Here is a 102,682-nt window from a genome sequence, read left to right on the forward strand (position 1 = left end):
AAAACATCCTTGAATTTATGGTTTTGCTAATTGAAAGCAACACCTTCTGAACACCATGTTGCTTTTAAATCTTCTTGACAGGCAAGAGTGAATACTGCACTTTGTGAAAAATAGCTGCACGAGAATATTTCCTCAAGCAAGAGCTGCCCGAAGACGCACAGTAAGGTGATACTTCCATGAGATCTTATCTTAGTTAAGCGACGGCTTTAGAGCTCATCTCAGTCAAAAGCCACTGAATTTGCATCAGGTGCTGCACGTGAGGAAAGAGGCCCACACTTTTACCAAAATTAAGTTTCCGAGTGAGAGGCAATAGCTTTCAGGAAACTCCTCCAAACACACGTGAACTTTTTCCACTTCAGGAGAGAAATGATGCTGAGCACTCTGTGGAATATCCAGTGATATAATGCATTGAAAACAGAGGCATAATTTCCAAAATCAACAGCCTCCTTGATCACATATCATTTATGACTGGATTCAGGCTGCAGTCTGCCATTAATTAAACTCGCTTCAATGGAGGAATCCCATTGCTCATGACATGTTGAGCTGCAACTAATTCGTCATGGTTATTGATGCTGCTGTTACAATGTAAAACTTATCCAGACCAGCCAACCTTTTCTCTAAAAAAGCTCATGGAGGATTTCATCTTAGATGAAAAACACTCAACCGAGATGTCAGAGTCACAATGCTGCTCTGTTGCTTCCCCCTGAATTCCTTCAAACGTATCAAGGTCGTCTGAAGGAATGAAAACTGTGACTGCGTTTTTATTTGCCCCGCATGCCTCACATGATTAATTTGCAGAACATAAAACGTGGTGTAAAAATGGATAAACAAGCTACATTCCTCTGTGGAGGAGAAAAAGAGACCTATAGCAAAAATAGTCACATTACATGACTCCAATGTAAATGCACAAACAGTTACAAAGTGTGCAGCTTTTGTAATCATTCTCATCACACACCTGTAGAAATAATGCACATATTCATTTTAAATGCTTCCTGGGAGATCTTTTTTATACTGTGAAAAGTGGAAAAGGCTCGATCCCTACTGTGTGGCTCATAAATATTTACCACAATCACATTCAATGCATTCACCTGCTTCAAGATGTGGTGCTTCTCATCAGCACATTCGCCGGCTTCATCTCTCCATATTAGGTTGGTTATTATCGCTCTGCTGCAGTGTTCAGAAGCCAAGTCTGACACACAGGCAATGAAAAGCAGAAGTCAGATTTGGACGGACTTTGGGGAAATGAAGGATTGAGTTTACTGGCAGCGGCTGAACCGCAGTCAATCCCACAGGGCAGTCGGATGAAATCTCTCTGTGACTGGCACAAAGCTCCGGTGGCCCACAACTTTCCTCCACTGACCTTCCACTTCAAAGAAGTTCACGAAACACTCTCTGCTCTCCACATCCACCTCACCTTTAAAGTTAAACCGTTGACGATAAGCTGATGTTTCACTTGAAACTTAAGTTTCTTTTAGTTTTATTTATCTCAAGAAAAAAAAAAAGATGCATTGGGCCGATTTTCTAATGTTCCAAACAATGTCAATGTCAATATATTTTCCAATCTTAAAAACAAAGCCAAAGAAAAACTAAAGTCATACTGTTAGTTTTCAAATGAGCTCACAAGGTCATGGTCTCAGCCTGTGTATAACCAGCCTGCTTTCGTCTTTCTTCAAAGTCGTAGTGTCTCAGAGCCTCCCCAAGATTTGCTTTTCCGTTTGACTTCTGACCAAAACATTCCTAAAACATCTCACTCTCACCCCTGATTGTTTCAGCTTTACACAGTTTACGTTTTTGTTCATTAAGCCTCGATCTTGCAAGGCCACAACCGGTTTTCAAGATGTCCCAATATTCTCGGAGGTTTGTAAATTCCTCAGTGAGACGCACATTGTTTCACAAACGGATCACTTTTGAACACGTTAAAAACAATTTACTTTGTGATTTTACTAAATAGTTTCATAGTCATTGTAGATGTCACAAATCTCATCTCAAATCTCAAAGTTTCAAAGGAGAAAATAACTTTAAAGTCCTCTTCTGTTACTGGATCATCACCACCATCAAGTCAAGTGGGCTTGATGTTGACTGAAATAATACATATAACATACCTTAAACTGTCAAATAGCAATTGAAAATATTAATTAAATGTTACATTGCTCAATTTGAAATAGTCTATATAATAATTTGCTTGTTTATTGCAGCCAAATTCAATCAATTCATCCATTAAAAATCTTGTAATCATAATAATTTCTTTATTTCAACTGCATTTTAATTAAGGACTCCACTGCATTTCACAAAAAGAGTTGTTTACAATAAATGCCTCTCATCTTTAATGAAAAAGGATACAATACCCCAACTTGATGGAAAAGGCAATGACCTATATATAAAACCTTTCAGTCTTGTGTCATAATTAAATGTAATTATGTTATTTCCTGAGACGCCAGAGTTTTACAAAACAATATGATCCATTCATGACAACACAGCTCCACTCCAAGCCCTTCAATGACAACATAGATCCAGAGGCCAACTGAAGTTAATACATCAGTTAATTTGTTCTTCAAATCTTGACAAAATAAAAGGTTTGAGATTCAGGCATTCTTCACGCTTCGTCCAAGACATTCTGTATAATACATGTTTGTCTGCCAGGACTGTCTTCAATTTTAGAAAGTTGTTGATCCCAACGAAAACCGAAAAGTGCTTACGTATGGTTTCTATTTAACAGCGGTTTATATCGAAGAATTTAAACGTGACAAAATAACACATTTAATAGTGAAGTAAGTGAATGATTTAGATATGCTTTGCAGCATCTGGGATTTCCAGGAATCATAATCACTGTGGATGAATTACATTCAATTGGTCACACTGACTTTCACCTGGTATTGGTTTATACCTGGAAATGAAGGTTGAAATGAAATTAAGATTGATATAATGTGATTAAATGACATCATCTCAGCTATGAACTAGTTCACTTCAAGGTTGGATAAAGTCGATATTTGATAAGTCTGTTATATACATGTCAATATACATGTTTACAATTCTCCTGAAACAGCACTTCTGTAAAACAAAAACAATTGTCAACCAAATATCTCATAATGAAGGAGAAATCCCAAGGGGTGTATTACAAAACAAAATCTACATTCAAATCTCAATTTCAAGTTAATAGACTCTGATTATGCTTATATAGTTTCTCCCAGCTGGTTGTCCATTTTAGTCTGGACTTAACTTATTCCCTGAATGAAACTTCAGTAAGTCTGTCTGGTGAAGTTCCTCACTGTTTAAGGTACAACTGGTTTACTATGATTATTGGGTAAAATGATCCAATATATGACTCTAGAAATTGTAGTCAACATCACACTGCATTGCAATGCCCCTCATGATGGGAAAACAAGGCACACAGAGTCCAGACACTGATGGTGAAGCAGATTGTAGGACGGTCAGCGGAGACATTGGAGAAACTTACTGAGTAGGTTGATGAAATTCAACATATTTCAATATTCATTTCAATATTGAGACAGTATATACCCATAGTTTCCCTTCTGGTTTTTATTAATCAGTGACCAATATGGTTAGATGATCCGGAGAGTATGATATATCTTTCTTGGCTTCGTGTACCCGATGGGATCCCTGGTTAAAGATGCAACTGGTACCATCCAACTGGAAGGAGGCCCAGAGGAAAGCCTGCCGGCGCCAGAGAAAGTTGCAGGAACAGGGTTATCTGGGCTTGTTTGTTTTCAGAGTACCATAGCAGCACGAGGTTGACTAAGCAGGAAAGATGGATGGATGGACTGATGTATGGATATTTCACAGTTTTTACTGGTACAAGAAGAAGTCACTGAATAAATTAAGAGCAGTATTCCTAATCTGACTAAATCCTGTGTTACCTGGCTGAGTGAAGCAGAGGGACCATCATAGTGTTCATTTTGTCAATCCCACTGTACTCCGCCATTCCCAAAAAAATTTCAAAGTTGTATTTGCTATGATTGGGGATGAGGGACAGAAAAGTGTTGCGCCACTGGGAGATACTAGATATTTATTCTTTAAGCCTATAGGGCTAACAAAGACATCGTGTCATTTATTCTGGAGCGACTTTGTCTTTTAGTTCCTTGAGAACAAAATATTTTGCAAAAAAAACAAAACAGCTGTGGTATGTTGGCAGCATTATCGTCTTTCTCGCTCCTTCCTTCTCTTTCTACGACGCCACCCGAGCCCCTCAGCTTTTCCAGAATGGCCTTACTCTGGGTGTGTTTCCGTAGTCTATATATATATGTATAAATAGCCTCTTACGTTTCCAAGCCACTAATCAACATAACCACAATCCCAGGCTTCTCTAGGAAACCCAGCATGTGGCAGCTCAAAAAGGAACCTCTGGTCAAAGAAAGGTACTTTTAGAAGGAGGAACAGCCACTGTAACAATATATGCATGGATGGGAAACAGAAAAACTGTGCAAGAGTCAATGCTGTCCACAAGTATCACATCCATTTGAAAAATGACAATTATACATTTTGACTAGTTGTCTTTTTTATTTTTTTTTTCATATTTACTATGTCTCTCCAACAAAGAAGCTATACATTTAAATACAAGTGACAAACGCTTTTTTCCCCCCCTGTGATTATTTTTCTGTACAATCACAGAATTGAATCCAATGGCTCTAAAGCAATCCTCCACAGTGACGACACCGAATCGTCTCAGGCTGAGATGGGACCACAAGGCAAATTAACAGAGTAACATGCTGAATGACACAACATGACTCATTTGGCAGTAATCCCTTAGAGATGAAGTCAACAACTGTTTCATTCAGATGCAACAAAAGAATATTTGACTCCTAAACTAGGCGAGGGCTCTCTTGAAATAGACATGTCTTGTTTAAATCTCTTTCTACTGATTGAATGTGCGTTAAGCTTTGCCTGGCACTACAGTCAAATTGCATTTACATGTAAATGAATGAGTAAGGTGAACAAGCTGTCACTGTTCAGTATTCTTCAATGCAAAGTTTACAATAAATGTTTAATTTAATGAGCAGTTCACGTTGTCTCATCCACCTCCCTTCTATAGCCTCAATGAATGCACATAAAACTCAAACTGTAAAAGACGAGTTGCCAGTCCATCACAGGTCAAATACCACTAAAATAAAAGTAATCAGTTACACACAGTATTGACTGTTCAATGTCACAAATCAAGCTATTAAGCATGTCTTTAGCTTTTGTTCGGAAGTCAGAGTAGAAAACCGGGGAGATTATGCAGACTAAGAAAAGAAAAAGTCTCGGCTCACAACCAAACACAGCTCTTCTCACCATAAGGGGGACAGTCCACCTCCATGTTGGGCAACTTACCTTTTCTAATCCTGGTCGCAGAACTTTACTGCAGTGCATGGTTGAGCTTCTGATCAAACAAATGACAATCATCTGAACAATCTTGGGAACAATCTTGGGGATCTGCAAGGCAGATCCCCAAGACCAGGGTCTGGTGAACACTGCTTTAACCCAATAAGACCTGGAATGACATGTATACCATTCCCCGAGGAGAGGCAGAGTCAACATTTTAAATACTGGCATGTTTTAAAGACTCAAATACCCGAATTTGGGTCATTGGGTCCAATGACCTAAAAAAAAGTTAACAGCTCATAAATTAGATGTTTACTGGGTTCTTCTATGGTCTTATTGACCAGACAACATATGAATGTGGAATGGATTTTATTTCTTTCACACAAGTTACTGCTTAACCAGTCTGGAAATGCTTCTCTTGTTTAGTCACATTCATCAATTTTTTCACAATATCACACACTCACACACAACAGCAAAACATTGGTACAAGCATAAATGTGCACAAAGTTGATTAATTGAAACATGGAAAACAAGATAACTGACACCAATAAGAGAGATAACTCAATAATAATCTTGAACGGGGGAACTTTGTCTTGAAAGCCACAAAATTTATTGGCGTGTGTTGTTTTGGCTGCTCTGTAGCTTATCAGTAACACATGCCAGATCACCATTAATTTCCAGAACAATGGCCAGAAAAGCTTCAAGTTAGGAGTCATTAGCACCCATAAAATACATTCATTCACCGTTGTCACAGTGTTTGTGCTATAAATGTTTGCGTCTCCATGATATTCACCAGAAGAGTCATGTTTAGTGGGCCGTTACGAATATAAATTGTCCTTTTTCAGAGTGGCACAGATGTTCTCTCAGCCTGTGTACTTAACAAATATAGCATTAGCTGAGCTGTGACGTCTAAACATTCCTCTCTGCATTTTTATAGCTTCTAGTCTGTGCGTGCACATGCATGTGCCTGTGTGAGTGTGTGTTTTACTGTTGAAGTTACGGCAGTATCATTTAAGATTAGTGTAAACTTTAGGAGTTACTTTTTAGTGGTCATGGTTTGGGAGTAGTTGCAGAGCTGAATCTGATTATACACTTTTTTTTCCCCATTATAGGAACTTAGAGGTTATCCACATATTTTGCCAACAGCGGTAAATAAATAAATGAATATATATATATATATATATATATATATATATATATATATATATATATATATATATATATATATATATATATATATATATATATATATATATATATATATATATATATATATATAGTATATATTATATATTGTGTTATTTAATATAATGAATAATGACCTGAGGTGGAGAAACATTTTTGCTTTGATATCAACATGTGTTATGAATACTAGACTATATTCTGATTATTATCAGTGTATTTGAATTGTGATAAATGTGAAACCTTGCAATGGTGTTTTCCAAATGGTTTCCCAGCTGCATAGAAGCCGTACATAAGTATGACCAACAGTGGGAGTAACTCTTGCTATCCCTTTCCCATTGAGGCTTGCTGGCGAGTGTCCAGCAGATGTCTTTTCCTTTTAGCTCACTTGAAGTTCTTCTATTTACCGATGTCATGGTCACAATTCTCATCATTTACAGCCAAAGATAGATGCTTTTGAGAGGGCACAGTGTCCTCCCATGCCCTCTTTCACATCCCAGTTACATAAAGCCTGTGACCTCCAAGTAGCCCTACCAAGTAGCCCTTGGATGAACAGGGATCAGTCTAAGACGGACATCCTGCTATTACACAACTGTCTAGTTTGGCAGGAGCAACTGAGAGGAGCCCCTCAGCAAGGCTCAAACATATCAAGACACTCGTCATTGCTTTATATGAAATCTGAAGGCCGGGGCTCAATGTCTGAAGCTTGCCCTGAAGTGTGGGTGGGGGGGGGGGGGGGGGGGGGGGGCACCTCTCTCAGTCTCACATCTTACAACATCTCTTCTTGAGCAACAGTAATATATACACGCCTTAGCTCAATCTTGTATGTCAAATTGAGAACAGCCTTCAAAAGGTGAAGGGATTTTGATATTTTAGCAGATGTTTGGTTAAAATGTAAACAAATTCTAGCGGCCACATCCCTGAAGGTTTCTTTAGATGGTATTGACAATCATTGTGAATTCGAACATTGTGCTATGATGTCTGACTGCTTTGTGGAATAAATAGAACATGACTTTAGGGTGGCAAGTAGTACCTGTATGCCATAGAAGAAGTTGTATCTGTGGTGGTGAATCTTAAAGGCCTTAAATACTGACTGATGTTTTCTGTCAGAATATTGTCCAGTTTCCAGGAATCCAGCCAGTTTGTACTGTGGCTCTGATTTACCAAACATTCAGCATAAAGTGTGTTAAATTTCACGCTTAAAGAGATTGTGTTCAAGGTTTGTATCCAGTTTGAGATTGGTTACTATTTCATGTGCAGCTGAGATATAAACACACCAATTTCTATGTCGAAATACCAAATCACATTTTGAGCAACACCGGTCCTTTTGAAGCCAGATTTGTAATATAACCGGCCGACCTCCCTCATCAGGAGGCTGGATTTTCCTCATCAACAACATTGGTAACCCCCCCACAGGAAGTGTTAGAGGTGTTAAAGGTCACCTCACCCCAAAACAAACAAGCCAGTTGGACACCTTTGACTTCTCATGTGAGATGGTCATGAGACGGTCAGACATCTCCGGTGCACTCTAATAACTCTTGTATAATCATTGTTAAATTATTTTTTTTGTAGCAGCTCACCTTTGCCTCACAGTGGAGGATTCAATCATCACAAAAAAGGATGAAGATTGATGGGTTTGGTGTCATTCATCTCTATAAAATGATTACAAGCATCCACCTTCTAAACACATGCTGTCTTTTTGAAAAGCATCTGTCAAAACATTTGTATTTTTAATTTAACTATGGTTGTCGCAATGCTGAGTGACTGTAATTCCCTCAACATATTCACCACAATTATTTCACCTGTGCTTTTTAAAAATCGTTTTCTTGTCCTTTGTCAATTAACAATGTAAAAGAAATCAGCTCAACCAACATTTACATGATTGGATGTTTTCCCCCTGAAGCCAAAAACTTCTGCTGCTTTTTGTTTCTGCATTCAGAGACACGTCATCTCAAGCATCTTCTCATCCTTTGACTTCATTTGGAAGCTGCGATCTGTCAGCTCTGATCATGTCTTTTCATCAGATGTGGAAACAGTGTGATGATATTTAATGGAAATACCGGTACTTAAATAGTGTACTAAAAATACACTGTGATTGGTCACAAACTAAAACAAGAAATATAGCAACAAAGCACAAAATAAATATATGTGTTGAAATAATATTAATGATATAATATTCTGAAGCATCAGCAAATAGTTTAGTATTTGAGGGTTTGTTAAGATGTTAGTTGGTTACATCCTTTAAGTAACCAAATTAAAACAAAGTGTTTTAGAGTATGTCTCCTTTGCACCTGTGTGATCAAATGTGGGTTGACATTAAAACTACCTGCAGTATTTGTGCTGATGATGTATGCACAGACAAGTCGCTGTGGGGTAATTGCATTAACATACAGTGTGATGTCTTCATTAAAGCCATTTCACAGGGTGTCACCACACATCAGTTCATCTGCCGTCATCTGCCTGCACCTTTCTAAGTTTTGTGCCACTTCAGGCTTGAACAAAGTGTGAACAAACATGTAATGTTTGTTCAAGAAATGAACGTAATGTGCAAAGACAGAATGTTTGACTGTGTGCAGCCTGAGCAGGAGGCAAACCGTAAACTCAAAGACATTTTCTCCAGGCAATGACCCCAAAAGTCACATTTTGCTTAAATCTATCAATCTTCTATGTTGCTTAATCTGGTTGCAGTGGACTAGAAGTGAGCAAACAGACTGAAACAATCACTTAGACACACATTCACATCGCTGATTTATAGAGACTTTATGATCAACTTTTCCCAAACACGTAAACACGTAGGTTGAACATTTTGAGTGGTGTCGATTACAGTCAGAGCTTTCATTGTTCATTCATTAGTTACTCTTCTCCACCTGCAGACGACAGACACGTCCCATTTCTCCACACAATACTAGAAGTAATGTATTGCAAACTCAGGAGAAACACTAGCTATTTAAATGGTCATTTTTGCAACCTATAAAAGAAACTACTGTCAACTAAAGGAAATAATACACTTCTCTAGTAACTCGTGATCCCTATAGGAAATTTTGTTCTTCTCTTTATGTGTTTATATCAAACTTTGCGAAACAAAATAATGTGTTTGTCAAGTACATACTTCTCAGAATAAAAAAAAAAAAAAAAAGCAGACTATACAAGTAACAGGATGAGTAGTTGCTTAGAGCATTGTTAGGGGATGCCTTCCTGTTTTATCTTGTGATCGTCTGCAAGACTAATACATTTTCTAATAAATGTATAATTATCTTTATATAACAAAATCTCCCCTGCTTAAAATATTATTAAATATTTGTGTATTTTACCTGGGATCATGTTTCCCATTTGTGAGTGATGCCAGTGTTAATGTTTGCTTTGATCAATCCAGGGCTTCCCCAGGCAGGACTCAGACATAGACTGTGATATATTCACATTAATGATAGACCGTAACGAGCTGTTGCGGAAATATGTTGGACTATTTGAATGAGAGCAAAAGGTACTGCTGCATTTACTAGTTCAATATCTAAACATAGGATCACACAGAAAATATGGCCGAAGCAAAGAGTAAGAAAAGACACACTTGGCTGACATACTGAGCCGGCACATCCTTAGGGAAGGCTTCATGAATGTTCATTTGAACGTTGAAAAGATGAAACTATGAACCTCAACTATTAGTTGTTTTCTCGGGTGGTGTTAAAATGGTCTCTCAGCTCTGGGTGCCGCGTGGCCCAGTAGGTAGATCAACATCCCATGTACAGCAGCTGGATTCTCCATGCAGCGATCGTGGGTTTGAATCTGCCCGTGACCAATTGCTGTCTTCCCGCTCTTCCTCTTTAAGTTTTGGAAAGAATGTATCAGTTTCAACCCGCTAGCGTTACAGTCACATTCCCAAAATTGAATGCAGGCTTGTTAGAAGATGCTCACTGATCAATGATTGGACCGATAGTTCCTAGAGACTGCTGAAGCTGGCTAAAGTCTGGTTTTCACAGTTGCTGCTGGTTCCCCTCATCTTGTTTCACCACTCATCATCTCTGTGTGCAGGATCATCCAGGCTGTGGAGAATAAAGGAATCACAACACTGTTTTCTAAGGATCAGATCAAGGTAACATTTAAATAAACTTTGTTGTTAGTAATTAAATTCTGTAGCAATGACGACATGTTCACCCTTTACTCTCCCTTCAGAGATTATGTAACAGTGTAATGAAAGGGAGGATACGTTCCAATTGGATGTACCTGTGGCAGAACCTTTACATCTCTGAGGTTCAAACAACACTTGAAGCTCAGGATGCTGCGTTTTATTGATCAGCGGGTAAATGGAAATCTCTTCAGCCATGTGTGTGAATATATGCATAACAACTACAAGTTGAATTTATTGATCTCTACTATTTCCAACAGACCTTTGAGCTTCCACGGGTGATTGAGGAAGTGACAAGTGTCACTGCTGGATTTCGTCTTTGACGTCATGCTCCAGAGATAAGATGGTCAATCTTGCTTGTGAAATGAAATGAAAAGAAATTATAGGGTCAGTGTGGTCAATATTTCACTCCTGTGGAAAAGAGTGCACTACCTGGAGCACCTCAAGGGATGGTGGGATCATTTATTCGTTTTTCAGATCATCATTGGAATCAGCCTGGTAAGTGAGAGGCCACACATCAGAAATCCTCTGCTCCAAAACAAAGATTTGTGACAAATGTCTCACAGGACACACAACATTAAGACTGAGGACACATTTGGTTTGATTGCATCTCGTTGAGGTCATCTTGTATCCTGCCAAGAATGTACACCTTTTTTAATCTCTCAATGGCTATTTTGTGGTGCAACTTGTCTTTAGTTTCCTCTTATAGTCCTGTGATTTCACTTTTAGTAGTCCTTTAGTCTCATTTTGTACATTTGCTAGTTTTAGAGGCCATTACAGGCACATTTTAAATCTCTGTGAGGAAAAAAAAAATCTCTGGAATAATACAATTATTATTGCCTCATGAGAAATATGCCCCTCATGTGCAATTTATCCAAGTTGAGATAAGACTGACATTTGAATCACAGGCATAGGGCTGGCCTGCATGTTTGGAGGAGAATGGAGTGGTGGCCGGTTCTATTCAGTAATAAAGCGGCTTTACAGACAAGAAACCCGTCTTCCTTCCCAATGTCCTGCGGGACGCCACAATAGAAGCACACAGTGACTTGGATAAGAAACTTTAATCTGATTACTGGTTTAGAAACCCTGTCGCGTTAGATTACTCGTTACTGAAAAAAGTGGTCATATGAGAATAACTCGTTACTAATTGTCATGTTACCGGCATCACTGCCCCTTACTGCGAACAAGAGAGAGCGCGCCACCGTTTCTCTCTCTATACCGGAATTGACGTGGAAAGTATGAACGGGCTTTCCCACACAACAGGGAGAACATGCAAACTCCACACAAAACACCTCCTCAAGCCCAGACTAGAACTGTAAGTCTTCTCACTGTAAGGCGTGAGTGCTAACTTTGTTCGATGTTTCCCATTTTTTATTCTCACTTTGTGTTGAGTAACTGCAACACCAGTGCAAACACAGCCACAGTTTCCTACAAATGCAAGCCTTGATGCCCCTTTACACATATTTTGCTGTTGCTGGCAGCCTAATAATAGACTACAACTGTAATTGCACACATCTGCCTTGAAAACAGCGTCACGTGCTTCTTCTTACTGTAACGCACACCTCCAAGAGGATCGGGTTTGACACAGAGACTCATGGGTAGGAAGGAAAGCTTTTTTTTCTCCTTTCGCTCAACGGACACATTTGAAGTTAATTACAGAGACACATGGTGTTTCGCAGTTTTGACTGAATTTGCTTTTACAGCTACATTTCATGTTTTAACCTAGATTTTTGGGGGATAATTATAGGTATAGATTTCACAGTTTAACCTAAATACTACTGTTAATTACAGGTATACATTTCATAATTTGCTCTAACAGGCAAAATCTCTTTTCAGTGGTGCTCCAGAAGCCCTCAGGGTATACACATTACCGCTATTACAGTGGAGAAAGTCTGTTTCACTGTAAGCTTCCAGAGGTGAGAAAGATATTGAACTTTTCAAAGAGTTAAGCAAGAATGTGTCAGAGAAAATTAAATATGTGAACCTGACAAGCTGACAGGTTGGAGTAATGTCTTACTATATCCAAAGAAAGCAGATTAGCCTAATAGGCAGCTTCAGAAAAACCAAAGCAGTTAGCTATTGCCACATTCCTGGTGTACATGTTTGGATTTTGTCTTTTTTGTGTGTATTTAAAGTTAGCTGTCGCATTCAATCATAATTCATTCTTCCATGCCTTCCATGTTTCACATCTGAGGATGTGACCGCGTCACAGTGATGAATCCTGAAAATGGATTTTTAAGTGGCAAACTACTGTGCGCTGCTTCTTCAGCCACTCTCATCTCATCATCTCTTTATTGCCCATATGTGCCATCACGCCAAGATGAACCATATTCATCCGAATATATATGTCACTTGTAGTTTTTCTGGATATGTGAGCCACAATAATGTGAGATTTTATATGACACCTCCATTAAAGCGGCTTAATGCTCTCATGAGGAGGTAAATCATTGAAACACAGTGGAAAGTGAATTATTTTGGCCTCAGCTTGCATCTTGTTACCACAGGACGTAGCTTGGGAAGACTGTATACGAGGCATGTGTTGCTCTCCTGAATTCCCCATGTTTAAATCTGGGAGTTTGCAGGTCCCCTCTAAGTTCATCCTGAGTTGCTGGTATGTGAATGAGTTTTTATGACTATCTATTTGTTTGCCCTGTGATGGACCGGTGACCTGGTCAGGATGTACACTATCCTGTACATATTTAACTGGGATTGCCTCTGATGGATGGATGGCTGGATGGCTGGATGGCTGGATGGATGGATGGATGGATGGATGGATGGATGGATGGATGGATGGATGGATGTCTCTATTAACCTTGTGATGGAGTTGTGATCAGTCAAGGGTGTATCCTGTCTGAAGAACTATGGCAGTAAAACCAAGATAGTTTTCTAAATTGTAATGGCCATGTGAGCCAAAATGTTGAAATGGAAAATTAGTAATTGTTGCTGTTGACACAGTTTTTTTTTTTTTTGCTGTGTTTCCATTCCTCTCACATTTATCTCGCAGAGGATCACCGTGACCTTGTAAATAAACCTAAAAGCTCCTCTAAAAATCAGCTGCTTGGACATCAATCCAAGAGTGTTTTGTCCAAGCATCTGTCCAGTCAGGAAGATAAAATAATGATGTGAATCTGAGACCCGTCTTTTTCCAATGAGCTCATCCAAACACAGGCAAAACTCATTCAGTAATCATGGCGGGGCTGAGCAAGTGCAAGATTAGGTGAATAGAGGAAAAGGTTGAATAACTGCAGCAGAGCATCTGCTAATCAGGAAGGACGGAGGAAATGGAGGCCGGTTGGGGACATTCAGCACCTGTGTGAATTTCTTGGCCTCGCTAATGTCCGGTGGTGAGTGGGGATTATAGCCGTGTATGACTAATTAAAACAGCAGCAAAACACATCATAATTTATCATAAAGAGGAATTAGAAACAGGTGCACAATAACACATTTTAGTATGATGTCTAATTCATCCGGTTCAGTAAAATTATTTTATGCTCTTCTTTGTTTTCCAGATGGACATCAGACATCAGAGCAATCTCTTAATTGATGTCAATGTTTTCCATCGCTAAATATTCAATACCGATAAGAATCTGACCATTACGTAGTTATAAATATTTATACAAGTCTAAGTAATACATTTGTGTTTGATAACATTGTTTTACTGTCAGATAAGTTTAAGATTTGTATTTATCCATCTTTTATAGTCCTTCATCCAACTCAGTGCCCCAAGGAATTGGAGTTGATCCCTTCCGACTGTGGGAGAAGGCAGGTACATCCTGGAGGCTTCTAGTCCATCACAGGAGACACAGCCTGTCTCACATCAAGAGTTTATTCATTTAGTTCTATTTAACCTGAAACACATTTTCTTTTGCAATCATAATAAAGAAATTCACAACAATCAACTCTCTTTTAAAACGAGGCAATTTTCTCGGAAAAAAAACAACAACCAGACAAACATGTTATTTGGGAAGCAACTGAACTAATAAATAGCCCGATAAAAGGTTAAAGATGTCTCTCATTTCAGGAATTTACACATAATCTAACTGCATGTGGTGTGAACGCTATTCTTAAAAGACCCTTCCGAGAAAGACCCTCGTGAACAGCAGAACTTCCCTTATTGTTGTACGTTAACATGCTCGGTGCCTGTCGCTGTATCATGCAGCGAAATGCAAGGCTTGACACATTAGGACACTATTACGTATACATTACATTGTATAACTTATTCGCGGATTCAAGATCTACATGTAAATCAAGGCCCTTTCCTTGGTGTTGGTTAAAATAATCTTAAAAAAGTTAATATGAGAAATAGAACCAGCTGTGTCAATAAATTTGTGTTTTAATATTACAATTCTAGTTTGTTCTGATAATTCACTCCCTTTACATTGATTTGATATCAGTAAAATAGTGGGCCTAGTTTTTATAAATTATATGATTACTGTATTGCTGTGCGATTAATTGTATCAGCAGCGGCAAGAGACAATAGGAGCTCAGTTCATTCAAGTAAAGTTGGCTGATTCAGACTTCCCAGAACAAAACTCCCTTAATGTGGTAGTGTGAAATTACAGGAAGAAGCACAAAGTGTTTTTACTTGTTCTGACATGCTTGATGAGGTCTGTTGGTTTCTAGATACAAAACAAACTATTCAATGGTTTCATTCTTATGCAATTGTCACAATATCGAAATCCAGTGTTTATATTATAAGTATTTGCTGGAGAGCATTTAGAGTTCAATGGTTTAAGTAATTTCTTTTCAAAGCAGTTAACTTAGAATCATTTGGAATTGTTGTAATTTGCATACAAAGGGTCAAGATTTTAGCTATGTATTAAATCTAATTTTCTAATTATTACAAATATGATAACACGTGTTTTGCTTATTGAACTCCATGGACTTAAAACCCTCAACTCAACCAGTTGAGTCTTTCCATTTGATGCAATTTCAGGTCAGTTATTGGATCTTCTACTTTTTTTTCTATTTCAAGGAAAACACATTTAAATGTTTTGGGTAAAATGTTCAAAATTAGTAAACTTTGTTGCATGCAGGCTTCACACCTGCTTAGAGGTCTTTGTGAGCGGAGGGTGCCAGAGGTAAGAACTCACCACGTGAGGGCAAACTTGGAATAAATGCAGCATTGTCAGGTTTGGTTTCCAGTCATGCATGGCAGACTGTGGCTTAGCGGCTGCTTTTTATAAGAGAAGGGAGCCTTGGGCAGAGAAACGGAGGAAAGGGAAGGCAGAATGTTGAAAGAACGCCGTGAACGGAGGGGGACGTGATTTCATTGGAGGCAAAGAAGAGAAATTAGAGAAACTTGAAGGGATAAGGTTGATCAGCTTGAATGTTCAACAAGTGATGATTTCATCTCAGCTTCAGCCAACACCCGTCATAGCTGGTTAAGGATCATCTGTCTGGATGCTGGCAGGAGCCCGGAAACAATTTTTGCTGCTCCACCGATCTGTCTACCCACCGCTTCTTTGAAAGTCCGGGCAACAGTCATCCCCTTCTCAGAAGAGCATTTCCACCTTATCATGCATTCCACACAATGCTAGAAAAGGTGCGCCATCAGCTCACCCGAACACCACACTGCTCTACTGTAACTCCAACATCGGACCATGACTCAGCAGATTCACCTTTCAAACTGATCTATATCTTTCCATTGCCAGCAAAGTTAAGCATTAAACCCATATTGGGGTCAAGTCAGGCGTGCCCATTGCCATCAATAGTCGAACATACTTCAATGTTGGTTATCAACAGAGCTTAAGGCCAAAGTCAACTTCTTTTGTGTGTAAAAATCTTCCATGTGTGGCATGTGCTGCCAACCCTTGCATCACTACAGTGCAAACATAATGACATTTCTTGGTGAAGTGGAGGGCAGAAAAGACGTCACAAATAATATAGGTATGTCTGGCATGCATAGGCGATTTCAGTTTTTATTGACATTTTGATTTCAAAACGATGCGGCGGCATTGAAGCCAGTGGCTGCACTGGCGTAGAATCGGGGGAATGTATTTATTTTACACTCTGTGAAACGCATTCTGTTCAGGCAGCAGCCCCCTTGACCTAGATTTCACAAGACGTTCCCAAAATGTGACGTTTCCTTGTATGTGCAGGAGCCTCGTATGGCCCCTCGTTCCACACAGTAAAGCAAAGCAAAGACATACCAGGAAAAACCAACTCTTTGCTCAAATATTTACAGTCTGATTCAAACAGTGACAGCCTTAACAGAGTCCTGAGAGATTTTATGATAGCAGCCAAGCAGTATCTTTCCATGGCTATTCTTTTTTTTTTTTTTCCTCCTCTATATCCATTGCTGAGTAAATATTCAGAGCTACTTCAGTGATCTTCCAGAGCTCATTTGGCCAAAGTTATTTTATAGAGCTGTATTCAACATTATTAGCTTAATCTCATTAAATCTTTCTCTAAATTGTTTTCTTGCCATGCGACAAATGATATCTGCAGCCTTTCACCCTTTGACAGATGTTTTCAACAAAAAACCAATAATAGCTCTTAAACAAAAGCTGGCCAAGACAAACAAAGTGACTCTATTCCTAGATAATGTGCACGTATGCATGCTGACGTCATTCTCAGGTTCTCCAAAGCGCTCCTTGGCTCATAACTGCTTTTAATCAAAATTACGATTTGTCTCCAACACCACCTGTTGCCTGAGTAACAGATAGTTTTACAGGATGATGCCTGTGAAACGATCCGGCAGGCGGTCCTGATGTTGTGCACACACAGAATTAGTTCCATGTGTGGATGGCTGCAGCAGGACTGTATCGAAGGACAAGTCATTAGTGTCAATGTAAACATGAAGGGTGTGGATCAAAACTGACTGGCTCGTGCTCGTGGACTGATTTGAATTCCAGCTGATTCTGCAGACCTGACTTCCAAATTCCAAACGTTGCTATTAAGCCTGCACGCTGGCTGTACTTTGAACCCCTGCATTTGTCAAGAATCAAGTGCTGCGAGGCAAAAGTGTTGCTAAACCGTGTGACGCTCGTTGAGGGACAGACAGAATTCTGAAGAACACTCTCTCTCTCTCTCTCAGATCAGAATGCAGTGTATCACAGGGTAAACACAGGGACACACATACACACACATACTTAAGACATTATAGAGTCACCATTTCACCTCAAATGCATGTGTTTGCCCCGTGGTGCAAAACTGGACACAAGGGAAGAACATTCAAACTCAACACAGAGAGGCCAAAATTTGAGATATACTTGAACTCATGTTGCTGTAGTGTGATCGGATGTATGTGTAAACTTTAACTTCCAGATCAACACTTTGATTGTGTGTGATTGAAGTTTCATGCTGTCTCTTGCTTCAGGCTCCTTGACTTCCCCTCTTCGTGTCTGATTGATGATGTTGTTCACCTGTGCCTGAGTGTGTGATTGTCTTCACCTGGTGACTGCACTCTGGCCTTCAGTTTTACATCTTGTTGCCAGTTCGTCTGTCTCATTTAACCAGTCATTCCAGCTGTCTTCTTGCTCCAAGTGTCATGATTTTGTTTGAATCTTTTTTCTGTCCGACCGAGATTCCAGTCCAGCCGTCGTCTGACTTTCAAAATTTTCTTGACCTTCGTCTGCACGACCTCGGCTCAGCCCTGGCGTACCGCACCTTCCCCTTTCCCCTGAAAACTAAAGAGATGCTTCTCTCACGTCCTGCTGTATCCAGCCTTTGAGTCTATGCTTCACATCGATAGATCAGACATTTTTGCACAATTTTTAATGGCCCATTACCCAAGCTTTTTTATTTGTCTAATGGCCACAAAAATAACTAAATAATTCTTACATCGACTTTTTTCAACATAATATGAACAATTATTCATTCATTTGTTCATTCATTCATTCAATAGGCCATATAATGAAAATATAGTGTTACAACATATGAATTTTGTTATATCTAAAACCCAAACTCTGGAGCCTTCCTTAAGAGGATGTATTTATTATTTATTTGTTTGTTTGTTTGTTTTATGAAAAATCAATCATTCTTTGTCTCTAAAATACATCTCACCTATTGACACACACAGGAATGCTGTTGGTCAGGTGAAAATTGAAGAAACTTATGTGCAGCTCGCACATTAAGCATTTAATTCTCTAATCCCCACTGAGACTTCAGAGGAGTCTACAAAATACTTTTAGTGTTCTTCACGTAGAACAGCAGCTGCTGCCCTCACATTATATCACATCAAAGTTACGTTTTTGTTAAGAAGAACATTAAACTGAAACAGTTACTGTTGCATTACTAGTGAATAATGTTGACCTTTCAAATATGAGTATAACTGAATACTATTTCCCATTGCCAGGGAGGCAATGGGAAAGTGAAAGAAAATGCAGCCGCAGATCTTTTAAAAGCTTTTATATGTGATGCTTCAAAGACCTGCTTAGTTTAAAAGTCACTTCTTTTTCCACCCCGAAGCAGAAAACATTCTCATTATGAAGTGTATGAGTTATGAGCCGCTACTGTCGTCAGATGAGACATGAGCTGTGTTTAGTCCTTTAAATAGCCTAGTGATAATTTCATTAAAGTGACATCCATCCCTCTGAGTAAAATAAACAACGTGCTTTACCTCTGTGCGTGCGCACGTGCATGCACGTCTCCAGTCATTCTCACACTGATGTCACGCAGCAAAGCCCGTCTCTGGGCTTCGTCACTAACGTGGCTGAAGTCAACACAAGAAACAAGTGCAAAGCCTGAAGCGAGCCGCCGAAGCACCGCACACTGAAATGAACACGAGGCGACGTCTGGTGGAGTCATGTTAGCCATGTTAGTGATTACGCCATTGCCGCCGGGTGTCGCAGGCCCTTTTATGGGAACATATGAAATGTGACTGGCAGAGAGCCAAGCCTGGATGGGACCGACACGCTGAGGAGGCAAAAAGGTGAAGTGAATGCCTCAAGTTGCAAAGACACTATGACAATATTAAAAAGGTCAACTATATTAGCTAGAGCTTTACAAATACTCCATCACATTAGGTTGGTGTTAATAAATATCTGGTATGATGCTTCTGAAGTAAACAGCCAATAGTGTGTCTAAAATCTTGGTTTTTATTGATATTTGACCAACCGATGCTGTTACACATCTCCTAAAACAATACCTGACTGTTCATTGTTTCATTGGTTATGGGATCAGTTTCCCTTTCACTTTGCTTTTAGCTGAAAAGTATCTCTCTTTATAAAAGTAATCTGCAAATGAAGATGTTCTGTGTGTGTTTTTTCCAGGAATGTATCAGAATGTTCAGATTGATTTGTCCCTTCACCAGGCGAGTGGCAGTTTCTTTTACATCACAAAATATTGAAGAAATAAATATACAGAACTCTCAGATGGATGGAATTCACCCCAGGGTAGAAATTTTCAATTTTCAAGAATTCAAATGCGTTTCCAATGAAGCCCTGCATTGTAAACCATCTTGTGAAAATCTATTCAAATGTTCTTCCAAGGCTTCAATCTGCTGCTAACATATATGCTTTGGCCCTGAAGGAGATGACAGGAGACAACACGACATGTTATGCAACTGTCTAACCACAAATATGACATTTCAGGAAGTCCTTTTGCTCCCTGTTTCCTCCAGCTTCAGATTGCAGGGCCAGTGTGTGTGTGCTCATAGTGAGACGCCAGTCTTCACAACCGCATTACCTCTTAGTCACCCCTGAGACATCCACCCAGGTGTTTCGCCACAGTCGCTGTTGTGGTTTATTGTGGCTCTGGCTGACAGCAGGGCGCCTTGCTCTCAGTCAGAGGTGTAATTATGACAAGGTGCTCAGGAGCTTAGGACATTGTTGTCATTGCCATTGTCTGCAGTCTGACAGAGCGAACAGAGAGAAAGGGGATAATGGAGACTTGTGTCTGTCAACGAGAAGGAGGAAGAAAAAGAGGGCAACCAGTCATCTAAAGGATGTTTTGGATGACAGCAGAGAGTAGAAGAATTTGTTGTACAATTTGTTGTTCATTGTATCGATGTTTGAGTGCACATGTATTTATTTTGTGATGTAACTTAGAACATTATTAACATAACTGCTTTGTTTGTGTTGTACACCACAAAATATTATGAAAGTGGTAAAAACATATATATTTTTTTGAAGAAAAGCAAGTGCATCATCAGTATATTCTACAAACTGACATCATCCACATAGCAATGGAATTAAACACAGTATTTCCTAATATTTTCTACATCAAACACATAACCCATTTTAATCTGGTTTAAGGAGTCATCATTACTATGAACCAAGTGGAATCTGTATGATATTTATGATTGAAACCAATGTTATATTCCAGTTTGTGTAGTACTATGTTAAGATCAATGGTATTGAAGGCAATTTGAGCTTGAACAGGACAAGAATAGAGACGAATCCTTTGTCAGTGAGGCAGTTGTTAGTAACTTCATTCAGAGTTTTCTGTGAGCTATGAGCTCAATCACTACTGAAATACTTCAAATTAATCACTTGCAACTAATTGGTCACATAGTTAACATGCATTAACCAGCAGTAATATTGTGAGAACGTTTCTTTTAAGTGATATTCACTATTCAGAAACATTACAAAATAAATGTAACTTTTCTCAGTGAAAGTGTGACCTAGGAGAGACGACCTAACAAAGCGTACATTGCCTTTGCCGAGTTGGCTGGGGATCGGCCCCAAACACCCAAGAGGTTGTTGACGCCAGATAGAAAATGGATGAAATCCTAATTCATCCCATCAGACAAGCAATACAAATTCTGGAAGGTTATTGTGTTTCTTGATGTTTGCATGTGTTGCCATAGAGTTATGATATAAAACCCAGCAAGGTCATTCAAGGGGAATGCAACTCTGCATTAAAATTCCTTCCCAGCCTTTTATCTTTCTACCACTTAACAACGCCACCTCGTTGAATTTGTCTCCTCGGTATTGCCTTCTTCTGTCAAACTCCCGCCTCTGTGCCAGGGGATTGTGTCACAGTACAGCAAGGGCAAGTGTTCCGCTGTAAATCCATGAAAATGTTCAACTGCAGTGTGATGCCTCTTGTGTTTTTCGTTTAATGATGAATAGTGGTTGTAACAGCCTCTTCTAATCTGAACCTGTTGAGACTTTGACATTTCCAAGCAGTCTTTTGACTAAGCTTACCCTTTCCCAGGGAGAAAAGTAGCAACCGCCGTTTCCTGCCAACAAGCCCAGGTGTGTGGCTTCTGCCCCAGTTCCCAAGATGAACATGTGGTTGATTTGAGTTTGATGTGTGGAAGCATTTGAAACAGTTTCCACCTAATAAACCACTCCCATCCCCCCCAACCCCTGCATTTTCCATGACTAACGGTAAACAGAAATGGACCTGTCCCCTCTTGTTGAGATAAACTGCAACACTGCCAACAGAGTCAGCAGAAAATGAGAGTTAAAAGACTGTATGAGACAAAAGACACTGCAGCAGCTTAGATTGTGACATATTTAGACATTTACTACTTACAATTGTCATATACACTCACGATGGGGATAGAATTCAAGTCCTTAGGAGGAAAGTCTATCAGTTGCAGATATGTTTTCAAGCTGGAGAGAATGTTAGAACAGGAGTAAGAAGAGTTATAGTTAGGCTATTCTATTCCATACATACAGTGTATAGTATAGCTCGTCTATACTCAATAGTCTTTCTATGTATTCTGTGTTGATGATACACAAAAAAATATTGATTGGAAAATCCATCTTCCATACAGTTTTACCTAAACTATGGGCGAAGCTCACCAGAGCCGATCTCGTCCAACCTGGGGACATTCTAATTTCTTTGCGCTCATTTCTTTTTCTTGTATGAAATATACAATGGATGGATAGATAGAGAGATAGATAGATAGATAGATAGATAGATAGATAGATAGATAGCTAGATAGATAGACAGACAGACAGATGAGTCATCCAAGCAGCAGCTGTTTCTCCTACTGATTCATGGAGGAGTGATGGAAGTGGAAGAGCCACTTCTTGGTGTTTGCCAACAACCTGGTGGTGAAATGTATCCTCGTTGAATCATATCACCTGACAGATGTCACTCTTTCATAAACACAGATCTGCCAGCAGCACATTTAATAAACAACCAGAAGGAAAAAATAATAGATAGTTCCTGCTATGTCTACAAAGGAATTTATGATATTGCTGACCTCATTTTACTTGGTCTCTTTTGGCAAACATCTTTGTTTTGCTGGCACGTAGTAATTCCGAGAATTACATTTATATGCTATTGTTGTTGATGCGGTTACAGTTGTTGAATGGTATTTATACAGTGCACATGACAGATGTTCTTTTCCCCTTCAACACGTTTGCTTTAGCAAAGCAGCAACAGCACAGATGAAATCAATTTTGTTGTAAAATATGTATCAGATGCTCGTGAGCCACCATCCAAGATATCAAAACATTGGAATCAACCCATCTGACAGAAATACAGTTGATTTTAATGTTTGTGTTATTGCGGACCAGGACATCTGCTGTTAAAAAGCTCTACGGTGGTAAAAATAAAATCAGGATGAAGCTTGATCAAATATCTCTGACAAAATGACAAAATTAATCGTTTATTCTTTGATCTTTTGACTTAGCAACTTCAATAGCTGACAGCATTTGGGGTCAGTACCCAGGATTATCCCAACGCAGATCACTATCATTCCACATATAAAGAATCCAGGTATATCTCAAAGGTGAAAACAGAATGCAATTACTGTGGGAAAGAAGGTGTTTGAAAGATCTGAAATATTTTCCACTTTTTCCTATTTCCGCCCGGGGTCTTGTGATATGGTGAATCAGCCAACACTTTTCAAATCTCTTCAAGGCCCCTGTTTCACACCAAATGAGGCCAAGACTCTCACAAACTGTGCCCAACTTGGTCATCTGACAATTACAAAGTGCACACATAAGTGCACACCCACACAACCACGCACGCACGCACACACACACACACACACACACACACACACACACACACACACACACACACACACACACACACACACACACACACACACACACACTCCTCAACTTTTTCATCTTACCCAACATAAGTGGGGGCCTAACTTCTGTCCCAGCCTCACATAATTGTAACCTCAGCCCTAAAATCACAGTTTCCCACTTAAAAGCATGTAAAATCACTGTGGGACCCTTCACTTTGTGGGGACGCACACATACCATGTCAGTTCATGCAAACTCAATTTTGGGAGTGTTTGATTATCTTACTTACCTACCAACCTACCTCTCTTCATAACCATAAATTAGCACCTATCTTTAGTCCAACTTCAACATGTCCAACAAAACGTATGATGTCGTTTGTCACACTTACCTCTGGGCAATCCTGTATTATATTGTACAATAGTGCATATCATGTGACAAGCTCTGTACCACTACATACTATCGTTTTATACACTGTATAATGTTGTATATGCATGATATTGTAAACCTTTTACACTGCAGTATCAGTTAATCACTCACAAATGTAAAAGGTGAATGGAATGTAAATAACCCAGTAAATAGCTTCTCTCTTAAAAAAAAAAAAAAAAAAATTATATATATGATACTCTTATTTTATATCTCTTGATCTTTGAGTTGCTGTGATATGTGAGTTTTCCTGGTGTAGGATCTTATCTTACCTGTATATCAAAGAGTTACTGTTTGTGAGTGTGAATGAGGCTATAAACTCATTTAGGAACCGAAAATATACATAAAGAACTCACACATTCACACAGGCACATGCAAACACACGGTCTATGACACTTACACATGTTCTTTCTCACACCCACAGTCAAAGGAGGCTGTCTTGCACATGCACTCCCACACAGGTCCAAATCCACTGTGCTGACCCCCGCCTCGCCCTGAGAAATGTGCCATATCAATGCTGAGAAGCAGGTCAAGCATTCTCTAAGTGCAGCAAAGTGAGATAATTGAAACATAGACTGCTTTCGGCTTACTATTAAAACACCCTCCCCCACCACCCCCAAAACCATCCAGTCTCCACCCCCTTCGAGACAAGCCACGAACACAAGATTCAAAACAACCTGCTTTTCCAAAGGCGTCCAATGTAAAAGGCAGAGGGGCAGCGTGGGTGAGCTGATTGTTTTGTTGAATGGACAGGTTTTGAGACTGTCGGCGACAGACTGATTAAAGAGTTCAGCTAATAACCTTCTCTGTCGCTCTCTCCCACCCTCTTCCAATCCTTCTCCTTGATGTTGGCTGGTGTGATTTTCGACTGGTATTAGGCCACAGAGGGGTTAAGGCTGCTCCTAAAACACACCAGCTTTTTAAGCCTTTCCTTACAACTGGTACATGGTCATACACCACCCACAACTCCTAATTCTGCCTTTGAACTGAAGGGATGAAGAGTTGAGGGTCCAAGTAAGCATGACCAATTGTACAGCAGTGCAAGTGATCAAGTCCATGTGACATGTATGTGTTGGTATGGGTGAATGTGAGAAAGTGAGCCAGGGTGTGAGATAGAATGAGGTTGACTTGGGGTAAAGAGTTCAATAGATTTTTTGCTGAATGGTTTTAATGTGGTATCGCCTTTTCGGTGGATGGTAGAACTTGGCACTAGTCAGTTGTAAAAACAGGAGTGATTTTGATGTTCGTGGCATGACCAGAAAATCTGAAATAAAGCTGTTAAACTATCTAATAAAACTCAGCTTACACTTTTTTGAGATCTCAGAATAAGATGGTCATCAAAATCCGAATTTTTTTTAGCCAACGGTTATGGCCTATGAATAATTTATTATAGTGTGGGGATGAAAACATCAAACCGAATGGAAGTACAAAGAGAAATCAGTGACTATCTCCGCAATACCAAGTGTGCCATGTACAAGATAGAATAGCTGCTTTATATGGAGACGGGGTTATATCAGTAGTGATTAACTACCACTGTTTCTAATAAAACTCTATGTTTTAGTTTGTTTTTTGAAGAATGTGGTGAAGACGCTTGTTGGTTGGCTTTCATCAGCAGTCTCACTGGGTTTGGCTTAGTTTGTCATTTCCTTACTAGAATACCAGTGACTTTTACATCGACTTTTGCTCATATATTCAGGTTTTCATTGCTGCTCATTTAAAGAAATGAATATTGCCCATCATACCGACTTGCAGTTACATTGTCTTATCCAGTGAATGTTCTTAGAAGCCAGTGAGGTATGATCTATAAGTTTTGATACTTGTAGCGCTTGATTAGGGAATCTGGTTGATCATTCCTTATGTATCTCTTAAAACAATTGAATGAAGTTTATTTATGACTGTGTGTTAGAAGTCCAGCCTAAGCATTTAGCTGTAATGTCTACATCCCAGCTGGTGTGAACCTACTAAAACAAATGAACCCTTCAGAGCTACGGTGGCTGAGACAAAGCCGAGAGACGCAAAGAATGGTTCAGTTTTCAACTCTCTGGTTAAAATAATACATTCATCACCTATTGATGAGTTATAAAATAGCAAATGATTTTAAATCTACATTTTTGGGAAAAAAACTACAAGTAACTGAATTCTATTATGAAATCATTAACAATACTGTAGCCACCCGTTTAAAAATATACCCTTAATTTTATGAAAACTATTTTCTGCTTTCTACTTATTGGTTAGGGTTTTACTACTTCTTCTCATTTGTTATCACTTCATTAATCAGTTTCTTTCAAGAGCAAGTATTATGCCGTGTTCTGGATAATTGTGGACAGTCATAAATAGAATTTAATTATGACTTATTAATTCATATGAACCATCATTCAACTTGCAACTAACTGTTGCATGTTCAGTTCATGTCTTGTTTCATTTCATTCAAAAATATTATTATTTTCATGTCATGTTTCACATCAAAATAGCTGCATGCTGTATACTTTTAACATGACCTAAATAAGAAAGACGAATAAGTAATACACAAATTAGCAGTGAATTTAAGTAACTGAAAGTAACTCCATAACTTTTCAATGAAGTCAGGAGGGATTGTAATCAATACTTTTTGGGTAAATTGATTAACACTGATCATCAATGACAAATACCTCGAGAACTCTCTGATTACTGATACATTAATTAAGCTATGATTATACTTTATATGATGATTGTGTACATATCTTTCACTTTTCTGATCAACACTGATTTGAGAAAAACATTCTTTGGAGACATAATTCCAAGTGAATTCAAATGAGTCCAAGACCTCAAAACAAGCCCGTTATTGGAAAAGCCGCAGGGCTTATGAAGCTGTCTTTTAGAAAATTGTAATCTATGGGTATAGTGGGTCCATTTTCAGCATTGTGAACAAATATGAATCATTCCCATCCCCCAGTATCGTCATTATTGTGCATCATGTGTATTGATGCGGTCACTTCACATAAAAAAGAGCAGTCCTGTGTGTTTGTGTCAGCTGACCTGGATCGACTTATAACCTCTTTCCGACAGATATATGCCAATCACAAACATAATTTCAATTAAAGCTGAGCAAAATAATAATAATAAAAAAAAAACATACAACATTTTTTTTATTATGGGTATCACATTGAGTGGCCCTTTAATTACCTGTTAAACAGTTCACTATTGGGCTGTGATGCTTCGTTTTGGGATTAAAAATCTTTTCAATAGCAGACAAAGGGATTCAGGGAGGTAAAGAGCAACCGTCATTTAACATCACCCCTGCTCTTTTCATGCTGTGACCAAGTGGCCTGCAGGGGGTCAACGTCATAAAGTCGGTGTATTGCCTGTTTAACGCTGCTACTGACCTTTCTTTGTTTTCATTTTGGTTATGATGCTTATTATTTTTATTATTATGGATTTTGTTTTGTTTTTTAAGATGAGGGAGGTTGTTAGCACACCATGTTCCAAAACCTTTATTGATTCAGTGAGTTATCCTCAAAAAGTCAAATTAAGACAGTAGGTGTCTCAATCAGAAAGTGAAATTTATGACACTTGCTTTAGTAAAAATAATAAATCTATGCTTGATCGACACTGATCTCACGTAATGATTTTCTTTTCAAGGACAATACTAAGGTACCTTAAAAGAATTTCTTTGATTGTATTCACAAGGCCTTTAGAGGACGCTTGACTTCTAGTGTGTGTGCCGTCAACTCAATAAATTCAATATTCCTAACCTTCATGCCTTCTTTGGTTTGTGTAGAGGGGAAGAAAGGAACAGGAGGGGGGTTGTTTTGTTTCTTTTTTGTTTTTTGTTTTTTTAATAAGACCTTTGAGGTACACACAAATAGACAGCTTCCTATAGACATCATCTCCTGTCACATGAAATGACCCACAATAAGTGATTTGGGAAATAGCTGGATAATAACAATGAAAGGGACGGATGGTTTGTTAAAGGCCATGTGAGACATCAGGAGAGAGCTAACGAGCTAAATCAGCTTAATTAAGAGCATCATTAATGAGTAAGCGGTTTGGTAAAGGTTTTGTGGGTGCATGAGGGTTATTGTTCCTACAGAAATGTGAGTGGAATCACCCGAGGACAGGAAGTGACCCACATTTGTGAAGAGGAAAGATGGGGAGCAACCCCCATTCTGCAAGCTGGCACCCCCACATTCCCCTCTGGGCAGCCTGCTGATTGGTTCATTACCCATCGTAAACACAGCTACAACAACCCCCCCCCCCCCACACACACACACACACACACACACACACACACACACACACACACACACACACACACACACACACACACACACACACACACACACACACACACACAATATAGCAGGCCACGCCCCCTTTCAGTCTGTCCACTATCATTATCCAGATTCCATCAGTCCCAGAATCAGAATCATACATATCTTCACACTCTCTCCAGCTGCTGGAATTCAGATCACACAACGTTTGCCAAACCCTGTATACAGATTTTCATTGAATGAATGATTCTTGCCTAAGACTCTACGAAAGGATATAAATGTTCTTTAATCGGTTTAAACAAAGGAAGAACTGAAAACCATAGCTCATCAATTTTAGTAGCTCTCTTTGGTTGTTTTTGTGGGGTTGGAATCTAACTAATTACTGAGAGACATGAAGATGAGGGTTAATATACAGTAAAGAACAGAACTAATGATCAACATTAGTATGACCTTTTGTTTTTTAATCTGATGTTTTTAGTTTCTTTTTTCTGCGGTACAGTAAAGAAAGGATGGGATTCTTGTTGTCCTAAATACTTCATTTATATTCATGGCATGTTCGATAGACTATGATTAATACACATACTTACTTCAACTACATGTGTAATATGATCATGGATGGTTTTCCGCCCCCCATTAGCAGACAGGTGTACTTTTGTACCTGCAGCCATTTTGACACCTTCCACCAAGGTGGTCCACTTTTACTTTACATTATGGCCAAGAGCTGTTTTTTTGTATAAATGGAGTCAGAGATGGGGGTCGTTCTGTAAAAACAGACACATTTCAGGCAGTGGTTAAGGGATACCCCCTGACAGCTCTGAAAGGTAGGTTCATTCTGATGCATTGTGATTATATTCTGTACCTCCAGGGATCTGAATGAACGCACTCTGAAGGTTAAAGTTTTTTGCTGTGTTGCATACTAGACAAATTACCTTCACCATCTGATGCCTGCGCCTCCCTCTTCTCCACAGGCTGTCACTTCGGGTTAATGCTGCTCGAGTAGGTTCCTGGCCATAGTCCTCAAGGGACAGTGCTGCCGGGAGCTGCGCTCAGATGGAGGAGACACCAAAACACTGCCGTCAGGGCTGCTGGGAAGCCTCGCCATTGGTTCAGGAGGAAACAAAAGAATATATCAAGTTAAGACACAAAAGGAATGTAGAATGGCAAAGATAACAAAAATTATCAGAAATGCACACATGAATTGAAATAGGCTGCAAATTCAAATACAATATAATGAAACAGCAAAAGAAAATGTATCCCACCCAATAAAAAAAAAATCAACAGGTTCAATCCACATGACTAATGGAAGTTTGTTGCCTAATACTGCCAACAAAAGGTACTTTGGTCAGATGTACATCATGTGTATTGGTGCGGTCAGATAACAACAACAACAATACTAATAATAATGATGACGATGATGATGATGATGACGATGATGATGATGATAATCATACATTATTATTAGCATTATTAACTATAATAATAATACATTATTAGATAGTTGTTGATGTTAATACTGATAAAGCTGTGTTACAGTACAGTGCAACTATCCAACAAGTCATTGCATCAGACTCAAAAAATTACATTGAAGCCAGTTAAGACAAAAAGGCATTTTCTCTTGGGATCAGGAAAACTAAAATAACATAAATAACAGCCTCCAAATGATATGGTAGGGGGCGTTAGATTTATCATTTGAAAGCACTCAGGGTGAGGGTGAACGTTGCGTTCAAGTACCCTCAAGTCATGAGTAATCTGTGTTTGCACTGGTCTTTGATGCCCCCTAGTGTCTACAGAGAAAAACATTTACTTTCTGTTTTTGCTCAATAACCTTGGTCTTTCACTGTAATAACAGTCCTACTTGGTCGTCTGTCCACTACAATGTCCCTGTCCTCACCTTTGTTGTTGTTTAGAGCAGGGGTGTCAAACTCATTCTGGTCTGGGGGCCGCATACAACTTAATCGGATCTCAAGGGGGCCAGACCAGTAAACTCATTCCAAAATTACATAGAACTAACAATAACTCCACTTTTTTCTTTGTATTAGTGCAAAGAAGAAGTAAATTATAAAAATCTTTATATGCAATGAATTGTTCTTTTACTAAATATATTATGAACAACCTAAGAGCTTTTAAGAAAAGTATGTGCAGTTTCAACAACACTTTCACCCAGTTTAACATTTATTTAAGTGCATTATGCATAAAAACTGATCACAGTGATTGTACAATGTTGCAAAACATTTATTGACAGTTTTGTGGAAGTTAAAACATTGTCCTGCATGTTAACATACATCAAACACGTTAAAATGTATAAATGATTTAAAATCCATTTTCTACAAACTGGGAAGCAATTCTGAACACATGAACTGACTCCACACACAGCACTAACACACCCCGGTGCACAAAACATTGTTGATGTTGTTGATGTTTTTTGTTGTTACAATGACAATAAAGAAATTCGGATTCGGATTCGGATTCTTTTTGACACAAAAATAAGCTGGATTAAGTGTGATTCAATCAAATCCAACACTTTGACACATGATGCTAAGTGTCTGAGCGCAAAGTCAAGTCATCAGTGTTCTACTAGTCCGTGAGATGTCGAGTGAAAGTGGAAAAGTAAAGAAAAAGTGGAACACCATACCAGCAGCGTCTCCTCCCAGCAGGTGCTCCTCCTCCTCCGGCGCTCGGCTGAAGTCCATCATCTCCTCAGTCTCGGGTTCACTGGTCCTCCGGATTTCTCCTCCACAGTGATGTGATGTGAAGACGCGCTGGCCTTTTCTACCCCGCGTCGTCCCGTTACCATGACAACGACGCAGCTCATCACGCAAATGATCACGCAGTTTACGTAACAGCTGGACTTTTTGGATCTACGTATATTAGCATGAAGACCTGCAGAGCCATGGCTAAGAAAGATAACTTTTTGTTTTCAAACCGATAGGTGCAGTAATTAGTTGTAAATGGTTTCTCCATAATTTTATCAATCAAGTATAACAACATTTCAATGTATTACTTTAACTTACATCATTATTAATAGCTCCGATGGAGCTACAGAAGCTAATGGATGCTAACAGCAAGAAGAGCGCAGACATAGACCTATAGAACTAGATTTGAACGAGGTTTATTTGCTGAATTATTTCTAATATTTCTAAAGATCTATGTGCTCTGTCTTCTTTTGCATTTTTGGTGTGTTTGGTGTGTTTGGTGAGTCACAGCGCCTCGAAGGCCTGGCATGTGTACTACATGCCCTTGAAGGGCACTCAGACGCACACACTCCTCTGTCAAACAAGAAGTGCTCATTCTAAATAAAATGTGACAATTCCAAATAAAATGGGACAGAATGAAATGCCGAAATGCTCGTGGAAAATTCAGAATGCGTTAATTAGTCAACAACGCAACATTAAAAGCTCCTTTCTTGAATGTAGCACAGTGCCTATTTATCTATACAGCATGTGTAGCCTGAGTATTTATGCCAATAAACGATTATATATTATATTATTTCTGAATGTATAATATAGGATCATTGTTAGAATGTTTTTATATATAGTTATCATATTCATGCTTAATCTCAGTCTTATTTCTTCTGTCTTTATTTAACAGCGTCACTCAGGCGCTGTTGTTTAACTTTGACTAATCATATGTTCTGAGCTTGATAAGGGAACCCTGACCGAGACTGATAAACAGGGAAAGCCGCATCTTCCACACAGCTGCCGTCTCGGCGTCCCATGCGCGCGGGATGTCCTGAGATTGTACTTATGGTTGATAAACTGCTAAGCATACAAAATGTTTGTTTCTATGATGTACGTATATCCTGTGAACCCTCCCCTTTGTTAAATGAAATAAAAACGCAGGAGAAATGGTCTGGAGCCAGAGTGGGTAGGAGTAATGCGAGTAACCAAAGCTCATTCTTGTTGTCTTTTTCTTTCTTGCAGATTTAATAAATGTCTATAGCCTAAACCTGACAATCATTTATGGCCACAAATGATCGTATAATATACAATTGTTACGACTGTGGTTGTATTTCTATGTGCGTGTCACAATTTTGTGTTGTGCTCCAGTAGCTCCTAGGCTGGGGCTTAACAACAATCAGTAATAGTATCTTCCATGCAATATTTTTGATATGAGAAAAATGCAGCAGAGCTCGTGACTTGAACAGTTTATTATTGGGATGTGAAAAATCATTGGTCTATACTCCAGCATTGTAGAGTTTGATCTTTTATAAATTGAGTTGTTTATTTCAAACATGCACAAAATCAAATAAACAGTTCATAATAATCAAACTATATCTCACCAAACAAAGAAAGAAGTCACTAGTGAAGAGCTCTTCTGCACATGCTCAGTAGATTGACACTAACGTTTGCCTACAGAGTGTCCTGGCTGCCAGTCTATCTTCTCCTGGATCGTTTGTTTGTTTGTTTGTTTTAGCGCTAATTGAATTTGGTTTGTCATTTCTGTATGTAGTACATTTTATACAAGAAAAACACAACCACAAACAGCTTTACATATAAGAAGGCAATCTACAGCCATCCTCCTTCACCCCATAATGCAGTCATATTTGGCGAGGTGGCGATGACTGAGGATGACGGTAAATGTTTTTTTCTTCTTTTTTTAATTAAATGTGTTGATTTCATATTTTCTTGCTTAAAGATTTGTATTTGCTTGTTTTTTGGGTTTTTTATTAAGGCAAGCAGTTTGTTAATAGTTATAATAGAAAATCACAGGCCTATGGACAGGTCGCTGGGGCATCACAGGGCAATAACATACACAGTCAGCTCACAGTCACAGACTGGTCTGTGAAGAAAGACAGGCAACCAAAATATTACCACACTGTCAGGGAAATTCCCATTTCCCATCTTGCGAATTTCACATGACAATGACACATGACAATCTTTTAAAAACAACAACAACAACAAAAAATGTCTTGAACTTCCTGAAACCTCCCATTTTCCCAGTAGAATGCTTCCAGTTTGGCAGCATTTTTCACACCTCCATTTAGTTTAGTTTTTTTTATTTTTTTTTATTCTCACCTTGTGCAAAAATAATGTCACTGGCTGGATTTGGACCACAGACCTTGTGTTTGGACTCATCTGTGTTAGATTAACAGATTGTCCTGCAAAATAAAGGATTATCACTATAGCCCCCAGGGTTCTCTTCATTATTGTGTTAAATAATTCAAACATCTAGTAGGTGCTTGAAAACAATAGTTTTTATTTATTACTTTTATCTAAACGTGTACTTACTTGAGTTCTGAAACTTTATGGTCAGTGCGAGTTCCCACATGGTCACGTGACGCCCGTGACGCGTATGACCGCTGCCTCGCTCGCGTCTCTGGAGAAGATCCTCAAGAATTTATCAGAATAGTAATATAGCTAATAATGGAAATAGACGACTTCCCCAGCGCTGCAATTTGCAAGCTATGTGGAAACGCCTGTACGCTGACTGGTAAGACATTCATGACTTTACTTTTGACATTTGAACGACCCGTTTTAGCCAGTTTAAAGACGTGTAGCTACGAGCTAGCAGCTCGCTACGCTAGCGAACTACGAGCACGTGTCTCCAGATGGCGCTTGATTATTCTCAGATTGTCATTAAATCTTGATCTATCATCTAGAATGAATCATCCGTCACATATTTTCCGATTGATTGCGATTTTATTTTAGCCTGCATCTGGTGGTAAGATTAGATAATGTTAAACTGGTCTGGAAAGACGGCACATGTTTAATTTGTCTTTATTACAGGAAATATCTAAAAAAAAAAAAAAAAAAAAACAACATGTCAATTAACATACAAATGTGGTCTTAAATTAGGACAAAAGTGCAACTAATGCTGATTATATTGTATTAGTTTATCAGAAACACTATTAATTCCGGAGGGAAATTATGCCTGTGCTGTAGCCAAAAAGGGTCAATTAGGCGACTTGAAATGTGACATTGTTTGGTGGCAGTTTGGTTTTAGTGCTTCAAACACTTCTGATCTATTTCAAACACTTCTGATCCATTGAGATGATTGCTACACCTTCAAACACATACATATGGATTCACTGATGCAAAGGTTTTCCCAGTACACTTAAATTTAAAATTTTTGGAATTATATTAACAGTCTCCAAGGTCAAATTCGACCCATATCTGTTCAAATAAATTTTAGATCTACTAATGAGAGTTCACTGACGTTTTGAAGCAGCGTGTCCCTGAAGAATGTTGTGCATCGTGTCAGTAGACCTCAATAATTTCATTTGACTGTTGACAGCTTTAATTTCAACACTTAGTGCAGATTGAACCCTGAGCTTTCAGGCCTGTCATTTAGCCTTTCAAGTGAAAACATCTTCTAAAACTTGAAACAAATCCAGCTGTTATACATAACATTCTCACTTGCTGCATTTATCATAATAGGATTATAAATGATCATTAAATAATCTTCATATCAGCAATGTACACATCCCCTTTTTGACTTATCCACTGCCATAGTGGTGGTACTTGGACTGTGCCGCATTGTGTCAGGTGGCACGCACTGTATAAAGTTTAGGAATCACTGTTGCATATGATATCCTGATAAATGTCTTCTCTTTCAGAGGATGGGGTCGATGGAAATCTTCCTCGGGTTCTTGTCTGTGCCCACACCTACTGCACAGTTTGCCTGCAGTCCATTGAATGTGACGGCGTGATACAATGTCCCGAGTGTGCGGTAAAGGAAACAAACTTTTACATTGAGTTTCTTCAATTCGATGGCTTTATTTTTTTGGGTGCATATTACCATTATCTGGATCTTTGGGATACTTTGTGGAACACAAACTGTATCAGATTATGTTTGACATTTAAAAGACAAGAAAATAGCACTTTTTTTGAGATATTAAAATTAAGACAATCTCACGTTTTCAGATCAATTCTCTGATTAAAAAAACCAAAACCTTGTCTTATATTATAATAGGACCAATACAGTACATCAGACAGAAATGACTAACTTGGTAACAATTTATTTTCAACGAGCAAGTGTGGAAAAAGTGACTGCTTCAGTTTAATGGCTGAAAAAAAGCAAACTTTGCTTAAAACAGATGAAGTCCACGCTTGGCGAAAGGGGAGTGCACGGCCTGAATGAAGATGACAGAATAATAGGCGTCATCTACGCGACAAAAATGAACAAGATGAAAAGGTAGAACACCTTTCATAAATGTTAACCTGAAAACAAGCGTGTTCATGTCGAATCCGAATCTATAAAAGGCTTAAGAAATCAATTTTAGTGGTTTTGTCTCCTGCAGCTGCAAGTCAAAGCGTCGAAGAAGAAAGCAATGGCTAACGTCCCCAGAGAGTGACACCAGTGCTGTGGATGTGGAGCAGGTACATCTGGATAATAAGAGGCTATAAGTGGAAACGCTTCATGTCACACAGAGCACTATGAGTACTACGGTATAACGTATTGCCCCTATTGCATGATGCATCAGGCTATTGTAGTAGAAACAGAACTTAGAAAGTGAGAAAGAGAAGAATCTTCTACACTACTTGAATTACATAGTGTGAATTACTTTCTGTGCTAAACTGAGCTTGCAGTAACTTAAAATAATTTGACATTTCAATTTATTAACTCACCTGCCAACGTTCCAACAACTGCTCAGTCTGCGATTCTCACAACAGAGAAATAAAGTGCAAATGATTCGCTTGGATGTGTATTTTATAGACAGTTTTAAACCGCAAACATTGGTCACTTATCAGTTTTATCAGCTTTTTTCTTTTCAAAAAGATATGACTTTGTTGCAATATTTGCTTTTAATGTAGCGGCCTCTGTCATAAAAATCAATATGCGGCCCACCAGCCCTATTGACCACAGTATAAACTACACTCGTACACAAAAGCTAGTTTCTATTTCACCAGAAGATGGCAGTAGATGTGTGGTCTCACTCACTGCATGAACGTTGTGTGATCTGCAGCCTTTCACATTAGAGCAACCAAGTTATTTGTTTAGTCTTCTGGGTTGAATACATTCTAGAGTCTGATTTATAAATTTTTTTAATGATTATCAAAGCATAGGTTTGAATGTGTAGTAGGGCTTTTCAATCCATCATTTGTTCTTTTTTATTTAAATTGCCAGTCAAACCGAGTTTTGTAAACCTGACAATTGACACTGCTTCATCTGACCCTCAGTGTTTTGTACTTCTGAATAAGATAACTGTTTGCCTTATATTCCTGTTCACATGCTTTGAATTTAGAAGTTTACAGTGAGCATTTAAATGTGAATAATATGTAATGTTTCAAATTATCCTAAATAAGTTTAATCTTCCTGAAAGTAGTTTTTCCCCCAAAACATCTGTTTTCATCATTTTATGTAGTAATCAAATATAAAAGGCAGGAAGATTTAACGCAAAACTTGTTTAGATTTATTTATGTTCTGCGTGAAGAAATACAAACAATCCAACTTGCAATAAAAAAAGATTAAGATAAAAAAGTTAATTTGCATTTAATGTTAATGGTTCAAAGAATGTTAGGCTGAACGTCACCCACCCACACATCTTCACCTCGCCAAATCTGGAGTCTCATGTTTCCATGACTACCAACTACGAAGCACAGGGAGAATCATGTATTCGTATTTTCCTACTGGAGTAGAATACAGAGCTGAACTCCCAACAGTAACGGGAGCCATGTAATTGCCTCAGGTCCATCATGTACCCCTGTATGGAAGTGCCACTGTGGACTATTTACAAGCAGTCACACTTTAAGCCCTCCTTCATTTAGTTAACAATATGGTGTCCACCATCAGTCGTGATTTCACAATGCCTGTACCTGGATATGACATTATTCATTCACACTGCAGGGTGTGGTGACCAGTGTTTCATTTTACAAAAGCAATAATAATAATAACATTTAATATATGCATTTCTGTTATGTTCTTGTCTCATGTGGAGAACATTGAGAAGGTGGTGGATGTAGCTTTGGCTGAAGCTGCAAAAAAACTCACACAGCTGAAAGTCATCAGTGAGGTAAAAGCTGCACTGTTTAAAAAAAAAAATCTGCAGACATTTTGGTGAATTTGATTTGTAATTGTTCAATCGAAAACACGTCAGAAAAATAATTGCCTGTTCTTTGTTTGTTGCGCTGGGGCAGAATCTTGCGACTGGTGTGGCGGAGCAGGTGAAGAGTGAGACGGCGCGACTGGAGGGGGAGATCCAACAAGCCTCAGACAAAGCCATACATGCTGTACAAAAGTGGTATGGAGATTTATCTCTTGTTCTTCTGTTGGACAAAATGTGAAGAAAAAGATACCCATGTGTTTGAATCAAAGGAAAAGACATGTATTGATTTAAAGCCACTGATATGTTGGCTCTGGTAGGTGACTGTAGCAAATGTTTCGTCTATTTAAAAAAAAATTGTTTTCAAAAGTGCTGCTTTCAGACACTGGGTTTGCTTTTGTCATGGAGACTAAATGCACCAAACTTGACTGTTTTCACCTGCAAATGTCGTGTAAACTGCTTTTGGGGTTCGTCACAGAGTTTTACTATACGAGATTTTCTCTTCCAGCATTTCAAGGCTCTATAAACTCTCCATGCACTTTTTGACTTCAGCCACTCACATCGAGTGCGTTGGGGTCTTGATGTATATAATCGTGCATGTTGAGGTTAGAGTATATCGTGCAGATCTAGTTTAAAACTAGAGCTTGCGGGCCACATAAAACAACGTGGCGGGCCACTTTTGGTCTGAGGGCCTTGAGTTTGACACATGTGATGTAGATCATTTAAGAGTATGAAGCTGCTTTCTAGCTTCATATTCACAACAAAGGCTTTTTTTAAGCACGTTCCATAAAAAATCAATCAATCAACTTTATTTCTATAGCCCTTTTATAATCACCCGGTGACATCCAAAGTGCTTTACAAGGTAAAACAATACATTAAGAAGTAAATACAAGAATAAATACATAAAAACAAAAAATTAAATAGAACACAGGTGCTGTCTGTATGAGGTGCGGCGGTGTTGCAGTTTGTTGACGCCATCCAGAAAATCATAAAACAGAGCATACAGAGTAAAATAAAATACACTGCCCTAGGCAGAGTTAAAAGCCAGCTTAAAAAGGTGAGTCTTCAGTTTTGATTTAAAAAGGCCGAGAACAGTGATGGCGCGAATGTCGGGGGGCAGTTTGTTCCACAGTCTTGGAGCAGCGACTGCAAAAGACCGATAAAAAAGATAAAAAAGACCTTGAAAATTCCGCTACCAACTTATGGATAAATTCACGAGTCACAAAATGGTGGCAATGACTATTACACTTCATTCCTTTGTTTATAACAGCTGCTGTGACCAATAGCAACCGTTGACGTTATCGCTTGACTCTGAAATATGTACATACAGAAACACCTGCTCACTCTGCTCCATCGCACTTTGTAACAGTTGGACCATGTTTCATACAACTGAGGCAGAATGAGCATCACTTCCATTAGTTCTTGTTTTAGCCTACTCCCAAGGTTTTCTACTCTTTGCTCCATCCTGTTGTCGAGCAATTAACTCACACACGCATTACTAAGTGGACCTCTACATAAGCTAAAAAAAAAAATCTGCGAAAGTCTTCATTTGTGTTATTTGCTGTTGTGTGATGTCCCACACCTGTTGTTGCTGAGGTCATTTATAATGCAGTTCTCTGCCAAAATTGTTTTATTGCCCAGCCTGTGGCTTTAAAGCACAATTTCTGTTCTGGTGCATTTAATAAGTCTTTGTCAACAGGAGGGATGCACAGATAAGTCAGCTGACAGACCTGGAGAGTCACTTCACTGCCAAGCAAGCACTAAGCCAAGTTCAGGAGAGGATTTCGACCCTGGAAATAGCGATGCGGATGGCTAGAGAAGTCCAAAGTACTCCTGCTCTGACACAGTACTACACCTTGGATAAGGTATGAAATCCTGATGAAATGCACTCTTGCATATTGAGATTGCCATCAATCCTGACTTGGACACAGATGAATGTGAAAAATGTAGATCATGACAAAAACTGATCTTAAGAAAAATGTAGGTATATTGGTGATGTAGTTTTTTTGTCATTTTGATAACACTGCTTGATACAATAATGGGAAATTAAACATTTTCATTTTCTTTGAATTGTTTGAGATGCAGCCTCCCTTGATGCAGAATACACAGTAGAGAGTTAATCTGTCTTGTTTTCTGCTTGCGTTCACGTGGGTCAGGTTTTCGAAACACTGCGAGCTCCCGTGGTTGAACAATCCTTTAAACTGAAATGCATTACCCCTGACTCTGGAAGAAGGTTTGTCTTTCTGTTCCATTCCCAAGATTTGTAATTGCACTTTTTCGTACACAGCGGGTTTTATCACAAACATTTTGTTTGTTTCAGCTGTATGTTCCAGTCAGAGGAGCTGAACCAGAATCTAACCTTGTCTCTGAAGTTTCAATTGGACAAACCAAAGCAGTAAGTCCTTGATTTACCGTTTAACAGTGACTGCTATAATCCAGCGTCTGTGTTTAGATTGGTTTTTGCTATTAGGATAAACAATTAACAGTCCATGTGTTTCCCATAGTTGTTAGAAAGCATAACAAAGAATATATTTTTGTTGTTGTTGTTTTTTTCATCATACAAAATGAACATCTTTTTTGTTTGTTTGTTTTTAAGCGTGTCTGACTCGCTGCCAAAAAGCTGCGAACAAGACTTGAACAACAAGTCTCCCAGGAAGTCTGCAGAGTACATTAATGACAGCTGTATCACACCCAGTGAAAAGGAGCTTCCAAGTCCACAAAGCAGGGACCAGGAGACCCTCGGAGAAACCAGTGGCTTGTCACCAGCAACCTCTCCGACCCCTCGACCTCATCAGAAGCACAGCGTCATTCCCCAGAACTTGGCCTCTGATGCTGAAAATTCAGACATAATCATTGAGGAAATTATAGATGACAAACCAGAGCGGGGTGCGTTTGACTGTCCTACTTCTTTATTAGCCTTGTTTTTTTAGCTAGTTCATGCCACTTCTCAAACTGAAAGCTCAGGTTTCAATGGTGCTTTTTTCTCCTTCCAGTTCTGCCTCCAACTGGCCCTGAGCTGGCCAGCAATAATAGGAGAATTCACAAGACGGGAAAGAAACGGTTTCCCTGCAATCCGAGAAATGGTATGAGACGATTCTTATTACTGTCACAGTGTTATGAGAGTAACAACACTCTTCCCAGTACCATTTACATACACAGCCCTCATGACACCATGAAGCACTGTAATAGTGGTAAAAAAATAAATATCACCAAACCTCATTTCCTTAAATTAGGCTTGCCAATCCACATTGAAATAAAGTAAAACATAAAGTCGTAGCAAATGTTTTTCATGGATGGAGAGCAACACATTTTTCTTCAATTGAATATGCAGAAATGATTTACACTTGTCTGGATGTTGATGCACAAATACAAATCTTTTTACATAACACAAATATCAATTTGACTGGACATTTTCACTTTTATACTAAATAGCCTCATACACAACACCTTTTGTTTGCAGGTAAAAACTTGTAAGGAATATAACGAATAAACCAAGACTTGCTTTATAAATTGCATAATTTTTATGTGTACCAATTTTATGTCGTTGTATTGCTCATTGAATACAAGAAGACATTATTGGCTCATTTCATCAGTGTCTGTCTATCCACTGTTCCGTGTAGAGATTGCAGAATTTCTCATCATCCTGTTCTCTCTTCCAGTCACCCAGTGGGTTGCGGTAACACACATTGTGAACCCAAATCACTTCTATGTCCAATATATTGCTGAGAAGAAAGAAATTGAGACCTTGTCCCAGAAGATCAACCGCATCTGCCTCAGCGCTGGTTCCCTCTTCACTTCAAGTGATACAGTGGAGATCGGTATGCGTGCTTGTGCATGACTGTTTGTGTTGTCGATTCAAATTGGATTCACTGGGGTTGCATCATATGCATTTAGTGGATATATTATGGTGGAGGAAGAGACTTGAACCCCAGTTTGTCCTCATGTATCGCCTGTCCTGCAGGCCTACAGGCAGAATCTCACAAGGCTGGAAAGAATAATTGACCTTCACATGCATGTATTTCAATGATACAAATAAGTTTGCTTTGTTTATTCTGCTTATTTAAGAGCTTTACTTAAGACACAATCAAAATCAACACATCTATGTATCTACAGTAGAACAACTTGCTTAATCCAAAACACTTTATTTTGTTTTTGCATTATATGCTTCTTAGGAAAAAATATTTGTCTTAAAAGAGGTTATATTATTCCACTCTGTGGAGGCTGCTTTAGTTATTTAAGTTTTGGTTATTATATTTAAGTTTTGGTTCCCATTTTAAAAGTGAAACTACATTGCACAGTAAATTTGTGTAGTTACATACTTGGCATGTTTACTGGTCAGAGAAACATTTCACCTGTCATCTCCAGGCTCCCTAATTTTTGCAAAATGGAAGGATGGACTCTGGGGCCGGGCCAGAGTGGTCGGTATCTCGCCTACTGACTGTGCTGTTGCTGTGAGTGCCTGTGTGGCCACCCAGCTCTCTGCTCTACAAGTCTTCTTTCTTGACTATGGACTCACCAAGAGCATCACCATACAGAGGTACTTGCATGAATGGGCACGGGACAAATATATTACCAATTTTTAAAGTGTGAAGATGAAGTCTTGTTTGAAATAGAATAAGAGATGATGGGTAACGAAATAACACACTGAGCTTTAAACCCAGATGAGCTGCGTGCAGGGATAGGGGACCTCATAGTGACGCAGATGTACATTACAACATAATCATTGACAAGGAAATTCTAAACATCCATCCATCCATCATTACCGCTTTATCCGGGGCCGGGGCGAAGAGGCAGCAGTCTAAGCAGGGATGCCCAGACTTCCCTCGCCCCAGACACTTCCTCCAGCTCTTCCGGTGGGACCCCAAGCCAGCCGAGAGACATAGTCCCTCCAGCTTGTCCTAAGTCTGCCCCGAGGCCTCCACCAGAGGGACATGCCCGGAACACCTCCCTGGGGATCTGAAACAGATGCCCAAGCCGCCTCAGCTATCTCTCGATGTGGAGGAGCAGCGGCTCTACTCCGAGCTCCTCCCTGGTGACTGAGCTCCTCGCCCTACCTATACCACCCTACCAAGGAATCTCATTTCAGCCGCTTGTATCCGGAATCTCGTTTTTTGTTTTTGGTCATGAGCCAAAGTTCATGACCATAGGTGAGGGTAGGAACGAAGATCAACCGGTAAATCGAGAAGCTCGTCTTTTGGCTCATCCCCTTCTTCACCACGACGGACCGATACAGCGACTGCATAACTGCAGACTCCGCACCGAGCCGCCTGTCAATCTCACGCTCCATCTTCCCCCTACTCGTGAACAAAACCCTGAGATACTTGAACTCCTCCACTATAAACAGTCTACTTTAAATAAAGTGTAGTTGTTCGATGACATTGACGCATCGCTCCATTACCATGGCCATTAGGCATGTATGCTTTAGATTGAACTCTTTTTTTTTTTTTTTTTTTTTTAACGCTACTTTTCAATTCAAACTGGCTTTTTTGTGGAGTTGAACAGAGTCATTGTATGTTCAAAGTCAATTACACGTCACAGCTGGTCATCGTCTTTCATTCCCGCTGTTATGTTATTTTAAATGAACAAAATGTACTGTGTGTTTAAAGTTACTCTACGAGGAGCCACATGAGAAAAATGAACAATTTAGGAGCCAGTTTGAGTTGTTAATACACATCTCAAATACATTGTCAATACCTTTCTGAAGGAGATTGGCCATTACACTTGAACATTTATTTCCAGCATTTATGTTTCATAAAAAATACCCAGTTTTTTTTGACATCTTAGCATCACAGAAATGCCAGAAGAATCCTGAAGCGAGATCCTGTTTTTACACTTAATCTCACAAGATCTCGATTTGCACTTAAACTATTGATTCTCAGTTTCACAACATTTAAGACTATTCTTGTGGCTTGAATACTCTTTTCTTTAAGAGTGGCTTTTTTTCAGGATGACTGTCAAATGCAGCAGGTTTCTGAAGATGATGTCAGTTAGCAAATCAAAAACTACAATTTGAAGGCTACAAATTCCGGTTTGTTTGCCAATATATTGATTTAGGTGTGATTGATTTAGGCAACAGCGTGTTGGAAATTTGTGTAAATGAATGGCAATGGTTTTGTTTTGGTGTATTGGTTTATATTTTGATTGGTGCTGCCTTTTATGGCAAGTATATTTTAAAGATTTTTTTTCTGGCAGCGTAACTTTAAGTGCATATAAATATCAATGCCTAACAGACAGGTTATCTATCATGGAGCTTTATCTTCCGACCCTGTTTTCAGTAAAGAGGGCCCCGCCGAGTCGGCACTGGCAGTTGTGAACAACCACCTGAGGAAAGTTCATCAAGCTGTGAATGCAGAGCTGGGACGCTTCACTCATCAGGCTGTCAAGTGTTCCCTGAAGAATCTGGTCCCATACCACTTGGTAAGATCCTGATTTTTATCCACCATTTTTGATACTCCAATAAGATATTGCCAAGTTAAGAAAACTAGTTATTGTGTTATTGGGAGGGGGGGTAACAAAAATTATTCGAAAAACTTTTTTCCCCCCAACCTTTCTCTGTTTTTGAGATCAAACCTATGGTGATAATTGTACTAGAGGCCAAAATGTTTCGTGGTCATTGCACAACTTCCAGCTTTGAAGATCACGACAAAGAACATTGATGCTTTTGCAGAATTTAGTTTACCGTGTAAAGGCCTATTCATCCCCCAGGAAAAAGATGAAAAAACTTGTGACACATTATCATTGTGAGTGATGTAATTATTTCACTCTGCTCCATCTAAGGGAAAAAATGCATCTACTTGACACCCTCGTCTGGGTTTTTTCCCGCTGTGATACACAAATTCTTTTGTAATTGGTCAGAATTTTCTTGTTTTCTTCTGCATTCTGCCGGCTCACAAACCAAAACGGGTGCAACCTCTGTCGCCTTTTCTCCACGAGCTCGTCTATAGCATGTCTTAATACCAAACCTTCCTCCTCAGCTTCAAGCATCTGTTTTTCTACCTCCTGCTCTTTAACTTGTACACGACTCTTTCTGCCATTGTCAAGGCAGCGTTTCTCTTGAGTGTTTTGTTTTTTTGTTTTTTTTCCTCCACATGCTTGGTGGCCGTTTCATTCGCTGCAAGTCCGCAACACTGGATGTAATACTGTAATACTGGACAGAGCAGTGCCCCGCTCCAGTGTTTCAGTCATATTTGAATCATGTTTAGCATCGAGCCTCGCAACTGTGTGAGCCCCGAAACTATTTAGTATGTAGCATGGCTCGGAGTTGCATGCTGCACCTGAATGGACAAACTTGTCTGCTCCTGCATTTAAAGCCGGCACATCATGGCGGCTCCGACACAAACGTTCCCTTTTATTACCAAAACAATTAAGCAAAGTGTATTTCTGAAAACGTCTGAAATAAGCTGCGCAGTTGCTGAATCTGTCCTCATTTTGGTTTCAGTACCACTAGTTTAGATGTTGTATGCACCCCATTTGTTTAAAGTTGACTGGAGTCAACTTTAGTCATGTTGGCCACAGGAAGCTCCAGGAAAATGTAACGCAGTTTAAAATGTGCAGTTCTCATAGGGAGTGTGAAATGTCCTGAGAAAACCAACATTTTTCTTCTGCTGTCTGACATCAGAAAGCAAACTTTGTTCTTCCTTTATGAATGGACTGAAAGAAAGAAGCATAACTTCACCATTTCACAGCCAACAAAATACACGTGTGACTTGTGGCACGGGGTGACCTCCACTTCCTAGGTAGATGCATTGTCCCATCCATCCATCAATCTATCCTCTGCACTCGAGATAGATGGGAAAGTGTGAATTGCAGCGATGCACCTTGTGGTCTGACAATCTAGCACTGTTCATGGTGTGTGTGTGCACGTGCAGGCAAAAGGTTGGAGTAAAGAGGCAGAGGATGAATTCTGCAGGATTGTGAGCTGCTCGGCAGTGGAGATGCATCCTTTGGGTAAAGAAAGAGACTCTTTGCTGGTGGATCTGAAGAAAGCTCCGATGGATCAATCCAGCGACGTCCCCTTCTCTATCACAGAGTACCTTGTTTTCATCGAAGTAGCCAGGTATGCATGCAAGTCCACAGGAGGCAAAAAGAAAATGAGGACGCAACTCAATGAATAAGCTGTCTTGAAGTGGGCTTAACTACACTGCATCTCTCCAAAATGTCTCATAGGTTCTTTTCTCCAGTGACACTTGGAATGATGCCCCTGGTGTACTACCCACCTGTCCATCCCAAGATTAACACAGTGCTCAGTGCTGTGGTGTCCCATATTAACAGCCCTTCCGACTTCTACGTCCAGCTAGTATTTAACACATACACAAGTTCAAATAAGCCTTAAATTACATTTTCTAAAGTAAAACTGGAGCAGTTTCAATAATTTATGATTTAAGAACCTCTGAAAAGTAATATTTAATATTTAAATGGAATTTTATCTTTAATTTCAGATTGTTCAATCTCTTCCACCAGGTTGATGGCATGGAGTCGTCGCTGCTCTGGACCAAACTTCAGGACTGTTACAATGCTGCAGCAATTTCGGGAGAAGATGAGCTCAACATCTACTGTCCTGTGATTGGACAGGCCTGCGTGTCTTGCTTGGATGATGGGAAGTGGTATAGAGTCCACATTATAGGTGACCATTTATCTCACCATTATTTTGGTTCTTACAAGTTTAAATAGGTGGAAAATGTACGTGGTTTAGGTTGTCCAGTGCAATATTATCCATATAGATCGCTTCAAATGATAACAGAAACCCAGATAAAAACACGTTCTGAATATGTGAATTTCAAGCCAGTGTTCACACATAGCATGGCATTCCCAACAGACATGAAACCGATTCACTCCGTCGTTCCCACATCTCCAACATGCATCAACAGTTCTCCGATACTTTCTCTGAGCTTGTGTGAGGAAAAAAAACACGTTTTTGCAGCAAAATTCATGCTACACATTTGATCCAGTAGTGGTTCATGGTATCTGACATATTTGTTTCCCAGTTCTCTTCTGAAATGTTAAACCTCCCATCTCTTTCCCACTTTTCTTACACACACTCTCCCTCTTACACTGCTGCATAGTGGCATATAATCCTGATATGATTTTATTAGGTGACCCAGATTTGATTAGTGCTCACCACCACTATTAACATTTTACCATAGCGATGACAATTATGGTGAGAGTGTGAGGGTGCAATTGGATTCATTCACAGTTGTTTCTTGACGCTCCTGCAATTTTTTTGAGTTGGGTTGCTGTCACGCCTTCACTCTTCAAACCTCCTATAAAATTGTTAATTGAACAGTCAATACACTTAATTTATTCTTTCCTCTTTTATAAATCAATAAAGCTGCCTGGTTTGTTATTTCAGTAAATATGAGTCAATGAAATTGTCCAAAGTAAATGAAGCCAGTGAACTATGACTGCACGCTCTGTCATTGACTCCTCCACTTGTTTATTGAATAAAAATGAACAGGTATAAGTATAATCCTTCATGGGGAATAAAAATCCGCACACCACATTTTGATGATAGTTTTTGCCACTGGTGTCCCAGTTGTTCTTAACTTGTTTCTCACAATGTGAATATGGAAAAGTGGGACAGAACAAAACAAACCTGATAAATAATGTCAATCGACATGGAAAAATGTGTGTTTGTGTGTGTAGGTCACCCTGGTGGAAGGAAAGTGGAGGTGAGCCTTGTGGATTTTGGCAATAAGGCGATCGTGTCAGTTAGTGACCTGAGGAAGACCAAAGCTCAGTTTTTTGCTCTTCCGTCAATGGTGAGAACTATTTTTCGGACTTAAAAAATGTTGCTTCATATACATGTGCCTATAATGTAAAATGACGAAACCTGTTGGCAAAGGGGAAATCATTTTTGCATTTCAATATTTCATTGGCAACAATAATGTTCACATTATTGATCATCTTTGATTTTGAATGAAGGGTCTTGTCAATATAACTTCTGTCCCTCTGCCAGGCAATCCACTGCAGTCTGTCAGATGTCCCTGTGCAGGGAACCACCTGGAGCGAGGCCTGCACTAACAAATTCATCCTTCTTGCACACCAGAAGATGGTCAATGTTGTAGCAACAGGTATTGTGTAAAGCAGGCAGCATGCCCTCTCGTTTTAATACAGCAGACACTAAATTCACACTTTCTATGTTGTGTACTGCAGCGAAAGCCCCAGAAGGAGAGCCTCTGCCAGTCAAACTGTTAGTGGGTGGCCTTGATGAACCGCTTGCCGTCTGCCTGGTCAATGACAAGCTGGCCTGCTTCAAAGAGAGGTTCGGCATCTTTGAAAAGTCTTTACACAACTTACTTTTTAACAGTTTATGAAAATGATATCATGAAAAACTAAATGCCAAACTTTCACTCCCCTCACTTTCCTTTCTAATATTTATCTTCAACTTCAACCCTCTTTTCTAGACATTTTCACTTAATCTCTTTCTTTACTCTCCTTCCAGTTTGAATTCTCACAAGATAGAGCCCCTGTCCAAGGATGTGGACATATGGGACACTCCACTTGAGTTGGGTTCAACTGTGAGAGACATTGATGTCTCAAACCCAAAAACCTCTGGGCAGCAGCAAGAGTTTGATCCTCAATTGAAGATGCCTACGCAGCCAAAAGACCTTGAAGTCAGAGTAACTCATATCAACTCACCAAGTAGCTTCTATGTCCAGTTCATGCAGAATGACTCTCAGCTGCAAAGGTGAGTCGTTAAAAAATAAAGCCGTAACAAAAGAAGCCATTGCAATGTCACCTCAGACTGAGTGTTTAATGTTTCTATTAGAGTTCTCTCATAATTTCTTTTAAAGCATGTGACTTATTCAACATGCTTGCATTAATCTTGGAACAAGTTTTTCTCATCTCCAGCTTTTCAAGCTATTGATAGGTCATATAAATCCCTTTTTTGTTGTTGTTTTTTTTACATGCAAACTATGCTTTGTTTGGCTTTCAAAGCTGAAAATTGTTTTGACTTTTTTGTAACAAAAGTGACATTGCTCTGCTTTTTAGGATACGTGAGCAGATGGAGCAGGCGTGTGCGCTGTCCGGACCTCCAGATGTGACCTGGAATATGGGAATGTTTTGTGCCGCGCACGTCAAGGGAGTTTGGGAGAGAGGGCAAATATGCAATGATGTCACATCAAGCAACACTGCAGAGGTTTGTTAGTTGATCTTTAAAAGCTCCACAAATATATTCCCTTCTGTTATATGCTTATCCAGACAGTGTGTGGTTTGGTCTGTGAGCAAGTTGTTGCTAATGAATAGCACTGTGTGAAACTTATTTGTTTTGTGTGGAGTGAAATTGTCACTCATCCATAAATTCGTCAAACTTTCGGAATGTCTATAGTTCATTCCATGGAAAAGCTTCCTTGCAGATTACACTCACAAAGTGACAAAAAAAAAATGCTTTTGAAAATGGGACAGGATGGTCAGACTAATGTTCCTCCTGTTCATTCACTTTGCATTTTGACAGTTGAAAAAGAAAATAGTTCTGCTTTTCAATGCACTGCTTTGCAGGATTTCTTTCATAACAGTCTTAATTTTCTGCACAGTGCTGTAGCTCTTCATATACTTCCTTTATTGGCGAGAGACTGAAAAGCGTCTCAGTAATTCCAAGTGGCTGCAGTCGGTTTGCATGTAGTTTCACACACTCAAGAACTTGTAAAGACGTAACATAGTCGTGATGTGTGATTGGAACGGCATTGTATTTGGGTTTGGGTTTTGTTTCCATGATTGTTGGCCGTCTTTCTTCGGGCTGGTAATAGGTGAGACGGTGTGACCATGGTGGCACAGTGAAAGTCCACATCAGTGACCTGCGGCCGCTGCCATCCTCCCTCATTGGCTCTGTGGCACTGGAGTGCACCCTCTATGACATAAGGTGATGTGAACACTGCATATACTGCAAACAAGTAATCGCATTACAGCAAGCATCGCATCCATCAGTGGTTTGTGATTCATTGCCTGGTGTTTTAATTTAAACAGCCAGAGAGCTTCTGTACAATTTTGATCTTTTTCAGGTGGACTGGTTGATTTGACCTCACATTGACTTGTTCCTCACTCTGCTTTCTCTCTTCTAGGCCAGCAGGGGGTCGCAGTACCTGGACAGATACAGCCCGTGACTTATTCTCCCACTATGTGACCAGGGTTTCTCTCACTTTGACCATCAAGGTCATTTTTCTTTTTCTCGCCTTGTTCCATTTTCAATTATTTGTTTTGGTGCCACAATATTCATCTATGTTATACAGAAATGTCTCTTATTGCCATTTTTCAATTCCACTTATGCACCTCTTGTCGTGCAATGCCTTTTTATTTAAAGCATCTTCTCTCTCGTCTTTCTCTCTTTAGGAGCTGACAGATGAGCGTCCGATACCCGTCATCTTGTTCGGCTGTAATGGACAGGGACGGTTTATAAATATCTCTGACTTTCTGACCAAGGAAGGCCTCGCCCTCAAGAAAAGAAAACCAAGGTTGGTTCATACATGAGTGTATGTTTTGCTGTTATTTGAATTGTAAGCAGGTGTGTGTCAGACATGTGCTTCTTTCCCTGTGCAGTGATGCTGTCACTCAACAAGACCAAAAGACAGACACTTGTTCACCGGGGAGCGAGACGCAAAATGACACGGAGGAGAAGGATTGTCCTACACCTGCTTCTAATGTCTCTGCTCTCATTTGTGCAACACCACGCTTTCGATTCATGATGTCTGCCTTAAAGATGAATCTGCTCACACACAAAAAACACTCAAGGCTTTTTTTTTTTTTTTGTTCCTCCCAAGGGGCCCTCCCAGAATACTGTGGAACACAGGTGGACATTGAGTCATACAACAGCACACTCCTTACAAATGAACACATTGGTCAGTGTCGTAGGCTTCCTCTCAATTCCCCAAAGTGTGTTATAATATCAAAGGGGCTCTTGTCTGAGGCTTTGGTGAGGCTAATGTTTTGTGTCTGTGTACAGATCGAGACCTCGTCGTACCATCCCCCAGAGCTACCATGTCTCGGCCTCCTCCAGATGAGTGTGTCTGCCATCGGAGATGATGGTGTGATTTATGTCAGAACACGGTGTGCAGGTATACAAACACATATCAGTCACATTTTATAATGTCAATTTCTGTGTATGAAAAAGACGGTGCATGTTATTGAACAGACACATGTCAATATTGCAAGATTAGAATTGTCCATTTTCATCTTGAGTCCATCGGCAGTCAAGAGCGAGGTACATAAAACCACAGGCTGCAACACTACAATAACGATAGGAGATGGACTAGATTATAGTGCCAAATGATTAGGAGAAATGTTGAAAAACTGTTGATGTCAGATCATGAAAGCAACAGTGATTTTCAAAGGTATTGTTCATCACATATATTGAAGTGCATGTACATGATTGTTTCACTGCATTTTGTTCCTTTTCCCTCATATGGAACATACAAATTTGGTATTTGCCAATAATACTGCTCCAGTTATTTTTTGGAGTATGGACAAATCCATGTATGGTAGATTGTGCAAATCAGAACATACATAAACAATGACATGCTCACATAAAGGTCAAAAGACCTCACACATCTGGGCGATTCTTCAATTAATTATTAGACACGATGATACAAACTTTGTATGAACAACTTTGATGTAACAAAATTTGTTACATCGATGTGAGATAAGTATCCCAAAATTGTTGAGTCGCCTACAGCAGTTAGGGTTTTGTGTCTGTCAGAGGTTCAGCTTCAGCAACTTGGGGAGAGGATTCAGCAGAGCTTGAAGACTTTGCCGAGACAGAAGGATTACACCTGGAAGTCGGTTCTGGGCTGTGCCGTCATCGGACCAGACATGTTGTGGTATCGCGGGCAGCTGCTGGAGGTGCTGGGAGGAAACGTCACGGTAAGGAAGACACACGCAAAGATTCTGTCCTTGAGCGTTGTGCTGAGAAATGAGGAGAATCAAAAATGAAAAGAACCAAAGTGGAGGCTGAGTAGTTCTTTTACTGACGTCACTGATGAGTTTCTCAAGACACAGTTGTTTTGCTGAGCGGTTTCTTACTTTGCTGTAAACATTACTATGTATGCAATTGTATTTATTTTTGCATTAAACAAAATGCTCTGGGCACAATATGTGCAAAACTGCACATTAATGAAGTACATTAAAAGCTTGTTTAGGCTCATACAGTGATGTGTTTGTGTTACCAGGTACAATATGTGGATTATGGCTTGGTGGAGAACATCCCAGTAGTCCATCTGTACCCTGTGCTGCTATGTGAGGATGTTCCTCAGCTCTGCTTGCCCTGTGAGCTGCTCGGCATCAACCCTGTAAGTATATATAAATATATTCTTTTCCGATTTATATTCCTTTAATCATCTCACCGCGCATCATGTATAAACCTGCTGCTCCAGACAGGGTTGCAACTTTGGCCTTTCAACCAGCAGAGCAGTGATTGTCTCAGTGCACGACAGACACTATAGCTAACACGGTCTCTAACCTATATTTTAGTTACCAATTGACTTAACCTGCATGCAATTTAACTAATAACATACATTTTTGGATGAAAACTTTCAGCTTGAAAGTATTTTTAATAGAAAGTGAAATCTATTAAGTTAAAGTGGCACCAAACTTCTGTTTGACAAAATGGATGAATCTCAATCCATGCTCTGGTCAACTTTGCTCGTCTCTTCACCCATTCTGTTCAGGTTGGTGGTAAATGGCAGCAGGATGCTTTGGCCTTGCTGAAGGAAATTTTGGTCAACCGCTCTGTTGACGTGCACGTTGTGGTAAATTTATACCGAGTACCTCATGATGGCATCACATCTATATTAATTTGTCATTCATCATTTGTCCCAAACTATTTAAGTCAGATCTGATCCCTCATGTGTTTCTTTCTTTCTTTCAACAGGAACTTCCAGCTGATCCAAAAGGACCGCTCACAGTTGAGATCTTTATTGATGGTTTGAGCCTCAACAAGATTCTCTGTCAGCATGAACACGCTCGTATAGACGACACTGTGTCAGCACAAAAGGTCTGCATCGGTTTGACCTTTATTCTGTCTCTTTGATATGAAATAATTTTGCCCTAATTCACTCCAGTGTGTGTGTTTTCCTGAAAGGGACTCTCTGCAATGCCTCCGGCTCCTGTGCCGCATGACTGGGATATCAACACTGAGGTACTGTTACTGCAGTGGAGCTTAAATTAAGATATTGGATGCCGTCTCTTAAAATTATAAACCAACATTGATCACTAATTGACAATTAAGGACATCAACACACCAAGATATAAAGTTTGTATGTTGTCCCAGACGCCTGTGATGCCTGTCAGTCAAAAGCATAATAAATCAATGAAACATCAGCTTGGGATTATATTTCCAGACATGCTCCAACACTGACGACTACAAAAACAAGTGAAGCATTAAAGTTGCAAAATGTAGGTATAAGGATAAAGAGAGGATGTTTTGTGCAGGTAGCTCCCAGCCTGCATGGGGTCAAATCTATGATGGGGACCTAAACATTGTTATTCCAACTACCATTGGTCAACAACTATAGAGGACTGTCTTGTGTGAATTATGTTTTCTTGTATATATGTTTCAATCTTGGTTGCACCACAAACTGCCCTCCTAGTAAAATAAATAAGATCTCGTCATTGGATCAGGGGAGATTGAATAGGCGTCGATTACAACATAATTTTTAACAGCACAAGGGAAACAGTCCTTCACCCCTCATAGCCAAAAGCATACATAACATGTCACTTTTCACTCATGTTGGAGGCATATAAACATATATTTACATACATGAGTTCAGCTGCTAAGCTCACATACTGTGTGTGTTTCCAGGGTCTGCTGGAACCGGAGGAGCCGATGCTGAGAAAATTTATTGACATAAATCTGCCAGACGAAAACAACATTGAAATCAGAGTCAAGCATCTTCACACTCCAAATGAGGTATGTCAAGAGATAACATCTATCTGAAAATAGACACGGCAGTAAGTAGATTAGAGGAAACATATCGGCGCCTATCACAGGAAATTATCATTTAGCAATGAAAAGAATTACAGAGGCACCTTGTTTTAGAAAGTAACTTAATTTTGACATTGCTATGAAGTGAAGAAATGCATTTTGATGAAGTTGTGTCGATTCGCTTTTTAAATTTAAATATTTTTTTTACTGCTGATTTTAGTGAAGAGCATTTCAATCTCTGCCCATGTTGAAAAAAACAGTAAGTCAGATTGTTCTTTATGATGCAGCTGTTTGTTTGGCCTGTGGAGGAATCAATCGATGTGGTCATTGATGGGGAGACTCTGGATGAAGCTTTGACCAGAATTAATGCAAAGATCAACAGCCATCCTTTTCTCACCGACTTCCCTTTCGGTAATATATCACGTTATTTGATGACCCTTTTACAATAAATGTTTTCGATTATAGTGCTCAGGTTGGAGCCAGAAATCTGGCTTTCATGAGGTAGTGGACACGTGGTGGATATTTTGTTTTTAATGAATGCTCCAGCAGCCTTGCATATCAAAGTCACAGACGCGACATATTATTGAGAAATTCAGATTTTCTCCAAACTTAAGAAGCTGTGGACTTTTCTGTGCAGAGCACACGGGGATACTGATACCCTCACCTGACACGCATTGTCTTTGACTTCCAGAAGGTCCGTGTCTGGCAGAGTACAGCGATGGGAAGTATTACCGGGCCAAGTTGATCAACATCGCCAGCGTGGAGCCCGTCAAAATCCTGGTCCAACATGTCGATTTCGGCTCTTACGACACCTTGTCTATCAGCAAGTATGAACATTAATCATCACAAAGGAACAGTGGTGGAGACAGTATTCACACAAGACTAAGCAGTGATTCTATTGAAGGTTAACCATGCTCACATTAGTCAGAGATTAGGTCGTCTGATTTTATATTTCTAGACCCAAGTGGTTGACGAAAGGCACATCCATGCTCTGAGCACACACAAAAACAGACGCGTGTTAAACAGTGTAAACGTTAAGATCAATGTATCAACCAAACACCAAGAAGAGGACTATACGAACGATTAATACGAAGGCAGGCGGGAGTTCTGAAGCCAATATTGACAAGGAGGCACAATCAAAGGCAGCTGCGGGGGGGGGCGGTGGTCTGTTGCCATTTATTTGCTTCAGATCTCAACACTGCTTCCAGTGGTGCTGTTCGGATCCACATGACAAAGCAGCATTGTGTCGTTTCACATGTGGCTCTTGGTGTGTGTGAATGCAACACCGCCGTGCTCTGTGCTTCTGCTGCCAGACTGCGTCGGGTTCCTGCGGAGCTGCTGAAGTTTCCCTCCCGGGCGCTGAAGGTGAAAGTCGCCGGCTTCAAAGCGTCAAGCGTCAACAGGGAGTACGACGTGCTGCCGTACAGCCCGGAGTGGAGCGTGAAGGCTACCATGGCGATGATGGAACTGCTGCACGAGAACATCACAGCCACTATTGTGGTAAGGCAAAATTGCTGGGTTAGCCGTTTGAGCGTCTATAAAATAAATGTTTACACTGTTATATACAAAATTCAATCATGAAAGAGTGTATTGTGCATTTTTATTCCAAAGGCACTGCAATATAAATAAAATGGTCTTACACCAGCATTGCTCATTTCTCACACGAGCAGATAAAACGTTTTTTAAAGCAGCAACTTGGAAATAGAAAGAAAAATCTAAAAATAAAGCCAGTTATTTACAGCTGTCCGTTTGGTAATGTTAATTTGTTAATTTACTGCAGGTTTGTCTCTTTTATACAATTTGCTTGCTGATCGGGCTTCTCCTTGCACTGCTTGTGTCTGCAGAGTTCTGTCAGCATCAATGTGAAAATGTGTATTACCTGTCATTATTGATACTTGGTCTATTTGGACCAATTTTGACTCTTCATCTTAATTTTTGGGGGGAATTGAAATTATTTATTCCTCCAATGTCCACATCCATAAATGTTTGTAAAGATAGTACAGGGTAAAAAAAAAATATATATATATATTTTGGGTTGACAGTTTGGATTGAAGTGCCAGGGTCAAAGCTATCACACCTTGTTTTATATTTCTTGAAATGCCAGTTTGATGACATAAGATGTATATTTCCGATATGTTTTGCATGTTGAATGTTTGTGGTTCAAAGAACTGGCATTATGTGAAATAAGTATTTACTGCGACATCCAACATTAAATCAAAAATGGTCTCAATTCAAATGAGCAAATAGTATTACTGCAACATATTTATATGCAGAGGGAAATTATACTTGTAGAAAGAAAGGGGTTCTATGAAGTAACAACTTTCTGCAAAAGTTTATATCTGAAATTGCCATGTGGAGAATAAAGTCAAACAATCGTTGATTAGACAGACTTTTACGGTGACGTCTTTCCTTCTGTGTGTTCAGGCCCGAGAGCCACAGCTCACAGTTGAGCTGTACAACGAGGACAGAGAGCTGGTCTATCTTCCTCTCGTGAGCAGCGGACTGGCGGAGTTTGACTGAAGCAGGAAGCGGATGTGTTCTTTTCAAACCTGCCGATAGAAAAGTTTTTTCTAAGTTTTGTGGAAAACTGATTATTTAGTTGAGTGTTGAGTTTGTGTCTCCTGAGACCTGGAAACAATCCTTATGAACGTGTCAAAATGGCTCGTCTGTGCTCTACATACATACATACACATCTCTAAAAAGAACGAGCTTTAATGTTGGTGGTCAAACTGTATAAGGAGTTTAAACTAATGTAAAGCACTGAATGCTTATATTGTTTGTTGCGGTTAGTAATAAATCTCGTCTCGTCTTCCTGCAGGTTCGCTTGCTGACGTCTTGGTTTCATTCAGTGTTGGGCTGCTATTCTTAGTTTTCGCATGGTAGAGAAAGTCGGCAAAGCTTTGCTTTACTTTAGTTTGATACATTTAGAGCAGTGATTTAATTCAGGTTCCACTGAATTGTGTTCATTTGTTTTATGTGGGACAGAATACCAAACTACTGTGTGGAGGTTGACAATAAAATGTTCCAGGGTTGTGGAGTGTATTGTGGGTTTCTTTTTTCAGAAAACAAAGACCGAAGAACAACGAAACCACTAGTGCTACCTTAAAAAAAACAAACATTTATTTTCCAACATATGTACAGTCAACCAAGAAAATAAATACCTAAACATTTTTACAAATTAAAATTGTTGTAAACACCTAAAAGTCAAAACCACTTCATGTCTTTTCATGGATTCATTAAAACCTCGGACTGAAACGTTCAAACCTCCTGTGGCGAGTTCCTACGCTATGTTGTCCAGGACCACGTTGCCATCTTTGTCTTTGATCCGGACTCGTCCAGTGGGGTATCGGGTTTCCTGCCTGCCGTCTGTATAGACCGTCTTCACAGTGCCGTCGGGGTATTCGCGCCTCTTGTAGTCGGCCGTGTGAATCTCCTTCTGGCCCGTGTTGAAATGAATTTCTTTGGTGCCATCGCTGACGGAAACAAGACGTCGGTTTCAATTTGTATTTCATGTCCATCATTTCAGGGAAATGTTTGCAAGAGCATGTGACCGCTTAAAGGACAAACCCAAAACGGCTTCCAATTGTCTTCAGGGTCAGAACAGCGAGTTGTTACTTACGGGTTGACCTGTATGATGGTCCCGTCTGTCAGCACGCTCTCCTCTCTGCCGCTGGGAAACAAGCTCTTCACAGTCTGGTCTGGGAAGGTGATTTCTTTACGGCCATCAGGAAAATGCTTCTCTGAATTGGCAAAACATAAAGGTCAGAATAACCATGGATTAGCCCCCCCCCCCCCCTTGAGTTTGTTTCCCTTTTGAAATATCAGGTTTACTTAAACTCCATTAAACCTAGAATTGTAACAAATAGTTTTAATACTTTTACTTTGCGTGGCAGCCGTCGCCACAGACAACATAAAGATCGTTTACACCCGAGCTGCTTCTGCCTCCTCACCTGTCTGGTTGTTGGGGAAGTGCAGGACCTCCATGCCGTCGGGATACGTGATGTGTGTCGTCCGAGCGTCGGCGTAGTAGTAGGTCTGAGCAGACGGGAGGAGAGCAAGAGTGAAAGGTTCGCATGCAGAGCAGCGTTCTGTTTCACTGGATACGAGGAAAAGCTTCTCACCACTCTCTGATCGGCTGTAATCTGCTTGGTGTCTCCGTTGAAGAAGGTGACCTTGACTGACTTGCCGTCTGCCGACATCTCTTTGCGGGTCCCGTTTGGAAACACGATAATGTGATCACCATTCGCCAGAATTTTCTCCACCTGCGAGGAGAAGAACCAGAACTCCCATCAGCAGCTTGTGAATCACGTGGAGCAACACAACTTTCCATCAACACGTTTCTCCTGCTCAACCTAACTTGATGAAAAATGACTGAGAAATGTAAGATTTAATGCTGATGTGCATCTCCCTTTCTCACCTTGCCATCAGGATGTGTGATCATTTCCTTTGCCGATTCCTGATCTTCGGCGTCGCTGCATAATGGTTCGTTTGGGGGGGCGTCTCTTTTCTACAACATGAAGTCACCAATGTCAGAGAGAAGCATTAGAGACAGTTCCGATCAGGTTTAGTATATAGCTGCTTTGATTCCTATGTTTGCAAAGCCACTAAACAATCTGTAACACTTGATATAATCTCTATAACTGTACTTTAAATCCATTACGAAATCATTTTGGTATCTTGTATGTATTAATGGCTTTTACCGGAGAGTTGTGCGTTTGTTCTTGCCGTGGTGGCGTTTCCTGGCTCTGGATGGCAGGTGCTGACCTCTCGTCTGTCCTGCTGGGCAACGAGGAGGAACAGGAGATGGGCTCTGCTGTTTTCCTCAGGCTGCTCTTCCTGCCTGTCATCAAAAAAAAAAAAAAATTATCTTGATCATCCTCAAACTAATAACAGCCATATTAGTGACTGAAGAAAATCTCAAAATGAAGTTTCTTCTTGATGAGGGAACAGGAAAGTCTTCAGTGTACCTGTAGCAGCAGCAGCAGCCTGGCTCGTCTCCCTGGAGGGTCTTCTCGTCCCTGCAGCCACGCCGCTCTGTGCAGGGCTGCTGCTGCGGCGTCTGCAGTCAATAGGACTCTGAAAAACACATTTGAAATTAAACAAACAACCATTTAAAGATACGAGTGGTGTTTTGTGTGAAACGAGCTTCACTGATTGAAGGTATTTCATTCAGACAAAAGGTGGTTGGATAGTAAACAGACACAAAGGGATTGTATAAACAGACTTACAGCAAATGTAACTCCTTTGGTCACAGCTGGCACGTTATTGTCAAAAACTCTGGGACTTTCTTTTTCTGTGGCCGCGGAAGTTTTCTTCCAAGCGCTGAGGCGGAGCTTTTCCAACATGTGAATCTTAAAAGGAAGAACACAGTTCATGATGCCTTCATCATAAATACACATTTATTTATTTAGTTTCTGATCAGGGTGTGTTTGGCCTGGAAGAGCAATCGGCCTGTGACTTTTAATGTTTAAAGGCTGCGAGGTGTGGTGAGGCACCTCGTCGTGGAGAGCGCTGTTCTCCTGGCTCAGAGAGTCGATCTGCTGCCGCAGTCGGCTGTGTGTGGCGGTCCAGCGACTCTCCCGCCTCCTCAGCTCCTCCTGCGCCGAGTCCAGCTGCTGCTTTAACAGCTGCAATGAAGCCACGGACAAAACATAACCATTAGTTTAGAGAAGAAAGAAAAAAAAAAAGTCAGTTTTGGCTTAAATCTGAAGATCTTGAAACCAAATCAGTGGTATTAGGAATCATTTAATATCTTTATTCACATGTTTAAATGTAGTTTGTGCACAAAACATTTGTAGATTTTCACCTGCATCTCCTCTCGCTCCTTCTTGTCCGGCAGCGCTCTGGTGGCCAATACGTGAGTCTCAAAGAGTTTGCGTTCCTTCTGCAACTTCTTGTTCTCCACTTTTTTGTACTCTTCAAACTTCGCAGCATCTTCTGCTTTTGTCTGCTCAAACTCTGAACGCTCTCTCCTAAGAAACGCAGGACAAAACCCAGATGAATCGCACGGGGGAAGAACGGCCATCCCTTATCAAATCATCCATCTCCAAAAGCACTTTATCTAATTCAGGGTCCCTGGGAGCTGAAGGCGATCTGGACAGGGAATATTTTATACATTTAACACTGATCTGTGGTTAGTATATTGTATCTCAGAATGTTAGTTGAACTTATTAGATTGTTTAAATGCAGAAAGAAAGAAAAAGAAAAAGTCACCTGAGATTTTCTTGGATTTTCTCGTTCTCCTGCCGGAGTTTGGCCAGGGCGGAATTTTCCTTCTTAAATCTCCCAATCTCGATTTCCAGCTCAGCCAGTCTCTCCCGGAGCTGCTGAGAATGGACTTGCTGGCCTGAGAAGAGACAAAAAATAATAAAAAAATATACTTCACTGCTTCTGTGATCAACATCTGAATTCACAAGTTCATCCATTTAGAAATTGGCAATAACTTTTGCAGACATATTTGTCTCACCCGTACCCTCCGTTACATTTTTGTCCACTGAAGTGACGGTGGGCGGGTGGTGATGATGATGATGAGGAGGAGGAAGAGGAGCATTCTGTGCTTTCGGCTTCAGGGAGGGGAACAACCTGTTGATGAGCTGGGAGGCAGGAGGAAGATCTGCTTCCTGACTCACCGCCACTTTCCTCACAAGAGGCTTCTCTGGTGCTGAAGCTGTTCTGACTGTGAGCTTAGAAACTGGACCTTCTCCCTTCGTGTCTTTGGTCGGACCGGCGGCCGTATCCTCCAGGTCGTTCCAAGTGTCGTCGTCGTCAAACACAACTCTGCCCGGGCAGTCGTCTTCATCCTGGATCAGAGTGGAGTCGTCGGCGTAGCTGAGGACGTCGTCAGTCTCCTCCTCGTCGTCGTCTGGTGCGCCATCTGAAGCCGAATCCCTGAAACTGTCCTCGTCTTGATACGACCGCTTATCATAAGGGGGATTGGATTGATCGGGGAAGCAAACGCTGCTTTTGACTGCCGCTTCCTCGTCCCCAAGTTCAGAGCCACTGCAGGACGGTACGTCGGAGTGTTCTTCTTTCTCGCCGTTCTGCTCGTCAACACTGATTCTCCTCTTCAGTTCGTCGGCTCTCCTCTGCTCCCCCAAGGCTTCGGCGTTCACAGAACCGCTCGGGCACACCAATCCAACGCTGGCTCCGACAGTACTGCACCTCTCCAGTGCACCTCTGGGCGGGGACTTGATGGGCGTGGAAGAGAGGCGTCGCTGGTGGCGCCCCCTGGCCGCATGCCAACGCTGCCGGTCCATCTGCAGGACCTGCAAGTACAGAGACGTATTTGAAGGGAATTATAGACACCTTTACAACGCTACATACCTTCTACCAACAAATGGTTTGGACAATAACGCAGAAAACAGTCCATTCCTGTGTTCCAGTTGCGCATTCCGAGCATGACAAATGCAAGAAAACAGAGAAAAGGCGCCTATTAAATGGAACGTGTCTGATAAGGAGAACTTGTGGCCGCGTTGCTGGAAGAGAACAGAGTGAAAGAAGCATGTGCAGCTATCAGTTCTCCTCAAAGTGATGCATTTTTAAACTGAATATATTTCAGAGCCTGTGGGTATTTTGCATTATCTCCATTTAGTGAATCAGTATTTTGCCTTTTCGATATTGATCTGTGCTGAATACTTTAGTCACATCTGCCAGTCAGAGACTGTGGCCTCTGGACGGGTGGGAATAGTTCGGCCAACTACTAAAACATGGTGGGTACAGTGACAGTGAAAGGTTAGCTTAACATTAATCTGTCAGGTATTTATGAAATGAATGATAAAAAACTGAATACATGAAGGAAGAATATAGAGAAACTGTAGCCCATCCCTTCAAATGCGGCAGTCACGAGTTAATTTAGTAAAGCACCTTGACGACGAAGGAGGAGTTGGACGAGAAGGACAGCTCTTCCGCCGCTTGCTCCAGAAGCTCAAATTCTCCCAGGTCCAGGTTCTCCTGCTCCCGGTCCCACACCCACCGCCGGAGCTTCTCCTGAAACGAAAGCTCAAAGGAAGCCGACGGCGCTTTGACGTCTTCCACTGAGTTTTCTGGTTTTTGTGTCGGCGCCACTTTCGAGTCCAAACTTTCCTTCTTGGGTTCATCGCCCCCCGCAGCCTTTCCTAGAGAGTCCAAGCCGCCCACCTGTTTGGTTACAGGGTTTGGCTGCAGGATGTGAGCGGGGTTCCTCACTGCCTGAAGTGAAACGCCCACAGTCTTCCTATTCTGTCCAAGCTGCTGTGGTTTGGCGTTTCTCCCCTCCGAGTCAGTACGATTGCATTCTGGGCCATCCATGTTCTGTTCTTGACGACCTCCCAAGATCTTTGTCCGCGCTGCTCTGACGTCCGCCGGCGGCACGCGGGGTCCCCTCAGTCGGTTCTCCTTGTTAAGTGTGGCGGTTTTACGCTGGACGGGAAGCCGTGGGACTTTGTGTGCGTTCACTTTAAGGATAGACGCAGGCTCGGAGTTGCTGCGAGAGATCACTCTGGCAGGAGGTTGTAGTTTCGGCCCTTTCTCAGTACTATGTGACGAAGCCTTGGATTTTTTAGTAAATCTCGCCAGCCCTTCGCCTCGTTTCAAGAAGGTCCTCTTGGGAGCGACCAGTACAGCCTCGGCACCTTCTCGGGCCTGTTAGGGATGAAACACATAGAATATGGAAAGGTTTGGTTTGACCTCCTAATAGAATAATAATAATATAGCATTCTGGAATTTGTGCGACGACATAACCAATTCTCCATGTGTTTGAGGGCTACTGTGTGTAAGTCACACATTGATGTATGCTCTGACCGGTTGTTGTTGTTGTTGTTTGGAAACCTTCAGCCTCTGCTCCTCCAGTCTCAGCTGCTCCTCCAACAACTCCTCAAATGTCCGCTTCTGTACCCCAATACCTGGCTTTATAGGTCTGTAACGAAGCCACAAACATGATATAAAGGCAAAACCGTATCGGCAAAGCACGAAAAGAAAGACACTCGTTGCAAAATGCAAAGTGGCAACAATGTGGTGTTTTACCTGCATGTCTTGTATGACACACATTCAAATACATCAAGAAAGTAGAGTACCTGTCATGCAAGACCTCTTTCAATATTTCACTATTCTTGTCATTAGGGGCAGGGACACGGTTTTGCTGTGTCAATATGTGAAAGTCGGTTTCCGCCGCATCACTCTCTGGATCATTTCTGGAGCTCCCCACGTCTACAAAACAAACAGCAAGAGGAAGTTTAAAACTGTTAATCACCACTGAAACCAGACTACAGATACAATGTTAAAAATCTTCCTCACCCTCTTCCTCAGCTGCATCTTGGACTGTTGATAGCTGCCTTTGTCTGTCTGCCGATGACAGCTCCTCCACCTGTTGCTCCCAGTGGCAGATATCTTTGTAACGAGAGACTCCATGGAGCGGCTCCTCACCCCAGTCTGGTTCTGACATCTCTGAACTCTCTGCCGGGTCTATAAAATACAACAGCGCCTTTACATTTCAAAGAAGGACAAGCACATCATCAAAAAAATGCCATTACGGTGATCCGAGCCTGACCTTCTTTGCGAAGCAGGGATCCATTTACATTTCCAAGCAGTCTCTGTTGCTCCTCCTGAAAGTGAAGCAGCTCCTCCAGTTGATGGGCTTTTAGCTGCTCTTGCATGTGCTGCTGCCATTTCTTCAGCTACACAAACACCAGGATATTATCATCACACATGCAGCAACAAGGTGTTCTTCACAAAACTCTTAACAGCAGCATTGGCCCTTCCCATCATTGTGAATTAGAATTCACCAAGCGTTGGATTGTTCACCCACTCATAGGGAACGTGAGCTGGGTTTAGACCGTCGGTGAGAGAGGGGGATTTTTACCCTACTGATGATGTGTTGTTGCAAGAAAGAGTAATCCCATCCCAAACTGTCTCACTGTATTTATACACTGAGTTTGTCCTGGTTTTCACATATTCATAATTAACCTTCTGGGTATTTTCCTAATTGCATCTGTCTCCTTAACACAAATAGACTTCGGGGAAAACACTAATAATAGCAGGGGAGAAGTGCATGTGATGAAGGCGCTGAGGAATTAAGTGAGTAGGAGTTACATAATCAACATTGAAGCCAACACCAAAGGCCCAAAAGGGACATTCCCAACATCAGCTATGGGTATGTTTGTGAAACAGGGCCAATAATCGTTCATTGCACAGGTTGAACCTATAATGACAAGTTTGTTAATATGTATACTTTCACACCCATAACTGACAGCAAGACATTATTGAGACTGTTACTGAAGGCCCTGGCTTTCCCAGTAAATAGTCAGACTGATTGCATATTTGAAGTAAGATCCGTCAGTGTCAAATGACATGGAGCAATATCTCAGGTGGTTTTTCGACAGAGCCTTCTGATTCAAAACGGATGCAACATAACCGGGCTTAATTTTGTTTCCCATCTGGCAAAAAACAGCATCAAAAAAGTCTCCATCACAATGATGATGACATATTTACCTGTTCGAGCTTCATGATGAGAGGTAGAGCCTGTGGTTCAGCTTCCAAATCCGCCAGCGAGTCATACTCTCCATTTGATCCGGTTGGGGCAGAGGACAGAGCGTTCACAGTCCCCGTCTGTCCTCCATCCACACACAGGCAGCTGCTGTCCACAGAAGGGGGCAGCGGGGCGAAGTCGGACGTGAAGGAGTCGTCCGGCTGCAGACTCGATGACCCTGCAGCTGCAAAAGGCCGCAGGGTACCAGCCAGATCCGGGTCGAGGATCACCCCTGCTCTGGTGCTGCTGGGCATCCAGCGAGCCAGGAGGTCTGCTGGGGAGTACGGCAGCCTGGCTGGTGATGACATGCTGGCCCAGGTGTCTCAGGCAGGGTTCGCTAATCCAGGATTTGGACGCCAGATTATTGTGACAGGTTACGGGTTAATCACACACGCTAATCAAACCCGCTTGACATCCAGGTAAACTATACATAGCTGAAACAGCACGGGCAATCGAGATGCTACAGTTTCCAACGAAATCGAAATATTCCAATAGGTAACTGAATCGTTGATACACTGACAATACGAGTATATTTAACTACCGTTGCCTTTAAAAATCTGACTCCTCTGTTGATACGTGACGAACAAAAAAAATGTATTTCCGTTGTTACGCTTTAATAATATCCCATAAACGATAGCTCCGTTAATGTAAATGCTAAACACAATAGATTTACCTGCAACCGAAGAGAAAATGAGTCTTAATGTGACGGAAATGTGAGTTTCAAACACATAACAAACAGAAGTTTCGAACACTGCCGCCATAGCAAAACAAAGCCCGCGAGAGCACGGAGAGCACTGAAGCATTGTGGGTAATGTAGGCTAACACTTATTTTAAACTTTCTGTGTCGATATTTAGTTTAGAGTTTATTTGATTGGATGGGTTTTTAACGTAAACACATCGTACACAAATCACACACCAATGGAAATTTAAAATAGTATTTTATGTTATTCCCCAAAAATATAGTGAGGACTATTTCCGGTGAGGTTTGAGAAAATTCAAATTAAAGGTTTAAAATTTAAAAATGACCATTCCTATCGTTGAGTATGAATCTAAATGTTTGTATTTTTTACCTGATCCATTTATATGCTTTATATTTTTGTAAATGCATTATTGTGGTAAATATAAGAACATTTAATCGCCTTACTTGAACGTCATGTTTTTATACTGACTTTTTTGGACCGGATATACACTCTGAACGATTTGATTGGTTCATACAAAAATACTGAAAAACGTCACACTCGGTTTCGTCAACTGAAAGTGTCTGCTGCCACCATGGAGCAAATCTTATGTCACGTTCACGGTAAGTTTTGATAAATTACTGATACATTTGTGTTGTTTGTAAAGTAAAGTGTTAGTTATTTACAGTCTCCGAGCGATGACTTTGAGAAACGCACCTTTTTTGTGTATTGCATGCAAGGTTTTTGTCTGTGGGATGACTTGACATCCTCAGGCACATGATTTTCCATGTAGTCATATGAGATATTTTACATTTCTGGGTCTGTCCTGTAACAGGCAGCTTGTGCTTTCTGAAAACCGGCGTGAAAGATGGGCCAAATAAAGGCAAGAGCTTCTACGTCTGTGTTGACAAGCAAGGCTGTACATTCACTCAACAAACCAGGTATTCCCCTCACCGAGGAGCACTACCTTGCATGTAGAATACATTGTGTTCATTGTTCCCAACCTAAGATTTAGACACTGATTTGATTCACATTTTGAATATGCAAAGCCTTCCCTGAAAGTGACATTGTTGTGGATGAGAGCATGCGTTGCTGTCAAACCTCAATGTACTTTTCAGCTGTGGTGGTGTCAGAAATGGTAACTTGCATTATCGAAATTATACAGGTACGTCGAGTGTTTGTTCACAACAAGCTGGATAGTTAATACCTGTCATGTGGCCATTTTTTTTAAGTATTCAAAATTCTGATTTAATCAACAACCGCTCAATTGATCAGCGTCTCCACTCACTGATTTGTGTTCACTTAGCATTTCTCATCCTCTGTGGCATCCATATGAGTAGCCACTCACTCACCTGGTACAAGACATCATGGCAGAAGCTGAAATGATAGGCAAAATGAGTTTCTTGTATATTTGTTTATTATTTGATCAGTATCATTGACTCCTTTTAGCATCTCACCTTCCCACTGCCTCCATCATGAGGATTCAGTAGTGGAGCTGCAAGCCATCAGCTCCAACCAACAACAGCAGGGATACAGGTGTGTACGCTGCATTGTTTATCAATCCAGAGCAGGAAAGGTTTCCTTCCCATACATCAAACACTGCTGCTTTACATTTACCTTCAAGTCAGTCTTTAAATCTGCTACAGCACACAGGACAGATCCATTTCTGACCAAAAGCCATTTCTCTTTTCTAGGTGGTACTACCGGTGCATTGTGGGTAAAAAAGCCGGCCAGCGGTGGTGTGGAAGCGTGCCTTGGACTGCGGTAAACTCTGTCACTGATTTCACCACCGATACCTTTTTTCAGATCTTGCATCCGTCTGAGGATGTGAAAGCTGTAGAAAATCGTGCATTTTTGTGACGCTGTGAGAAATTTGGGGTTGAAACATCTGGGATTTAAATCACTGATTCTCTAATCGCGAGTGTCCTTGTTTTAAGTGCGGTACCACATGGAGTATAACATGAAAAGATAAAAACTATTTAGTTTTTTATTATCCATGTGTGCATCTTCACGTGTTCATAATAGGAAACAATCTATATTGATTATGTATTAAAAACATTTGTGCATGCATTTTCATTTATATATTTATTTTAAAGTTTTGTTTTAGTAATAATCTTTATGGTTTCTGGTTAAAATTCTATTATAAAATCAGATATTTAATCATGTTTGATGCTATAGTTTTCGTTTTATGCAAAATGGACTTGTGTTCTAAAATTCCAAAGAATAAAACAAGCAAAGGTTTAGAATGTTTCATTTTATATGTAACTAATGTAAAATATGTAAATGTTTCAAAGCAGTTTGGAATAAGCAAAAGCAACACTGAACTTTCTATTTATTAATTTTTAGGCCACAATAAAGCCTTTGGATTGTTGTATCATAAATATAACTTGAACTTAATGCGCTGCAATAATATAAATTGTAACTGAGTTTTTCAGGGAATCCAAGTATGCACAAACAAAAAAAATGAATTCTCAATTTTTTGAATAATGACAATAATGCATTTTATTCATCAGTACTTTTCAAAACAGCCAAAGACACTGTACAAAACACATCTTAAGAATGAGTTTCTTAAGAAAGATAAATATTTATAATGGCATTAAAATAAGAAGACTGGGACAGATGTGTCCGCCACTCTCAGGGCCACGCACAGAGGCACAGAAACAGACTGCGAGTTCATCATATTTTATTAATTAACTTAACTTTGAACTGAATGCATTGTTGAATTAGAAGCCAGTGGATTTTCTGAAATTTCACAAACAAAAATGACCTTTTCTCTCAGAAATTGTTCCTTTCTTGCTTTAAGGAAAAAAAACGATTTTCCAAATTACCATTTGTCTTTCATCTTTGCAGCCAGTAATAGAAAAGAAAAGCCCTTTATGTGATGCACTGCTGCAACCCTCCAGCCTCCCTGCTGTCAGAAACCCCTTTAAAGCTCCTGGCAAGATGGACAAAGACTCTCAGTGGAAGAAGTTACAGCGCAATGGAAGTGATGAAAAGGAGAGTAACATGTGTTTCAAGGCCGAAGGAGGTGAAAATGACCAGAAAGAGAACATAGAGCGTGTTGGCGCCGGACTGGAGAAAGAAAAGGAAAGAGACGTGAAATCATCAGATACTTACCGGGGTAAACAACTCCCACCGGGGATGAAGGTAAAGAAGAGACTTTCAGATGAGGAGAGCAACACTTCCAAACACCATGGGTTGGATAAGAATAATACACGCAAAATGCAAAGTGGGCCTCAGGAGGAACCCATAACGCAGTCGGAAGAAAAGATGGCTAACGCCATTATCAAAGCGGTTAATTCTGAGAAGATCAATCACACTTCAGCAGATCCTCTGAAAAAATCCCCCCAGCAGCCAAGTGATGCTAAACAAACTGACTGTGACGCTAAAAGGAGCTCCGCTGACTCGACGCCAGGCAGCAGCAATCACACAACCCGCGACTCTGAAGCCGCCCGTAAAAACATATCTGACGCACAGACGTCAGAGTCCGCTCAAAGAAAAACGCACGTCGACGACGACGACGATGTGGTGCTGATGTCGGTGAAACCGGCCACCCGGGTAACTCCCCCGGTTTCTACTGTCCAGAAAACTTTGACCGCCTTCCCCGAGTTCCAGCCCGCCGCGAAGGCCAAAGCCCAAGTGGGGAATCCCAAAGGGATGCAGCTTCTCCTGACAACTCAGCTGAAACAGAAACAGGTGAGGCAACTTTTCCCTCGGAAAACATGTTTTCTCAACTAAACTCTGCACACAAACTAAGAGATTATATGCTTGATGTCTTTATAAAGTTGACTTTGACCTGAAAACATTTGAGTTTTATGAAAAGTTGAAACCTGTTATTTTTCAGTAGTGTCCCCCCCTCATATTTTCTCACCATTTTCTTTTCCACTCGATAAGGCTACTCTCTCCTCAATAAACGTGGAGGCTTTGCCGGATAAAGGCGAGAGGTTGAAGACGCAGGTCAAAGAGCTGGAGGACGCCCTGGAGTCTCTGAGCCTCGCCGCGGCCTCTCAGCCAGGTAAAAGAGGAACAGCGGTGGTTTTCCACGCCGTCCTTCCCTCTTTCTTGTTATCGTATTGACTGTAAAGTGTCAAACGCTTCCAGAGTCTCCAGGTGGACGTGAAGGCGGGGACTTTCCGAGCCGCAGCGCGCCGATCAACCCGTTTGGCCGGCAGGGCGGCACCGTCTTCCTCCCTGCTCCTCCGGCTCCAGGGCCGTCACAACAGCAGGCCGCTGGAAGCTCTCTGGGGCTCCACCACAGCCAGGGACACTCTCACTCTAATGGAGGTAGGCTGACCTGAGAGTATGGGGGACATCGTCTCCATATTATACTGAATTATGATGATTTATAGTTATATATATGATATGAGTTTATTAATGTTCCGGAAAAAAAATGATATTTCTTGAACTTGAGGGTTTTTTTTTTAGCAGATCATTTCAAACTATTATGTACCAGTTGTTAGAATGTAATCCTTGCGTCCTTTACATTTCCAGCCAACCAACAAGCACAAGCCTTTTATGGTGGCAGGATGACAGACGACCGTCTGCTGGCGGTGAAGAACGCCACATGCGACGCCATCGACCATCTCCACAAATCTCTGGAGTCGTGTCCTGATGGCGAGGCGGAGGCTGCGGACCCCAGGGGCATCAAGGTGACACACTTCCTTCACACCAGCAACACGATTCTGAATAACCCGAGGAAACCGTGCGCCTCACTTTTGTGTTTGGATGTTCTGAATGATATCCTCGCGTAAATGTTTGGTGTTACAAATTCGCTGGTGAGCAATGGACACATCTCCGGGAACACTTGTGATCGGTTGTTTAACATTTGTCGACTTGTGATTGGTTGGTCAGGTGACGCTGCTCGCCCATCAGAAGAGAGCTTTGGCCTGGCTGCTCTGGAGAGAAACACAGAAACCTTGTGGAGGAATTCTGGGTAAAATGCATAACGCTTTGGAGTAAAGTTTAGGGTTAGGGTAGAAGACCACCTCATCCTCTTGATGGTCATGCTTTATTTTGAGCACTTGTTGTCGAGAAATAACAGTTTGGAGATGACGATATTGTACGAACAGCCCCCTTGTTAAAGCAAAGTGCTGTTTTCCTGCAGGATGTGGTTTCCATCTGAACAAATTCGATCATCAAACCAGTGAGAAAAACTTTCTTTCCTTTGGTATTCAGCGGATGACATGGGTCTGGGGAAAACTCTGACTATGATTGCTGTGATTCTGGACCAGAAGATCAAGGCAAAAGAGGAAGATGAAAAGGAGGAGAAGAAGACAGAAGGCTGGATATCCAAAACTGGTAACCTTGTAGATCCGGTTCAAATAAGACAAAAAAGTCGAATCGATCAAATAATGACGTCCTAACAATAATTTATGTGACGTGTCTCTCATCCAGACTCCAGCATGGTGGTTTCTAAAGGCACCCTGATTATCTGCCCCGCGTCGCTGATTCACCACTGGAAGAGGGAGATTGAAAGACATGTGAAGAGAGGGAGGCTGAGCGTGTGCCTCTACCACGGCCCCAACCGGGAGAGAAGCGCCCGACTGTGAGGGGAAGCACTCGGCCTCTCACAACAAACACGCCCTGCCTACTAGTCAAGGTTACAGGAGCGTAGCTCCGCTGACATCAGACGAAATGCAGCAGATAAACATTCACTCCCGTCACCAACTGACATAACATGTGTGCAGAGAAGTACAGGCAGAGGGAGAACGTGTTTGTTCTGAGGCAACGGCAATAACAACGGCACCTTGGCCACCCTTTGAATAGACTTTTTTTTTTTTTTTTGGTCAACTCCCAATGTTTCCTTTTGTTCTAGTGCAAAAAGGCTATGATTATGTTATAGAAAAGTTAGCATTTAATTTAAAACCTTTTTACTAAAATACAAAAAAAATGATATTTACCAAGTAAAATAGCCAATTTTATTAAACTGTCGCCAATTTTATTAAACTGTCGTCTTTATTAAAGCCCTCTGGGGCAAAATACTGATCTGCAATTCGGACTCCTTGCTTCATATGATATGTTCTAATTGTTCCACACTGTTACTGCTTCATACAGCTGGCCCGTCTCAGCGTTCTCAGGAAATACAGACATTCGTGGGCCTTTGGGATGTTGGAGGTGTTGCTCATGCACACAAAGCCCCTGTAAATTAAATTCACAGACATTTAAAGCTGGCGATGAAGTGTGACGGCTGTTCTTTCTTCTGGGCCCCGACCACCGTTCAATGAACTTCCCTCCAACAGACTTTTCCAGCCTTTGAACGTACTTGATTTATTGTCACTGTGTTCTGTGTCTGACCGTCAGGCTGGCAGGTTACGATGTGGTGGTGACCACCTACAGTCTGGTCTCTAAGGAGGTTCCAATCCAGAAGGAGGAGGCTGAAAAGCCCAGCAAGGATCCCGATGATGTGGTAAATACACTGTTAATGTCGCCCGCTGGAGGTTTGGCTATTTCCCGATGGCTTATTGTCTTTTTTAATTCGAACGAGAGCGATATATATATGTGTGTGTGTGTATATGCACTATAACTATCACAGGGTTGTGTCATTCCTCCCCCAGCCATCCCACTCCGGTCCGCTCCTGCGGGTGTCCTGGGCCCGTGTGATCCTGGACGAAGCCCACAACATCAAAAACCCTAAAGTGCAGACCTCCATGGCCGTCTGCCAGCTGAGGGCTCGCGCCCGCTGGGCCGTTACAGGCACTCCCATCCAGAACAACCTGTTAGACATGTACTCACTGCTCAAGTAAGCCCCAAAAAAACCCCGAGCGTGGTCAAGACGTGCCGTCGCGTTTCGTCCTCACGTGAAAATGCATTAAAGTGCAGGTGGTTCATCGGATCCCGTTTGTCCCTCAGGTTTCTGCGTTGCGCGCCGTTCGATGAGTTCAAACTCTGGAAAGCTCAGGTGGACAACGGCTCCAAGAGAGGCAGCGAGAGACTCAACATCCTGACGAGGACTCTGCTGCTCCGCCGGACCAAAGACCAACTTGACTCCACGGGAAAACCGCTGGTAGAGAAACACGTCGACTCACACGTCACCGAGTACAGACTTCACTTTTAACTAGGATCTTGGATTCTGTCAAACTGTATTTGTGTCTTATGCACGGTTTTTGAGAGGTTCCTGTCTTGGTTTTTTTTCGGTTGAAAGATTGAATTTGTCAAATCAGCCGGGATCACAGTTGTAATGGTTTGAGGTTCTCAATATTTCAGGTGTCTCTTCCTGATCGGACGTGCGAGGTGCACCAGCTCAAGCTGTCTGAGGATGAACAGGCCGTCTATGACGTGGTCTTCGCCCAGTCCAGGTACAACAACTACCAAAGTTTGCCCCTTTTCTTAATTTTTAATTTTTTTATATTGTGCACTGTATATTAAAAAATAACACAAAAAAACTGTTTAGTGTTTTTCCACTGTCTTAATTGACAATATCCTGGACCTTTTCTATTATCAAGATCTAAAAAAAAAAAAATTGTGTACAAAATGTCAGACTTTACATAAACAGCCTCTTAGTCTTTCCTCTGCAATCAATTGTTTTCAAAGGTGGCATCAAATTAAATGTAGGTCAATTCTTGCAGCTATATTCTTTCTGAATCCGGTCATGTCGATAGTTAATGGATCCCTTTCAAACACCGAATCATTCAGATAATTTCTGGCTACAACAGACAATGAATCTAAATCCAGAGATGTGTTGGTGTTTCCCTTCAGATCCACGCTGCAGAACTACCTGAAGAAACACGAAGGGGCTGATGTGAGTAAAGGAAAGGCGTCCGCCTGCAATCCCTTTGAGAAAGGTGAGATTTCAACACAACCCATTAATGTCGGAGGTTTTACTTCCTGCACGTAAATCTGATCTTATCGTCGCGTGTGTGTGTCCGCCCTCCGACTGTCCAGTGGCCCAAGAGTTTGGTCTGTCCCAGGCTACGTCCAGCTCCCAGCAGCCCCAGCAGGCGTCCAGCACCGTCCACATTCTGTCCCTGTTGCTGCGCCTCCGACAGTGCTGCTGCCACCTGTCGCTCCTGAAGAAGGTTCCCACTCTCTCGCGCGCCGACCGGACTTTAAACAGGCAAAACGGAAAGTCACGAGTCAGAAACCAACCTTTCCGTCTTTGTCTCCCGTCTCTGCTCAGACGCTGGACTCGTCGGAGCTGCAGGGCGACGGGGTGGTCTTGTCTCTGGAGGAGCAGCTTAACGCTCTGTGCCTCTCCTCCAGCCCCTCGCCATCAGACCCTGACCCCAAAGACACTGTGGCCCTCAACGGCACTCGTTTCCCCTCAAAGCTGTTTGAGGACACTTGTGAAAGCACCAAGGTGAAGAACCACCAGTTTCCTCACGCATCCTAACAACACCATCACTTTATTCGCTGTTCCTACATTTGCCTCCTGATGTTTTGTGACAAGACCAAAGCTTTCAGCTTGAATTTTTCCTAAAATATGACAAATGATGACATGCAATCAGTTAAAAAAAAACAATCTTTACTATTCCTTCTCTTCCAACTTCCAGATTTCAGCTATAATGTCTGAGCTGAAGGCGATCAGAGAGAAGAGCAAGGATCAGAAAAGGTAAACTCACATATGAAGTTAACCAGGTTTACCATGTAAATGTTAACCTTCAGCTTTATATTCGTCCTTCATCAGGAATGCACTGCTGGGTAAAGGTTTTAGAAAAATAATGATTTAATGTTGCGAAATAAGATTAAAAAAAGAAATAGACGGCAAATGAAAATCTACACAAAAGAGAGAATTCATTATTTACTTCGACCATCTTTAGTGGAAAAAACAGCAATGCTTCCCTGTAACCAATCAGATATATTTGTTTTGTTAATGTAAACTGAATAAGTAACTTTTCGTGCAGACCTCAGGATTTTGTACCACGCCGTCTGTTTATTCTACATCATATCTCCTGTCTGTCACTGCGCAGTGTGATTGTGTCCCAGTGGACCAGCATGCTCAAGATCGTCGCGGTTCATCTCGGCCACATGGGCTTGAGGTACGGCGTCATCGACGGGACCGTCAACCCCAAGCGCCGCATGGACTTGGTGGAAGAATTCAACACGGATCCCAGAGGGCCGCAGGTACATTTCACCACAGACTTGCCCAACTCACTATTGCAGTCAATCGGCACGGCGACGGCTGCGATCAGAAACAGTCTAACACGCGGGCTTGACTGCATGTATTTCGATAAATTGTCTGGGTTTTGAAGAATCTCCACCGACTTACTTTTGCTTTCTGCCGAAGGTGATGCTGATTTCTCTTTGTGCGGGAGGCGTGGGACTCAACCTCATTGGTGGGAATCACCTGTTCCTCATTGATATGCATTGGTAAGACCGACACTGGCCTTCAAAAACATTTCTGCTAATCAGTCTGATGGGTTGTTGAGCTTCTGCACCTTATTTTAGACTGGATTCTTAAAATGTCTATCTCTTCTATTCCTCTGACTTCTCAAATATACGAACGACAGTGTTCAGTGCGTACATTTTTAAATCTCGTCTGCCAAACTTCTGAGTCGACTTGCCTTCCCACCAACAGGAATCCAGCATTGGAAGATCAGGCCTGTGACCGAATCTATCGAGTGGGACAGACTAAAGATGTGACCATCCATCGGTAACCAATGAGCAGGAAATTCAAACTGTTGCCTCACAGAAGCTCTACACCTTTCCTTTTTTTTTTTTCTGAACACTGAAGTCGGCCAAAGTAATTTGAATGTTGTTTTCATGTTGCCAGGTTTGTGTGCGACGGCACCGTCGAGGACAAGATCTCGTCGCTGCAGAGCAAGAAGAAGGAGCTGGCCCAGAACGTGCTCTCAGGAACAAGGACGACCGTCTCCAAACTGTCTCTGGCCGACCTCCGGATTATTTTTGGCGTTTGAGGTTTTGACGTCTCGTGACTTCAGGTCTGCTGCTGCTCATGCATAAGTGGAAAGTTCTTGCCACAGCAACAAAGAGCGCAGAGGGATTTTCTCATTTCATTTGTATCTCCTGATATCTTTATTTCACAACCTTGTAGACACTTGGTGCAAATAATAATATTTTGGTGTGGCGATGCACGTAATGTAGCCATGTTTGTATCCGGAACACCTCCTGAACAGTAGTCATGTTGCAGCTAATTACCGATTTCTTCAGATTTGCAGCACCACTGTTCATGGATTGTATTTTGTAATTCTTTGTTTCCTTTTGTAATAAATTTACTTCAAAAGATGCATTTACAGCACTGTAATTATTGTAGTTAAAATGTTCAAACAGAAATGAGACACGAGTCAGAAAGCAAGGGAAATACTGTAAGGATTTAATAGAATAACTGTAAAAAAAAAAAACCTGTACAACTCTCCAAAAAATAAAAGGAGAAGCTGGAATATTAATACTGACATTTAGTAAACTGTCACTGAAGACCTGGACGGTGCAAATTCACCAGGAAAATAAAAACAGCAGATACACCAATGTCTATTTACAAAAATACTGCTTCCTCTGAACATTACCCACAGTGCACCCTGACAATCAGAGAGAGGGGTTGTCATGGTTACGGTTAATGTTTAAGTACCATGGGAGAGGGAAAAAAAAGCTGGAAACACCAAAGAAACGGTTCATCTGTACAAATATGTCTCAGTACCAATGTGATTAATGTTGATGGGCAGAGTAAGAAATTAAGTCCAACCAGAAATAATCAACACAAACTAAACTGCAATATTTGCACCTTTCCCTTTTCCACATTTAAAACTTCTGCCATTGAAAACATCGCACAGACGGTTTTACATCAAACATTGGAATTTAAAGGTTCAAAACATGTTTCTTTTTAGGTGAAACAAGTAGGAATCTATGCTGAAGAGATGATTTTCAATAGAAAAGCAGCAGAAAAATCATCTTTTCATTGCAGCTTGGCTGATCCAACATTCAGCTTGAGACTTTTTACATCACTCATAATACTGCCAGTCTTGTTTAAAAGTAAGATAAATGAAGGTAAAGAAGAGAACTGAAACATTTGCAAATGTTTTTTGCTACCTGCAGTATAATACTAACACAAGTGACTAAATTGCTCGTTTTTAATAGCCAATACTTTTAAAAAAGTCCTTTTTTCCCTTTTGGCATGGCAATTTGTCAATCCTCACAAATTGTAAAAAAAAAAAAAAAGAAATTAAAAGCAAAACTTACATGAATTTCTTTTAACAAAAGTATTGCAAAATTAACATTTTCTAAATATATAAAAGTAAATTGGAATTTTAATGAAGCTTTAATGCAATTGTCAGTGCTCTGACCTCATCAGGCTGAGGGGATTTTCTGCATGGAGTTAGTTTGTTTACATGTTCTCTCTGTGCACGTGTCGGGTATTCAACAAAAACGCTTGTTTGAGGTCAACTTATCCTAAAAATCTAAAAGAAAAGAGGAAGTTCAACTTGTGTTGCTTTTTGTGCTTTAAAGTGTAGAAACTATGTTAGAAATTCCCTGAAAACGACCCAAAAGTGGAAGAAAATGAAAATGTAACATGCAAAGATGAAACATTACCACTAATGGAGCATTTTTACATGAAATTGAACCACAACAGGAGCTGATCACCAATAAACACTTAAAATACAAAAGTCACATGAATAGAAGCAGCTGCAGATTTGACCTGTAAAGTTTGAAATGATGTTGGGGGAATAAAGGTTGCATAAGCTGTGAAAGAATAAAAATCTGAATACGAAAGGTGTAAATCTCATTTAACCATCAGTTATGTTTGTCCTTTCAAGTGGAGAACGTGAGGTGAACTAAAGGCGCCCAAGAATTATTAAAACATAATTATGAATTTTAGAAAAATCTTTTAAAAAGAAATAGGAACGCACAATATTTTCAGCCTGGATTTACATTTCTATAAATAAAATGAACCTTTAGTTTAAGCAGAAATCAGATAAAAACAGGCTAATAAAACTACCTGTGTGCTCCTAAAGTAAGAGGACACATTATATATTGTTGTGAATGTTAAACTCAGTGTATGCGAATTGATGAAAGTCAAAATCTTCTTGTTTTTATCATGAGCATCGTCATTAGTGTTTAAACTGTGAGGCGAACTGAGAATGGATTTTCGTGCACGTGGACAAACATTGTTTTAATTGAAAAGAGAAGAAATTACAACCTTTAAATTTAGGTTTCTGCGGAAAAATTTAAGCTTAAATCAAAAAAGGGGCCAAAGAAGTGACGTGTTCTTATAAAACGTGTCAAACGGATGATTGTCGATTTTTTTTTTTTTTGGGGGGGGGGGATTTAAGTGGACGAAAAACAAATATCAATATTCGCATCAGAAATCTGCCAAAATGTTTAAAAACACTGGATCCTCATGCAAAACTGAATAAACAAAAACATGTTTTTAAGTGTCAGAAGCTTCTGAAGTGGACTTAAAGTGGACTTTAATGTGTAAATGTCATTAAAACATCATTATGGCTTCATTGAAATCAAAAATCATTTCTTCAAAAAGTGCTGAGTTCTTCTATGTTTCGGTAAAAAGAAGAAGAAGAAGCATTTAGCAAAACGTCTCCCCCTCCTCCTACATGCAGGTGACCTCGGCTTTCCCCTCCTCCTGCTCGAAGCCCCCCTCCTCCAGGTGCGACAGGGCGCCGGGGTACCCGCCCCCGAACACCGGGAAGCCCCCGATGCCCCCGGCGGCGGGCGAGAGGTCGTCCGGAGGGGCGGGGCTACTGACGGAGCGACTGACGGAGCGCGGGGAGACGTCGGCGTGAACGGAGGGAGTCTGAAGGTCAAAAACAAACACAAACATTTTAAATAAACGAGTGGGGGAGGAGCTTATCAGTGAATCCATGAAAGAGACAGAAGAAAGTGATAATTGATTAAATGTTTAGTGCGTCATCAATACATTATTTAAAGTGTTTGGCATCGATGAGCAGCTCAGTAACAACATGATTATAATGACGGCATTAAAATACAACAGGATGTATATAATATGAAAGAAAACATTTAAAAAAGATCAATTAAATTAACTTGATTGTTTTTTCATCCTTTCTTCAACAAATAACACGAGAAGAAAATTGAATTTAACCATTTACTAAAATGTGAGTTCAGGGATGAATGCTTCATTATGTTTGAGGCAAATAATTTAAAGATTAATATATAGAAAAATAGATAAACTAAAATAATAATTCTTTACTTTCTAATGAAAGCTCATTCACAGGAAAATATGTTAAATAACTTGTGGAACATTTTCAAAAATAACCTTTTCTGGATTTTTAAGCCAGCTGGAGCATAAAATTGAGACGGTAATGAAAACGTGAATGTAGTAATTTATCCAATTGGTTTTCATTTGTTGATAATAATTTACACCATTTAACACTTTATATATCATCAAAATATTCCTAAATGTATTTTCCTTGTTCAATGTGAGAACGCATCAATAGATTTCAGAAAATGATCATGATTTAATCTAGGGTTTGCTTTATTTTATAGTTTTTTTTGTGGGATATAAAATCTTTAAGATTTGGACAAAATCTGAAATAAAAGTCGACATAAATGATTCATTTATATTAGAAATGTAGAATCTTTGTGGATTACTGACCGTTTACCTTTGCCTTTTTGTTTGCCTTATACATGCTTAAATAATTGACAGTTTTAACGAGCAAACTCATGAAAGTTTGAAATGTTTGTTTGCAGGTGCAGCTCCGACTTTGTCCACCAGGATGCAGCATCGCCTCATAAACGCCATCTCACTCATTCATCATAATGATGGAACTTTCCTCAAGATAACCAATTGATTAATTATAAATTATGACATTTTTGCCTTTTCAATTACTGGACATGAATTAGATTGTTCAGTTTAGAACATTTAACCACAATCATCATGATAAAAAAAAACCATTAGACGAAAGCAAATCATGAATATAACCCACTATTCAAAAATGACACTTGGGGAAGATAGGCAATGATGTTACCCAGTAGTAAACGTCTGGATAAATGTCTCTGTATCTTAATAACTATAAATTGCAAAGCTGTGAAAATGCTCTGTGGTTATTCAAGAGCTCATCACCCACTGAGGTTGAATTATATCTCAGTACTTGATGAAGAAAACCTCGTCAGACAAACAACTATGGGCTTGTAAAAAAAAAAAAAATGACAAAACTCTTTTCAGTTCCTATAAGTTGGTTATTTAATGATTAAAACTGTTTTCTCACCTGACTCCTGGGGCCTCTGATGGGCCTCTGCAGAAACACCACCTGCTTGGTGGCCAGGTTCCCGTCACTGCAGGAGGAACGGCAGCAAACAGTCAGAAAGTAGAAAAATGAAAGACGAAGCGACTCCACGAGCGCCGCCGCCGTCCGTACCTGTCGTGCCTGATGATGGGGGTGGGCAGCACGCACGTGAGCAGCCAGCCGAACTCGGCCAGAGTGTGAAGCAGAGGCCCGTAGTCCGTCTTCACGCTGGAGCCCTGCAGGGAGAAGTCAAGGATATTCGTGATGATCTCGCTGCTTCATTTCAGCTCCGATTGGTCGGCCCTCCGTCACGGATAGTCCAGCGCTCCAGAACTCACGGACTGTAAAACTCACAGATCGATGTCCTGCACGTCACAGAACATCGTCTGTTACACCGAGAAGGCGACTGACCTCGATGACGGTCCACTGCTCCACCACGATGGTGTCGTTGGCGGGCGGCGAGGTGCTCCGCTCCTCGTACACAAACAGCCCCTCCAGCGACCGAGGCACCGGCTCGCCTTCAACACAAAAACTGAAGACTTAACGCACGGTTTGAAGAGGTTTATGAATCCCTTTGTGACTAAAATTCCATGAAAACGCAGGTTGTTTTGTTTTGTTTTTTTAAACCAGCTGATTTGACGTGAATGTTCAACTCCAGATGTATGTCCTCTTCACTGAAAATACACATTTTGATTCAACTTTTTTTCACATTACTCTACTTTCCATGGTCATGCTGAGAGCTTTTCTCAGTCAGAAAGAACATTTATAACAATGTTCAAAGTTAGGAGCAACAACAATTTTTGATTAAGTTTTGCACCAAATCGAGCGGCAAGCTAACAAACATGTCTGGATTTTGTCATGTTAAACTATTTGCATTTCTTTTAGGCTTTTTTTAGTCTAAATAGTTGAAATTATATCAAGTAAAACTTGATTTCAGCACAATTTTAAAATGTTGCCGAGTAATTACATCAATTTGATCGTCTAAATTTCCATTACAATCGTAACATTCAACGGGGGTTTGAAAAGCAAATGATAATAATGATATCAGTTTTATGATTTATGTCAGGGCAACATCTGATTTCCAAGCTGACTAAAGGGAATCTCAGGGGTGGAGATATTCAGATAATTTAGAATAATCATTCAACTTCATGTAAACACTGAGTTCTACACAAAGAATAAATAATCGATCAGGAGATTCTCAAGTTCTATTGTTCGAGTTTACTTTTTAATCAGGTGATACGATTAAACAAGCCTAAACACTTTCTGCAACAGTTTAACTAAAACATTTTTAATTATTCCATATTATTGTAAATATTTATTTAATTAAAGAATTAAGTTTACACTGGTTGTGAAGTAAAATTCTAAAGTAATGTTTGAAGTAACTTTTCTCACTCTGTTGGTCTACAGCTGGATCTGTAGAACGAACAGAACAAAAGAAGAGTTATTTACCCAAACATGAAGCCAGAGTTTGGGTTTCAGACTGACCAGGATTTATTGACTGAAGCGCCTCCACCCAAAAGAATCAGAATAGTGAACCCAAAAGACAGAAATAATCGATATTTTCAATAGAGCCGAGGTTCTGGGAGCAGATTTTTCTCCCTTCATGAGGATTCACACAAAAATCTGTCACATCCTGTTTTGGCCTTCGTCTCTGCGCCTAAATTTAGATTCGTCTCCGCGACCTCGGCAGCCTCACGTCCTGTTTCTCTGCAGAACGTCTCAAAAAAAAACAAAAAAAAAACCCCACTCTGGTTCTGATTCAGCTTCACCTGCGAGGTTCGTCCAGGTCTGAACACTGTTTTGGCCCCCCGACTATGGTGTCTGGTTGTAAAATCTCTTTTTCCAGGTTTTCAAGTGAAAATGACAAACTTTCATTTCATTTTGGACGTTCAAATATATGACAACAGCGACGGGGAGTCACAAAACAAAAAATTGTTCTTCGATGTTTACCTGACGCTGTTCTCTATTTACACGTATGATTGGTGTTATTACAAAAAGAGCACCAATGACCCTACTTTCTGAATAAATTGCACCAAAATAACGGTCGTAATTATGTTTTTTCTGTGGTATTATAACTGCATTCTATTGTCACGGTTACGTTTAGTGGCTCCAGGAGGTACGTGTACGCAAATCACATGACAAGTCCAATAACTACAAAACGTGTGACTAATACTCACTGGAAAATACGGGAGTGGCCATTATTTTCATCACTTTGTTTCCACATGTAGGGCGAAGCTTTCCAAAACAGTTGACGTTTAAACATGGAACTTTTGTGAAACCCCGCCCCCGACATTCACCTTTGGGCGTGTCCCAGTACACGAAGGAGTCCACCAGAGACCACCCTTTGCGATAGTAGGCGGCAGTGAGCTCCAGCCAATCGGCCTCCAGGGCACTGACCATGTGACCCTTCCTGGAGACTCGCATGGACAGCGCCCCCTGGTGGTACTGACAGGCCAGGGAGTCCAGAGGAGCGCAGCCCGGAGCCCAGCAGTGGAAGAAGACGAGCAGCCGCAGGTCTGGAGGAGGAGGAGGAGCAGAGATTCGACGACTGACCACACGGACGTGGAGAGTGACGCTCATCTGTGAGCGGCGGGCGTCTCACCTGGACTGTAGGTGTTGTCGTCCAGCTCGCCGTCTCCAGGCGGCGTTCGCGGGGGCGTCCTCGGAGGTGACCGGCAGCCCCTCTTCGGACTGTGCACCCTGCCATTAGTGAGCCCGCTCACCTGCTGGAGGACAGAGCCAACGAATCGAACGCCCCCTCGAGCGCTGCTGTTCACCTGCGGCGCAAAACCAGACAAACTACAGTGAGAGGAGCAAAGATTAATATAAATATTCATTTAAAACAACTGAACTTTATGGGTAAGAACATTTGATCATACACTACTTATGTAAAGTCGGTGATATTGGGCTTTTGGGTGAAATTCAGGAGGAACATGGGGGGTTAGAATGTACTTGCATGACCCAGGGAGCATGGAAGTACATTCACGCCGAGCAGAATTAACGGCCACCAACGATATTAGAGAGGCCAAGGAGAGCGCTCTGCATCAGCCACTGTTGTCACCAGACATGTGATAAGTTATTGAGACATACAACACTTTTCACATGCTTCTTGTTAAATGTCCTACTTTCATGATATATAGTTTCACTTGTTTCATTTTCTATAAATTTCACCCGAAAGTCAAATATCCCTATATAACTGTTTGACACGGTGAAGCTGTGGTGGAGATGTCCGACCCTGTCGATGAGCGCTCTGACTGTGTCGCTGGTCAGCGAGTCTCCAGGTAAAGGCCACTCCTCCACCCTCAGCAGAGGGACGCTGTGACACCCGGTGGCCATCTGTTTACTGCACACACACACACACACACACACATGCACACACGTCATTTCTGCAAACATTTCAAGCCTATGATGATTTTCTCTCGCATCTTTGAGTCACCAAACTCTTAAATTTCCCCAAATAAAACAAGCAGATGTTGACAAATCCAGGAATGTTGACCCCTCGTGACTAATTCCCAAACATATACAGAAACAAAAGAACAAACCTGTTAGAATACTTTTATTTAGCCTGGTGGTAGTAATTTTTTGTCATCATTTTAATGTTTTCAGTCATATTCTTGCCTTTTTAGATCTTTATCATTCAGTTTTTCTACATCGTGTCTCTTTATGAATGACTTCTTTTTTTTTGTTGCTTCCAAATCTTTTTAAACATTTGCATATCTGATTTTCTGTGTTTTTGCAGTTGTATGATTCAATTAAGCTCACATATTCCACAGTGGCGTTATGACGCCCATTCACATGTGGGGGATCACACACTCCATGTCCTCATTGGCTGCGGCAGGACCACTGTCGTCAGGTGGATTTCCAGCCAATAGAAATCACAGCACAGGAACCAAAAACATGCTCCCCCCACCCCCTCCCCGCTTCTGACCTCCAGTCAGTATTAAATATGCAGCTGCCTTCATCTATCTTTCATCGTCACCCTCCTCGACAGCAGGACGGCGGTTTCTCCGGTACGCGTTAAACTGGGTTAGAGGTCTGAGGTGTACCTGGGTCTGGGGCGGGCCAGGATGGCGCGGTACAGCAGGCTGAAGGGCAGCGAGCGGCTGCGGCCCACCGACAGGATGATGGGGTGCAGGGCGGTCAGCACGTAGCCTTGAGTGTAGTACGGCTGCAGGGCCTGAGGCAGCTCGGACAGAGAGGATATGAACTGGATGGTGGGACGACTTCCTGCACAAACGGAGACACGCAATCGAACTTGACAGAAAATAAAAACAAACTCCTGAGTTGCTAAGATGCATACAAATATTGAAAAAGTACCACAAAAGCAGATAAAAGCAGTGGGTTGCAAAAGTATTACCTCGATACCCCTTGAACCACATTGTCACATTACAACCACAACTTAAATTTATTTTATTGGGGTTTTATGTGATGCAACACCACAATGTGCTACATAATTGTGAAGTGGAAAGAAAATGATCAATGACGCAGTTTCTTGATATGTTTGAACTCTGGGACTTCTGCAATGATAATGTCTTAGAGAAATTTGTAAAATTTTGAAGGACATTTCTGGATTCGCTGAGGCGTCACATGTTCTCTGATTCAGTGGAAAAAGTAGGTACGGATATAAAACCTTGCTCATTACTGCCTTATTTTGAGTTTTTTTCCAGGATCCTCAACTGTTCCTTAACGTTTCAACTTGGCTGATAAGCGGCTGTTTGTGGGTAATGTGTGTTTAAAGTGGAAAGTTACTGAGGAGTTCCAACAAAACATGTGAAGTAAAGTTGTCAGAAGTGAATTGAGAATACATCTCTGCAAAAAAAAAAGTCTAAATTAAACATTTTCAAACACCATTGAAAGAAGAATTTACTTGGGTGAACTCGTGAAAATAGAAATTTTTCCTACAACAATGTCTTTATTGTCTGATTTCTGAGGTCCAACTCATGTGAGCCAGTTATTCTGTGTAGTTACTGCTGCGTTGTATTTGGTTTCTGGGTACAAAACATTGATCTTGTAAGAGACCACAAATAACAAAAGCACAGTGTCATGGAACCACTGACATGATTCAGTCTGAGCAAAGCTTCAGACCTGTGTCATTCCTCTATGACGCATCTCCAGCAATCATTCAATGCAACTTGGACTCTTGTATTTACCTTGTTACAAAAATCTGAGTTAAAATAAGCATATTTCCCATTGATGAGATTCTTAACATTTCAACCCGTTTCAGAGCACACAGTTAAATGTGATTTCATGTTCATAAAACATCTTCAGAGTAAAGTGCACGTTGGAAGGAACCATAAAAAAAACTTCTGGTGCTTATTCAATTTTTTTGTGTGTGTTTGAATTCGTTGTAAATGTTAAACATTTCATGAGCTGCGAGTCAGGAGGCTGAGCTGAGCAGTTTGTTTGTGGGCTGCTGGAGTCTGAACTTGGCTGAAAAAAACCTGCGACCATCAGCGGACTTCCTGCGCCCACAAAGAGCCGCTGTTTGAGGCTCGCACGCTCGCACGCACACACACACACGCACACAAACACACACACTAATCACTTTCACACATTATAAGACTGCATCGTGCCAAATGGAACAGTTTGGAAGAAGTAAGATTGCAGTTTAAAAAAAAAAAAAAAAAAAAACTGGGCATGAAGTAGACCAAAGTGTGTGTACCAGTGTGTTACTCATGTCGTGAGGACATTCATTCGTTTACATTTTCACACTGCGGAGGTTAGACTCACAGCAGAATATTCAGTGAACGGTGATAAAGAATGTTTCCAAGCACTGGGCACTGATCTGTAAATTCAAATCGAAAAACAGTGCACTCGCTCAGACTCCAACTGGTTGATGTATTGACTCCGGACAGAGCAGAACGCGTTTCCATCAGAAGTTCCATCTCTGAATCTCATCCAGTCACTTGTGGGGTTCCTCAGAGTCCGATGCTGGGTCCCATCGTGTTCTACTTCTACACACTGTTCCTCACACATGCCACTACCAACAAGGACTTGATTGCCATTTCATCACTTATACGCTTATACATGTGGTTCTGAGATTTGTTCTCCAGAATATAAACATTACATGAATCAGTAAAATATCTGATATGAGACAATTACATAGAGGTGGCCAGACTAAAATACTGAGATTCAACAGAGGGTCCTCTGAAGGAATGGAAACCACATGGTGTGTGTGTGCGTGTGTGTGTTAAAGAGCATTCCTCAGTTACAACCCCCCACATTCTCACGAACAAACACCCCAGAGTTCATTGGGGGTTGGATACGCACTCAGCTGAGGGTCCCTGCAGCCTCTGAATGGACAGTCTGCCCAACACCCATGAAGAGAGCGAGGAGCCTGAATGAAGCTCGCAGCAAACAGTGCCACCGCTCAGTGGCATTCCTGTGGGCTTAAACACCAAACGCTCGAGGGGAATTTAAATTTAACACATGCTGCAGCTGCAGGGTCACAGCGGCCAAGAGAAATACGGGCCCAAGGGTTGGTATTCAGAGTCCAAGATGACGAGTGGTGGTCACAGACGACCACAAACAGTAGCGCAGGGCGTTTCAAACATCTCAGAGTCCTTTCACATTCGGATAGTCCAGGACTCGGTTCACTTTGGGAGGGAGGGGGAGCCGAGAATTTTTGGTTGGGTATCGTTCACATTCACTTTGAGAGCGGACCAAACCGCCTGGACAATGTCATGATTACAACAGTTGCTCATTTGGGGGCGCTGTCGCCCAAAACAAACACTGAGCAGAAAAGCGGTAAGGGGAAGCTAAGTTAGCTTGTGACTAATGGGTACACAAACAACCTTGATATATAGTCTTCTCTTCAGAACAGATATCAATGAGCGCCTTTCTCACTACTTCTTCCTCACTACTCCACGTCTGCCTGCGACGGAACTCCCAACTTTTTCTTTCTTCATCTGCTTCTTTTGATTCTCAAGACGAGCTTTGTTTGTTCACTACCCAAACTGCATTGCATTTTTTTTTTCCTGAAGAGAACTCAGATCCGGACCAAACAGGGGAATGTGAACACGCCCTCAAACTGATCTGAGCAGCTGAGACACAGAAGACGAGATAAACCGTTTACCATCTCCACAAAGGATGTTTCTTTACACAATTTATTATAACCAAGTTTTCTTAACACTATAAATAATACAACAGCATATATGTTGCTTAAGTTAACCAACCAGCTGCATCTTTGGATAATATTTAGAAGAAATTGTCACATTGTTAAGTCTAATGTAAAGTCTAATGCTGGCTTATGGATGCAAACCTCAGCAAAATATTGTCTGTTAACAAAACTAACATTATCTTGCTAACAAGCTGGATGTGCTCGACCCAACTGTTTAAATTAGCCACAACTTTAGCTTTAAGAAGGTATCGTCTGTAAAGCAGCAAACAACACGTTAAGCCCATTTAACAACAAAAATGTTGCATTTATACAGCAGCAATGCACACACTGAAAACATAGCAGTTAGTATGCTCGGCCACGGGAGGGCACTGTTGCTTGTTTTTGGAATGAAACCACACAGACGTGTGTGCAGAAAGAACAATACGCTATAAACATGAACAAAACCTAAAGTATCCGGCATTCATATGGACAGATGACAAACTGGATGAGAGTATTGGTGAATCGAAATGGTGAAACTATGATAGGGACTGGAAGTCATACCACTCAGGAGGCCACCATATCTGCTACTCACGCGTGAACGGAAGAACTATTTACCATGGCAGAGGTGCGCATGAAAGAACAGTTCCACCTTGGAAGTCAGTATGAAAGAGTGATGGTTGTAGGGACTCTATGCACCGGTCATGTAAACAGGCCCTCCAAATGAGAGACACATTGAGGTTGCACTCGTTTTGTCATATGAATGGGGCCTTAGAGAAGCCTGTATGAAAATGTTCACAATCTTCAAAAAGCTGATCCAACACAGCAGCTAACGATACCTCATGGAAATTAATATGACAACCATCACTGTCACAAAGACATCGTAGAGGTTCACAATATTTGGATGAAGGCAACAAAGCAGCTAATCTGAAGTTAGTGAACCGACACTAAAGCAGAAATTCATTGAAACTCATGAAGTAAGTGTACATATTGTTGATTTTATAGTAAATAATGCTGTAAAGAGAAAAACAATAGGATGTTAAACCTTTTTGATGTCTGGAACAGGCATTGCTTGACTTGAGTTTTTGTACTTGGATAAAAACGTAACGGTCAGAGTCAATCCAGCCCAACATGAATGAGAGTCCGAGGTTAAACGCTGGCACGAGGACAAACACACCTCGAAAACAAGGCTTCTGTAGCGCAGCCTCACCCCCTTCATCACCCCACTGATCCACACTGAGGCCTCTGTTCAGGGCTGTGGGAGAAAAACCAAAGAGACGAGGAGGAGGAGGAGGAGGAGGAGGAGGAGGAGGAAGGACCAGCACAGGAAGAAACCGGAGAGGTGACCGAGCTGAGAAGGGTGGGGGTGAAAGGGATGAAAGAGCCCAACAAGATGGATTTTATGAGCCCATGTGTGAAGGTGTGAAAAGGAGAAAACTGCCTGGCAACAAGGAGGAGGAGAAAATCCCAAGAGCAGGATGAGACAAAACAGGAAATCAAAGTCCTGACATTTCGGTGAACATACTCCAACCCTTAGATAATCCACATCAAATGTACATCAGGGCCTCTCATTAAATAGAAGAAACAATTTATCGCCTCTAACCTTGCAAAGAAACAGGTTCAAATGTAAGGCCCTACTTACACAACATTCTCAAGGGAATACAGAAAACTCTTGTTCCGTTTTGGGTGTTCTTTTTGAAAATGACTCCCAAGATGGAACTTTGCAAAAATGCAACTCCGTCTCCATGGAAATGAAGGAAAAACAACTTTTCTGAAACGCTGCAACTGAGCGTGCGCACCACGCCCATACTAAAGAGTTCTACTGCACACGGGCAAGTAGACGGACAATAACAACAACGGCCGACTCCCTTGTCAGTGGATGAGACCCATTCTGTAACCAGGTAACGATCCTTAAGTTTTCAGGCTTTTACTGAATTTCACTGCCCTTGAAATCTCCTTTAAAACTAATACCTAGAATACTCAGTTTAATCTGAAATAATCCTGCAGGACGATCAGAGATTAGCGACAAAGCTCCTAGTTCTGGAGATAATAAGCACCAGTGGCAATCGGATCTCCTCTTTAAACAACTGGGACGGGTCAGAGGAGCTCACAACCAACCTGGCAACAACACATCAGCAGTATTATGGGTTCATCCCAACGGCCATGAGCACACAGCACTTAACGTTGAACAGCCTCTGCACATAGGAACCCCTTCATGGCATCTGGTTTTTTCAGACGAGCCAAAGTGAAGCCGGACTTAAGCTTAGACATGAATTTGCACACAGAAGAGAACTTCTCGGTCAGACTTGTTTGCACGGAGCGTAAAGTTGTAACAAGATGAAAGTGTCCCGAAATTCGCTTCGATGAATTCCATTACTTTATTAACTTTGCAGCCTTACTTATAAACAAGAGCAATCAGAGATTTCTGACGTCCGCCAAAGGTTCCCGATCACCTCCAAAATTGAATTGAATCTTCCACAGCCTAATGTCCATCTGTGGTGAAAATCTCGACAAAATCTGTTCAGTAGTTTTGACGTAGTCTTGCCAACAGTCATACAAAACATATAGATATATGTCAACGATTTTATTACATCTTTGGCGGACGTAAAAACGCCATTAGATTTTTGTGACTTTTGCTATTAATAAAAACAAAGTTAAGCTAAATAAAAAAAACACTTGCATATTTTGTTTTGAGATTTTTTTTCTTTTTGCTGAAGAAGTGATAAGGCAATTAGAGCTGTGATTCATGGCTACACGATATTAAGCCAACATCAGATGTAATCATTTATGCCAACATTGATTTGAATTTGTTTGGGTCTTGCATCCAAATTACAGAGATATTACACTTCTAGTCCAAATCTTGCACCAAACAAGACTGATCCCCACCAGAGTTACACTAACTAAGCAGTTTTCTCATAGTATTTATTAAATTTCCTTTTCTCCTTTCTCCTTACTTCTCCTTTCGTGCCGACGGAAGCGACTCTTTTCTCCATCGGTTCTCTGGCAGTCGGCATTTAGGCGGACTGCAATCTGACAGCAACGTTGCTCCAACTAAAGGCCAGCACATGACCTCGTACTTAGATAAAACACCCGTCGACCAATATCTGTGGTGCAGCCTAGTAAGAACATAGAGGCTGAACCATTCAGCCGAATAGTCGGGAGCGTCCCTCGTTATCACCACCTATGACAAAATCTTGAAATCTTGAAATAAGAGTGAAATAGTACATATATTAAATAAGACTTGTTGTAAATGCAATTCAGGGCTGCCGGGCTCTATCTGATTGGCTAATTGTGTTGACATGCAGAGCATCAATATAGAGCTCGTGGAAATATATAATTAATGGCATTCCAGTCAGTCTTTTGCAATATGGAGATTGACGTCACATAAGAAAATCAATTAACTCCCAAAGAATTGTGCAGCCCCATCATGGCTATTATAAGGTAAGACATATACACACACACACACACATTATATATATATAGCACTCAGCTCAGGAATTGTCAGCTATTAGACATTCCGATGTGGAGCCTCGGGCTCCAGGTCCAATCTCCCCTCAGTAGGACTGAAATCAGGCCAGGCTGACTGAGCACTGGGAGATAGACGTTGCCCTAGAAACACTTTGTCGTTTCAAGGAGAGGCAGCGGTGTCCTTTAACCAGGAATCAGATTCAATTTATTAGACGTGACACCAGTTTTTGGCCTGCTTCTTTTTTCTTTTTTTTTCCCCCCAATCTAATCGATAAGAAATCATATCGGATCAAGTCAGAGCTAAACTAGAAGCTTCTATTACAGAGCAGGATTAGAGCACAAAATACCCTCAAGGACCGTAGTCATTTATATGTGATTGCATCACTGAAAAGGTTCCAGGTAATCAGAACTGACCGCAGTTGTCCTCCGTTTTCCCCCGGAGCCTTTTTTATTTCACTTATATTGTGTAACCCAGGTGTGTAGATGAAAACAATGCTGATGATGAGCAGGATATAGTAAACTAGCAGGCCTCAAATACGCATCCAGAAGATAAACAGACGCGTCCACGCCATCAGACATCTGCAGCCCAGGTGCTGATCAAGAATGTACCAACAAAGAAGTAAATCCTGGATTGTTCAAGAGCTTTTCGCGTTTTTTTTCTTCTTTTTTTCTTGTGTGACACACGTAAACTGTCGGGGGGTAAATCTGTCCGTATGCTGCCAACTTTGTCATCATTGCATGTCGAAGTCCTTTGGAAAACAATGCTTGAATCCAGTGTTCTTGAAGATTTGTCATTGATTTAAATTTGGCAGCAAAGCAGGTTTACAGAAGATGATTCTGGTTTTTAAACAAAGACTGCTTTTCAAAGGCACAATGCTTCATTTTGCCCTGTACCTTCAACTCTTGTATTGCAGTATCTTTATTCTTACTCTATATTTTCTTAAAGGACTTTGAATTTCAGTTTCATTTCGTCGTGCTGTCCAAATTAATTTTCCAAATAAATCAGCCTTGATAACACCATCAAATGGGAGCTTCCTGTACATGTGCAGATACGTTATCTGACGTTGAAAAAAAAAAAAAATGTCAGCTTCTTTTCCATTTTTCGCTGCTCCACCAAAGATAATTTATGCATACGTCCTCTGTTCGGGTTCTACACATCTTCATGAAGTCTCATTCATGTGATGAAGGTGTAAATTGTAAATACAGGCCGTTTCACAGTGAATCCTCTCATGATTAATTTGGCAGAAACATTCCAAGACATCTCCCCCCCCCCCCATGAAAGAGGATCCAGCCAACGAACTACTCCAGACTGGAATTACTCCCAGACGTCTTCAACTGAGCCAATTTCGGAGCTTCACACTATGTCAGATGTTTGCACGTTTCCGGGAAGCGACAATGACATGAATCCAAGACGACGGGCAGCCTCAACGCTGAAATCCAGTTTCACACTCATAGTGTGAAACTGCACTTATAGTGCGATGCTGCGATGGAACCCTTCCTCCAGTCAAGACTCTCACAAATATATTTTAGTTACTAATGTATTCTGTGATCACTGACAATGTGTGCATTGTGGCTCTTGTTTCACAATAGATTTGATTGAAACTGCTGTGTTCCGACAGAAAAGTACAGTAAATACCAATGTATGCACAAACTACCATTGTATACAGTTAATCATACAAAAAATGCATTTATATATAGTTGATCAGACTTCTTCTGCTTTTGTTCACTATCGGCTTTGATGAAAATGTTTCAATTGAACCTGCCTTATGAATAAAAAGATATCATTTAGAAATATACAACTTCCCATTAACCTTAAAATAACTATGAATTGAATCACCATTAATCAATACAACTGCTTAGCAAACGACTGTTCAATTGTCACTGCCATAAACTGCCTCTACATACTGGTGAATGGCAATTACAATTAAATACAACCAACCATAATATATCTAAATAAAATCCAGTAGAGTATCATTACATAATCAAATTACTAAAAGGCACCACTACAAACAGTTTACTTACTGTAATACCCAACATAGACTTATTGGAAAGTATAAAATGAATTCAACCTGTTTAATTGCTGTAAAATTGAATAATAAACTACCTTTTACTGTGATTAAACACTAAATTACTGTAAAATTAAATCAAAGAAGCACAGACTGTTTTTTGAATACAGTTAACATCAGTTAAAACCAAACTGCCACTCTATGCAGTGAAATCATTATGAACTACCATTATATTTAGATGAGATACTTCAAATTCCTACAACTTCAAATAAAGAATTTATCAAAATACCACCAATTATTTATGAGTCAACATCAACGTTATAACTTCACAAATTACAACTACAAACATGTAAATTACTGTAAATCACTACTTGTTATGAATGAATAATCATGATGACTCTAAAATAAGATAAATAACTGTGTTAACACTATAAATGAATACGCCGCATAATATCAAGCTACTTTATTCAACAATGTGTGTGCGTGTTTGTCATTAATCACTTTTAAAAAATCAAACCTGGAGCACCATCTTATCACTAAAGAGCTGTATCTTTGACATGGAACCACGAGAAGCCCCAACAGGAAACAGATGACACATATGACTCTCACACACGCAAATACTCACACACACTCTGATGTTCCAAATTTCTCAGTGTGTCAGAGAGTCATGGGTTCAGGGAAAAACATCTACATCCACTGATCTGGCATTTCAAAATAAAACATCTCCTCACAGAAAGCACGAACTCTCAATGAGTGTGAGATAAACATTGAAATGTTCACCCTGACATTTCAGAAGCTACGAAGCAAACCCGTCATGGTGAGAAAGGTAGTGTCGTGGCAGCCGCAAGCTGAATTCTGTGTAACTTTAGGGTTTGAGAATATTTACACCTTTTAAGTAGCGGCTTCTGAACTCGGATAAAAGGACTGCCTCTCTGAACCTGCGTAACGTCTCTAAAATCAGGACCATGTTGACTCACACTGACTCTGCTGAGAATCTGATCCATGCTATTGCACTTCCCTAACATCAGTGAGAGACTTGGGAAGTTGGGACAGTCTCAGGCTTAATACTTTGTTTATTTGTCAGGGCTGGTTCAGGCCACCCTCCACCACTTTTCTAGTGAAGCCGCCATAGGTTGAGACTTCTGGGGGACTTCTTCCTTTCTCACTCGGGTCACTCTCTCTTGACAGTTGAGCTGGAAGTTCGTGGTCTGTACCTCCAGCCCTCCTCTGTCTGCAGCGAGTCTTTTTGCCTGCTGCTTTCCCTCTCGGTCTTGTCCTCCTCTCTCATTCTCATCCCCTCACCCCAACCAGAACACAAAAGCCTCCACCTCTGAGCCCGGCTCCTCATTGGGTTGACATTTCCGTGTCATTTCGTGATCACAGCCCCGGTTACGTGAAGGCCTTCTCAAGATCTGATGGTGCGCTCTGAGGCCCGAGCCACCACTTTGCCTCCTTGACTTCGTCTCACTTGGAAAGCAGCTCTTTCCTCCCCGACTTGTCAGTGCGTCGCCCTGCTCGTTCACATCCTCGGCTCCCATTCAGAACTTAATCACCATTTCCTTCCAAATAGGTCAACGAGAAAGCAGCCGGTCGGTGGGACCAGATGCAGCGATTATCCTCAAAAAGAAAAAGGGAAAAAAAAAAACCCAAAAAAACGATCGCACATGTTCAAATTAGACTCTGAATCACAGCAGGTGTTTTATTGTAATAGTCTTTTTTTTTTATGAAAGTGTGGCGTTGTAAGGCGTGTGAAGGAGTGTGATGAGGGAATGAGCTACATGCGACGGCGGGACAGAGAAAAAAAACAACAACCTTGGTTGACCTATTTCTCCACAGGCTGAATGAAGAGCGCTCTGTCACCAGGAAGAGTCTGGAGTTCAATGCTGTAACGTTACATGACGAGGGAAAACAGCTTTACACTCGAGTTTAACAAGTGAGTTCTGTATTTCTGATGGTGATTTAGACCCAGTCTGGCCAGGCTATGACTTTTATAGTATTTTACAAGGGTGGCAGGAATTTAGGAGCATTTTAAAGCCCCTAAAAGAGAGGAATGTGACATAAAGAAGATGGAACCAAGAGGCACTTTCAGCAAGAGAAATGTGAAATGTTCAGCTGACATTGACGTTAGTGACAGGATTTTCCTTCAAAACAAACGTTAAACGTAAAGAAAACCTACATTAGAAAGTCAAGTCCCAGATTTACATTTCAACACTTTACTCTGTTTACAATCATATCGTGTTGTTCACAATATTACCAATATCACTTCAAACAAGATACAAATAAACAGCAACTTTTCAAATGTGTTACTTGTTTAAGTATAATAAATGATGTCAGGTAACTTTGGCCTCTTTCAAACAACATTTTCAAGTGAAAGCTGTAAACTTTTATTGTGTTTTCACAGAAAAGTACACTTTTCTGACTCCGTTTCCAGAGTGCATCTTTTGAGAAACATACTGGTTTTCACGTAAAGAGGGAAAACAACCTTTTTTGTGCATGAGTAGATGGACAATAATCACAATGGAGAATTTCACAGTGTTTGTGCTGCTCACTCATAAATCTACCAGCGCTTCCCCAACTGTCACTTACGACACAATCATTTGGATTATATGACGGAAAAAAGAACAACTAAAAGCAGCTTAAATGCTTTACTTTCTACCGTTTCCTTCATGCATATGTGCTCGGTTGTACGTCAGCATCAACTAGCGGCTGGCCTGGCCCTTCAGACGTTTTCCGAGGATCCTTGTCAAAATGTCACTTTAACTTTTCTTAGAAGCAAAATAAGAGGAAAAAAAACATTCAGTTTCCAGCTGATAGTTTAGTGAAGCAGCAACGACTGTGACACATCCAAGGACACTTCTGAGGCCACGTTTACACAACATCGTTTCAAGTGAAAACGCAATTGTTTTCGCTTCAGAAAAGTTTTGTGTTTACATGAAGCTAGCCGCTCTGGAGGCTGCCATTGTTGTTATTGTCGATCTACTTGCGCATGCACAAAAGAACAATTCACGACAGCTAATAATGGCAGCAGTGTTTCAGAAAAAGGTGCGTTTCCCTGTGAGAACGTTTTCAAAAAGTTGCGTTTTCAGTGGCTCGGAGCACCGCTGTCGGGTATATCTGGTTTAACCCGAGACCACTTGTTTACATTTTGAGGCCAGTTGCAGTTTGCAGTCAATCAATCCACCAACCAGTCAACTCGCAGATTATACTCATGCATGTGCAGATCTATAGAAAACTACAAACAAATCAGTTCATCCCACAGGTTGTGGTCAAGAACGTCATTTCGGTTCATGTTTTCCATGACTGAGTCCATTATGTCAACTAATGTAACCACAAAAAACTAATTTTGTGCACCTCTTGTTTGAAAGCATTTCCATAAAATTCATTAATTGGTTTTTAAAGTATCAGATAGAAAGTTTTTTCCCCCCCAAATTGTAGACATTTAATTTTTTCAGCTTTCTTCAGAAAAAATTAAAAATAATTATTCAAACGAATTACATTGAACCACACCAATAATCAACATTTCTTTTCTTTATTGTGTACTTCTATAATTTAACTAGTCAGACATTTTTGCTGTTATCGCACAAATATCCAGTCAGAATTTGATTAAAGACAACATTTTACACACCTTGTAACAAGAACATGGCTTTACCTGCTTTGCTTTAAAGTTTGATGTTTGTAAATATAAATGATCCACATGGTGACAAATCAAGCAAAAGCTTCTCATGATCGTCTCGTTGGGATTCACACTAAACCAATTCTCTAATTGTTTAGCGTTTGTTTATTTTTATTTGGAACACATAACAAACAGCAAGTTGAAAAACACGTTAAACACAACAAAAAACAAAGGAAAGGAGTAGCAATAAGTAAATAAGTATAATTGAAATAACTGCTAGAGTAATTTCTTTTCTTCTTTTTTTTTTTTAAATCGGTGTGCAAACTTGATATAGTATTAGACACGTTGTTTTGGGCTTCTTTTTTTTTGATCGATGAATCGATTAATGGCGATCAAAACGTGCTTACCCTCCAAGCTGAAGTCCAGCAGCACATATTCATACACGGTGTCGGTTTTGGTCTCCACCTGCGGTCTCTTCAGGGTGGAGTAAATCTTCCCGGGGCTGCTGTCCTCCGGGTCCTCCAGTTTCCGTAAGCCGCAGCCCATGGCCTCCGAGGCGGGGGGGCAGCGGCTCTGAGAGCGCGGTTGTGAGCTCCGGGGCTGCGGCGGAAAACAATCAGGCTTTCTCCCCAACTTCACCCGGACCGCTCCATCCCGCTTCGAGCTCTTGGGGCAAGCCAAGAAAAAAAAATGAAGCCGGTGAGTTGTTGTTTTTTTTAAGTTTTATTTTATTTTTTTAAGGGGGTAATAAGTGAATCGGAAGAGAAATTCAAGTAGCGGTCGCTGCTCGGAAAGTGTGCGACTGAAGTGAGCCGCTGCCGGGGAGAGGGGAGGGGAGGAGCGCGCTCCCCGGAGGAAAGTTTCCCTCCCTCCACCGACAAGCTGGATATAATACCACTTCCGCTTCAAACTTCAACACAAGACTCCTCCAAAAGCTTATGAATGAGCTTTAAAACAATTATATTATGATGACGATCAGAATCTTCAGTCATATTCAGTTTTCATTATTAAAAAATTCTAAAGAAATGTTCAACTTGATTGACAAAGATGTAATGTCAAAGTCGACATTACATACATGATAAATGCTCCGGCTGTACTTCTAATACACAGTCACAAATAAACTTCATTCAGTTGTTTTAAGAGATACATAAGGAATTATCAACCAGATTCCCTAATCAAGAGCTACAATATCAAAACTTATAGATCATAACTCAATGGCTTCCAAGAACATTCACTGGATAAGACAATATAACTGCAAGTCAGTATGATGGGCAATATTAATTTCTTTAAATGAGCAGCAATGAAAACCTGAATATATGAGCAAAAAAAGCTGGATATTCTAGTAAGGAAATGACAAACTAAGCCAAACTCAGTGAGACTGCTGATGAAAGCCAACCAACAAGCTTCTTCACCACATTCTTCAAAAAACAAACTAAAACATAGAGTTTTATTAAAAACAGTGGTAGTTAATCACTACTGATATAACCCCGTCTCCATATAAAGCAGCTATCTTGTACATAACACACTTGGTATTGCGGAGATAGTCACTGATTTCTCTTTGTACTTCCCTTCAGTTTGATGTTTTCATCCCCACACTATAATAAATTATTCATAGGCCATAACCATTGGCTAAAAAAAAATCCAATTTGGATTCTGATGATCATGTTATTTTGAGATCTCAAAAAAGTGTGAGAGCTGAGTTTTATTAGATCGTTTAACAGCTTTATTTCAGATGATTGCACATGATCGCATCCACGAGACAGCTCCAAATTCAGCACTCAATTTGCATTGCATATAGTTTCAATTTATTAGTTAGAAAATCATGTGATCAGATCCCGACACTTACATCCATTAGACACAAAGCGAGGCACATTGTCACATACTTCAGATCAACCACTACAGCCGAGGAGAAGCTCGCTCAAGTGCAGCAGCAGATGACACGACCAACCCTGAAACTTATCAATGAGGCGCCGACACGCTGGAACTGCACATATCTCTAAAAAGAGATTTGACTCCACTTACAGCTGATGAGTAGACCATCATAGGAGAAACACTTCTTGTGCTTGCTCCTTTCCATCAAGCTACAGTGGAATTGTCTGGGTCAAAGGTCGTCCCGATGATGAAAATACTCTCTCTTGCAGTAGAGCATACTGCTTCAACCTTGCACACACAGGCAGCCATACGCCTACATTATATGAGCACCTGAAGCGACGAGTCACAGACACTGCTTCCAATCTGGAGTCATTAAGTGTGTTGACCCTAGCAACGCTTGGAGACCCCAGATTTAAATAACTCGGGTTCCGCAGTTCCTCCAAGTGCAATGAGGCCATCAGTAGACTGCGGTCATAATGTGCGTCTGTAATCGGACGCACAAATGAACCCCAGCCGGGACCGTCTTCACAACAGCTGTCTGCACCCACTTCAGGCATGTTATTCAGCATTATTTGCTTCTTGTTGTTTGGAAATCATGTACTAAAATGCCAATTTGTTGTTTTTTAGATAAGCTTTGGCAACATTTCGACATCGAAGTGGGCAGGCAGACCAAAAGTGTCACAGCTGATGTGATCCAGGAGGTGCAGAGATACCTGGCAGAGGGCAATATTGCCAGGTCCCAGGATCCTTTCAGATACTGGGACAACCAAGAGACAATCTATCTAACCCTGTCCCGGCTTTCCTTACATTTTCTTTGCACTTCAGCCACATCTGTGTCATGTGAGCGGGTGTTTTCTACAGCTGGAGAAGTTGTATCAAAAAAGCTTAATAGACTCCATTTCAAAACGTTGGAAAAACGTATTTTTAGTCCACAATAATCCTCATTCACAATACGTTCAGTGATATTTTCACGTTATGATACATGTTCACATTATTTAATTTAACATTTAACATGTATTTATTTAATGAAGATATGAAATAAAACAATATAATATACAATGACTTAAATGATATTATTGTATATACTAGGTTATCAAATCAGTGTCAGTTGAGTCTGTCAACTGGGTTGCCTGTAGGGATTTTTAAGGTCCATAAGGTGTCAGTATTCAGTGACAGTTATGTGTCAAAATGCTTCATGACGCCTCCTCTACCCAGAGGCGTCACACGGGGGAGGCAACACAGGCAATTGCCTAGGGGCCCCCGAGCTGAAGGGGCCCCTGAGGAACGGCTAACATTCGTCAATTTCAATGACATAATAATGTAACTGCTTTAGACGCTGCAATGACAGCGCATTGAAAAGCCCACGCACGTGGCCCTTTCTGTTTGGTGAAGTGAGCCTCTCCGAGAATTTTAGGGTTGCACGTATTGTGAATTTTGGTAATGTCCAGGAGCAATGTCTAGTTTCCTTTACCCTGATAGCCCAAAGTAACATCCAGCACAACCAAAGGGCCTTTGGAAATCACCTGATTAGTAAAAAAGAGTCCACCTGTGTGCAATGTAATCTAATCTCAGTATAAATCCAGCTGTTAATTGAGCTGTGAAGGCCTCAGATGTCCATTAGAACACTTTGTGATCAGACAGCATCATGAAAACCAATGCAAGACACCAGGCAGCTCAGGGGTAAAGCTGTGGGGAAGTTTAAAGCAGGGTTAAGTTGAAAACGACATAAAATATCCTAAGCTTTGAATATCTCATGGAGCACCACACGATCCATCATCCAAAATCATCCATTTATGAACGAGTGGCAGAAAAGGAAACCATTATTGAAAGAAAGCCATGAGAAGTCTGGTTTGAATGTTTTTCACAAAGCCGGATTGGAGACACGGCAAACATGTGAAGGAAGACGCTCTCTGGTTGTTTAACATCTGCATATATTCTCACTCACTTTGTTGAATTGTGTTTTAATCATTGCTCTGCAGTTGTATTGGTTCTGTGAAGTTTTCAGACCATATTTTCAGTGTTTTTACACTTTTTCTGTTGTTGTTTGGGGTTTCTTTACCATTATTTTGTTTGTGTGGGGGAATTGTGGTAAAAAACTTGAAATGGATCCAAGAAGAGATGCCAAAATGTTTAGGTCAGGAGAATGAGGCTCAGACTGAAAAACACCAGCTGCACATTCTCTAAAAATAACAGCTGATTTTAACAAAGTTATTCTCATTTCCTGGACACTTACGTTCACCCAAACCTTTCCCATGAAATACATATGATCACCTCAAGAAAATCATTCAGCCTGAAACTCTAAACTAACAAGTTATGGACAACAAGAAATATGAGAATGATAATAAAGCATATTTCCTTGAGGAATTAATCAGCTGATAAATGCATTATTGTTTTGTGTGATGTTCGGGGTCCGGCTGACTATTGTTTGGTCTGATAGAATGACAGGAAGGAGACAGAGGAAGAAGCAGCTGGAGGGATTATTACAGCTGAGAAAGAAAAAAAAAGAAACGCTCAGGAAATCCTAAATATATGCAATAACCTATAAACGTATATTGAAGTTCCACCTGCAGCCCCACTGCTTGATTCTGACCGTCCTTTGTCCTGAGCCTTTAAAATTGTACCTTAAATACTTAAAAAAAAAAAAAAATCACGATTTTTCTTCAAGATTCAAATACATCTGTTTTTTAACTTTAATGTGGTCAGCATTAAGTTAATTCAGCTTAAGATGGTCTTTATGTCAATCGCAAGCATTTCTACATAGGATTTGTAGGCTGTTGTTGATTAAATGTTTCTAGAACAGTCACTCAATATGGCAACATCTCCAGTAAATATATTAGCTTTAATGAACCGGCCAGGAGAATTTCGATGTTAGACGATAACATTCCCATGCCACTGACTTGGAATTATAAAGCTTTTTAATTCCACAATGTGTCACGACATGAAACATCAATCACACAGTACTGAATCACCACAGACTGGACAGAATAGCCACAAATTACCACACACACACATGCAGATTGGTGAAAGGCAGTGATGTGCTAAAACAAGCCTGTTTCCACCTCAGAGCTTTGTAACTTCAGTCTGAAGGTAAATACTGCTGCGAGTTCTGAAACGTCTCCAAATGGTTGCCCCATCCCTGTCTTTGGATTGTGTATGAAGCGATGGAGATGATGGTGGAATATTGGTTAAATGAGGCTTTTGTACAGTGACAGAAGGCGAGGGGCAACAGAGAGAGCATAGAGCTTATGTGTGACGTGGAGTCTTTGCTGGGGAAGCTTAGGAATATCAGCAATATGTTGGTTTATGATGAGTCAGCGGTATTTAAAGTGGGTTATGTGTTCAAGGGTTGTTGTTTTTTTATGGATGGAAGTAGAAACCAATCCAGATGTGTGTGAAGTGAAAGACGACCGTATGTATGTGTAATCCGTGATGCAGTCATGTGTGTCGATGGTGGAGAGAAAAGGCCAAACATGATTGATATCGTTGTTGTCTGTGTTGACAGATTTACTAACTTTGTCAAAACCTAATATATAAAGAACTTTATCTTACATTTATTGCTATTGGATATGACACTTAGCGCAGTATATTGATTCAAATTTGCCGAATCAAAACAGAAAAAAAAGATAAACCTCTGAGCCCCCTCCATCAGGAAACCACTCCAGAGGTGGGAAGGAAACCCGGAGCGCCTCCTGGTCTAAACACTGGCTGGAAGGAAGACAAGAGTTTATGCAGAAGTATATAAAACACTGAAGTCACCAGAGTCCCCCTCTCAACACATTTATAAACTCTGAAATATTATAAACAAGGTTTTATTACACTCAGATATTAGATCTGATTGATCTTGTGAATTCTTTTTTATATCAGAAACTCAGAATTTACGTGATTACAAGATAATTGCCTAAAAAAATCAACAGATAAAGTAAAAAAAAGATATAATATATATTGTGAAAACAACTCTCATTACCAGTTAATCATGGTTAATGACCTTTATTCTAAAATGTACAACTATCATTATATCCATTATACAAAATAAAATAATATTGCGACTGTTTATCGAAATTGGCTGAATGAACTGCATAAAGCCAATACGAACTAGAATAATTTACCCTCTCTAACCTTTTTAGACATTAAAATGTTTGATTAATGATATTTGGTTCACAGTGCAGGATTGGTGTTCATTGTATTTTATTTTGGAACATTTAAATGTCTAAACGGTGATTGTGTAAAATCCCTTGTGACATAGTGTGATATGTAATTAAGTACCAAGTAAATTGGAAATGTTATACTTAATTTTGTGATCTATGACCAAGTATTTTGTCTCACGTTTCAGGCACACGATGGGCTTTTCAATGACGGATGAAGTTCATTTGTTTAGTGGTGGCGCCACCTTGTGTCTCTAAAAATGATAATTCAGAGTGTTGAAAATACATTAAAAGAAAGAATAGCCATTCGTTTACACACACACACACACACACACACACACACACACACACACACACACACACACACACACACACACACACACACACACACACACACACACACACACACACACACACACACACACACACACACAACACAAAATCCGATTCTGTGCCATTTAATTATCTGTTGGGAACAAACAACTACAAAAATATACCGATCAATGTCGCTCTCATAGAATGTACATACAACGGCTGCTAAATACGCCCCCTCTATTTACACACCTTCATTTCTACCCCCTGTGGTGTCACCATGTTTCACACTTTATCAGTTTTTTCAAAACAAAACAAACAATTAGGTGACCTTTGCACTCACTGACAGTAAAAGAAGCTTCTCCAAGACAAAGGGGATAAACACATTAGTGGTTTTGTCAGTATATGAGCGGTGTGAAGCAGCATTGTAATGCTTTGTCATCATTTGCAATATCATAAAAGAAATATATCTGATCAATACCGTTTTCACTGTGTAGCCACTGCTGCGTGCAATGCAGCTCACTTGGAGAAATCAGTAATCAACGTGTCCAGTAAAGGGCTTAACCATCTCAACCAGCCTCATATTTGTGGTTGATATTGACCGATAGTGTCCACTAGGAGGCACTGGTCACCCTCACTGCGACATCACATGTATGACGTTTCACCCTGTGAAGACTTTACTTTATTAACTGTCACTTTAAATCAATGGGAACTTTTTAGTTGTACCAAACAAATAATTTGAATACATTTATTTTGATATAGTAATAAAGAAAATGCCTGGATTTGATTTAAAAAACAAACAAAAAAACCCAAAACACTGTCATTTCTATCAACCCAAACATCAACAGTTGTAGGTATGCCTCATCTGTTTAAAGTGTTCCTAAATCCATGAATCAATTAGAGTTTTCATTTCATGCACAAAGTCCAGCTTGCTCCAGTAAATCAACCCTGCTTAACTTTAACCATGTAAAGATTGTACACAGTCCTATTTTAGGAACAGTAACAGTAGGAAAAGTAAGCATTTATCAGCAAATATGAACCATTTAACTAATGGCTATACAAAGAAATTAAACACGTCATTCACTTAATGTGATTGATGGATGTTTCAAGACTTTAAAGTGTAGATAAAAATAATCTGTGCCGTCTGAACGAAGTGAAATCCATTGAAGGGCATTAGACTGACCAAAATCAGACACAATTTACAATTTCTGGCATCAAACAAAACTTTAAATTGGATAGCGATCTTACTTGATTTCTCTAAAGGTTTAGCTATACACTTTTTACTACCACTATTGGACTATTTAACATGTACGTGTAAAAATAACCCAAAAAAAGACTTAAAGACTTTGAGGCATCAGATGTATGTCTGGAAAGAGACACTTCACTTAAAATGTCTCAATCTACTGTATTGACTGTTTTACTGGAGGCAATTGGTCTAAGCAGTGCCTATTCCAATTTATATAACTTTATATTCCATTACTGTTTTATCATGTTTTCTATGATTGTCATGTATTTCTGATTGTTAATTTCAACGCAATTTGACAAAAGTTGTATTTTCTGTGTGCAATTTACATTTCCTTCCTGTGAGTTTTCTCATAGTTCTGTGATTTCCTCTCCCACAATCCAAAAACTGCTAAATTAGATTAGTTCATCAATGTGTGTGATTGTCTCTTGTGTTTGACCTGTGATGGAATGATGACCTGTACAATGACAGTTTTACCTCATGTTACATTAGAATAACACAAAAATCAGCCAAATATTGCATTTCATTTTC

The 102,682-nt window shown here is 40.6% G+C and overlaps 4 protein-coding genes across 4 annotated transcripts; 2 read left to right on the forward strand and 2 right to left on the reverse strand.

The window, feature by feature from the left end:
• Positions 1-33,538: 33,538 nt before the first annotated feature.
• Positions 33,539-55,591, forward strand: rnf17 (ring finger protein 17; the record flags this gene model as incomplete). Its single annotated transcript, XM_080498209.1, has 36 exons — positions 33,539-33,605; positions 34,732-34,844; positions 35,212-35,309; positions 35,416-35,494; positions 37,253-37,356; positions 38,858-39,023; positions 39,315-39,391; positions 39,479-39,553; positions 39,755-40,044; positions 40,152-40,241; positions 40,818-40,976; positions 41,524-41,695; positions 43,434-43,575; positions 45,027-45,214; positions 45,325-45,454; positions 45,619-45,781; positions 46,801-46,916; positions 47,114-47,228; positions 47,311-47,419; positions 47,600-47,845; positions 48,151-48,298; positions 48,906-49,018; positions 49,218-49,308; positions 49,486-49,607; positions 49,693-49,795; positions 50,096-50,207; positions 50,849-51,012; positions 51,318-51,437; positions 51,816-51,896; positions 52,019-52,141; positions 52,229-52,285; positions 52,949-53,056; positions 53,359-53,482; positions 53,763-53,898; positions 54,385-54,571; positions 55,496-55,591. 36 exons carry the CDS (start codon positions 33,539-33,541, stop codon positions 55,589-55,591), a joined length of 4,584 nt encoding a protein of 1,527 aa, XP_080354335.1.
• A 632-nt stretch (positions 55,592-56,223) lies between these two features.
• On the reverse strand, positions 56,224-63,880 carry cpap (centrosome assembly and centriole elongation protein; the record flags this gene model as incomplete). The annotated part of the gene is made up of 18 exons (XM_080498211.1): positions 56,224-56,544; positions 56,691-56,811; positions 57,022-57,106; positions 57,193-57,333; positions 57,489-57,578; positions 57,772-57,911; positions 58,039-58,147; positions 58,300-58,422; positions 58,567-58,698; positions 58,878-59,043; positions 59,285-59,417; positions 59,538-60,336; positions 60,935-61,690; positions 61,850-61,964; positions 62,122-62,254; positions 62,342-62,509; positions 62,595-62,721; positions 63,536-63,880. 18 exons carry the CDS (start codon positions 63,878-63,880, stop codon positions 56,352-56,354), a joined length of 3,876 nt encoding a protein of 1,291 aa, XP_080354337.1. The 3' UTR covers positions 56,224-56,351.
• Positions 63,881-64,829: 949 nt separating this feature from the next.
• On the forward strand, positions 64,830-74,362 carry ttf2 (transcription termination factor, RNA polymerase II). The gene is made up of 23 exons (XM_080497550.1): positions 64,830-64,872; positions 65,085-65,190; positions 65,699-65,785; positions 65,944-66,013; positions 67,100-67,945; positions 68,144-68,264; positions 68,351-68,533; positions 68,741-68,898; positions 69,101-69,182; positions 69,425-69,547; positions 69,644-69,794; positions 70,550-70,655; positions 70,804-70,988; positions 71,099-71,252; positions 71,453-71,544; positions 71,945-72,030; positions 72,131-72,264; positions 72,366-72,545; positions 72,739-72,797; positions 73,156-73,309; positions 73,473-73,555; positions 73,764-73,838; positions 73,959-74,362. Exons 1-23 carry the CDS (start codon positions 64,845-64,847, stop codon positions 74,101-74,103), a joined length of 3,408 nt encoding a protein of 1,135 aa, XP_080353676.1. The 5' UTR covers positions 64,830-64,844; the 3' UTR covers positions 74,104-74,362.
• Positions 74,363-76,588: 2,226 nt separating this feature from the next.
• Positions 76,589-95,355, reverse strand: rftn2 (raftlin family member 2). The gene is made up of 9 exons (XM_080498480.1): positions 94,990-95,355; positions 82,446-82,626; positions 81,634-81,742; positions 81,002-81,176; positions 80,697-80,915; positions 78,811-78,917; positions 78,532-78,635; positions 78,382-78,448; positions 76,589-76,949 (listed from the first exon to the last, which is right to left on the reverse strand). Exons 1-9 carry the CDS (start codon positions 95,126-95,128, stop codon positions 76,746-76,748), a joined length of 1,305 nt encoding a protein of 434 aa, XP_080354606.1. The 5' UTR covers positions 95,129-95,355; the 3' UTR covers positions 76,589-76,745.
• Between the last annotated feature and the right edge of the window lie 7,327 nt (positions 95,356-102,682).

Source organism: Blennius ocellaris (genome assembly GCF_963422515.1).
Source record: "Blennius ocellaris genome assembly, chromosome: 6".
NCBI classification, from domain to species: domain Eukaryota; kingdom Metazoa; phylum Chordata; class Actinopteri; order Blenniiformes; family Blenniidae; genus Blennius; species Blennius ocellaris.

Bases quoted from the DNA above. Each gene is read 5' to 3' on its own strand.
- ttf2 (XM_080497550.1), top strand. From the start codon at position 64,845: ATGGAGCAAATCTTATGTCACGTTCACG. The intron at 69,795-70,549 runs GTGAGGGGAAGC...TCTGACCGTCAG, and splicing joins CGGGAGAGAAGCGCCCGACT to GCTGGCAGGTTACGATGTGG. The intron at 70,989-71,098 runs GTAAGCCCCAAA...TTTGTCCCTCAG, and splicing joins GACATGTACTCACTGCTCAA to GTTTCTGCGTTGCGCGCCGT.
- rftn2 (XM_080498480.1), bottom strand. From the start codon at position 95,128: ATGGGCTGCGGCTTACGGAAACTGGAGGACCCGGAGGACAGCAGCCCC. The intron at 78,918-80,696 runs GTGAATGTCGGG...TTTGTGTTGAAG, and splicing joins GTACTGGGACACGCCCAAAG to GCGAGCCGGTGCCTCGGTCG. The intron at 78,636-78,810 runs GTCAGTCGCCTT...TTCTCCCTGCAG, and splicing joins AGCAGTGGACCGTCATCGAG to GGCTCCAGCGTGAAGACGGA.